Source organism: Mauremys reevesii, linkage group 22 (assembly GCF_016161935.1).
Source record: "Mauremys reevesii isolate NIE-2019 linkage group 22, ASM1616193v1, whole genome shotgun sequence".
Lineage (NCBI taxonomy): Eukaryota > Metazoa > Chordata > Testudines > Geoemydidae > Mauremys > Mauremys reevesii.
In genome coordinates, this window is record NC_052644.1 from 2,923,311 (window position 1) to 3,063,162 (window position 139,852).

A 139,852-nucleotide genomic window follows, 5' to 3' on the forward strand; every position below is an offset into this window, starting at 1 on the left:
AGTCAGACCCCGAGAGGGCGGAGAGAGCGCAGGCGCAGAGGGGGCCGAGGGAGTGGCCGGCTCAGGCAGTGACGTCCCGCGAGGAGGAGCGGGGGGGGCTGACTGGGTGAGGTCACCCTTCGCACCGGCCGGGCGTAAGGGGAAGGGGGCGGGGCTTGCTCCGCGCTCAGGCGGGCGGGGGCGGGGCCTGGGCTCCGCGGGGCGGCCCCGCGCGCGGCTCCCCTCAGGCGGAGCGGTGGGTCGGGGCGCTGGGCCGGGAGCCGCGCGGACCATGGTGGATTATCACGCAGCGGGGCAGCCCTATCAGTACGGCGGCAACGGGCCCAGCTCGCTCGGCGGCGGCATCGGCGACTACATGGCGCAGGAGGACGACTGGGACCGGGACCTGCTGCTCGACCCCGCGTGGGATAAGCAGCAGCGCAAGGTGAGGCGGGGCTGGGGTCGGGGGCTGAGGCTGGGGTCGGGGGTTGAAGTTGGGGAGGGGCGGGGGTGTCTGAGGTTGGAAGGCTGAGGGAGTTGAGGGGTCGGGGGCTGGGGTGGGGAGAGTCAGGGGAGGGGGTTGGGGTCGGAGGGGTCTGGGGAGGGGCGGGCTGGGGTCAGGGGGTTGAAGTTGGGGAGGGGGCGGGGGTGTCTGAGGTTGGAAGGCTGAGGGAGTTGAGGGGTCGGGGGGGTTGGGGTCAGGGGAGGGGGTTGGGGTCGGAGGGGTCTGGGAGGGGGCGGGCTGGGGTCGGGGGTTGAGGTTGGGACATAGGGTTGGGGAGGGGGCTGAGGTTGGTGGGCTGGGGGTCTGTAGAGGGGTGGGGGTCTGAGGTCGGGGGTCGGAGGGATCTGGGAGGGGCAGGCTGGGGTCGGGGGTTTGAAGTCTGGGGAGGGGCGGGGGTGTCTGAGGTTGGAAGGCTGAGCGAGTTCAGGAGAAGGGGGTCTGGGGAGGGGTCAGGGGCTGAGGTGGGAGGTCTGGGGAGGGGGTGTGGGGGTTGGGGAGGCTCAAGGGAGAGGCCTGGGAAGGAGGGACTCGGGCTGAAGGGGGCTCTGGGTGTGAGGGGGCTGGGGAGTGCTCTGGGGTTGCAGGGGTGGCCTGGATTGAAGGGGCTCTGGGACTGAAGGGAGGGGGCTGTGGGGTGCTCTGGGGCTGTGGGGAAAAGGGGGGTTTGGAGGGCTCAAGGGGGAGGCCTGGGCTGAGGAGACTGGGAGGTCGCTTGGACTGCGGGGAGGGGGGTGCTGGGGGGGGAGGGAAACCTGGGCTAAGTAGAGGTGCCCGGTGAGGGAGGGTCTGTGGGTCTGAGAGAAGCAGTGGTGTGAAAGGGGGTGCCCTAAAGGGTGGGGAGGGAGTGGCTCTAGGCCTTGGGGCAAAGGGCAGGCTCCAGGGAGGGGTGGGGGCTGGGTGTGTCTGGGGTGTGAGGGCTGGGACTCAGTTTGGGAGATGCCTCAGCACAAGGGGAGGGGTTGGCGCTCCATGAAGTGGGCACTTATAAGTTTGGGTTGTGGGTCCTGACTAAGGAGTCTCTAGGAGGGGATTGGGTGGGGGTTGGGGGTTAGGGACCTGCTACTGGACCCTGCCTTGGGAGGCATCAGGCAGGTGAAGAGAGAGCTTGGTCTTGGCGGGGGGGGAGGGTGCTTGTTGCTGACTTTGGGGGGCTGTGACCTGGGAGAAGCAACGGTGTTGAGTAGGAGGGAGATTCAGGAGGGGTGGGGGTAGGGAAGGGGTCTCTGCTGGGGATGAGGACCTGCTGTTGAACCTAGTCTGGAGAAACATCAGCTCAGGGTGACGGGGGTTGGAGAGGTACAGAGGGGAAATGGGCTTTGGCTCTGGGTGGTGGTGCAGAATATAATGGAGAGCATGGGTGCTTGTGGGAAAGAATGGAAGGGGATGGGGTGGGCCGGGGTGTCAGTAGGTGTTGGTTGCAGGAGGAAGCAGGAGTCATGGGGGTTGGGTGGGGCAGGTTGAAATGTATGTGATGTTGGGTGGAGAACAGATTTCTAGTCACTGTTTTGAGGTGCTCCCCTTTGAGTAATCTACCTTGGGTGGGGAATGCTGAGAGCCCTGGCAGGGAAGTGCCTGTTTTCCAAACCCCCTCCCTGGAATCTCCTTGGGGAAAAGCTTCCTAATTACTGATCTCACTGCACAGCCACTGGGAGCAGTTGACCTGTGGAATTAGTGGCTCTGTTTAGAGCTTCTGTAATATATCCCTGCTGCACAGTGGCTCTCAACTGCCCCTTTGAAGCAATCTTCCCCACTGGCTGAGTTTCCTTCCTGGCTCTTGTCTGGTCAGCTGAGAGAGCCAGGAATGGAGTCACCATAGAGGTGAAAGCTCCAGTCTATATGCTTTACTTGTATATCTAAATAGTTTTGTGTAAAAACTGACCGGCCACTCAGCCAAGGTCTTAGCTGCTGCACCAGCTATCTATACTAATATATAAAAATACACCTATTGTGATCTCTGGCTGCACATACAAAAACGCTGCAATGCACAGACATTCATTAATAGGCACATGGTCAACCATGGACAGCCATAAAAATGCTGAGGTTCAGTTACCCTGCCTCTTATAATCACTCCTGAGGGCAGCTGTATGTCTGCTAGCAATAACTGATGTGGTTCTGTGAACCCTGCTGGGTTGCAGGAATCCTTCCTTCCATTTCTGTGGCCTGTGATTTGGAAATATTTGCTTGGGTGGACTAAATTTGCTGTGATGGCATCAAAATCCTCTCTGGTTTGTTCAGTGTTAGAGGTATATTGGGGTAATTGTCGTCAGATTTACACATGGCTGAGCTCTGGGCTTCAGGCACTTTTTTTGTGCCCGATGCGTCTAAAACTATGCATGCATTTTAATGTGTGTGACACTTGCAATTCATGGAGCTTTTGCATTCCTCAGGATGAGAGGATATATCTGAGTGAGAACCCATTTTACAAAACTACACCCTTAAATTTAGCAGGTCCTGTCTTGAAATGACTGCAACTGTGAATTCAGTCAACTGAATCCAGGAACTATTAGGACTGCAGTTCTTACATAAATCTGATCTCCCTTCCCCAACCTCATCTGATTTTCTATTGGGAGTTTCACAAAGCTGGGTAGGGCACATCTCTTTTCCTCTCTCTCTTCAAGTCATAGAGGACTCTGGTAATTACAAAATCCTATCATCGCAACAGGGCAACACCTTGCTTGCAAGACTCAATTGATTGTGAAAATATGTGCCATTTTCTCTGCCAGTTTTTCCAGAGCCCTGGAAATGTAGTAATACATTGAGCGCTCTGACCTATAGCTGATTTTGCATTCATGTTGGTTAATAATTTGAAGATTATTTGTGTTGTGTTTCAGATTTGTTTCTTTAGGCAGGCAGTGGAGAATTCAAGGTGGCCATCTGCTATTTTGTTTAATTATCTTAATTGCATGCTATTTAAGACAGAGCTAAGACTATCAGAGCAAAATTCAAGGAGGTGGAGGAATTTTTAGACTCCATGCTGGCAAGAGAAGAAACTTTCAAAGGGAGTATTTTGTTCTAAATGTAACAAGTATGTGTTTGTCAAAACTATGTAATAAGTCTGTGCTGTCAAGCTTTGTGAGTTTAGGCTGAAATCAGACCAAAGATATTTTAAAAATAGCCAGTGGACTGTTTCAACAGTGTGTAAAAGCCGACGCATATTGGTAATGATTTTTCCATATTTTGGGGGATAGTGCAAATGGCTCACTTTTAAATCATGCTGATGCATTACTATTAAGAAAAGGTTCTGCCCTCTCAAACATTGAACAACAGCTTTGTTCCACTTAGAACACCTGGCTAAAGGTTTTATCACTGTGACGTGGCACCTTAGCTGCTGGTCTCGTGGGAGAATGCTATTAATGCCGTTTCAGGGTGTGTGATTTCCATGATGTAGAATCACATGAAGCCCGTCCCATATTCTTTCCCCCTGGATTCATTTGTCCTTCACACATCACTGGAACTATTTTACTATGATATGAAACAAGCAGAGTCACCTTTTGAAATAGGGCTACAGCTCTGCAATCAACTGGAAATTGTTTTAAATACATCTCAATTCCTCCAAGAATTGTGTGATAAGAAAACTTCATCCTTCAAGGCCTTGTTGATACTGGGCTTTGAACCACCATTCTAGCTAAACTGGCTTCAAACATGGATTGACTGGTGTGGATAGGACCAGACTCTCAAATCAGTTCTCCAAAAGTCATGTTTCCAGTTAAACATTTTTTGACGCTATCTTAGAGCAAACCTACACTAGAAAGAATTGTTGATTTTAGTAATGCTGGCATAGTTAAGCTGGCAAAATCCTCCTAAAGTAGATGTAGTTATATAGGTATGAAATTGCTTATACCAGCTCAGGTTACCAATATAAGCCATACTACTGTAAGCAGTCTTACACCTGTATAACTGCGCGTGTAGTAGGGCTTGTGAGTAAAACTTTACTGGACATCAGGCCTTAGACACTGTGGCTCCATTTATGCAGCTCAGATCATGTTTGGAACCGTGTTTAAACCAGATCCAGGCTTTGTTTTCAAATGTGGTTAAAGCCCAGTGTAGACAAGGCCTTGGTGTTGGGAAACCAGCGTGAGACTTGACCAAGCAGGATGATTGTTATAACATGATAGAGCCCTGATCATGAGATGAACAGTCTAGGCCAGTGGCACTTAACCTTTCCAGACTACTGTAGCCCTTTCAGGAGGCTGATTTGTTGCGTACCCTCAAAAGTGTCACAGCACACTGTTACTGAAAAATTGCTTACTTTCTCATTTTATAATTATAAAATGAATCAATTGGAATATAAATATTGTACTTGTACTTGCATTTCCTTATATAGATCAGTATAAACAAGCCACTGTCTGAAATTTTAGTGTGTACTGACTTCGCTGATGCTTTTTATACAGCCTGTTGTAAAACTAGCCAAGTATCTAGATGGGTTGATGTACCCTCTGGAAGACCTGTGTGTACCTCCAGGGGTACATGTACCCTCGGTTGAGAACCACTGATCTAGACTGATATAAGCCCAAGAAATGGGGAGGGGAGGTTGACACTTCATAGTTTAGTGAGCACTGTGATCTTGATATTTGAACAGTTCAGTTTAGTGTTTCATTTTCACACCTTATAGCTAATGAAAATACTGATGTATACATAGCATTGCATGCTATTTTGGCTGTTGTACTGACTTCTGAAAGTTTAGTGCATTGCTTAAAAGTATCGAATCCTTTCCCCTTTAGATATCTCATCTCATTTTGCCAAATTTCAATGCGAGTTGCTGCAGGTTTCACTCAAACTTTGAGGCAATAACAAAATGTAGTTAATACTTCCTTTTACAAAAATAGTTGCTGCTTCTAAAATAGCTGGAATGTTTGTGCTTGGAAAATCACAAACAAGTGTTAAGCTAGTGTTTGAGAGCTGAGCTTTCTGGCAGCTGTGGAAAGACAGAATCCTGGAGAAAAACTACATTTACTTTTGCTTTGAGCTTGTGCTTGGAGATCTGGTGTCACCTTTGATTAAAATGAGGTGGAACAAGTCTTGTGGCCTAGCTTTGGTGGATATTTGTCCACTATCACACAGTACACTTGTGCCTAGGACTGAAATAACGGGGATATACAGCTTGAGCTTCCTCACTAGAGCTGTTTGGTGGTAGGGACAGGACCAGAATATTAGGAAGGTTGAGATGAAATAGCAGGTTATGAATAAAGTGTGTGCACATGGATTTGTGGGGACTGGGTGCATTATAAGAATAACAGGGAGCACTGAAAATCAAGGATGAGGTGAATTGGAAGAAATTTGGGGATAGTGGCAGGACCAAAATAAAGGGCTTTGACAATGCAGCAGTTCTGAATTGTGCATGGTCAGAGCTCTGTGTGGAGAAACTTAAATAGTATAGTACCTGCTAAAAACTTAAAACTTACTGCATTTACTCAGATGCCTGTTCTCAGGGATTTTCTTACAATTTTTTCATTGTCTTCTGTTAAACAATTTAAAACCTGAAAACCATGCACTTTTGCTGCATGTGAAAATCTCTAGCAAGTGGTCAGATTCAGGAGTGGTAACTGAAATGTTTGACCTGTTCATCTGAACTGGTGAAGATTCAGATTCCTATTCTTTTAGATGGTGCTGAATCTTGTAATCTGTGGAGGTTTGAAGAAGGTATGTATAACAGGCAGGATTGAATAGATGCTAAGCTTTCTCAGCTCTATCTGTTCTCTCTCTCTCTCTCTCTATAGTCAACATGTCATATTTAGATATTTGTATGCTTCGTTATAATCATAATGAAACTGCTTAGTCTTAATGTTAGAGTCAAGGAGGGTGAGGTAATATCTTTTATTGGTGTTTACGCAGAGCTCTTCCGGGCTTTCTTCAGGTGACTTGAAGAAGAGCTCTGTATAAGCTTGAAAGTTTTCTCTCTCACCAACAGAAGTTGTTCCAGTAAAAGATATTTGTTTCTCTAATATTCTGGGACCAACATGGCTACAACACCACTGGATAGTTTTAATGTTAACATGTGCCTGAGCTGTGCTTGTATTTCAGCAACCTAATGTAATTTACCAAGATGCACATAGGAAAACTGTTTGTCTGATCTTCACTTGAGGTGGCCAGGTTTGCTCAGTAAAGAAATGCTGAATGTTCTTGCAGGTTATGTTTAAATTGGCATGCTAGTGGAAGTACAAGGTTCACTGATTTCAGAGTAGAAGCAGCAGTTTTAAATTCCAGTCTGCTCAGAGGCTAATCTAGTTTATTTAAAAAAAAAAAAAATCCCTTCACCCTCCCAAAATAGTTTCTGCTTCTTTCTCAAAGAAATCTTTGCTGTATTTAACTGCATCAGTACAGAATAAGCCTCTTAACCAGTAGTTTCATCAAGACCATAAAACCAAGAACTCGACATCTAACTTACTGAAATACTTTTGCTGTGTGCTCTTTTTAGTTTTTTTCTTGCAGCACAATGCTTGGAACAACTGTCTGTACAGAGAAGTTAGTTTTGCTGAATGTTAATGCTTAGCACTTGTATAGCAGTTTACTTCAAAGTGTTGTACAAAAATTAGAGGCAGTTTGGTCTAGTGGATTGAGCTCAGAACTGGGAGCCAAGAATGGATTCTGCCACTGGCTCACCGTGTGGCCTTGAGCAATGCTAAACCTTTGCCTCAGGTTACCTGTCCTTAAAAAGACAATAATACCGAACTTCCTTGTGTAGGGTGAGGACTAATGCCTACGGAGCACCTGCACAATATGCATTAGAACAGTTAGGTTGTTTTAACTTCTCAGTGAAGCTTAAATAGCATGCCAGAACACCCACACAACAGAAACTCGCTTTCATTTTATTGGTGTCTGAGCAAAAGGCAAAGACCACTTTGACATACACTTCTCTGTATTCTTGAATCGTCCCCTTAGCTACTTGGTCACTTATTTGAAGAGAGCCACAGAATCAGTAGCATGAAGCAGAAACATGCTTTCCTCTATAGGATGCTTTCAGCTATTATTGGTTCGTTGGTCATGTTCATAGAATATCAGGGTTGGAAGGGGCCTCAAGAGGTCATCTAGTCCAACCCCCTGCTCAAAGCAGGACCAATCCCCAGGCAGATTTTTGCCCCAGATCCCTAAATGGCCCCCTCAAAGATTGAACTCAAACCCTGGCCAATGCTCAAACCACTGAGCTATCCCTCCCCCCATTCAACCATCTTGCATTAATGTCAATCCTTATACTATTAGTTTACTTCATGCCATTTCTACACCTGTAGTTAGTAGTGGACCTGAGAGTTCAAATTTGTCTGGAGTAGTATATCAGTGTGAAGTGCTTCAATCATTTCTTTAAATTGCTCATTCTGTGCTGCATTGACGGTGATGATTTTTAGTGTCAGAGAAGGTTGCAACTTACAAAGTTCAAGACTTTCCCTTTGTTTTATGGCATAATCACAGACTTGATTTTTGACAATTCTGGGGTGTCAAGGATGAGCATAGACCATTCCTAGGTGAAGCTGAAGTTGCTGGAAGGTTTGGAACAGATACGAGTTGTTATGGCTGTGTTTTGATGCTATTGTCATCAAGTCTCATTTCCAGATTGATGAGTCATCACTCTCCCATTTCAATAGATAGTTTCATTCAGTGGCAAATTTGAGCTTGAAAAATGCAAACAAACTGATTTTTCTGCTGCTCTTGAGACTTTGACTTCCTATTTAACTTGTGATGTTTCTACTTTACTGTAAAAGAATGATCTAGTTCCATTATTTCAGTTCTTCAGCTGCTTGTTCCCCACTATTTTAACTCTAGCACCTTGAGTCAGATAAATTCATACACTGGTGTGTGATCACTGAATTCTAATCACCAGCTTGCAATATTGATCAGCAGGTTTCATATTTCCTATATTTGAAGTGAAAACCACCACCTGTGTTCTGTCTGCATCAAATTTAACACCACATTAATTAAACACATCTACAATGGAACTCCCACGGGTGCCATCACTCGTGCTGCTGGGAAACGGTCTGTAAAATTCCCTAGTGTAGATAAGGCTCCAGTGAATTCAACAGTGAAGACTGAAAAACAAGATGAGCTAAGTAACTATATACATAACCACAGGATCGAGCGCTTTGTCCACCTGCTAGAATTTGCTAGATTCTAGCAAACCAAGTCATCTAGCAGTTCACTACTCCACCCACTCCCCTTTCTTCAACATCTAAAGGCTGAGCAACATTCAGAGTGACAGAATAGCACTTGATGACTCTTCTCCCTGTGCTTTTAAGGCGCTGTGGTCATTGTTTCTGTTGATTCATCGCTAGGAACAGACTTCTCCTATGTCTTTTCTGATGCATCAGTAACAATTAAATGGCTTTGAGCTCCTGGCTGACCTGATGTACGTTGGACTTCTCGTTTATTTCCTGCCAGTTGGCCACCAAATCGCTGTAAGTGGGCTAAGACTTTCCTCTTCAGAAGTCACTTTTCTCTTTGAAAGAGGAAAAAGCTGCAAATCTCATCTACTGAGCAAAGAATGTTGACTAAAAAGCATCTGTTACGGTGAAATGCAAGTCATCAAGGCTCTCTGGTCCTGTGAGGGAAAACTCTAATACAAAAAATATATAGGGAAGGTAAAATTGAAACTCAAATATTTTGTAGTAAGGATGGTGAGGGATGTAGTAAAGGTGGCAATCTGAGATCGTGATACCTGCCTCATGTCTTAATCGCTCTGTTGAGCGGCTATGGAAAATTCACTTTGTGTTGCAGCTCCCTGCTTCTGACTCATTTGTAATGTGCAGCCTCGTGGTTGAAACATATCTCATCTGTTTTTGTTTGAGGGGTGGGTTGCACTAATGAATTCCTTGTAAACTTAAAAAGACATCACCATACTGGTAACATGCTAGACTGAACCCAGTCATGTGTCTGAACTAGAAGGAGAAGCAGAAATGGCAGTGGCAGGCCACAGGGCTACTTAGATTCCAGCAAACACTGCAACACCACAGGGAGTCCCTGACATTTAAACACTTCAGCATGCTATAGAAATAAAACTGTCCTGTTACAGGGTTTACAGTGGATTAATACATTGCTCAGTGTGAATACTGACTCCTGTAGTGAAAGGGCAAGGGATGTTATAGTTCAGCAAAAGACTACATAAGGCCATTTCACTGGTATTGAATAGGTGTATATCTGTGTGCGTACACAAGCCATCCAAACAGTTGCGGTTTTACTGCTGGTATGTGTCCAGTCTCTAGGGTTTCTGTGCTGGAATCTCAGCTATGTGACATTAACAGCAGGGCAGAATCTGTCTGCATCCTCTGCATCGTTTTCCAAACATGAGCAAACAAAAAGCAAATGAGTGCCAGTGTTCAGCCTTAATGGAAATGTATATCATAGCCATATGTTCCACACACTTATTTCCTGTTGTGTTGATGTTGGACAGATCGCTATTTTCACAAGAAGATGATATCTTTGAGTGAGTTAGTGGAAGCCATCTCCTTTGCTGTGCTAGAAAGCAAAGTTGGAAAACACTGAGGCCTGTTTTACAAGTTAACTTGGTTTTCTTGTTCTTCCACGAGCTTGGACTGTAAATCCAAATTGTGTAACATTGGATTTAGCTTCCAAGGTTTTAGGCTTGGATACGTACCGTTTTTGTACAAAAGCTACCTGTGTCCTTGAGCTGGTTTGAAGGGCATGCAAATGATTCAGTCTTTATTAGGTTGTCTTGTAACCATGATTTAAAGTGCGTTTGGACCAAATCTAGAACATAAACATCCCATTCATTCTGAAGGTGGCTACATTTTTGTATTGTCTCAACTTAGATGCCAAGTTACAAACACATTATTTAGTCTATGACGCTGTGCTGTGCACAAGCGAATGTTTGTGAAGGACTACAGTTAATAACTACCTTACCTAACTGTGCCTTCTCACTCTGCATCGATAGGGCATTTGCCAGATTGAAACAAGTGTATATGCATAACTTCTGAAGAGAAGAGTGCATTGAAATAAACACAAACTGTGCTCCAGACAAAGAACCTAGGACTTACATAAAGAATGAAGAGATTGTGAACTCCCTTCTCCATTAGCAGTCATAGAATAGCAGGGATTTCTGTTTCTTCTGCTCCTTGCCTCACCAGGTCTGTTTCATAATGGTTTTATGAGAGTATGAATATGATGTAGGAGTGGCTACTTGTTCAGCTGTTAAAGATTCTCAATCTTTCTTTAAAAACATTCAGCTATAAAAGAGTTCTGGGTGATGGAAAATCTTGCAGTTTGTTGAGCACCCTCAGCTCCCATTGGTTTTGGTGGGCTCTAGGGGTGCTTAGCAACTCAAAGAATCAGTTCATAGGAAAACTTAATGCATAGAGGATTGATCTTTGAACCATTCTCTCTGGAAGAAGTTACACACTGCCTGTTTTAAATAGTGGATAATCCTCATTGTACTGTCTTCACATATCTTCATCTACCACCAGTAAAACAGGTCCTCGTGTCAAAGGTATGCTGGACACCTAATAGCAGTTATGTTTGCAATCATCATGCCAAAGTCTTGAAAGAATGTTGAAATTCAGTCTTGAAGAATCGTGCTCATACAGTGACTGCATTTTTGCTTTGAGCCTCAATGTCCCATACAGCTTGCTGACCAAGTGTAATAGTAGTGATCCATACAAATATTGGGTTGATGTAACCATCAACTATGGTATTGGTGCCTGAGAGGGTACATGAAATGTAATGCCTTGAGAAGGATATGCCTAGTGAAACCTTTTACAACAGTTCATATTTAGCTATAAGAACTACTTAAACTGTGTAATGGCTTACTTTCTAAATGCATAAGAGAGGACTGCAGAATATTAAACAAAGTAACAGCTTATTATACCACCACACATGAGGCATCTACTTTATTAGAGGAGTTGGCAAGTATTGGGCTTAATAGCTAGCTTTATTATGCTGGCTGATCTGCTGAATGCTTTGTGGTATGATTGCATACCTAGTAGAAAACTAATGGCATTTTACTCTACATGGCACCTGTCTATATACTAGGACCTATAACAAGGATATCTGATTCCAGCTTGGCTCATATTCCTTTTGCCTCACTTCATGGTTACAGTGGGAACACATGCTTCTTATTGTAATGCCAGTGTTAAAAGAAATGCCTCAGTCTTGCTCAATTCACATTATAGGCCTTGCTGTAGGACGTGACTTACCAAGTACCATCTGTGTGTGAGGTTTTTGGGGGCGGGAAAATTCATAGTTTAAAGCATGACTCAAGTCTGAAAAGATTGAAAATGGCCTGATGGAGTTCCATGTTTGTCACAATGTTTCCAAATCAGATGTGTGTTGTTCACAAGTAAAAAGCATTTTCTAATATCCTGCCCTGCTAACAAGGATCTGAGAGTCAAGCTGGATTCTTCCCTCTGGATCTGTAGTAAAGATTCTGCAGGCCAAATCAGATGGTTGACACCTGTGTAACCTTATGTTGTGCTGTGTTACATTTAGGGAGGCAAGTCAGGGCTGGTCTATACTAGGTTGACATAGCTACATTGGTGTGAGTGTGAAAAATCCAAATCCCTAATTGTCATAGCTATGCTGCTGTAATCCCCAGTGTAGACGCAGCTATGTTGATGGAAGAATACTTCTGTCAAGCTACCTACCGTCGTTCAGGGAGGTGGGTGGGTTATTAGACTCAGTAGTGTAGACATGCTGTTAGCTGCAAGCTTTTCACTCTACTGGCAGAAATACATTTCCTGCGCAAACAAATATCAAATTAGACTTTGAACGCATGCAGGTGCCATTTGTTTACACAGATGTTCTTGAGCCTTGGCTGAAGATGTAGCCAAGTAAGCAAGATGACCATTTCTGACAACTGTACTAGGGATCTAATCTCTTGACTGTCAGGGGTGAAGAGAGTTGTAAGACCTCGTTTAGTGAGGAGGAAAAATGGGAGCAGTATAACTTAAATACAGTCTGTCAACCTAATTCACTTTTTTCTTAGAAAAATAACTTCACTCAATGAGCATTTTTTTTTTGTTTGCAGAATAAGAATATTCAGTTAGTAATGAACTAGGAAGGAGACTAGAGGTGTATACTAGTACTCTGTTGTAGATATAAAGAGTTAAATCAAATGCTTTATTTAAAAGATGCAGTAAGTAGCTGTTCTGGTAGTGGTCCAGCAACAGGAAGATATAAAACAGATCCAAAATTCATGTTACATTAGTATCATTAACTTGAAACTTGTCACATGCTTTCTGTGACAGAGGATGGGAAAGGGTTATGAAATTGTAGGCTGAAACTTTCAAAGTTGCCTAGGGAATAATTGGCATCCAGATTCTCTCTAGATAGCCTTGAAAATCTTTAGCTATAATCTTGGAGAAAACTCACTAAGTTCTGCCTACATTGCAGTAAAAAAATAACACACCAAAAGGCTTTCTTTATACAGTATCTAGCAGTGTGACCCTGGCCTCTAGGATGCTACCATAATGCAAAAAATAGAAGGCCGTAGAATTGAAAATAGATATTCATATGAGCTGTTGGGTCATTTCAGAGAGCACTTACTGAGATGGCTAAGGGCTTGTTGACGCTTAAAAGGCTGAAGCGAAGACACTACTTCTGCTGACGGGAAGCCCGGTCAGTCAAATAACATCCTGGAGAGATGTCTTCTTTAGTTTTTGAGGAAATGGTTCCCTCTTTACCTGACCAGGGACTTGAACCCTGGACCCTCAGATTAAAAGTCTGATGCTCTACCAACTGAGCTAGCCAGGCTCACCATCAGTGTAGGTAATTCACCTCCCTGAGAGGCAGTAGCTATGTCAGTGAGAGAAGTCGTCCTGTCGGGGAGCTAGGTCAATATAACTGTGTTGCTCAGGGGTATGGACTTTTCCACACTCCTGAGTGATGCTGTTATATCGACATAAATTGCTAATATAGACCAAGTCTAAGGCTTTCAAGCCTGGTAATGCACCCATGTGAATTTGCAGACAATGTTTTTGGTGCTGAAGTTGGGATTTAAATATAGTATAAAACTCCCCTGATTTTAAGATTTCTTCTGAATGAGAGGACTTGGATGAATGGAGGGGTGGCTGAATGGAAAACTTTGTGGGATTTCTTGGAGTCACAGATACCCCTTGTAGCAATACAGTAGTAAACTTCTATGGTAGGTGGCTTATTGCAAACTAATTGTGGGGCAGAACGCTTCCAGCCTTGCCCTTTTAAATGATAAAAGATTTTCATTCTCTCCTGTTCAGTAACTTTTCTAATTCTTCAAGGTCTTGGAAAGGATGCAAAATCCTGCAACTCTCAAATGATCTCTGTTAGAATGACAGTGTCTAGTGCGCATAATAGTGAGCTGTGGTGTCTATTACTTATATAAACAAAACTTCAGTCAATTCTGGAGTGAATTCCTGCACATGATCATCTTACTTGAAAGTCTCCATCTGTTTTTCTTGGTTTCCTTTCCTTATAAGTGGAGTTTGTTTGAAGAAAATGAGGGTAACACGTTCTCTCAAGATAACTGGGATGGGCCACTTGTCATGGTCAAAGTGCACAGCAAACCTGAAATTACAAGTTTCACAGTGATTAATTAAACATTATCCCACTGCATTGCTAAGCAAGCTATTGGAGAAACTGATGTATGCACGTCACTACAAATGAATCTGAATTCTTTGTGGCTACAACAGAAGGGTCATAAATTTATCTCCTTCCTTTGACTTTGTTACCGGTCTGAGCCTCTTTACCATGTAAAGACATGATAGCAACAGCAACAGACTTTAAGAACAGCATCAGTTCACAGGACAGGTAGAACAACTTTTTAGAAGGATCAGGTTTGAATACTCCCAGAGCTGAGTCTTTTTTTTCGTTTGTTTTTATGAAGGTTCTCATCTTCTGCAATGTTAGCTGCTATTCAATAGTTTGTTGCAGTGGAAGAAACAAAATCTCACCATTGAATTGGGGAAGAAAACAACTGCCAGCAAATCAAGTGACCGATCAGCCTACTTCGCCCCTTGTGGGAACTGAATCTAAACTTGCTTATTAGTACATCTAGTCCTGTAATTCAGCTTTAATAGCAATCTCACTTATAGAGGAACTACTTCTAAAATTCCCTGAAGGATAGTTTTGACCTGCTGTTCAAGCAAATGTTATCAGAATGGGTCTCACGAGGTCTCAGCTGAAAAGTTTTGAGACGGTCACAAAAATTTTCTTTAAAAATCCTGCTTTTATTAACTATCCAGTACACCAGAGCAATAGTGAGCAACAAAATTCACAGTAAAATAAAACCAGAGTAGTAGTAAGAACAGGAGCTAGGAAAGGGAGGAAAAGAGTTGAATAAAAGTACGTGGAATGGAATGGTATGTTAGCCTAAGTGGTGATGTAAAATTGGTTGCAAGGCTTAGGTGTTGAAGTCATTGGTTAAGTCTGGAGTAACTTTGACCATGGGAGAGCCAAACAGTAATAAATGGGATTAGAAGAATCTTGCATGAAGTTGGTGGGACACATCTTAAGTGTGACTTTGGGGTTTTTATAATACAAATATTCTTCACTGACTCATTTGAGTCAGGATTATGTACGTATCTGTTTCAATCAAATAGACTGGATACCAGTCAGAAGGAATGGGAGCTATTATAATCATGCTCTTGTGGCAAAAGCACAATCAGATCTAGATTCTATTCCCAGCTCCGCCAGTAATTGCTCTGATCTTGGGGAAGTTACTTATCCTTTCTGTATCTCACTTTCTCTCTGGAAAAGGGGATTATTCATGGATTCTAAAGCCAGAAAGGACCACCATGATCTTGTGTGACCTCTACAACTAGGGTCACCAGATGACCCAAAAATCGGGACTGTCCCTATAAAATCGGGACTTTTTCTTTTATAGGGTCCTATTACCCCCCAGCCCCGTCCTGATTTTTCACATTTGCTGTCTGGTCACCCTATGTACAACATCGACTACAGAACTTCCCCAGGATAATTCCTATGGACTAGAGCAGATCTAGAAAAGCAATCAGTTGGCTGGAGGCCAGGGGATTAATATGATGGTGTCCATAAAATGCATATAATGTGTACGATACCTTTGTTGAAGAGATGAAATGCTGTTTTTGCCTGTCTTGTTCAATACTATCCATCTAAATACAATAACTTCAGGATTTCGTGTTGACTTTTCATTTAAGACTCTATGTTCTCTGCTTGTCAAACACAGTAAAACCTTTCTTGTACACAAAATGGCAGTTTCCCCACTTCACAGCCAAGATCTAGAATAGCAGAGTCACTGTAGTTAGGTCTTGGATTACTGGCACTTCATTTTTTACTGAGTGTACTAAAGCATTTACTAATATATTGCCAGGTAAGATCAGCAGTGTGAATGGGTCAAAATAGTGAACAGTGTATCATGTGTTAAAAATTATCATTTAAGTGAACAAAATTCACCAATTTGCAGTGAGTTATCCAACAGTGTGCATTAGTAAAGTGCTAATATATCATCAATCCCATGCTTTCTGGGGAAAACTCCAATAGCCTATTCTATTAAATCTTTGATAGCTTTGAATTAAACATCCAGCTATCTTTCCATAGTGCTTTGTAGCGTAAATTTGGATGTAGTTTATTTCAGAACCCAAGATTGCTAAGGCTTAAATTGCTGTCTTATACTGATTTTAACACTTCTAACTTTTTGGGGGAGGGGAGAAAATTACCTTAATTTCCCATGACATAAATGGGGCAAACTTATATTTAGATCTAGAAATCTGCCACTGGAAAAAAAACATCTTGAGGAAGATTGGACATGCTGAGAATTTGGAAGCACAAAAATAAACTTTTAACAGCTCTGAATGTCTGCTTCTATGCCTCTAACTGGTAATTAAGCCATCAAATGACAAAGCAAGCATACCAAGGTTTGAAAGAGGTGTGTTGGTTCAGACATCTGTTCATCCCTAACTGGAATATACAATACATATTACCTCTATTAGACTATATAGTATGAGTCATCTTCAATGGTGTCTTCATATGTTTTCAAGTATCAGAGGGGTAGCCGTGTTAGTCTGGATCTGTAAAAGCAACAAAGAATCCTGTGGCACCTTATAGACTAACAGACGTTTTGCAGCATGAGCTTTCGTGGGTGAATACCCACTTCTTCGGATGCAAGTGGTGGAAATTTCCATAGCTTGCTTCTTGCTTGCATATATAAACCTGCCCCTGGAAATTTCCACCACTTGCATCCGAAGAAGTGGGTATTCACCCACGAAAGCTCATGCTGCAAAACGTCTGTTAGTCTATAAGGTGCCACAGGATTCTTTGTTGCTTCATATGTTTTGTACGGCTTGTCCTTTGGATGAAAAACATACCCATTGCAAGAGCATACAATACCAAAATCCACTGCTGCCTTGCAATAATGGATGCTCAGGCATTTAGCCAGAAGTAAAGTGACTATAAATGTGCTTTCTCCCAACCTTCATGGATCTTGTAAAATCTTTCCCTTTAAATATTCATATTTTAATTTTTTAAAGAGAGCAGCATTAAACCTGTAAGAATTCAGTTGAGAATCTGTAACTTAAATCTCAGCCCTTTTGCCTCCAAAGGCTTTGCTCTGAAAACCCTAATTGTATCTCTTCTCCGCTACATCTCTACTGATAGGCTAGGGAAGTGGAATCTGCAACATTGTAATGAGTGCCACTTAAATGCTAGATACAAGAATAAACTTGCTAAGTGACTTCGCCAGCAGTGCTACCCACGTGGGCATGTCTGAGCTCACAAGTGCCTGTGGATTCAAGCTTCCTAGGCTAAAGACATTGCAAAGAGTCTTCTTGTGAGGAAGAATAGCAAATGGCCACGAACAGGTGACTGCAGATGCAGTCAGGCTGTGCATAAAAATGTGTATCAACTGTAGAGAGGGGAAGAGGTTACGAAAACCTTGAAGAGATAGGAAATATGCTCATAGGGGAGTCTCTGAAAACATTAGCCCGCCTCAACCCTAGCCCATGTCACTTATGCCACACAGCCTGTTGTAGATCCTGTATATTTATGGTGAAGCATCCTTGCTAATGGAATAGCCCTACTGCCTAATTGACTGACCCTCATAGAAATGTAGGTCTGGAAGGACCTTGAGGTCACCTAGTCCATCCCCTGTGCAGAGGCAGGATTAGGCATACCTAGACCATCCCTGGCAGGTGTATGCTTAACAAGTTCTTAACTGCCAATGACAGGGATTCCACAACTTCCTTAGGTAATCTGTTCAGTGCTTAAGAAAACCTTTAACTTAAGGATAGTTAATATCTAATGTGAAACTTCCTAGCTGCAAACTAAGCTTATTTCTTGTCCTACCCTTGTGAGTTCTCAAAACTCAGCCTGTTCAAATAATACAGCTTCACTATTTTAAAATCCTCATCAATCCAGATACTAGATGGGTTAATTCCTTCTTCCCAGCTAAGTGTGAGACTTGACATTAGCTCTGCATGTTACATCATTGCGCCATTTTCCAGTAACTTGAAAGTTCTCTTTACTAAGGTACCCTGTGAATGACACTTTCATTCTTTTAGGTTTGGATGATTTGTCTAAAATAGTTATTCAGCAATGCAAAAGCTTTTAAGCTTTCCGTTTAAATCTTCTACAGCGTGTATGAGAGGTTAGGTTCATCTATCAAATTTAGTTACTACATAACCACTGTAGGCTCTCAAACAAATCTGAAGAGAAAGTTGTAAAATTATCGGTATCTCAGTCCGATATCTTGCGATCAGGCTGGTTTATGGCTGCCTCAAACTGTTCAGAACTGTTCTTTCCCTGCGTGGAGAGAATTGGCTTTGTTCAAGCAGGCAGGTTACCTAAACTATCATTGAAAATGCTCTGCCCAGACAATCTTACATCGAACCTGATCTGAGCTGTCACAAGGCTCTGTTATAAAAGATGGAAGACTGAAGTCATTCTGAGAGGTGAAGCACGAAAACAACAGCAGCATTTGTTTAGGTGCTGCCTGTCTTAGACTCCATCCCCCCCCCCCCACTCGCCTCGCTTCTCCAAAGGCCACTTCCTGCTGTCATTCCTCCCCCAAGTTAGCTTCAGTCTCACCAAACAAAATCAAATCAACAGCCTAATAAGGCAAAAGAATGATGAGAATCTCCCTGGCCAGGCCTCTTCCTAGTTTTTCTATGTGGCAGCAAATTAGGAGAATCTTACCGAAGAGTGACAAGTGACTCAGACCAATATGTAAAGCATCTATTCACTGCCCCAGGAAATTACTAACCAACCTCTGATGGCTTTGGGCAGCAATACCCAGCTGACACTAAACTGCTTAAATCAGAATCAACAGAGCCATAGTCTCCAAAACTGGCTGCTACTTCAGTTTCTTTTATACACTGAATTGAAAGCCCCAGGCTGGCTAAACATGCTGAGTACTAATTTGTATACTTACTAACAAGAGGCGAAGAGCTTGAAAGGGACTGGCCATTAACATAAGTTCAAGGAAGGGGACATCAATCACAACTGGAAATCCACAAATCACAACACTTCTAATAATTTTGCCTGTTTCCTTTGCCTAGGTGAGTGTCTAATTATCTTGAAAGCTCATTAAAGCTTGTCCTCAACACTGGAACTAAAGCATACGGGAATGGTCTCACACACTTCATCTGATTCTAATCAAGCCAGTGTAATACACCACACCTTCTATAGCACCTTTCATCCAAAGGTCTCAAAGCACTTTACAAACATTAGTTAATCTTCACAACACCCTTTGAGGTGGTATTGCAGATAGGAAGTGTGAGGTAGAGAGGAGAGAGACCAGACCAACATCACACAGTAAGTCAGTAGTAAAGTTGCAAGTAGAAACCAGTGTTCTCTTCCTAGGCTACTGTTCTAACTACTAAACATCACTTTCTCTACAACCTGAGATAAACCTTGGGTCTCCTGACTCCCTGTTCCATGCTTTAGTCACAAGATCCTCCTTCCTCAAACATGAGGATAAACAGTTCTCCGGAGTCCAGTTCCTCTTAAGCCAACTTGCAGAAGTTGGTATATTGAGTGTGCATTTTCCAGTTGGTTGCAAAGTTGTAAGAAAACTATGATGCCCAATAACATGAAACTGATGCCCTAAATTAATCTCATTATCCAAGTAGTGTTTCTCTCAGCTACCTGTTTATCTGGAAGGCCATGTCTTCTAATAATGGTCTTGGTGGGACAGTTATGTAAATTAATTGCTAATTATCAGTGAAGAGTGAGATAATGTGTAACTTGATTTTTTCAGCTGTGCAATTAAGGAATTTGTTGAAAAATGTCTTACTCTTATTTTAAGGCCTCTGATTAATATTGCTGAGACATCTAAAAACAGGCTGATAACTTGAAGCACAGGAGCAGTTTCCTGTCTTAAGAGCTTGCACAGGAAGTTTGTTAAATATAATGTCGGTGACCCTGCCAAAGGAGAGGAGATTTCATTTTTTGAAGCAGCAGCTGTAGCACTAGTATGTTAGACCAAGAGCTTGGCTACAGGGTTTATAAAGCCTGTTTGGTAATCCAGTTTTACCATTAATCACTTCGGCGAACCTTCCATTAATTACGATCTTAAATTGTCTTGGGAACTGGTAACCCATCCTCTCAAATCTTGCCTCTGAATGTATCATTGATTCCTAATCATGTCACTTGCACTCCTTACTGCATTGGGTGGGTTTCTGATCTCTAATCAGACTACATGGAAAATCCTCTTTATCCCCTCCTGATATCTCCCAAATGGAGAGAGCTTAAAACACAGAAATCATGGCTTCTGCCTGACTGAAAGGCCATCACTGAGCTGGAATCCAAAGATATTTGAAACATGTCTCACTTGATAAGACTTAATGGTCAAACTAGTAGTCTGTCATGGATTAAAAACCTGTTGACAGTGTTCTGACCCCACAAGAGCTGCCTACTGTTTACACTGGGTCTTTAAAAATACCATAAAGGATAATGTGTCATGAAGTTAAAGGGCACTCGAATACTACAGTGAATGTGGTATAGGTGCCTAGACAGGTCTTTTGATGTTCTAGAGCAGGGGTTGGCAACCTTTCAGAAGTGCTGTGTCGAGTCTTCATTTATTCACTCTGATTTAAGGTTTTTAGAAGGTCTCTTTCTATAAATCTATAATATAGAACTAAACTATTGTTGTATGTAAAGTAAATAAGGTTTTTAAAAATGTTTAAGAAGCTTCATTTAAAATTAAATTAAAATGCAGAGGCCCCGGACTGGTGGCCAGGGCATTGAGAGGCGGCACGTGTGCCATAGGTTGCCTACCCCTGTTCTAGAGCATTGGTTCTCCAACTCTTCGTTCCATGGACCACTTTGTAAGAGACCTTTCAATGGGACACATCCCTACTGCTTTGTCGGTGTCCCTGTTCTAATGACTGTAGGCCAGTTTAAGAGCTTTAGAGAATTCTTGCTTGCTGTAAGCACAAAACAGCTGGAGGTGTCAGACTTTAGATATTGTCAGATGGTTCCATTGGTATCTGGGAAAGGGTTTTCAAAGGCACAAATGAGTTGTGTCCAACTTCCATTGACTTTCACCCAGTCGCCCTTTGTGCCTTTGAAAATTTCCCACAGTTCAGTTTTTGGAATGAGTTGTCTGAAGGAAAAGCACAGACAAAACATTAGCGGATCTTGATGAAGTGAGACCTATGAGGAGGTGAGATTCTGAAGAGAGATCAATAAACTAATATAAAAGAGGGATACAGTTTTGGGAGGGAATGTGGGTGAGGTACTGTCACTGCCCCTCTTCCACACATTCTCTGGTATTGGCTGGAACCCTACAATAACCACAGCACGCTTGTGTGGAATCTTCTCTACCTCCAGGCTCTGCCTGTTGAAAATTTCACAAGAATGAAATGTTTGAAGCAAAATTCTTATAAATGTCCGTTTCCTGCCATGGTAGAAGAATGGGGGCGTACAGGCATCATGGGTGGGGATGTCATTATGTGCCTGAGCTGCAGATGTAGTAAGAAGGTTGAGGATGTTCTTAACAGCTCACCCTGTGTTTGTGACAGACTGCAAATTGGTGGCACTTTCATACCAGACAGATCTTGGCACTTCTCAAAGCAGGAACTGTCTCAAATACAGCATGGTCATCGTCCTGCCTCAGTGAGTTCAGCATGGCCTACCAGTTTGACTTAATCTTAGGTGACTGTTTACTTGCACTCTTACTATTATTTGACAGAACTTTAGGTATAATGATTAGGTTAGAAGATTTCAGCTAAAAGGGTGGTTTGCTCAGTCAGGTGGAGATGATGGGGAAACAGACGAAATACTGGTATAGCAGGGTCATATATTTGCATTTTTCATATGGGTGTTCTTCCAGAGTGGCTCCTATGACAACATTCATCAGAGCCTGCTTATCCCTCAGTTTCCCAAAGCTTGTAAGGGCTTGTCTACATCAGGAAATTGATCAGCAGACCTATACCACCATAGATGTCCCACTGTAGATTTCCCATGTGGACACTGTTTTGGAATAAAAGATTTATTTTTTTATTTTTTTGATGTAGAAGTAATTTATTATAGAGTAGTGTCTCCACACAGGGAATTGTATGGTTTGGCTGTAACGGTATAATTATTCAGCTATAGTTCAGCTGGTCAGTTTCTCAGTGTAGACAGGCTCAGCCTTTAAGTATATAAATGGATCTTAGTTTGCATGAATTCTTCTGTCTTCAAGAAGTCAGCATAATGTCTGCTCTCAAACACACTTTCCTTAAAAGGAAGGTTACAAAAATATGAAAAAAACTATTCATGTCTTGTGTCCACATAAAATAAGCAAAACTGATGCAACTTGGTATGCGTACAACCAATAGCTAAACAAATTCAAATTTCCTCTAAACAAACTACATGGAAAATGATGGCTTTTCATCTGCATATCAGCTCTGTCTACATTTTATGCCAAGAGTAGTGTGTAACAGTTGTTAGTATGCATACAGACTTGATCCAAATCACTAGATTTTACAAGCAAGCGGCATGATCAGAGTCCAAGGCTAGAAGCCAAGAACTCTTGAGAGCTAATCCCTCTTCTTGCTGCATCCCTCTATGACTTTAGGTGGTAAGTACCTTATGGTTTGACTCTTAATGAAAGCTACCTAGTATCCACAATTTACATTGAAAACAATGTCAGTTCAGGTCGCTGAGCAACCTGCATATCAGGCACTTAACTTCTGACTCTATTTGCCCATGTGAAAAATGGGGATAAAGTCTGTTGCAAAGCAGTGTTGGCATCCCTGACTCTGTGGTCTTTGACGGATCCACACGCTGCGAACTTTTCACGGGCCTCCCCAACCCACCATAGAGTTTTTCCTAAACATAATTAGTTGTCTGGCAAATACTTGGCTAACACAGTGTCTTATTTCAAAGCTCAAATTTAGAGCTCTGGATTGCCAGGTGGAGTAAATTCCACTGCATAGGAGACACCCTGAAAACCTGTAAGAGGCAGATACAACTTGACTCACTTTAAAACATTTTTAATTTGGTAGAGAACAAAGTTTTGTTTTCTTTTTTTTTAAAGGTTCCTTTGAAGTCTCTCATAAACCAAAAGGTGCAGTTTATAAATGGATCCATGTTTCTATCTCCTGCATATTTGAATGGTCTCTGAATGTCACAGCTGTCTTTATAGCACTTTCTGGAATTCAAACAACATTGAGTCTCAGCATGTGTCACTTGCACTGTCTCTAAAACCAGACTCACGGTGCCAGTTTTGTCTCTTCTGGCTTTTCTTGCTACCTTTAAACCTTGGATGTCCTCTTGTGTCATTTGACAAAGAGAAATGTGTATCAAATAGCTGACACGCAACTACCACATTGATTCACTGTGGGGCCAAGACTTGTTTGGTGTTGACCCAGCCAATGTTTGTTTTATGGTAGCACCAATGTTTTAGATCAGATTAGGTTATAAGCCCTTCTAGCATCCATGGGAATGCTTCCAGTGTTTCTCAACCTCTTAATACTGTGACTATGCTACAACAGAAGAGTTGCGGGACCGCCTTCCATCTAGCTATAAAGAGAGCGATTATGAATCCCTGAAACCTGGTAGCTCCTCAGGTTGAGAACCTGTGATTTAGTGTACTCAGTTCACACTGCACAAACTCCTGTTAATTCCATAGCCACCTCCTGCCCCAGAACAAAGGCAGCTTTGATACAATGCCTGGAAAGCACTTCTCCAGGGCCTCACTGGGAGGGAAATTCTAGGAGCACATGTAGACTCTGCAGTTCCAGTAACGTTTAGTCACAACATAGCGTCCGTGTGGCAGCTCTTTTGTCCACAAACTGCTGCTCTGTGAATTTAGATATTTTATTAAATCTTATTCATCTTGTTATTGTGCATGCTCAGTAGTGTCTGGCCACCTTCAATATTGGTAATTTGAATATTGTTGCAACTGGCAGAAACGTATAGTTACTTTGAAATTGGTGTTTTCAAATTATTATTTTAATGGCTACTGGCTAGCTCGCACCTTTGTGAACTCTACCAAATTCCAAGTACTTGCCCAGTTTGCTGCTGTTTGGGGAGGAGCAGTTGGTTTGTAAAGTGATCAATGGTGGCTTGAACCTTGTAGCTAATGAAACCTTTATTCCTTAGTGACAGAAAGAACTCTAACCCTAAATGCCCTAGCTACACCCCAGAACTGTGAAGGAGCATATTTGTATATGTGGATCTCTGCTGAAACCCTGACAGGGAAAATAGTGTTTACTCACTACGTATATTTAGTGACAGGTACTGCCTTGTGGGTGTTCCTAACTACACTCTTCAGACAAGCAAGAACAAGAAGTTGAGTTATTGTCTGAATAGAAAGTACTTCCCTAGATCCTCAACCTGTGCTGAAGTGTTGTCCTGGTTTTGTTGGTTTCAGGACTTGAAAAAAATCTGAAGCAGTAATAAATACATTGAGCATGCTTGTGGCTTCTGTTTCTCAGTGGTTTATCTGTCTGGAACTCCTCACAGCATGAGGGCTGGAATTCATGTTGCTATCATATGTCTACTGTAATAGAGTGGCTAAAGCCTTAGTTCTCAGCCAAGCATTTCTGTTAAAGGTCTTCACTCTTCACACAAAGCACATACAGCTGACTTCTCACACTTCACTGCCATCAGTGAGATTGAAGTTATATAAAATGTTGTCTGCTCATAAACTGTCTTGTTTACTAATTTTTAAGTGAGGACCGGACCTAGTATTGTGATGCCACTGGCTATCTGAACATTTTAGAAAGCTTTCTCCCCAGAAATTGTATGGTGAAGAGCAAGAGAAGCTAAACAAATTGGAACTGCACTATTTAACCACGTAATTTGGGGAGTCATCATGCATGTTACTGTTAAGACTTTCCCGGTGGACAACTCAGCAGATTCACTTTGTGATATTATACAAATTCTAGTGCTGCTAGAACATTCATGAAGATGACTTAACTTTGGGGAGAAGTTGTCTCCAAACTTCATGGATGTTGCAGCACCTTACCCTCTGTGTTGCTACCTTTCTGCTCTGGTTAGAAAACATTTTGGGTTTAAATAGAGACTCTTGCATGGTCCCTATCTAAAACTCATTTTATGCACAGTTGTGCCCCATCCCATCACTTAGGCCAAATGTCCAAACCAGATTAGCCTGAATGGGGGTTTTAAACGAGTCTGGCAAACTTTGGTTGAATCCGTTTTAGCTGGAAGCTTGTAACTTTGATTTACAGCAGTGATATGGTAATTGAGTCTGGCCCTTTAATTTGAAACTTAATTTAATTCATTGTCTAGATTAGAATTTAAAGGTACCTTAACACGTTATAATACTTTGTAAAAATCTAATGTGGGCAAGGCAGCATGTTTAACACGTGATGAGCTGGTCAAGTTGGCTTGCATTCATTCAGCTTTGTACATGTTAAAGCAGACACTGCTTTGTCTACATTAGAGATTTAAAATGTATTTGCTTACATGTTCTAACACACTTGTTCTCCTCCTCAAAACAAACAAACCCTATTAACTGTTCTTTGGCTACATGTTGTGACAATGTTAAGTTTAACATTAACTACACATCAAAGCCAGTGTGCCCATTAAGCTGAATGAAAAGAGCTGGGGCTGTTTTTGAGAGTCAAGGTTACCTTCTGTCAGAATGAGGGGAATGTAACACCGTGAATGCTAAACTTTGAATAGTGTAGTAGGAAAATGCGAATCTTGAAGAAAGCAGACCTTCGGGGTTCTGGGTATGCCAACAGTGACTGAGCAGGGAATTCCTGTTTAGAGAAACTGATGTGGTGAAAACTTCTGTTTGCAGATTGTGACAATAAATATCTTTCAAAACTAGTATCATAGCTCATTACAAAAGCACTTCAGACTGGTAGCCGATTGTGCTGCAGGATATGTAAACAGTTTTTTGTCCTGTGCCATTACTGAGCCTGGCCGTGGTACAGTTGTAGCCCCTTTCATCTTGGAAGGCTAAATGGCCTCACTGTTTCCTATGAAATGACTTTGTGACTTGAAAGCTTTGTAGCCAGACTGACTTAGATGTAGAATGATGTGGCTCCCCTGCTCCTAAGAAAGGCTTGAGTCAATTGGAAAGGCCACAGTGCAACTCTTTGAAGAGCCAAAGCTATTGCCTGCAAGATACTGGCCTGCTGTTAACCATGTTACTTGTGCAAACTGAACTTCCGGCTCATCTTGTATGAGTTGTGTAGACACATGCAGCCTTGAGACAGAGGTGTCAGGAAATCTGTGTTTAGGTAACCAGAAACCAATAACTGAAGCTAAGCAGACTCCTGTGTAGTTTAAAGGGTTGGATTATATTGGGTTAGGCATCAGGATTCATTTCTCATATGATACATCTCCCCGTACAAGCACTAACATACCCCCCTAATGCTCCTGTGAAGCAAGTGTTATCTTCATTACCTGTGTCCATTTCTTCATCTGTGACTTGCCCCCGGCCATAAAGGGAGAGGATGTTAAAACCAATATTAGAAGTAGGGGTTACTGTCTTTGAGTTGTTTCCATGTATAGTGCCTGCATTGTTCCTTAGACTGGTCTTCTCTTTTTTCCTCAGCCTTAATGTGATTCTATTTGTGCTTGGATTCTGCATGGCTTTCTTCTCTCGGTTGTCTGGGCTGTAGCAGGATTTTGGCCTGCTTGGCTGACAAAGCACATCTGGAGATGGATTGAATCAGTGACTTGAATTAAAGCAGCTGGCTGGCTGATTTGGATGTCACTGGTTTGGATAGTGAATCTTCGCTGTCTAGTGATGGGGAAGGAAGAGTTAAACAAATGCCTCTACTTTTAGATTCTCCAACTCCAGTTTGCATTTGGATGTGGCAGAGCTTGTTTTTGAAGCAAAAGCTCTTAGTGAATGGCATTAGTGATCCATTGAAAACTGGCTGCCATCCCAGTTCATGTGTCCGCACAGCCTCTGCACAAACCAGCCCTAACCCAAAAGGCCTGCTCTCCTCCGGAGGCAAAAATAGACACAATTAGAGGCCTTTTCCTTTCAAATGCAGCCTTGTTAATGTTGTTGCATGTGTGGTTTGGGGGTGGGAAGAGGGAAACAACTTGTTCAACAAAAGCAGCAAAGAATCCTGTGGCACCTTATAGACTAACAGACGTTTTGCAGCATGAGCTTTCGTGGGTGAATGCCCACTTCGTCGGATGCATCTGACGAAGTGGGCATTCACCCACGAAAGCTCATGCTGCAAAACGTCTGTTAGTCTATAAGGTGCCACAGGATTCTTTACTGCTTTTACAAAACCAGACTAACACGGCTACCTCTCTGAAACTTGTTCAACAGAGGCAGCAGACCCGCTAGCAGTGCAATCAGGAGCCTTTTAAGACACCACATTTGTTCTAACAGCCTTTAATGGGTAAGAGAAGACGGTAACAACAACTGAATGAAGAAGTAAACAGAGTTCAGGGTCAGGGGATTGAAATGGAAAGAACTCTTGATTACCTTAGAGCAGTATAGGTGGTGGCAGCTGCCTCATTTTGCACCACACCAGCACAAAAGGACCCTGAGGGCTACATGCTGCAAATAGACAAAAGTTACCAAAGGCACTTTAACCTTCAGCAGCAGAAGGAAAGCTAGGGCTGAGAGTAGGAGAGGCATGGGCTTTTGGTATAAAGGACCCATACGTTGAGTGGGGTTTAGGTACTAATTAAATGGAAGCTGGGAATCTAACTGCCATTAAGTTAGACAAACACGGCTACCCCTCTGAATCAGCAAAAACAATGAGGAGTCCTTGTGGCACCTTAGACTAACAAATTTATTTGGACATAAGCTTTCGTGAGCTAAAACCCACTTCATCAGATGCCTGGAGTGAAAAATACAGTACGCAGTGTATATATATTACAGCACATGAAAAGATGGGAGTTGCCTTTAGTCATGCACCTTATCTCTCTACGTCACTGCTAATTATCAGGCTAACTGTCTAAATGGCTTTCTCCACTTATCTGACTGATCCAGTCAGTAACTGTCAGAAGGTGGTGTTCTTGGCAACCGTCACTCCCCTGTTAACTGTATGTAATGTCAGGCCTTGGTACGTTTCCACCCAGAAGAAACTGACCGCTGGGCTGTGATCCAGAATCAGAGACTTTATCAGCCTCTGCCTGCTCCCCTCCCTTCAGAGGGCTGGCTCAGTACCTGCTTGGCTGGTTTCCTGTCTAAAAGTGGCTGAGGTTCTGGCCAGCCAGTTCACGTAGAAGGAGGGAGGGAGGGCACCCGCTGAACAGTAGTGTGCTTAGAAAAGGGAGTTCTTCTGTTAAGAGATTTTGGTAATCGTCAAGATTGAAAAAGGAAATGAAGTATGCACTAGGTGTAATGGAGTTTCGGTAAATGTATCTGAAGTGGTATGCTCTCACCACCAAAACCTCCACTCCACTTGTGGATGTCTTGCTTCCTCCTGTTACATAGTAGATGGCACAGGGAGCTAGGATCCAGGACCTAGGCAGCAAGGATTTTCACCTCATAGCTATTCTCCCTTCTCCCTCCTCCTGTTTCTGCCGTGGGCTGCCTGGAATACAGTTATGACTGGGTTAAGGGACCGACACAGTTGTTACAGTAAAAATCGTAGTGTAGATGGGATCTAGTCATGGACTGACAAAGGCTTTAACCCATGTAAGAGGACTCTTGAGTAAATATTAGGTGTAGACCATGACCCATGTAAAAACCGGTCCCATGACTTGGTATAACTATAGTGTTAAGGAGTATCTGTGAGTTTCTATCAAGCCTGCCTGGTGGCAGCGGGGAAAGCGATCCCAAATGGCTTAGAACAGAGCTCGCGTCTCTTGAGGAAATAAGCTTATAGTGGAGTTCTCTTTAAGAGAACTCTTAGGCTTTTAATTATTCAGCTCCTGCTCGTTATAATAATTTTTTAATCTTATTGGCTGTTTTCATAGTATTTCTATAATGAGCACTGGGTAAGTTCTGCCAGAGGGTAAGTCTAGCTTGTCAGACTATTGCAGTAAGGGTGGGGTTCCTCTGAAGACAGTTAAAACATTGCTCAAAAGGTATGGCCAAGCTAGCTGGCTCTTGTACATCTGTCGGTAATCAGCAGCCTTAAAAGCATGAAGGGAACAAAGACTATAGTGAGGACAACTGAAGCTGATCAGAGAGACTTTTCTGTACAACAGTTTGACAGTTACTTGGGGCAGAGAGCCAGTCTAATGTCTAACACAGCAGTTGGAGAAGTGCCGCTCTTAGAACTATATCGTACATGGACTAGGCTTTGCAGTGTTTGGTAAAACTGTAACAAGACAAACTACCATTGTAGTGAACCCGAGTAATAAGACTAGCCCCCGAGTTGGACAGCAGGGCGAGAATTCTGACGTCCCACATGTATTTTAACCCATGTGCCAAACATAGCTTGAATTAGTCAGACTATTACATGGAAAAATCTGTTTGCATTTTGAATCTTACTCCTTTCTTGCACTTCTCGTAGGGGTTTTTGATGGGCAGTGGTTCCCTGTCGTCTCAGGTCTGATTCAGATTTTCTCTCCTTTTCCATGTGCCTGGAATAATTTAATTGGAGATGTCTTGATGAGAGCACTTAGGGTTTTTTTTGGTGGCGACACATACAATGACTTGGCAGGCTCTGGTGCAAGACTGCTTTTAGTTCCCACCTTGTTTGTGTGTGAAATTTAGGTAAGGGTGGAATGGTATTTCTAGCAAACTTCAGGCAGCTTTCTGTAGTGGAGCTCTGAATAGAAAATATTTTACTTCCTGCATGAATCCAAGACTTGGCTGTAGCTCAAGTTTAGCCCGAAAGCTGTCTGTATCATGAAATGGAATTTATGATGGGCAATAACCTATATCCTCCCATAGGCAGTCAGAATCTGCTTATCGGATGACTTTCGCGCAGTACTGGAACAGCTTATTCCACCTTTGTAATTGACTCTCTTGAAATCCGTCATCCTGTCCATATAAGGTAATCTCTGGGTTCCTTTCTGTTGGCACAGTGGCAGGAATGTCAAGGTAATGCAACTGCCTCAACTTAGCCCATTCTCTTCCTCCTCCTCAACACAGGAGCTGGTCACGTGGCTTAGAACTGTTTCAGCATGTTGAAAGATCAGCTACAGTTTCACTCTCCACCTTACCCTTGGGAATTTTGGGCTTGATCCTGCAAATGCTGAGCAATTCAGGAATGTGGTCATCGCACTGACTTCAATGGAAGTAGAGGGTGCGCAGCACCTTCGAGGAGGCACTCTGCATCTCATTGCATCGGGCAATGGTTAGCATGTTGCTGCTTTGATGTGGGCACACATCACAAGGTCATTTTTCTCTGCGTATATGCTAGGAGTGTCACGGATCCACAGGATCGGTGCTACATCCCGACTTGTAAACAGTCTCTTGGAGGAACCCCTGCTCCAGAACACCGGAAGGGGTCTTGCTCTTCTTTCAGGGTGGGCCACACAGTCTCACCTCCTCCGAGCCTGATCCTCTGGACTGCAGCACTCCTGCTTCACACTGTGAGCTCTGCCTAGCAAGTCCAGTTGAAATAGACTCCTCGTTAGCGACTTGTACACTCTTCAGTGACTAATGCACCTCAGCAAGTTTGTGTTTGCAGTGACACCAAGCACCAGTTTTGAAACAGTGATTCATTAGTCATCTGGAACGCAGCATTGTTAGTCCTTACATTAGCACAGAGAATGAAGATTAAAACATAGTCCATCTGATCAAGCCAAAGGAATCCATCAGCCATGTTGTAGCGGAGTCCATGTTATGCCCTTTCTCTCTGACTCCTTAGTCCTGGCTGAGAGCAGCCAGCTTCTTCCAAAGGCCAACTCTTTATCCCCTGAGCTCACCGCTCCACCTGCTGGAGCTTCCTGCTCTTAAGTATCAAGTGTTCAGTTGTTACAGCTTCCATTGTCTCTCTAGACCCTCTGTTTTGAATCGGTTTCAATAAGTTCCTTAACGAGCCTATTCATTGCAGCCCAGACAGCAAGGTGATCACCCACGCCTCATGGCCTGCACTGCCCCAAGAGCAGACTTCACTCTTTTGCTTCCACTGGATGGCAATGGAAAGTACAGAGAAACTGAGGCATAGGAGTCATTTAAAAATATTACAGAAAATTCCCACTTTGTCCTGATGAGCTAACTTAGTTCAGTACAAGTCTTGTATTAACGGCCATAAAATTAGGCATACTGTTTTTTGTAGTGCTTAGTTTCTTTCTTAAGAACTAAACAAATACCAATCTCTGTCTTTCTCTGTGATTCAGTACCTTTATGAAATTTGCATACATGGCATAAGATTTTTGTTAAAACAGATTGTGATCAGACCGCGACTGGCACTCATTGATCCCCTTGCTGGCAGACACACCAAGGTTTGACTGTGCCTGGAGATGGAACTGCTCCCTCAAGCCCAGAGTCCTTCTAGGTCAGGTTTTGAGGCGCACTGGCAGGGGTTTACCGAATGGAGGAAGCTTGTTCTGTCACTGCCTTCCCTGTTCGGGGCCTTCACTCTCCAGGGCTGACAACTTTGCACTTCTCAGCAGCATTACAATTCAGATTTTTTTTTTTGTGGTTTTTGGTGGAGGGAGGCAGAGAATTGAAAAGCTTCACTCAAGTCTTACAGCTTTCTGATTGCATCAGTTTTGGAATACCAGTAACAGTCCATCGTTTGCTGGCTATGAAAGGTGCAGTTAGTTATAACTCTCTGCCCCCACACATCCTGTGTTGCAGTTGCTCTTCAGATTGAAAATTTTAATGTGAATGTGTAAAATTATAACTTCCTGAATCACACTCTTCCAGGTTTTTGCATGCATTGGCTTGATCCCATGTTGAAGGAAAACACCCAGCCTTTACAGCTGCCTGTATGGCTTGGCAAGAGGCTAGTGCGAAAAAGGTAGCGCTAATCCAAGTGGCACGGCACACCTGTTCCTGTGCCAGGCCAAGCCCTCGTGGAGCCATTGAGTCAGACATTCCAGTCCTTTTCATCTTGCGCCTCCCATTCTATAATGACACTCAGCAGTGTTGCAGGAGGGAGGAAGACTTAAGAGTTTCCTTAATATTGTCCCCTTCTTGAGTACACAGTACTTGTATTTGTTTAGTGTTACACCCAAACTTGCTAGCAAGGAGTCAGAATATGGATTCTACTTTACTGGCATTCTGGACTCCGTATAATCTTAAAGGTGTGTGAGGTTGCTGGGAAACCTGAGCTGATTATCTTCAAGCTCCTGTTCTGACCCATCAGGTTAATGACACTTGAATAACGTCAGCACTAAGTAGCATAGGCTTCACTGTCTGGGTTTTCTTTCTTCTCCATAGCGGCTGCTCGAAATTCTGTTCTTAAACCAGAAAGGGTAGGTAGTGCCATGCTGCACATCTTCGCTGGGACTTGATCCAGCAAGCTTCAGGGCAGAGAGAGAGTGTGAGTAATGGCAGCAATAAAGGGCTGAGATTAATGTGTTGCTCCTCTCGTTCTGGTTCAGAGGAGGAGTGAAGACAGTGTGGATAACTCAGTCTACTGCACAAACATCTGTCAATCTTCCCCAGTTCAGTGAGTGACAGTGTTTCTGTGAGGCTTCACCACTAGGACAGTGTAGCCCGGGGTCGGCAACCTTTCAGCAGTGCTGTGCCGAGTCTTCATTTATTCACTCTAATTTAAGGTTTTGCGTGCCAGTAATACCGTCTAAAAACGTTAAAATGTCTTTCTACAAGTCTATAATATAGAACTAAACTATTGTTGTATGTAAAGTAAATAAGGGTTTTAAAATGTTTAAGAAGTTTCATTTAAAATGCAGCGCCCCCCGGGCCAGTGGTCAGGACCCAGGCAGTGTGAGTGCCACTGAAAATCGGCACCCGTGCCATAGGTTGCCTACCCCTGGTGTAGCACATGGTGGCTTAGTTTAATTCTGTTGAGTTTTTCTTTGTTCTGAGAACTTCAGAGCCAAACATGAACAAGTTACTGGCTGTATAAAAACTGAACTAAGCCGCTCATGCAAATACCAATAGCCAGCCTGTGAGCTACTAGGTAAAACGTAAAGTACAGAAGTTAAATGCCCCCGTCTCCATAACCCATAGGATAAATTCCTTTGTTTTTATTACCAGATTCGGGTTGAAATGTGGGCATAGAACACAAGCAGTTAGCAGGGTTGGGAGAATGGCGGTAACAGAGCAAGGCGAGAGCGACTGTCGAGAGTCCCAAGTCTACTCCAGTTAGGTTTATATTACACTTGGCTGTCAGTCAAGTTCTTAACGGTTACAAGGCAATTCCACACCAGCAGCCTGGGGGATTAGTATTGGGGTAGCAGGGCTGTTTGTAAACAGCAACAGATTAGGCAGGTCTTTCACAAATTCTGTGGAGGGGCCTCCTCCCTAACTTTTATATTCAGGCTTCACTCACATGGTGCCAGGGAGCCCCATGTTACTTGTGCTGCAGTCTCCAGCCTTTACCCGCTCTCTGTCTTCAAGGAGACTGACTCATTAGACTGTAGAGTGGCGCTTTACCAGTGTAAATGTTACTTTGACACACGTCACCTTTGAAGGTGACCCAGCTAGATTCCCGTTTAAGGTCAGCCCTGGCTTATTTGTGTTTCTGCAGTGAAAACGGCCTGTGGCACATGCAAAGAGCAGTGAAGGGTGAGCTTCCGACTAGCTGCTGGGAGGAAGGCAGCAGCATTAACATGCAGGAAGAAAGTGATGATGTTTCCCTCTTTGGAAGCTAGCTAATGTAGTGATACTGCCACCACTGTAGTGCCTAGGAGCCCTACTCATGGCCAGAACCGCACTAAGCGTGCACGAAACACACGCCCTGCCCCAAGAGTTTACAGTCTAAGCACAAGAGCCAACAGATGGGGAATATAAGGAAACTGCCAGTACTTGTCTGCATGTTAGGCAGCGGTCTCAGCCTGTCAGCGGCCTAGGCATTGTCATGGATACTGATGAAATCGCTTTGACGATGTTTATGGGGAGCTCCTCCAAGAGCCGAGGTCAGCATAGGAGAAAGCAGGAAGGTGCTTGTTTGAAAATTTCACCAGTGGCCAGTGGAGACCGGCATCGCTGCCTGTTGGATGTGCAGCTGTAGTTGTAGTGTAATTATGGAGCACTGTGACCAAGTCAGGGGGTTTGGTTCCGGCCCTTGTGTCTCTTAGCTTCAGATTAATTGGTAGCATTGAGCAAATACAGGTGCAAAGGCTCTTTACAGGGTTTCACTACAACTTTTAATCATGTTGTATCTGGCCCCCATGTCTCACTTATAGTTGTCGTGTAGATGGGTCTCAACAGCACTGAAAGTCGGCTGTGAAAAATATTTTAGAGTGCAGTCCATTGGGACTTGGTCAGGTGCTGTCTACAAGGCCTGATGCCAGCCTTTCTTAGGATACCACCCCCTCATGCTTGAACATGGTGTCTGTTGGGAACTCTCTGCATTTTTCCTAATGGTCATTTTTGTCCATAGCACAAAACTACTGTATGACTCTCGGTCCTCAGATAGGCAGTGCTAGGACTGAAATAGCGAGGCTGGTTCCCTGGCAGTGCTGTGGAAAGTTTTTCCATGGTACTTGCTCAGACTAGGTCTGGCTGTAACCAGCGCTGCTTAATTCGTTCCCTCATTTTTGTAATTGCCAAATACACTCGTTTGTGTGTGGAGTTGGGTTCCTAATGGGAAATGATGCAATTCTACAGCTTGACTTTACAACACTGTTTGCTTGGAACAAATTAGCCTCTAACGTTGGTCTGAGTTTGACTGTTCTTAAGGATCAAAGTTTAAACCAAACAGTCTTTAACCTGTCCCCAAAAAGGTGGCTTGTACCGGTCCAGCTAAAAGCACTGACTAGGGTGTGACAAAATACTTGAAACAGACAAACCCGAATACAGTTGGGGCGGGGCGGGGGTAGAGTAAGGGCAAGTATTCAATAAAAGACGCTCTCGGTGCTTTGCCTGTGGTACCAATACGGAGTTGTGTAGAACTGCAGATTTGCTGCAGACCAGGCCACACCTGTCTTCACGTCCTTCTGAAAACTTCTGCTTGAGGAACTTACGCATATAGGAGGCATTTTGCTTGCTCCGTCTTTTGTCCATATCCAGAATAAATACATCACTATGCAAACTAACAGCACAGCACATGAGAAACTTGCAGTACAAGAAACTGAAAGGATCTTAAAGCATTAGATGGGGCATGAAGATACTTTTAAACCAATATCTCCTTTAGCTGGAGATTCTGCATAAATGCAGTGGTGGCCATAACTCATTACCTTCTAAATATACACCTCTACCCCGATATAACACTGTCCTCGGGAGCCAAAAAATCGTACCGTGTTATAGGTGAAACCGCGTTATATCGAACTTGCTTTGATCCGCCGGAGTGTGCAGCCCCGTCCCCCCCGGAGCGCTGCTTTACCATGTTATATCGGGTCGTGTTATATCGGGGTGGAGGTGTATATGGAATATCCACTGTTCCTTGGACTGGTCGCTCCATTAGCATTTTATATTTTCACAGCAGGATTATTACTTAAAACACTCTATCATGAAAGTAACTTTGTGGAAATTAGAGGTTAATTGAGTGAAACAGAAATGTTTAGAGTGCAAACTGGAGGCTTTCCAGATGCAATACAACTGAAATCTACACCACTGTGCCTTTCAAGGTGTTTGCCTTTTACCTACCCAAACACCAGAGCTTTTTCTTATATATGGGAATGACTGAGTAAGAAAACAGGATTCTACTTCTAGATGCTAGAATTTGGGAGCAGTTTGAGTGAATCAAACTAATTTATGCCAAGACTAGGGACTAAAAATCAACAAAAGAAAGTATTGTTATCGGGGCGGCTCTAGGTATTTTGCCGCCCCAAGCATGGCAGGCAGGTTGCCTTCGGCGGCGTGCCTGTGGAGGGTCCGCTGGTCCCGCGGCTTTGGCGGACCTCCCGCAGGCACGCCTGCAGGAGGTCCGCCACCGCGGGACCAGCTAACCCTCCACAGGCACGCCTGCAGGAGATCCGCCGAAGCTGCGGGACCAGCGGACCCTTCACAGGCAAGCCGCCGAAGGCAGCCTGCCTGCCGTCCTCGCGGCGACCGGCAGAGCGCCCCCTGTGGCTTGCCGCCCCAAGCACACGCTTGGCGTGCTGGTGCCTGGAGCCGGCCTTGATTGTTATCTAGTGGTTAGAGCAGAGGACTGGGAATAGTCTCCTGGGTTCTGTTCACAACTCTGCCGCTAATCCAGTGTAGGGGATCACGGTAAGCTGCTTCCCTATTCTGTGCCTCAGTTTACTAATTCACAACATGACTGGAGTGGGAAGAAAAGGGTAGAGAGCAGAAGAAAGCAACTCCCTATTGATATTGAGTCTTAATGTGAATCATGTTGGGATTTTGGAGACTAATCTGCACTGCTATAGTAATTAACTTGCAGTGATAGTCACTGGGTCTCTTGTAGGGCTCCTTTCTTTGCTTTGTCTAGTGAGTCAAGCCAGTTCAACTAGAAGTGTAGAATTCAGGTGTCACTGAGTTGTTGCTGCATCGTGGGTCTCTAGTCAATGTTCCATGACGCCCTGGAGAATAAATTGCTCTTGGCATCAGGAGCTAAAACCTCACTCTATGCTTATGTCAAAAGACCTTGAAGCATATCCTAACTGTTACTTATGCATGGTCATCTTAATCTCCCATGAGCAATAACCCGTTGAGCTTTCAGGTTTTACCTTGGTAATGCCTGGATTCAGACCACTGCCCAGAAAGAAATGCTGAGTCAGTGGAATCTACCAATGAAGATTTTTCTTATAACTCAGATTTAATCAGTTTTGTTGATGTGCATAAAGTTTGTTTCAGAAACACATTGACTCAAGGTGAACTGGAAGTCCCAGAAGTAACGGTTGGTGGAACAACTAGCCAAAGTTTTCTGTAACCAATTTTAACCTAGTTACTTGCAGTAGTTCTGTTGTACTGTACTTGGTGCCATGATTTCCAGGGAGCTGTGAATGGTGGTGCTCTGCCCTCGAGTCAGAATTGAGTTAATGCCCTGTGATTGTGCTGTGAGGATGTTCTACTGAGGGAACTCCTGTCTGGTCTCATGGCACTCCTTGGAAGTCTACTTACTAGACTAAACTGTTGTTTCACATCAAGATATCCAGCTTGTATTCTTCTTGGCCACTTTTAGGACACAGCATGTTAATTATTTATCCATTGTTGCCTGAATCACATGCATTGGTGAGGATAGCCAGATCCACTTCCCTCCATGCTCTTGTGACTTGGTTGGCACTAATTTGTTAGTAGTTATTACTGAAGAAATTCTGACATCAGTTTGTCTCCATCTGTTGGCAGGAAAGGGTAAATCAGTCCTGTGGTTGGTAGAGGAATGTCAAGGAATGGAAACATCCCCTCCCCTGCGGATCCCAAGGTTACAAAATGTGGGAGGAGGATGCTTGAATGGAACACAGATTGGCTAGTTTGTCTATTCAAATAATCATGTGAAGACCAGATGGTTCTGAAGCTGGCTTTCATATCCTCCTTTTCATTGCTAGAACAGGAAATGCAATTTAGTGATTAGGAGCGAGGGACTGAGTCAGAATTCACAGCGCTGTTCCAGGCTGTACAGCTGACGTGCTGTGCTCTCCTGTTAAGCACCTGTGTGCAGAGCGGGGTTCTATTCACCCCTCAGGAAAGCTGGGCAATATGTACGTTAGAAGGTTTGTGTGGCTTGGTGTTTCTAAATAGCTTAGTCAGCGGTTCTCAAAGTGGGTCACAACCCCATTTTACACTGGCTGGGACCCAGGGCGGAAGCTGAAGCCCAAGCTCCAACCCCACCCAGGGCAGCGGGGCTCGGCCTGCAGCCCCCTCTTCCTCCCACCCCAAATCCCTCATCCCCAGCCCCACCCCAGAGCCTGCAGCTGGAGCCTACACCTCTTCCCGCCCCCCACTCCCCTGCCCCAGCCGGGAGCACCTTCCCACACCCTGGATTCCTCATTTCTGGTCCCACCCCAGAGCCCAGACCCCCAACCAGAGCCCTCACCCCCTCCTGCACCCCAACCCCAATTTTGTGAACACTTTATGGCCTGCCATACAATTTCTATTCCCAGATGTTTCCATCCTGCTAAAAAGTTTGCCCACTCCAGGCCTAGACTCTAATATTGAATTAAACATGGATTGAACATGGAAGTAGTAATTGTTTACTTGTCTGTCCTCAGTGGCCAAGCTAAAATCCCTAGAAATTCAGTGCAAAACCAAATGGCTTTACTGTGTGGCATAAAATGTCGCATTAGCGAACTTGGCTTGCTTACCATTTCCTTATTTTTCCCAAATTTGAAGTGTCTTTGGTTCTGTTTAGTTACACAACTGAGGAGATCCCTCTCGGACACTGTTAATGCTTTCAGAGCTGCAGCTGTGGTGCAGTGGCTTTGAAGGTCTGGACTCTCCTACCTGAATTCGAGCACACTGTGTTCCCAGACGCTGTCCCCCTGCTGTTTAGTGAAATAAACTTCCATTGTTGAGAGCTTAGTTACAGGATTGCTTCCGCATGACGTAGTGCAACCTTTGATTTCTGTCTTTGAAAGTCCTTTCCTCTCTTCACCTCCCCCCACTGCTTTGAAGATGCAAGATCCTTATTAGATGCTGATTTACCTTCCTCTCCTCCTTTGAGGTCAGTAAGCACATGTTTCACAAGAGTAAGGTGTGTATGTGTGTGTGGGACGAAGGCACTTAAAGTGTAAAATTCTTGGTAAACTGTATTTCAGTGAGTGGCAATGTTTGAAATCTGGTGCCAATTTATCAAGTGGGAAAACAGCGCTAATATAGTTCTGGGATTTCTTTTAAAAGCTTATCCCCTAATTCTCTCATTGAAGGCAGGGGAGGGACATTTTTTCCTCTCATCCTTATCAGATGAATGGCTCATTAAAAACTGTCATTGAAACATTCCCCAGCAATGAGCTCACCAAAGCCACCAAGGATTGGCCGGCGATGTTTGGGGTGGAACAATATTCTCCGTTCATTCATTCTGCTTCCTGGCTGTACAGAGGTGCCACATAGCAGTTTTAGGAGGGCCTGTGCTGTGACACACATGGCTGGATTTTGATCCTCATCCCTTCCCAGCAGCCATGGACTCTGCCTTGGTCTGAGAGCACAATGTGTGTGGTTGTGAAAGTTAATCATAAAAGGCACAGCTGCCCATAGCTGGAACAAGAGGTCCGATTGCTTGTGAATGCAACAGGCCTTTGAAAGGTGATTCTACCCTGTAACTTCCCCTCCCTCCCAGGAAAATGTGTGTGGAAGAAAGGTGGTAGGCTTGCTTGGAGCCATGAGGTGGTCTGTTATGACTCATGGGGTTTTTTAAACCTTGTCCTTAGAAGCAGGTTTAAGTGCTAGGGTTAAGGAAGGGGTATGGGGGAGTTGGAATTGATCTGCAGGGAGGCAGAATAGAATGCCACTTGAAGGAAATAAGTGATCCGTGCGCTCTTAACTTGCCAAGAATCATTGATATTTCTGCAAATTTTCCTTTTTAAGACTTAAGTTATATTTGATTCAGCTGAACTGGTGGTAGCACCAGAGGGATTCTCTCCCCCCCCCCCCAAATTCTGTGGTAGAGACAGGACTGTGAAAGCAGGTGCGCTGAGAGATCCAGAAGAGGGAATAATATATCGATTGTTCTGCTGAACAGAGTTCTGTGCTAAATCTTTTTGTGCGAAGGACAGGGAGCTTTAACGATAGGAAAACGAGGCTTTTCCACTTTGGAAGTAACTTTCTCCAAACCAGCATAACTAGTGGGTTATTCTGAAGTCTTTAGGGCGTCTCTTTTCAACTGCTCTGAATAAGTCCTGTGCTACTCACTTCCTGAGAAGGCAGAGCAGTTTGTGTAATTTCTGTATTACAACTAAAATATTTGCCATTAAATCAGAGAGTAAACTTCCTGGAGGAAAGGGAGGGCTTTTTATAGCATCAAACACAGTGGAGTTCAACAAATATTAATAAACTACAATGAGACAGCGGCTTCCTGTGACTACAGCTCATCACCCCAGCTGAGGAGGCAGGCTGGGGGTGGGTGTAGTTGCATGACACAAAATTTGCCACTTGCTTAATTGCCTTTCCTTAGTGTTCCAGGAAGTGTAGCCCATGTGCCTTACCCTGGCCTTTAGCAGTCTCAACTACTAGGAACACAGAGTCTGAGGTTTTTACACTTGTAATAAAAACTATAAGTTCAGACCATAATGCATTTGGGTAAAAGGCAGCACTAATGAGTTTAGACTAAGCAGCAGGAAATATGTTTCTTACATTAGACGTGGTCTGGGTATTTAGAGGAGTTGGGCTGCAGCGGCACCTTTGCATCAGACCGAGCGTCAGACTAAAACAGGGCAAAACCCGTGGCAAGGGGGCTAAATTGTAGGCCACACCGTAGTAAAATGGGAAATGGCTGCATATTAAGAGGAAATTACATCTCAGGCATTAGAGCTTCCTGTGCCTCCGTTCATGGTACGTGTGGATCTTTACTGCCCTAATTCTCTAGAACTACAGCTTTCAGCTATGACAGGAATTTTGTGTATCTAAACTAAAAATACTTGATGCTTATGAAACTGCATGGAGTCTCTCTAACTGCTGGTAAAGTGGAGTCTTTTTCTGTTCAGTTACCTGGTTGCTTCAGGAAATGTACACTTGTATCTAAAGCATGTAGCTGATACCTAAAGCTACAGGAATGTGAAACGCTCCATGTTCAGTGTTTCAAGTAGTTTTAATTTTACCCTCTGAAGAGTGTATCATGATGCTGAGTATCTAATTCCTGGACAAAGAATGACGTTTGGTCAAGAATCTTGCATAGACAGTGAGGAGGAATGGAACATTCGTTTTACTTTGTGTGAGTGCGCAAAATGATCAAATCCTCTTCTTCCCCCCAGTAGACTCTGCTAATTTCTAATCCATCTTCTTCTGTCCCGCCCTATGCATTGGGCATGCTGTCCTCTGGATATATATGGAGGAGGGCTGTTAAGAGTGAATTGCCATTTCTAGATGGTGTAAATTTCTACCACTGGTGCCATTACACTATTGTTTCCAAGCACACACACAATCAAGACAGATGGCGATGTTAGTTCTCAGACTTGCCAAAGATCATTCTTCATCCTTGCAGTCTCACTTCCTTTGCTGTATAATCACTGTCCACTTTCCAAGTGCTCTTCATCAGACAAAGAGGGTAAATCTGTGGCAGCCCTTGAAATGGGCACATCTAAATCCTTAGTGTTTCACGTTTTAACCATACCATATTTGCTCTCTGAAGGCCGTGTGTAGGGTAGAGTTTCAATTCAGCAGCTACTATCTAGGAGTTTTTGAATGAGCAGGGTTAGTAACAGTTGCCAAAACAAATGGTGTCTGGCTTGAACACTCTTTCGCATACTGCTTCTGACTCTGCAGCTGTTCATTGTGTTCGTCTGGTGGCACTAATCTTGTGTTCTTTTGGATGTGTGGAATTGTTAATATAGTGTTTCTAGAGTGACAGATTGTAACGTCTTCACTTCAGAGTGTCTCCCATCTGAACAACAGCTTGCAATATTGCATGTGTTTAATGTTGTTCCCCGCAGCGAGGGTCGTTGTGATGTTTGTTGTGGGGGCTGCTTAAATTGATACTAAATTGGAGGGATCGAACTCCTACAGCGCAGGACCTAAACCACACTGTGCCATTTAGAGCGTGGTGGTTTTCACATTGGGGTTTTGGTATGTTACACAAATAAGCTCATGCAATTTTGAGCTCCATAGCTCAGTGTTTAATTGTTTGCCATAGCAAGGAGGCCACAGGAAGCCAAGAATAGACCGAAGGCGTCTGGCTAGAGCCAGAATGATCTTTCTGTCGCTCAGTGCAAGAATTGCTTGGGCGCCCTGCAGCAGCTTTTTTTGTCCCTGTTAACCACATACCTCGGCAACATAACAAGGACCTGCTCGTATGTCTTTAAAAAAACTCACCATATTTAGCAATGTCCACTAAATGCTTGAAAACTGCTCAAGCTCCCTCTGGTTCTACAAACCCCATATTAGGATTTGGCCAAGTCTAAAAGGTTGGGTCAGGCTGCATTGTTCTACTGCAGCCAGTTCGTCTTGCCGCAAAACAGAATAAAGCGGTGGTTCTTGGAATAAGTTTTGGGAAATGATAGCAGAGCTAAAATCTCGGTAAAATGGTTCAGATACTGTAAAGGGGGTGAGCTGACCTAGAGATGAAGAGTGAGCACAGTCAATATAATCACCAAACAGTGAATTAATGTACATGTGCATTGATGAGAACTGCACCACGTTTTGGTGTATTGGATCCAAATGGCGGGGAGGGATAGCTCAGTGGTTTGAGCATTGGCCTGCTAAACCCAGGGTTGTGAGTTCAATCCTTGAGGGGGCCACTTTAGGGATCTGGGGCAAAAATCAGTCCTTGGTCCTGCTAGTGAAGGCAGGGGCTGGACTCGATGACCTTTCAAGGTCCCTTCCAGTTCTAGGAGATTGGTATATCTCCAGTTATTAAAATCATTATTATTAAAATTAGTTCATGTAAATCTCGATGGCCTCTCTGTTCATTTCTAGACTGAATATTGCAATATCACACCCTCCTTACCTTATTCTTCCAGACTTTTACGGCATGGTGCAATTCTCACCTGCGGAAAGCTGGCACGCAGATCGAGAACATAGATGAAGATTTCCGTGATGGCCTCAAACTCATGTTGCTCTTGGAGGTCATTTCAGGTGCGTCCCTGTCTCTCTACTGCTACTGTACCTGGTACTTAAAGAATCCCTGGACCGTGTGCTCCCTCCCAATCTGTCACTTACACTTGGGCTGTAAGTTTTTTGGCCTAGGAACTGCAAAATGGGGCTTTGATCTTAGGGTATGTCTATGCTGCAGTTAAACACCTGTGGGCAGGCCCCTATCAGCTGACTCGGGCTGTGGGACTATAAAATTGCAGAGATGTATGTTTGGGCTCAGGCTGGGGTCCCGCAGCTCGGGCTTCAGCCTGAGCCCAAACGTCTGCACCACAATTGTACAGTCCTGCAGCCTGAGCCCTGCGAGCCATTGACGTGCAGACATACCCTTAAGGGCTTTAGGTAATACCACAAGACAGATAATAAAGGCACCTATCACAATGTAGGTCAAGTATACTGCTGTCTTTCTAAATATTGGTATTACTGTAGGGTAGGGGTGGGCAAACTTTTTGGCCTGAGGGCCACATCTTGGTATGCAAATTGTGTGGCGGGCCATGAATGCTCACAAAATTGGGGGTTGGGGTGCGGGATGGGGTGAGGGCTCTGGCTGGGGAAGCGGGCTCTGGGGTGGGGCCAGAAATGAGGAGTTCAGAGTGTGGGAGGGGGCTGCGAGCTGGGGCAAGGTGTTGGGATGCAGGGAGGTGGGTGGTGGTGAGGGCTCTGGAGTGGGGCTGGGGATGAGGGGTTTGAGTGCAGGAGGGTGAATTGTTCTGGGGTGGAGGGGTTTGGAGGGAGAGAGGGGAATCAGGGCTGGGGCAGGGGGTTGGGGCACAAGAGGGGTGTAGGCTCCAGGCGGTGCTTACCTCAAGCAGCTCCCGGAAGCAGCTGCATATCCTCCCTCCGTCTCCTAAGTGGAGGCATGGCCAGGTGGCTCTGCGCTGCCCCGTCTGCAGGTGCTGCCCCTGCAGTTCCCATTGGCCGTGGTTCCTGGGCAATGGGAGCTGCAGGGGCAATGTTTGGGGCAGGGGCAGCGTGTGGAGCCACCTGGCTGCCCCTAAATGTAGGAGCTGGAGCGGGGACATGCCACTGCTTCCAGGTGCCACGCAAAGCCACAGCACGCATGGAGTGGGGCAACCCCGCTCCCTGGCTGGACCGCCAGAGTGGGACATGCCCCAGACCCTGTTCCCCAGCGGGAGCTCAAGGGCCGGATTAAAACGTCTGGAGGGCCGGATGCGGCCCCCGGGCTGTAGTTTGCCTACCCCTGCTGTAGGGCCTAGGAGCCCTAGTAATGGAATCAGGACCCCTTTGTGCCAGGCATTGTACAAAGACAGAACAAAGAGAAGCCCCTTCCCCAATAGCTGGATTCATAATGCATGTTTATATTCAAGTGTGAGTAACCTTTGCAGCAGTCTAGAAACAGATCTTCTGCCCTTGACATCATGGTAAAGGATCTTGTTTCATATTAAACTTCTTCACTTCACTTGTCTTTCTAGCCAGTGATTGTAGCTCTCACCTGAGACTGTAAAGAAAAGCTCTAACTCTTCTGTTTGTTTAGGGGAGCGATTACCCAAACCAGAGCGAGGAAAAATGAGAGTGCATAAAATCAACAATGTGAATAAAGCTCTAGACTTCATCGCGAGCAAAGGAGTTAAGCTGGTCTCTATAGGAGCTGAAGGTATGTGATTTAGGCTTGTGAATGTATCAGCAGCCAGCCTCAGCTAGTGACTACAGTAGAACCTCGAGTTACGAGCACCTCGGAAATGGAGGTGGTTCGTAACTCTGAAATCTTTTTAATTCCGAACAAAACGTTAAGGTTGTTCTTTCAAAAGTTTACAACTGAACATTGACTTACAGCTCTGAAACTTTACGATGCTGAAGAAAAACACGCTCCTTTTAACCATCTTAATTTAAATGCAATGAGCACAGAAAGAGTTTCCTTAACTTGTCAAATCTTTTTTAAAGGGAAAGGCTTTTTATCTAGCTTATGTTTAGCACAGTACGGTACTGTATTTGTCTTTTTCATTTTTGCTGCTGCCGCCTGATTGCGTAATTCCAGTTCCAAATGAGGCGTGCGGTTGATCAGTCAGTTCGTAAGTCTGAAGTTCTCCTGTATTAGGAGTCATCGGTCATACCATCTCAGCGGAAGAGTTATTTTCTCTATACAGTAAGGTGTTGGAACATTTCAGCCCTCCTCTCCATCAGGCACTAAGAAGGCTGGATTATGCGAATACCTTGAATGACACCAAATGCCTATAATTCAGTCAATAGAAAGAGATGAAATTGGATCAGAGGTTCATAGTACTGGGAGCCTAACTGCATTCAAACAACAGTTGGTTGCAGTTGCTGTAGTTTAGCTAACATGCAGGGTAAACACTTTAACAGAACTTGTTCATTTCTAAAATGTAACTTTATACTCACCATGCCTGTTTCTTAGATGGCAAGAATAACATTTGGAGAGTAAGAGTTATAGACGGCCAAGGTCAATTCTGAAGTCTGGGTGTTCAGACGTTTAGTACCCAAATCACCAGCAGTGCAGTAAATGTCAGTTCTGGGATGGGTTCATCCATCTCATCGGTGGTGGAGTTACTTCTCTCCTCCCTCTATTGCGGATTAATGGATTAAGCTAAAACTCACCCCCTAGGTAAAATATCCTTCTGTTGTGTGTGCAAGAGCATATTTGGTGAGGGAGGGGACATTCATCAGGAGTTATTACCACAGTTGGAAGTACCACAGTTGCTGCTCTGTAATAAATGAATACAGTGTGCATGGGGCTTTACAGACAGCCACGGCCACAAGCAGACGTAACCATAAATATCATCAGTGTTGATACCTGCCATAGAAATGCTGAAGAGACACTGAATCCCACCCTACTGTTGTCTGAATGCTAAGGGGGTGGGAAAGGAAAAAACCATAAACTTATGGCTCATCCTGGGAACTGTTATGCAGTCAAGTGTCAGTGAAATCAGCGTCAGGGTTGGCTTAGAGTACCTGAGCGTAATGCACGTTGTCTTGGCCTGTGTGAAGAATGGCTTGTTCTGAATAAGGCTTGTAAGTATCTCCTCTTCTCCAGTGTTAGCTACACCCAAGGAAAGCCAAGTATGCTCAAGGCAATTTAAAAGCTTGTTGGGAGCTTGGAAATTAATATTGAACTGTGGTGACTGCCTATAAACCGTTTGAACAGTTAGTTCAAGGCATGATTCTTTCTCCATGGTCAGTTGGATGGCGGCATGCTGCTGTTTTTTAAAACTAATTGCCATTAGTGCGTGGATCAAAGAATGTGTCCAGAAAAGCAAAATATTTGTATTTGCATTGTTCCAAGTCTCCAGGCCTGGTATTTCTTTGAGCTTTGCCAAACATATGTGCTGGCAGTCAACTTATGATTTGAAAAGCAAAATTTCTGCTCTCGGATCAGAACCTCGGATTTTCTTCAGTGGTTCTTTACAGCTGGACCCAGGGCCGGCTCCAGGCACCAGCGTAGGAAGCAGGTGCTTGGGGCGGCACTCCGTCCAGTATCAGGGTGGCACGTCCGGGTCTTCGGCGGGAATTTGGCGGCGGGTCCCTCATTCCCTCTCTTCCTCTTTGAGCTGCCACCGAAGAGGAAGAGAGGGGGGGACCCGCCACCAAACTGCCACCGAAGAAGCGGCGCGATTGAGCTGCCGCTGAAGTGCCACCACTTGTCTTTCTTCTTCTCTCCCCCCCCGCGCGTGCGCTTGGGGTGGCAGAAAAGCTGGAGCCGGCCCTGGCTGGACCCACTCCCGGCTCTGCCTCTCCTAGCTGCATTTATTTAATCTGTCCAGAGAAAACCACCCTGGTTAAACAGACCCCAGAGGAGCTTCACAGAATTGCAGAATAGTGAGAATATCCAGATAGATGGTCCATTAAAATGCTATTAATGGTGAGTTCACTTTGGGAAACTATTTCTCCATTTACCCAGATCACACAGATTTTTTTTTGGATATTTCCGTAATGAAACTTTACAATAAAGCCTAATAGCATGAAAAACAAAATAGTTTTTATCCTGATTTTTTAACATTTCTGTCTCAGTCTCTCTGGGGTTCCTAAATGGGAAGTTTGTGAGGGAGAAGTACTGTATTTTTCTCACTATTGCAAATAACTTAAAATCTGTCAGTTTAAGTTAACTAGTTTGAATGCAAAGTATTTCTCCTCTCTTCCTTCCCAAGGAGGATAGTCTAGAAGAGAACTAAATTCTTCCATCTCCTTATTGGTGGCTTCTGTATGTGCATCAGTACTCGTCTATTTATAGTTCTCTACCCTTAGATTGTCCAGGTTACTGCATTTTTAAACACGTTTTTTCCCTTGATATTTTTGTTGGAGTTTAGAATGTGGGAATAAATTTGGTTAAATTACCCACCCAGGAATATAGTTACGTTAGACAGAAATATTTTATTAGCACATTTGAATCCCTTATGCCTCAGGGCATAAGCAAACCATTGAGTGGTGGGGGTTCGGAAGAAACTTCCCTTGGAGCAAGAAACCTCTGCCTATTTCCTCCCTCTAAAGCATCTGTTACTGGCCACTATTGGATAGGATGCTGGGCTGATCTGATATGGCAGTTTGTTCCCCAGAAATACAAGCTGCAGCAACCGTCTCTTCATAGAACCTGTCCTTGCTCACAAGAACCATGACCTGTTCCTTGGACTTGTGAAACTCTCACTGTTGCTTAGACACCGAGGGATGTTGCTAGGACGTCACTTGGCACTAGGCTACCTTGCAAAGCCAGTTTGAATTAATCAAGTAACATGGCTTGCACTGAGGTTGCAAGTAACTGGTGTCTTTTCTCTTGACTATCCCTGAAACCGGAGCCTGTTCCAACTAGTGCCACATTACAATTCAAGATGCGGTGGTGTGTGTCTGATTTACAAAAGCCAATTTATCCACTGAGCTCTCCTCCTAGATATCAGCTAGTGCTGTGACTGTTCAACGGCCCTCTTGGTACCCAGACTGACTTCTTTGTGCTTCCAAGGGTTTATTTGGTTTGGAAGAGGCTTTTAGCTGCTCAAGAGACGTGAGAAATTCCATGTCTAGTTGTTCAAAGAAATCATCTTGCTATCACTGTTTAACTAATATAGGGTCCCTTCATCTCCGTAATCTCACAGGTTTCCCACTCTCCTTTATTTCATACAATTGAAACTAATAGACGCAAACTCATCATTTTGAGGGGGATTGAAAGAGGCTTTCTTGCTGTATCTAGATCGGGGGTCTCAAACTGAGGGTTGGGACCCCTCGGGGGGTCGCAAGATTATTACATGGGGGGGGGTCATGAGCTGTCCCAGCCTCCACCCCAAACCCCGCTTTGCCGCCAGCATTTATAATGGTGTTAAATATATAAAAATGTGGTTTTAATTGATAAGCGGGGGTCGCACTCAGAGGCCTGCTGTGTGAAAGGGTCCCCAGGACAAAAGTTTGAGAACCACTGATCTAGATGGCTCCTGGCACTGTGACTGACTAACATTGTCACAGGCTGAGTGCAGATGTAGTTGGCTTTGTCCACATGGCAGTGGGTGTTGCAGCCTATTACTCTAGAGAGCAGGGTTTAAATAGAAGTTTGCGGTAAGTCATCAATGAACTATCATGTGTCCCTGCATGATGCTGCCCAGTTGTCAGTTTTGTAGCCATTAGCCTTGTCCACTCATGGGATCTGGGAGAGGAGTTTGGATAGAGGGTGATTGGGGATGAGCTGTGTGTGGGAAGCTTGCGCTATCCGACACTCTCTCAGAATTGCCAAATGTACCCGGCTATGCTAAAGAGACACAGTCTAAAGTCTGGATTCCAGAAACCCCACGAGTGTTGCTAGTGAAACTTTGAACACTGGTCTGGTACCTCTGCTCCACTGTCTAGTATCAGAATGCAAACTGGAGGCCTTCTCTCACTGCTCCTTATTTGTCCTTCAGAGTTTTGCATCCTCAGATGTGAGCTCCAACTTTGAATGAAAAGATTAGCCTCCATATATCCTTTATTGAAGTGTTGTCCCTCTGTCCTCTATAGAGTAAAATGTAAACTGGTTAAGGACACACCACAACTTAAAATCCTGAAGTGTTTGAATCAGAACGCAATAAACTCTTTCTGGATGTGTGGACAGTGCAATTGGCTTAGTATTTGGCTTTCAGCTGGACTAGGTGTTAATGGCTATTTACTGTAGCACCTCTTGAAATCCTTCTCCTAGCTTGCTTGCACCTGGAAGTTGTTTGCTGATGTGTCTGTATGTAAGAAAACGAGGTTTTCCTCCATTCCTGGTGAGTTTAATGTCAATGTTCTTCTCTCCTCTTTTGCTTTCAGAGATTGTAGATGGCAATGCAAAGATGACATTGGGCATGATCTGGACAATTATCCTTCGATTTGCCATTCAGGACATTTCGGTGGAAGGTAAGAGCCAGGCGTGTGCAAGCTGTGTCCTTGTCTTCCGCTTCATTGCTCTCCAGCGCATTAGAGGGATCTGTGTAACTACAGCACAAAGAATGTACGATGGGGAAGATAAAACTGGTGCAGTGAATTGATGCAGTTTTATGGTAATCCAGGACAGCTCATGCATCTGCAAGTCACGTTTCCAATGCACACTTTTTGCACAGCTGTCTGTTCCAGTAAATCACTTACTGTGCTTCTACTTCACTTGCTCTGTTGGCCGTAAGTGCTAAATACCTGATCCATGTGAATCTGGGACTGCGGGGTGGGTCGTCAGTGTTCTTTTCTACACTGTTCTTCCCCTGTGCTGATCCGGATTTTGGGATAGTCCCTCCAACCACCTAGTGGTAATAGAAGGAAGATGAGCTTTTTACCCCATACTTGCAGCTGTCCTGACTCAACACACCAACTGGAGACTGTCCTTCCTAGTTGGAGACAACCACGATGGAAAATAAACTGAGATCTCCCTGGATATGAATTGCAGGACTTGACTTGCATGGTTTTGACCAGGTTGGCTTGTGACTCAGACACATGTTGAAGCAGCAAAGAATCCTGTGGCACCTTATAGACTAACAGACGTTTTGCAGCATGAGCTTTCGTGGGTGAATACCCACTTCTTCGGATGCAAGCTTGTTAGTCTATAAGGTGCCACAGGATTCTTTGCTGCTTCTACAGAACCAGACTAACACGGCTACCCCTCTGATACTAGACACATGTTGTAACACTAACATTAAACAGGGCAGGTTGCACCCTTTACCGTCTGTGGATAAGTCTCAGTCATCTGTTGCACTCTCGTCTCATGTTCTTGGTTTAAAACTCTACCTGGAGAGAGACGCTCCTGGGCACGGTCCCTTAATTGCCCTGTGCCTTTTGCAGAGACCTCTGCCAAGGAAGGCCTGCTGCTGTGGTGTCAGAGGAAGACGGCGCCCTACAAGAACGTCAATGTACAAAATTTCCACATCAGGTAATTGCTTGTCAGACTCCCTCTTAGCGAGTGCTCGACTCTGTCTGCTCCTTTACACGCTTCAGAAAGAGCTCTCCGTGTTGGCAGGCAGTGCTTCGTGTCTTGAAGACAGCAAGAAATAGCCCATTCCCTTGGCCTCAGAGGCATCTCCATGAAATATTCAATGGGCCTGCCATTAGGGAAGTGATGCTTTTAGCGCAGCGTGGCCGGAACAAAACCCCCAAATTCATGCATGTTTTGCTCTCGTTTAAATCTGCAATTCCAGCCATTGCTGCCTCTTATCTGGGCTGTTATTCTCAGGAGATCCTGGGGGTCGAAGACCTGGAATGCCCATCTAAAGGAAGCATGCAGTTAACTGTGCATAGTAATCAGTCCTGCTACTTCTAGAGGCATTAAATCAAGGTGAACTGAAAAAAAAATCTGTTGGACTCTAGTGTGTATTGGTGATCATTTTCTGTAGTGTATTATACAGATACATGTATTTAACCCCATACACCAAAGCCATCTAACTCTCTGATCTTTTTTGTAGCTGGAAGGATGGTCTTGCATTCAATGCCTTGATCCACAGACACAGACCAGAGCTCATTGAATACGACAAGCTCAGAAAGGTACATCTCTGTAGTGGCCATGTTATCTTTTCTTCAGAAGCCAAGTTCTGTGCTGCCTGACACACTCCAGGGAAACATGCGTCCCACTTAAACTCTGACCCCCCCCTTGTAGCTGCTAGCTGTGTGTCTTATTAGAATGTGAATTCCATGCTAGAAGGCAGGATTTGCAAAGATCTTCCTGTCACACGGTAGTCTCTGTTCCGTTCCGTGAGACAGGAATTGGAGTCTGGCAGGGAATGGCCGTCTAATGGGAGCAGGTGACTGAGGAACATTTGGGTGATTGGTGGAAAAGGTTAGACATGAATGCTTCAGCAAGTCTGCCTTCAAGAGGAAAGGGGGAAGGTGTTAGGCAGCCTGCTGAGCCATCTGTATTAGAGGGAGCTTCCAGTGACTCAGGGTCATAACCCCTTTTTACAACTGTCCTTTTCCCAGGATGATCCTGTGACGAACCTGAACAACGCCTTTGAGGTGGCCGAGAAATACCTGGACATCCCCAAGATGTTGGATGCCGAGGGTAAGCTTTCCAGACACTCGCTGCAGTAACCACCTCGGTCAGTGGAAGCTTCTGCCATTGCAGTGGAGATGACCCAGTCCCATGAACAACTTGCTTGTCAAGGCAAGAGGAAGGTGCATTTCCTCCATTGCTGCGTCACATAGGACTGGGCCTCAGGTGGTCTGATCTGACAGGGCAACCAGCCTGGCTTGTGTTTAAAAGTCAGAACTGGCCTTCCATACAGCGTTCACATCTCCCACCCTTTCCATGACTAGGCTTGTCTTTACAAGGCCGCATAAGGCTAATCATGCAGCTTTGTAAACACATGACGGATCAGAAATTTGTTGTCAAATGCATCCTGCCATACTCTATTTTCACTAGCAGTGAAGCTGTCCCAACTGGAACTAATGGCCCTCTGATACCTTGGCCGCTTCTAGCTATTCAGTCCCATTTGTAAATGTAATGCTCACAGAACGTAGTGACCTTTCCTGCGTAGGGCCATAGTGTGAACTGAACGAGAAGTGAGACCGGAATTGAGGAACCATGTGTTGGTTACTTTGGATAAAAGTGCACCCCATTTCCTATTGTGTGGTGATAATCTCACTAGACTGTCTCCACCACTAAATCCTGGGGCCAACATTCCCTTTTAAAAACAGTCACAGAAACCGTAGCAGCTGCCCTAGATAAAACGATTCATTCAGTACCAGTAGCTGCAAATGGCTTGTGTTCAGTCTTGGTTGACAAGCTTATCTTTCACGTTCTGTAGTATATCCAAGATAGTTTTGATGGCCTCTTCTGCCCACCCAGATATTCTGGCACTTCTTTTTTTAGAGAGCTGCTTATCTACAGGACTACAGAATGGTGAAGAGCGGCAGGTTTCTTGAGATGATGCGCCTTGGCCATCAAGTCTGACTCAGTGTGAAACCAGGCTCTCCCCGCGAGGGCATTAACACTTATTGTTCGCTTGCAGACATTGTCAACACAGCTCGCCCTGATGAGAAGGCCATCATGACCTATGTATCCAGCTTCTACCATGCATTTTCTGGCGCGCAGAAGGTACCGGAGGCAGCTGTGTCCATCTTGCTATAACTCTTCGAACTGCGGCATCCTACACTGACCCGGTTTTTCTTGCAGATGGCAGTGGTCTCTTGCTGACTGGAAAGCAAATCTCAGCTAGTTCATACGTGCTCAGGGAGCTGTCCAGCTTCCGTGGCTCCAGCTATTATGTAACACTAGAGAGACCAGAAAAATAAAATGTATAGAGTAGGTGACTGGGGCATCTCATTAGTGAGGGGGAAACTATGTAGCAATAAACAGTTGGAGAAATCAACTTTCCAACCAAGAAGCTGAATCCCAAGACTGACAGCCAGTGTCTCAGCTCAAGGGCTGCTAGCAGAGTGGAGCTAGTCATCTTGGGAGAGTCTCAGACTTTAAGGGACAGGAGCTCTGAACTGAGTGGAAAAGATTTAAAGCAGCAAAACAGCCCATTTGGCTGAGTCACGCTCCAGCTTAGGTTTGGATTCCAGTCTGAAGCAAGCGCTTGTTCCCCCTCAGCTGCATGCCAGAGGGGCTGGGAGGTTCCCACGCTGCTCTCTTCACTCTCCTCCCTTTCTTTCTGCGCAGATATTGTAGGCACTCTCAGGCCCGATGAGAAGGCTATCATGACATACGTTTCCTGCTTCTACCATGCTTTCTCGGGGGCTCAAAAGGTGAGCTTCTGGCAGGTGGAATTGCTTCTGCTTCTACGCATGTCTTGTCTGGTTCAGCTGCCACTAAGCTTGCACACTGAGCAACTCACTGAGGCTTGTTACACATTAAGGGCTTATGAGAAATGTGCTGAGTGAAAACGGCTGGAATGATCACTGGCCACTGAGACTGGTGGAGAAACAAAAACGTAGCCCCTGGCAATAATAAAAATCTGGGGTGGTTGGTACATTGTACATAGCACTGCCCACTGAAGCGTCACTGCTTCCAGCAGCCAGCGGGGGTGAGAGGAGAAGTAATCGCTCCGTTTTTAATTGATCTTTTCACTGTCCTCCAAACACTGGTGTTAGATGGGAGATCTTCACAGTAACACCTTATGGAGCTGGAGGGGAGTGAGCTGGCTTACTTTATGGCAAGCCATGAGAGTTACAGGGCTGCTTGCCATAATCCCCTGGCTGAGGCTCCTTTAACACGCTTGATACAAAGATGTCTAAACTCAAACTGCTGGCCCAATAGAAACTCAAACTATTCCAGCTGGGGATGTGGGGAAGAGGCATAATTAAGTGCCCAAATAACAGCCCCCCAGTGGCTGTTGTGGTGCAGGGAGGTAGCTGACAGAGTGCTCAGCTGAAATTAGCACCCAAGTATTTATGATCGCAACGGGACTCTTGGATCACTGGCAAAATGAGCACAAATCTAGATGACTCCGCTGACTTAATCAAATTTGATTCTGCATTAGGCTTTTAATTTCCCATGAAAATGCCATGTCTGTGCAGATGGCACTGCTGTCAGTTGATTGGCGCGTAGGATAGCAGCAGCACCAAAATCATTTGAAAGTCTTGGTGACAACAGTTTAACCTAGTGCATATCCTGTTTGCTTTCTCGTCCCCTTCCTGAGCTGTGTCTCATGTGCAGTTACAATTCTTATCCAGAACCCTTATCGCTGCTGTTAATATGCCTCTCATACTAGGCTCTGCAGCAAAAGTCGTGCCAAGTGAGATTGGCATCAGCATTTCTGTTAAGTGCTGGTTTCCCTCGTTTAGCTAGAATATCCTTCTCAGCCCCATTTCATCTTAGATATTGCTGTTTTGGGGTGGTTGTGTTCCTTTGGCAGTGGAGAATATCACTAGGAAGGTTAGGTTTAGGAAAACAGACTTATTAGAGTTCTGTCAATCCAGACATTGCTTAAACACTCAGCTCTTTGAGGAGCGTACCTGACAATGCCCAAATCCATAATAGGTTAGCCTTGCTGTTACCCTCTGCTATTGTAGGGGAAAGGACAGATATTCTCTGAAACCAACATGGCTCTTTATGTAGACAACTGATTGGGAAGAACATTCTTCTGTGGCAGCTAGATTCTGCCACTAGATGACTTTTACTATCATACTATTTTCAAGAGCATCTAAGTCCCATTTTCAAAAGTGACTTGGTTCTGAGGCCCCGACGTGCCTGTTAACTTTCAAACACACTGTCTCCCAAGTGTCTAAGTCATTTTTGGAAATGGGACTTACGCTCTCTGGAAAATCTTTCTAGCATTGTCCTGACTCACTATCTTCTCGATTGGGGTAAGTCATTACACCTCTGGTTCTCGGAATCAAGCCCCTCTGTTAATATCAAATCTACTATGGTTACTCTCTTGCTGGGACTCTGCTGACTAAGATCTGAAACTAGATTACAAGCAGGAATTTCTGTGCTGCTTCCGCTTTTCGTGTTCTTAAACTGTGGTTTTCCCTTCCTTCCCTTACCACACTAAATGCTTGCGTCTTTTGTTCGCATTTAGAGCACAAATCCAGGTCAGTCGGATTGTCTTCAGTTGCTTGTGTAGCTGCTGTAGTTTGGACCTTTGAGATGCATCTTTAATTGCTGATTCACTTTAAATGCCATTTTAGTGCTAACTGGGCTTCAGGGGATAAATGAGCCATTTGGATGCCTTGCTGCAGACTGCGGGTGTCTGTCCGGCTTTGAGTTTTAAGGAGAACTGTTGAGTAAACTCTTTGGGGCAGGGACCATGGTTGCCCTATAGGCTTGTACAGGAGCCAGCACCACTGGGGTCTTCTGATGCTACTGAACCAAGTTTTACTTGTTAAACCATTATTGGCGCAAGGCTGAAACTAGTCTCCGGTCTGCCATCAGTAACGGAGACCCAAGTGCAGATTAGGCGCCTGGCCATTACGCCCATGTAAAATGGCACTATTCTAGCTTGGTAGTGTTTCCTCCCACCTTTTCGCTGGTGTGAATGATTACATCCCGTACAGGGGAACAGAGCAGCAGGCTCTGAGGGTCCGACCGGGGCTCAGGCAGAACTAGACGCATTCCATTTCAAATGCCAGGCACCAGGCGTGCGACACCTGCCCAAGTTCTTGGACCAAAGATGGGGAGTAGCTTCCTTTATTACTTGTTCCCCTAGTTCGTAAGAGTCCCATTGTGCTGGGCACTTACAAACACAGAACAAAAGTGAAAGGCTGCGCCCCGAATTGCTGACAGCCTGAGACAATGGATGAATATGGACACCTGGCGGAGTACAAGGGAACAGTGACAGTATTAGTCAGCAGGCTGGGCAGTGGTCAAAGCACACTAGTAGCCTAACCGTTCTCGTGTCCTGTAGGCATCCTGGCTTCCTTGCAATGCATTCTGGATTCGAATGGCTGTTCCCTTTGTTAGGAAGTGAGTTGCCCATAGTAGCAGATACTGAGCTAATCTGTTGTATAGTGTAGGGATGAGCTGGGGATGCTTACGAGGGCTATTTTATGCAAAGAGGAGTAGCTGCATCTTGACTGCCTGTGAGTTCTGAAGCAGTTTTACAAAGCTGAAGGCAGAAGGGCAGAGCTGCACCTGATCAGTAAATTACCTCAGCCACAGGCACTCCGATGACTGATGTTTTACGGTTCATAGAGTCTGAGGCCAGAAGGGACCTTTGTGACCATCTCGTCCGACCTGTGTAACACAGGCCATAGAACAGGGGTGGGCAGACTACGGCCTGGGGGCAGTATCTGGCCCTTGAGCTCCCGCTGGGGAGCAGGGTCCAGAGCTTGTCCCGCTCTGGCGTTCCAGCCGGGGAGTGGGGTTGGGGGCTTGTCCCACTCTGCACGGCTCCTGGACGCAGTGGAATGCCCCCGCTCCAGCTCCTATGCATAAGGGCAGCCTGGGGGCGCCATACGCCGCCCCCGCAGTTCCCATTGGCCAGGAACCATGGTAAGCACTGCCTGGAGCCTGCACCCCTAAGCCCCCCCACCACTCCCTGCCCCAGCCCAGATCCCCCTCCTGCCCCCAACTCCTCCAGCGCAGAACACCCTCCTGCACCCCCCAACCCCTCATCCACAGTCCCACCCCAGAGCCCGCATCCCCAGCCGAAGCCCTTTCTCCCACCCCGCAGCTGCCTGTCCCAGCCCGGAGCCCCCTCCCACACCCTGAACTCATTTCTGGCCCCACCCCAGAGAGCCCTCTGGCCAAAAAGTTTGCCCACCCCTGCCCTAAACTTCCCTATAATAATTCCTAGAGCAGATCTAGGAGTCTGACCTAACATTTTTCACATGCTGCATACGTTTGTCAGCGCTAGATCCCGTTCAGCTGTAGGATGTGATTATTAAAGATCAGGATTAACTTGGTTAGTAAAGTGTAAAACTTTTATAGGCTGGAAGCATTAACCTTGTTTGTTAGCCAATGTTTGAGAAACACGTACTGGATACGTATTCCATCCAGACTGAAATGTTTCTATTAAAGTCTGACCTTGCGTGTATTAGCTAGCACTTCTCCCAGGCACTCCCTGGGTGGATGTAATGTGTGAAATTCTGGCCTGGCCAGTGTGTTTTATTGTTCTTTGTCTGATCCCAATCTCTAGCAGCACAGCTGGCATGTTCTCTGCATCAGCTGGTATTTATTAGCTTCCCGTAGCATGCGGTGGTTTTTCCAGTGTTCTTGTGTGTCGTGCTCTAATTCCAGTCCCAAATCTGAGGTGGCAACGGATGTGTGCTGCATGTGAGCATGTCTAATACGGTTAAGTGGTACCCAGCAGTGTGAGGAGGAGAATCCAGACTGCCCGTCGCTTGTTTTGTTGCTAACGGGAATCAAACTTTCTGCTGTCTAGTCTTTTCGGCAATTCGTTTCCCCAGCTCTGTTTTCCTCTCCCCATCCTCCTATAGACCCTCTTCACTATTTCTGTTGATGTCTGGCTTTCAACTCCTCCTCTTGGACTCTTTCTGTGCTGCCTACAAGGTACTTGATCTCTTGACTTTCCTTCTTTGCATCCACGTATCCCACTCTCCTATCTAATCCACAGAGGAATTTCACCTTTCCCCACCTGCCTTGCAGAAGGAAGGCGTGTGTACAGTACTGAAGGCTCCAGTGAAATCTCAGTCAGGGAACAGGGGCTTGTTCTCATTGACAAAGAGAAACGATTGATAACCACGTGGATGCTTATGACCTCAGTGCCATAGTTCTGGGAAGACAGTAACCCAGAATGCAGCGGCTGAAATGCTGAGTGCCTTGACAAATAGCGAATTCTGGAGCTAAATCCTGAGTTTAAGCATGAGGAGTCAACGGGTGTTGAATAAGGAGTGGAATACACAAAGTGGAAAGATTCTGACACTACCACAAACACACTTACTTGGTAAAATACTAGTTTACAAACTCTGCGTTATTCCAGACAGTTAACACTCCAAGTGAGAATGCAGCAATCTGGTGTTGTATCGTTTTAGGGTGCAACCGACCATGTGCTCCATTCTTATAAACCAGAGAGCCAGGTGCGGTGCCTAGGGGAAGATATGGGAGTCTCAGATGCTGGGGAGGGGATCTGGGCGCAGCAGTGGGAAGGTGCCATGTCAGAGACTCTTTCAGAATTGCTGTAGGCTGGCGCCAGAGTCTTGCGGTGATGGGCAGATCCTCATTCCGGTAGCTAGCAAGCTGGGCGTTCACAAGGCTCTGGGGATGGGTGGCCTTGGAGATACAGGCACATGAGGAGCAGTCCTGAGATCTAGGTCTTACTCCTTGCTTTGCCCCAGTCTCAGTGGCATGTCGCTTCCGTTTCCCAGTCTGTAAAATGGGCACAGTCTGACTGGGGTGCTGTGCGGTGCTCAGTGCACATGAACATGCAGAGGGTTTAATCTTCCCCTCAAGGCAGTGGAGAGGCTCTGGCCGATAACCATTCAGATATCACCTGCTTATGCTGAGCTTGGAAAAAAGCTTTGATCAGTTGGATCCATCCGAGCCAGAATTCCCAAGCGCCGTTGGAGGCTCCTTGCTCTGTGGAGCAGACGTTTGGAAGCCACGAGCCTCAGCCGCTGGAGGAAAGATCTGGTGTTGGCAAAACACACCGGGGCAGCCCAGGAACCTACTTCCCAATTAGTCTCACTAGCACAGGCAATGCTGGTCTGGGCTGTGGGAGCCGGAGCTACGGGAGCCTCCCTGGTGGGCGAGTTGCACTGTCATGGCGAGTTATGCAAGGGGCATCTTTTAGCTGATGAGGCCTCAGGGTAAATCTTCCACATGACATGGCAAGTGCTGATTAAACCCGTCAGCAAGTCCCTCTGAGGGGACTGGTCTGGCTTCAGAGTGGCTTTTCTTTCCTCTGTGTGGGGGCTGGACAGATCGTAACATTGCTGGCTTCTCCTTTCATGCATTGTCCTTGCTGCTCTGCTGCAAATGGCTCTAAAATCTCCCCCCCCCCCTTTGCCTCCCCCCAGGCTGAGACAGCAGCGAACCGGATTTGCAAAGTGCTGGCTGTGAACCAGGAGAATGAGCACCTGATGGAGGACTATGAGAAACTGGCATCTGATGTGAGTCCCCCTGCCTTCTGGTCACTCCCCTGAGTGGAGGGGAGCGCTGAGCTGGAGGCCGGCAGGGAGCCTGGCGGTTTATTGTGGAGGGTGGCCTACGCTTTTGGGATGTGAGAGATCAGGGATGTCAATAGCCGGAGAATTGTGGCTCCCTGGCACATTCTGTGTCTGTTGGTACATTCCCCAGCCTGGCTGCGACTTGCCCCTGGAAGGGCCAGTGACAGGTACGTTGCTGCTGCTCCTCATGCTCCACTTAACCTGAGTCTGCTCACCCCGCAGCTGCTGGAGTGGATTAAACGCACAATCCCCTGGCTGGAGGACCGCCACCCACAGAAGACCATTCAAGAGATGCAGCAAAAACTGGAAGATTTCCGTGACTACAGGCGCGTCCATAAACCTCCCAAAGTGCAGGAGAAGTGTCAGCTGGAGATCAACTTCAACACTTTGCAGACTAAACTCCGGCTGAGCAACAGGCCTGCCTTCATGCCCTCGGAGGGCAAGATGGTCTCGGTGAGTAACGGTGTTTGTCTGAGGCACTGAGGGCAGGGAAGACACTTGAGGGGGAAGAGCAAAGCAGAGCGAGGCCTTTAGCGCAGCGGAGTGAGCAGAACTGAATTTGGCAGAGCTGAGGAGGGAGTGGTCTGTACCGAAAGCTGCCTTGAGTCCGCTTACTAGCTCCTATTAACAGTCCAGAAGCAACTTCTTCTTGGGCGACCTGCTTGCGGGGTACTGCAGCCAAATGTTGGACTCCTTGTGGGTGGTCCCTCCATAGTCTGCACACTTCCTGGCAGTGCTAACCCGAGTGCCTGGAGGAGAAGGACTTGTGTGCTTATGCTGGAAGATTGAGGGCGCTCACACCTACAAAACCCTTCATGGGAGTGCAGGGGGGTAAGCGAGGGCCCTCAGCAGTCAGCTACTATTTCAGAGCCTAGTGTCTCCTCAAGGCCTGCAGCGTAACCGACATTACTGCATGCTCCTTGCCTGTACGTCGGCACGGCAAGGACTGTGTGTGGATGGGTTAGCCCACCCGAGCTAGTGTGAATCCTGCTAGTGTGGCTAATGGTAGTGGAGGCAGCACAGCATGAGCTGCGGCACAAGTAGAACAATCCCAGCATATGCCCTGAGTGCAGACTCTCTGGCCTCGCTCTCCTCGTTAGCTCTGCTAGTCGGATTCAGGCGAGCTCGAGGGGGCTAGCTCTGGCACTGCTTTCACCATGTAGTCGTACCCTAAGCCACTGGTTCTCAGCCACAGGTCTGGGGCCCCCTGCAGTCCGTGAGCAGGTTTCCGGGGGGGCCGCCAAGCAGGGCCGGTGTTAGACTCGCTGGACCCAGGGCAGGAAGCCAAAGCCCCACCACATGGGACTGAAACCCCTGGGGCTGCAGCTGAAGCCTGAGAAAGAAAGAGGCTGAGAACCCTTGCCCTAGGCAGTGAGGGCTGAGCCCCATTTCTCAGCGGTATGTGCCAGGGATGCGTACGCTCTTTTCTTCCTGGTAGCGAATATTTTGTGGCATTTAACTTCCACCAATGGCTAGTGGTGGTGCTGGGCTGCCAGTCTCCCTAGGGTTGGTTATTACATATACACATGCATATGGCATGCAAAAAGCTAATAATATAACAGAGATGGTGTTAACATCCAGTATGGGAAAGGGAAAACCTGATGCTGTCACCCTGGAAGTATGGGCCATTCATAGATTTTAAGGCCAGATGAATCCATTGTGATCATCTAGTCTGACCCCCTGTATAACACACAGAGAACTGCCCCAAAATAATTCCTAGAGCAGATCTTTTAGAAAAACAGCCCGTCTTGATTTAAAACTTGTCAGTGATGGTTAATTACTCGTACTGTTAAAAATGTACATCTGAATTTGTCCAGCCTTCAGCTCCCAGCCATTGGACTGTTAGATCTTTCTCTGCTAGACTGAAGAGCCCGTTAAATATTTGTCCCCCAAATATATTTCCCATCGTTGAGATTCCCCTTAGGTGCTTCATAATCTTGCTGGCAGTCTGACACAGCCCTTTCTTGCTCTTAATGCCTTATTTCCTGTGCTCGCCCCGCAGGACATTAATAATGGCTGGCAGCACTTGGAACAGGCGGAGAAAGGCTATGAAGAATGGCTGCTGAACGAGATCAGGAGGCTAGAGCGACTGGACCACTTGGCTGAGAAGTTCAGGCAGAAAGCCTCCATCCACGAGTCCTGGACTGAAGGTAGCCACCTCTTTCTGAGGCCAAGGAGTGGGTGAGGGAGGGCGAGCTAGATCTGGCAGAGGAAAGCTAGAGTAGCCTTTTAAAGCAGACTGAATGGCAGAAAACAGTTGCTCCTCTGGCTCTGATAGCATGGCCCAGGAGACGGAGGCCTGAACCCCAGCAGGGGTTGGGAGATCTGAATTCTGATTCTGTACCACTGACTGCATGTCACTCCTTGGGCAAGTCACTTGGCACTCAGCCCCCCATTTCTAGAATAGGGAAACTGATCCTTTTGGTCGTTTTGAGGTCTGGAGATGAAATGGCCCTAGGAATGGTACAAGTCACTTTGTCCTGTCCAGCTGCCAGCATTATGGAGCCGTTGTACTGTACTGTAGCTTGGCCGTGTTTCCAAACAACTCTCTGGGCACTGGGTGTGTGCGCGTGGGAGTAGTTTAAGAATAGAAGCTACTGCTCTGTACTCGACTCCTCACCACAGGCAAGGCCAGGAAAACATTTGTCCTGTGTTTTGAACGCTGAATGAGCACTCCAGGTGTGGTTGGCCCCTGGATTAAAGCTGACAGGTCCCCGAATGCATAGGCAGTGCTATTCTTGGCAGCTTTGTGGTTTTGTGCAGGCGTTTTCAGATGGGACCGGGTGAAGTTTAGACACTGACAGAAGCTTTACTTTCAACAGAAGCTGTGTCTGTTTAAATGGTCCCCTAGCCAGCCCCGGAAGCGAATGCAGTCGGGTTAGCTGTCGTCCTCTTCCTCAGAGGCCGTGCCCTTTGACGCAGACACCGTGGCTTGTTTACGGTTTGCTCAGGCATTTGTCTCCCCTCTCTAGCCAGATGGCTAAACGTGACGGCTAACCCTCCAAGCCTTCCAATATGGCAGCTGCATCTGATTCCATAGAAAATACAGTAATCCCCTCTCCGTATGAGAAGGAATGTTCTCATCGCCCAGGCTGGGAGAATACCACGCGGAGCATTAAGGGGAGAAAGGGGCTTGCTCTGTCTTTGGGAGCAGTGCTTGCAGCTTCTCAAGCTGGTTTTGCTTTTCCCTTCTTAAAAACGTGGTTGCAATAACTGAATCCGTAGAATGGATCCATATGGTGCTGTGGTCCCTATGGGCAGAGACGGGGGACCCTGGGGTCGTGAGGAACAGGACTGATGCATCAGGCAGGGAGTCTTTTTGGAGCGGTGCTGACGGGCGGGTGCAGGATAGCTGAAATGCCACTTTAAGGGTGCGGCAGTTAAACGGCAGTGTTGTGCCAAAGTAGTATCTGACTGGCACTGAAGCATCCTGTAAGTTGCTATTAAACTCCACCTCCCCTGGAGAAGCTGGCATGGGTGGGGGCAGACAAGCTGCTAGATGATTTGGGCTCTGTTTCTGTGGCGGAACTGGCCTCCATGATGACTAACTTGCCCCTTGGTCCTCAGCACTGTGAAGTGGATTTTCTGTTACCTGTAGTAACTTTCCTTATTGGGACTTTGCTGCGTCCTGCCAGTTCACAGGAGCTCAAGTACACCAGCCTCCCCCCACTCTGGTCCTCGACTGTTTGGACAATGGAGACCCTAGTCCCTAGCGTTCCCTCATCCTAAAACAGCTTTGCATGCCATGCACAGCACTGCTGAAATGCAGCCAGCTCTGGGGTTGAGGGCAGCAACAGTGAGATGCTCCGCATGCTGCAGACCCCTTCTAGTATCTGGTAGATCTGTGGTTTAAAACAGCTGTTCTCTGGATTGGTGAGAGGGCTCAAGTGGAAGCTGGCAGTTTGGGTGGGGAGGAGCAAATGGAAAAAGCTCTGATTATATTTCCCTCACTTTGTCATCTTGTGGGGGGCTGGGGGGGGGCTGGATGTGAGCCAGGAGAAAATTTAGGTTCCTCTCTTCTGCCAGTCAAATGTAGACAACTGGGGCTACTGCAAGTCTCCAAAACCTGGCGGAGAAGGCACATGCTGTCCGTCAGTTTGTCTGATGGCTCAAGCTTCCAACAAGCTGGCTGGCTCCTCCACAGCTGGGCTTGTCCTTTGTCACCATCCCGGGTGAGGGCCCTGGTGTTTGTCAGCCTCACTGCAGATTCCTGATCAGCAGCTGTGTAGCTCGTTTTGCTGCAGCAATGGATAGGGACTAGTCAATTACCAGCCACACCCTGCTACCTCATCCATCAAAGTGGAGCCCCAGGCGCTAAGTTGCCATGAGGTACTGAGTCCTCGAATGGCAGCTCTAAGGGGGATGGTTCTTTGAACCCCACAAGCAGTGGGGCTGGGTGCTAGAGATGCCATTTTACGATCCCAGAATAAAGCTGTCAGTGCTCGGTAGTGTTTGGGGATCTCGGAATGTAATCCCGTTCGTGTCACTGGACTCTGCCTGAAGTCCTTGTTGTAAAGATCCTTGCAGGATCCCGTAGATCGGTTGTCCCCTTCCCTAATGCAGTGTTGTATGCTGGAAGCATGAGAAGTAACATGTCCCTTTGCAAGACAGGAGACGTAGATGCCAACTCTCGTGGACTAGGGCCTGATACTGTGCTCTCCGGAAAGCAGTCAAGCTCTGAAAATGGGGCACTTTTCAGAGGAGAGGTGCCCCTCCTTCAGGGATCAGAGGAGGACAGTAACTAAATTATAATTACTTTAGTATTGTCTGGAAGCCTCAGCCAAGACCAGGACCCCATTGTGTGCAGTGCTGTATGTGCACATAGTGAGATAATCCCTACCCCTAAGAGCTTAGCCTAAATAGGCAAGATGGACAGATGGTGTTGGGGGAAACTGAGGCATGGAGACGGTCTTGATTTGGTCCTGGGCATCCAGAAAGTCAGTGGCAGAGCCAAGAATGAAACTCAGGACTCAAGTCCCCGTTGTGCCCTCGCCAGTGGAGGCACTGCCTCTCCTGCAGATGCTGGTTACACTAATAAGCAGTTCTGTGAAGTTACTTCCTGCCTGCCTCTGCAGAGAGCAGTCTGGGAGCCATTAGCAGAACGCAGACCCCGGCCACTGCCAGAGGGCCCAGGCCGGCTGCTGGCAGCACCTCCCAAGCAGAACATCTTGGGGAACAGCTGGCTGGAACCAAAAGGCATTTCAAGCTGAACAGACTCAGCACTCCCAACTCAAATAGCTTTTAGATTAACACAAAAACACCAATTATGTGGTAGGTTGCCAACAAAGGTGGCTTGCTAGCCAGACCCTGATGCTGGGGAGTGCAGGGGGTGGATGGAAGCTTGCCTTCCAGGGCAGGCTCTCTCTCTTCAGCTCCATAACGTGCCAGGAGGAATAAGGAGCATTAAGAATATGTAATCAGCTCCATTGTCTTAGTTCATGGCACTTTAATTACACCCCAGTTTGATTCGTCCTTGTGCAGGCAGGCAATTTGGAGCACACTTCCTGCGTCTGGCTTCATGCCGCAGGCTTCACTTTGACAGGGGCTATGGAAGGAGAAACGGCGGGTTTCAGCTCCTTCTACTGGCCATGGGTGTCTTACCCTAAGCACTGAACTGCAGTGTCCCCGTGAGCGCAAGTAGAAACTAACCAAAGTGAGGCAGGGCCCCGTGTTAGTGACCCTTCATCTTCATGCTCTCGCCTCATAGTCGCTGTGCTGCAGAACTCGTTTCGTGGCGATCCCCTTCGTTTGGGGCAGGCCTGCCCTTCGCTGACTCCTGGCCAGTCTCCCTGTCGTTTGTACATCACTCTGTTATCCCGTCTTGCATCTGTCAAAGCTGTAAACTTTTCAGGGCAGGGGCCATAACACTGCGACTGCTCCATTGATATCCTGCAGTGGCCCTGCCCTAAAATGGGTGAGCGCTTCACTGTGAAATGTGAGTGGGTGGGGCTAGAGTATGTAGGGACAGAATCTGTCCAGGCAAAGGTGGCGGGATGCTCTGTCCGTGCTAGGGCAGCTGAACCAAGGAAGAGCGGGATGGGGTGGGAAACTGCTGCCCATTTCCCAGCCTCTTCTGCAAGCTCCTCATCCTGAAGATGGAAGGGGGAGGGGTCAGGACCGCAAGGCAGAATTATTCCTCCTTGTGGTGTCTGACCACGGGCAGCTCCACGTCTCATTAAAATGATGCAATGCGTCTGGGCAGCAGACCTGCCTCTGAAACCCTGCTGCATCCCTCCCCCACGCTCGTGATGTCTTTTGAACAGCATGTGCTGCTGCTTGTTTAGTATCTACCCTGTTCCCGTTGTATCTCTGGTGCTTGCCCGGCCGCCGCGCCCCGCTTCTGCGCTGTGGATCGGGGTGTAACGGGCTGTGCTCCTCTCCACCCCCAGGGAAAGAAGCCATGCTGAGGCAGAAGGACTACGAAACCGCCACCCTGTCAGACATCAAAGCCCTGATCAGGAAGCACGAGGCCTTCGAGAGCGACCTGGCAGCTCACCAGGACCGCGTGGAGCAGATCGCTGCCATTGCACAGGAGCTCAAGTACGCCAGCCGGTCTCCCCTGGTATTCCACGGTGGGGGCACCAGAGACCCTGCCCCCTTTGGCCCAATCCTCAGGGCATTAAGGCTCCTAACTTCCATTGAGTCCACGAAGGTTGGGGGCCTAAACACCTCTGAGGATCTGGGCCTTAGTACGTAGCCGGCCTTACTCCTAAAACAGTGTCAGCACAGCACCATCAAACTCCAGTGTAGCCACCTCGGGGTGGAAGACAACGGTACCCTGCAGACACACCCCAGCTCTTGGTGTCCTGTGGGGGGTTTGTCCAGATAGAGCTGTCAGGAGCTGTCACATCCATCTCACCACAAACCCACCCCCCACAGTCCAGTGCACGGATCTTGTTCTGCCTGTCCCAGCCCGATCTATTCTGCTCCACTTCCCCCTTTGTCGATCCTAGAGTGTGATCTTACTTAGCCCAGGCAGTGTTGCCCTGAGAGCCTTTGTGCTCTGAGCAGGCCGCCTGCACCCCATCTGCAGCCACTCTGGCTCAGGCTTTCAAGCCCTCTTGGTGGTTTGCTGTGTACCCATCTTGCACTGGCACAACACTGACATGAGCAGAGCCCTCCTCCGGCGAGGGGCCGGGACAAAGAGACACTGTACCATAGTTTTGGCGGAGTTAAAATAGTTTTTATAGGCTATGTCATGGTCCTTTTTCCCCCCAGAGGACCTGGCTTTTGCAACTGGACTGTTAGGAGCACCTCTGTTTGAATGGGGTTCTAATAGGATTGTTCTCCCCAAAATACACACAGTACCCCCATTGTTCTGTCCCCGTCCCCTCCCCCTCTGTAAGAATGCAGTTATTGTAAGAGATTCCAGCGAGCTGCGGTCTCTCTTTCCAGCCAGATAAACTTGCACACAATTAGTACACTGAGAGTCGAAGGCAGGGCGAAGCCATGAATGGAGCCCTTATTCCAGCGGCCCGAGTGGCAGAGAACCTGGAAACGGAGATGTGTGGCTTGGAGCATTACTTAATGGAGAAAGCACCCCAGTGCAGAGCCTGCAGAGGGGGGAGAGAGCAGAGGCGGCTCGGTGTCCGGAGCACAGTCTATTCCCATGCACATTGGGCTCCTTGGACAAGCCACCGGGCCGCGTTCTGTAGCGCGCGGTTCATCGGAAAATGGAGAGCTCTGCAGTGACTTGCTGTCCTCCTGCCGTTTCAGCTGGGCTTTAGTCACTCTCCCAAGCGTGCTTTTAAAAACAAAGCTCTCCCTGCTAGCTCTGCCACCATCCCTCGGTCTCCAGGTCGTTCCACTCCCCCTGTTTCTCACACAGCTTTAATCTCTCCTCCGGCCCTGCCTTTGAAGCATACTGGACATGCAGCAACTTGTAGCCTTCCAGCGGCACTTTTAGAACTTAATGTCTGGGGCAGGTTGAGTCTGTGCCATCGTGGGGGCAGGACACGGCCCTGGCTAACTCCTCTGTGGGGAGTTGGGGGACTTTGACCCAGCAAAGCTGCTAGGTCGTTGTGCAGCTTAACCTCCCATTTACTAACTGGCCATGCTGAAAGCAGCTGCGGTGCAACCTGCCTCCGAAGAGCAGTCGCTGGGTACGTCTACACTGCTCACGGCAGGACGTAGAACACGTGCACTGCGCACTCCCAGCACGGGTATAAATAGCCGCGTAGCTGTGAGGCGCTGCTTACGCCATGTTCCCAATGTGGGTGTCTCCACGCCCGAGCTCTCTCCCCCGTCTACACTGCTGTTTTTAGCAGTGTCCCCTGGCTTCCCCGCCAGAGAGAGGCTCCAGCAGAAAGACAGCGGCGAAAGGCTTCGGCAGCTCTCCACTGCTGCCTCCCCCGGCCAGAGCCTTCACTGCTGCGTGTAGCTGCACGTGGCAGTGTGGACGCAGCCTGCTCATCACTGTGGTGTGTGGCTACTCATATCCTACGTGCTGCTGCCAGTGTAGACAAGGCCGCAGTGGTGGGATCTCTTTACGAGAGGAGGGTGGTGGTAGCTGGGGTGGGGTTCCTGCCTGTGCCACCCCTAGACACATCTCTGTAACCTTCCCCCAGATTCCCCAGCCAACTAGGTTTTGCAGTGCCCTGACTGGGAGGCTGGAGTTGGAGAGGAGCCAAGCCATACAAAGGTCTACGAAGAAATGAGCCCCTGGGGAATGTCGGACTATTTTAGCATGCAAATTACTGCATTATGCAGCCCCACATCAATTCGGATCTGTACTCGGCCGGGTCCAGAGTCACTTAATACCTGTGTCCTTCCCCCTCCACCCCAGTGAGCTGGATTACTACGACTCCCCCAGCGTGAACGCTCGGTGCCAGAAGATCTGTGACCAGTGGGATGCTCTGGGATCTCTGACCCACAGTAGGAGAGAAGCCCTTGAGGTAAGCAAATGTCTGCCATGTGCTGGCTCTGTGCTCAACATCCCAGAGGCAGAGAGGAGGAAATGGTGCTGAGGCCTCCTGGGGGGAAATTCATCTGTATCTGTTCCTAACTTAGCTGTGCCCTGTGTGTCACCCTTGCAGAAAACAGAGAAACAGCTGGAGACCATTGACCAGCTGCACCTGGAATACGCCAAGAGGGCAGCGCCATTCAACAACTGGATGGAGAGTGCCATGGAAGACCTCCAGGACATGTTCATTGTCCACACCATAGAGGAGATCGAGGTAGGAGAGGCCAGGCTTGCCGCAGATGAGCTGGTGGTCCAGTGAAAGCAGAGATGCTGCACTCTGCAGTTTTCCCCCAGGTCTAGAAGACTCGTCGGGCTGGCTGTGCAGAGCACGTGCTGCTTTTTGGAGAGGCACTTTGGGATTTTGTTGCTACTTGGTTTCACTGCCAGGTTCTCGGGCATTAGCCTCACGTTGCTGCAGTTAGGCTGGGTTGCTGGAATCCAGAGCATCTGTTTTCATTGAAAAGAGATTCAGACATTTGAGCTTGGGTAAAATCTTCTCGCCCAAAGCTTGTGTTGGTCCCAAACTCCCAGACACACGTGGAATGCAAGATCAGTGCTTTGCCAGGCGGCAGGGGCTCACCCCACCAGGTGGGGTTGAGCTCACGAAAATTCTCTCTCCATCTTCTTGGTTTTCAACCGTTTGTCTAACTGGGATCCTGTGTCTTCCAGGGCCTGATTGCAGCTCACGATCAGTTCAAATCCACCCTGCCGGATGCTGACAAAGAGCGCGAGGCCATCCTGGGCATCCAGAACGAGGCTCAGCGGATTGCGGACTACAACAACATCAAGCTGTCTGGGAACAACCCGTACACTTCGGTTACCCCGCAGATCATCAACTCCAAGTGGGAAAGGGTGGGTGCATGCTGCAGGGCGATACCAGGCCCGTGCTCTGCTGCCAGGGTCGCCTGGAAAGGCCCCCTTTTACAATCCGCTGGTGACAGAAATGGGCCATTATTGGCTTTGTTTGTAAGAGGCTGCAGTTGTCCCAGGCTGCCTGTTTAGAAATGGCCAGAGCTGCAGGCGTAGCAGCTGCCTTGGAAAAGTGACCAGGTAAAACAGGGGATGTCCAAGGAATTCAGACTAAAATTGACACAGGCACACATGCACCCCCCAGCTTGATCCTTCTCACATGGGGAGTGCTATGGACGTTCAGCCTCCAATGGTTCCTCTAAAACTTCCTGTCCCACTTGATGGCAGCCATGTTTCCAGCTAGGGGTGCCTGAGCACGGTTTGGTGCTTATTGTGGCTGATTTAGAAGCAGCAATACCTTTGCTGTGGAGCAGCAGTTTTCAAGCGGTGGTCTGAGGACCACAGCGCTGGGGTGACTCTCACTGCTGGCTCTGCTGCCTCGTGGCTCGCAGCTGCACTGCGTTTGAGACCCCCAACATGTCTCTAACGCTGCTGTGCCATGTGAGCAATGGCTGTTGTGACCATACGGATCGTGGCCGCGAGCAGGAAGGGAGGGGTGACTGGGAACGGCAGAGGTGCCCATGAAGCTTTGCTGTAGAGCAGTGGGCAGGCTGGGAGCAGGTGTTTTGTCAGGATCTTACTGCACAATTCAAACAGTTGCCCTGTGTGCGGCGTTTCACATGCTTCACGTGGTGACTGTCTGGCCTTCAGTGGCTGTTACAGCTGAACTTCTCCCCGCTGACAATCTGTCTGATCTCCTGCAATGTGAAACTTGGATCCACAGGACTGTCAAGGGGCCACGGCCTGGGCACATCCCTAGGCCAAGCAGGCGCTTGGCAAATGCTGCTTCTCTGGCACTGACCAGTGCAGAGATGGATCAGTTTCATGGGCGTTCCTTGTTCCTCACAGGTTCAGCAGCTGGTGCCAAAGAGGGACCATGCTCTGCAGGATGAGCAGAGCAAGCAGCAGTCCAATGAGCACTTGCGTCGGCAGTTTGCCAGCCAGGCCAACATCGTTGGGCCCTGGATACAGACCAAAATGGAGGTAAGAGCTCAGTTTGCAAGAACTGCTTCCAGCTGTGGGGCAACCAGAAACTCCAACCTCAGATTCCTGCGTACGGGCTCATTAGGCCATTCCTGCTACCCGGAGCCCGCACTTGAACTGGGGAATGACCCAGCTGATCATCGATTTGCATCCTCTCAACATTGGAGTTGAAGTGCCACCTAGTGTCCAAACAGCTGCATTCAGAACCATTGTCGCCCCGCTGGAGCAAACCGTACTGACCTTGTCCACCTGCCTCCGGCAGGATCCTGCTGCAGAGAAAGCTAAAACTCCCTCTTCGCTGCAGATAGCCAGTTCTGTGCTGCCTCATCCCAACTGTGCCAGGAAGAAATGTCCCCGCTTGCGATAGCACGGCTGCTTTCCCTTATGCTGCGCATTTAGGGCTCACCTATTCAATATAAAATAGGGTGTGTATTTAAAGCACAATAGCTATTCCAGAATGAGAGTCCACCCCGGGGTTATTTCATGATCACTATTCTGGTCGGTTTCCCCGAATAGCAAAGCCTGAAACCTGACCTGGGTTAGCTCTTTTTATATTTCAGTCCCCTAAGCTCCCAGTAGTGTCTTGAGGTGCCATATAAATGCAAGTTATTTCTTGGCCTTACAGTGCTCTGAGAAGGGACAGTATGTGCAACTCCCACCTTACTCGATAATCAGTTCCCTGTAGTCCGTGTTTGTACAAACGAGTTCATATTCCCGTGAGTCCTGCAGAGCCAGCCCATCTACAAATGAACTGGATTTTATTCCTGTTCCCTGAGCTGGATTGCTTCCTGATTTCCAGCCAGATACACTCCTGCATGCTCTTTAGAATTCTAGAAGATCAGGGTAGGAAGAGACCTCAGGAGGTATCTAGTCCAACCCCCTGCTCAAAGCAGGACCAATCCTCAACTAAATCATCCCAGCCAGGGCGTTGTCAGGGCTTGAAGGCAGAAGGGCTGCACAGGTGCCACAGAGGGCAGAATTCGGCTTGCAAGCCCTTCATTACTGGTACAAGAGCAGGAACCCAGCTTGGTTCTCGGGGGGCGCCAGGCTGAGTCTGCAGGGCTGGCCCAAGAAGGGTATTGATGAGTACAGCATGGAGCAGAGCTCAGAAAATGGTCGACCAACTGTTTTCCTTCCCCTCCCCTCCCCAGGAAATAGGGCGCATCTCCATCGAGATGAATGGCACGCTGGAGGACCAACTGAATCACCTCAAGCAGTATGAGCAGAGCATTGTGGACTACAAGCCCAACATCGACCTGCTGGAGCAGCAGCACCAGCTCATCCAGGAGGCTCTGATCTTCGATAACAAGCACACCAACTACACTATGGAGGTAGGGTCAGTGCTTAGCCTGCAGCCAGAGTACCCTGCACAGCCAGCCGTTGCCTGTTAGCTAGCACGCAGCGCTCGGCGCTGTTGTCCTGCCACAGTAACCACCGCTCAGGTAAAGCCCACAGCAGTCTGCTTTAAAGATCAGGGTGTTAAGCCACGTCCAGTTTGGGTGACTGCCTTCTGCCGGCAGTTGTGCATCGATCCAATATTCTCCTTCCCGTCTGTGTGATCTTTGTATGTTGCGTTTAAGTGTAAAAAGCTCCATATAAATGCAAAATATCTGTGTTAACCTGGTACATCAGGTGCTCTTCGCTAGAGGGGGGATCTTTCTTTAGGCATTGGAGCCAGTGTGTAACATGCTTCCATCACTGCCAGCATGAATCGGCCCGTTTAGAGCTGTGTAACTGGTGCCCCTTTGAAGAGGCTCCCAACTTCTCTGGGGTGTTGTCAAGTCTTGTGGCGCTCGGTACCCTATTAACCGCCTCTCTCCTTGTGACCTCAGCATATTCGCGTTGGCTGGGAGCAGCTCCTCACCACCATTGCCCGCACCATCAACGAAGTGGAGAACCAGATCCTAACCCGCGATGCCAAGGGAATCAGCCAGGAGCAGATGCAGGAATTCCGGGCTTCCTTTAACCACTTTGACAAGGTAACCAGGGGCCCCTCAGACGTGGTTCCCAGCTGGGTGTGGGGCCAAAGGCAACTAGGGTGCTAATGCTGCTGATCGCTGCAGGGTTTGGTGTCACCTCCTCCCCTCTTACGTGCTAGCCTAGTGCTTGCTTTTCTCCACGTAATCCCAGGAAAAAGAACAGACCCCTCCAACTTACTCACTGACCACCTCTAGTACTTCAGCAGGAAGGAAGGTTAAATTGTGGGGGGGGTTGTTTAAAAAAAAAAGTGGGGGGGGATTAACTGCTTTCTCACAGAGGGGGAATCCCAGCTGTGCAGAAGAGATGAAGCCATGGGCAGCTGTTCTTCCATGAAAGAGAAGTGGGAGGTGCCATTGGCTTGGCAGGGAGGCCAGGCAGAGAACTGTCCCACTCTGTCCTCTCTAAACAGAGTCACGGTGCCAGCTTTAATTGCTCCAGCTTTAATTGCTCCAGCAGCTGATTCAGCCCCTACCCTCCCCCAGCCAGACTGATTCTGGAGTTGCCCTGGTACAAGTGAAGGAGACTTGTTCATAAGGAAGTGGCTTTAGAGCTTTCCTCCCCGGGAGCCGGGCATGTTACGAGAGCTCCAATTGTCAAACTGGAGAGCAAGGGTCAATGTTGCAAAAGTGCCTAAATCCACTTTCCAGAAGTGACTTTAGAAGCATGAGCCCAACTGAGCTTCAATGAGACTTAGGTTCCTAAGCCACCTGGGCACTTTTGAAACCATTCTCCCAAATGCCATGGCTGATGGATCCATCTCAGCACTGCAGCCGTCTCTTGAGGGTTTAGCTCTCGTTGGGCCCCGTCAGTACAGGTGTGCGTTGCAGAGCCACGTGGGCCGAGGCTCTCGGGGAGAGCGTGCGTTGGAGCTCATTGAGCATTTTATCCATTGCTTTCGTAGCTGAAGTGCTAGCTGTTGGCATGTGGCTGCCCCCTCCTAGGGTAGGCCTGTCTTGGGCATAATGCCTAAGGATGTAGCGTGCTCCTTCTGCACGAGGCAAGCTGCATCTGGGGTTACGAATTAGAAACAAGCTCAGTCTTAAACCCCTTCCCTCCTGAAGCAGAGAGTTGATTTCAGTTCAACTAACGGTGTATTTTTTCCCTTCTCCCTGCCCTCTCACGTGCATGTTGTTCCCCCCCACCCCAATGTGCATGCCATCGTCTGTGTGAATCCCGGTGCGGCCGCCTCGCCACGCTCTGACCCCCCTCCATCCTGCATGTTGTCTGGTTCCCCGACGGCAGGACCACGGCGGTACCCTGGGACCTGAGGAGTTCAAAGCCTGCCTCATCAGCTTGGGATACGATGTGGAAAATGACAGACAGGTACCGAGCGTCATTACTGCACAGCCTGCCACTGATAATTCAATTAACATGATCTTCTTTCTCTCTTCCTTCACCACATTCTTCGCTCCTCTCCTGTGCTCCTCCAACCATTTGTGTGTGTTCAATTCTGACGTTCAATCTCCACTCCTCCATCGCCTGGTCACGTGCGGCAATTTCCACAATCCCATCTTAAACTAAACTTCTCTCTGCCTCTCTCTCCCTCCATGGGGCCCTTTCTTCTCTCTCCCCACCCCCCTGCCTTCGTGTCTTTGCATGCACCGTCCATCTGCCCCTCTTGGGGCTGGCCCTCTCCTCCTCTGTCATGCCCTCGGAATAGAAGCGCACGGGAAGCATGGACACAGATGACTTCCGAGCTCTCCTTATCTCTACAGGATACAGCCTGGTATGCTATCCACTAACTTGTTCCCTTCGTTCTCTCTGATCTTCTCTTATGGCATGAACCTCAAGCCGTGCTCTTGCCGAAGTGCGGCGCTAAGGCACTCCGCGGTGACAGACTTGCTTCCGGGGGCATTGTCCGTTAAAAGGCAGCTCTGCTGAGAGGTGGCAGTGTGACCAAAGGCCCTGCTCCCTGGGTCGCCCACTTTCACCTGCTGAAATAAGTTTTCACTGCTCTGCAACTATTGTAAAGCCAGTCTGGAACCTCCCACTGCCTTGTGCAGCATGATGCTCAGCGGTGAAGTTTCCTGTTGAGTTTCCTAGTGATGGATGAGGAGAGCCCAGCTAGGTTTTCAGATCCCAGGTGGAGCTGGCAGCATCTCCAAATTAGGAAAATCCTCTCGTAAACTGAGCTGCTTTGCTCAGGGAATGAACACGAGAGCCCACACTGCAGCTTAGTCACGCTCTGATCTAGCTGGGTTTAAGGTGTCTCTGCTGGGGGGAATTGATGCTTCCATCTTCCCATGCATTGAGGATAGGCACTTGAATAGAACTGCTCCTCCCAGTCGTGCGTGCTGTGCAGCAGGTCCTGGCCAAACTTCTGCTGTCTCATTAGATGGGTGGTAGAGTACTGGTCCCTGGGGTGCGGGCCCAGCTGAGCCCCTCTTTTAATAATATATGGAGATATACCGATCTCACAGAACTGGACGGGACCTTGAAAGGTCATTGAGTCCAGCCCCCTGCCTTCACTAGCAGGACCAAGTACTAATTTTGGCCCCAGATCCCTAGGTGGCCCCCTCAAGGATTGAATTCACAACGCTGGGTTTAGCAGGCCAATGCTCAAATCACTGAGCTATCCCTTCCCCTCACTGCCAGCCGTTCCTTGCCGAAGATCTCCTGTGTACAGTTGTCAAGGGTCTGCACCCAGGCAAGCTGCACAACGCATGTATAAACTGCCAACCATCACTTTCCTAGCCACGAGGACCCTAGTCCTGATGGGGGTGGTCAGAGTGGGTGTGAGAGCAGAGCAGGCACCCAGTGATGAGTTCAGACCAGACTCCCATGAGGGCACTGCTTCTGCCTCTGTTAGCTGGTGCACTCTAGCGTGGAGCAGAGAATCGCAGTGGCATTTAAGTGTCCCCCAGTGCCTCCGTATGAAGAAGGGGGTATAGCCGGAGAAAGCTGTGAGCCCTGTAAAAGCAGCTTACAGATGGGCATGTGCTTCCTGTTGCTAGTCGGGGAGTGGGGGCCAAATGATTCCAGCTGTAAAAGGAGCTGGGGTGCAGATAGCCACTCTCCGGTCGTTCTATGCCTGGAAAGATGAATGTTGTTGGAGCAAGTCCTGCCGCCCAGGCATAGGAGCTCTGTGGGCTGCAGGAGACTCAAAGATCTCCATCCTGGAGGGTCTGCTGTGTTCGGCGTCACCCTTTCAAGCCCCACACCTGCAGCTGTGCCTGAGCTTGTCTCTGAATGTCCATTAAAGCTTCTCCTCCCACCTGTGTAGGGAGATGCCGAGTTCAACCGGATAATGAGTGTTGTGGATCCCAACAACAGCGGGATTGTGACCTTCCAGGCCTTCATCGACTTCATGTCCCGAGAGACGACTGACACAGACACAGCTGACCAGGTCATTGCCTCCTTCAAGGTCCTGGCCGGAGACAAGGTGAGCTGTGGCTGCGGGAGACAGCTGGGGGTGTGCGCTCCGGGCGTGTGCTCCAAGCCATGGCCTTCCTGCTGCTGTCTTGAGGCTGGCGCTGGAGTGGGAGAGCAGAGGGGTGGGGACGGTTGTATCGTTGAGGGGGTACAGAAGCTAAGCTGGGGGCAGGGAAGACCTCTGGCAGCTCCTAAACCCTCTCCTTGGTAGCAAAACTGAGCAGCAACAGGTGCCTAGTAACAAGCCTCTCGCTGCCATCCCCAAGCATAGCTTAAGGCATCAGGCATTGGGAGAGACACGTGTGCTCACATACACAGTCCACCGGGAATTCCCACAAGCCTGGGCGGATTTCCAAATCTAGCGTCTGCTGGGCTAATTTACCCACACACTTGAATACAGCCATCTCTTTCCCAGCACGGGCGTTTAGGCGGGGACAGAGGAGCAATGTGTCTGGGAAGGGTCTGTGGAGAGATGGTCACTTAGCCAAAGATCTGTGTGTGTCCTGGGGAGTGGGAAGCTACTCAGAGTGGTGGCTGTTACAGCCTGTTAAAATAAACCCTGTAAGCAGGTCCAATGACCCTTTCTCTCCTGTCGCTGGGGCTGTCATTAAATTCAGTGCTGCTTTGTATTGGTTAGACTTTCTTACCGACACTGCACACCCCAAACTGCTGTGACGTTAAATGGAAGGGAAAGATGTTTAGACTGAGCTATGACCTGGAAATTTATCGGGAAGGCTCTTCCGAACAACAGGAGACGGCCTTTGAAAGGACAGGAGAGGCTAGTGCCAAGTGAGCCCATAGCCAGAGCAGTGAGCATGTTTAAAAACAAGGCAGGTGGCTTTGGATCCGGAAATAGAGGGAGCCAGAGGAGCTGATTGAGGATCAAGGTGATTTGATTGTGCTGCTTTGAAATGCATTTCAGTGCCAGTCTGAGGCCATTGGCAGGGACTAGCTTCAGACCTCTTTCCTGGAGGGCCTGTGCACAGGGTGGGCTGGCAAAGCAGCAGCTCCTGCACTACCTCACTACCTGGGGCTTCTGGCTCAGAGCCTAGATGGAGAGAGCAGCTGTCAGTTTTGCCAGTGCTCCCAGGGCTCTGGGAAGAGCACAGGCATTCAAGGGCTATTTATCTCCTTCCACCCCAGAACTACATCACAGCGGAGGAGCTGAGGCGAGAGCTGCCGCCAGACCAAGCGGAGTACTGCATCGCTCGCATGGCACCATACCAGGGTCCCGACGCCGTCCCCGGAGCCCTGGACTACAAGTCCTTCTCCACGGCACTGTACGGCGAGAGCGACCTGTGAGCTGGTGGCGGCGGCAGCAAGCGCTGGCGCTTTGACGGCAGGAGCGAAGGCCTGATTCTCTGCTCTGCATTTACACACACAAACTGTCCCGCAGTGGTAGTCGCCCCTCCTTGCCTCCAGAGGATGGAAAGCCACGTTCGCGTTGGGGGATCCTGGGAGTTAGCCTACATTCCGGTTATTATTGCATATTATATGAACCATGTACCTATGCAATGATTATTTTTCACTTTGCTCTGTTAAACATGTTGGGAGGGCGGTCTTGAAATTTTTTTTTTCTCACATTTAATTGCTTTGGGATGTCTTGGCAAGGGGGAAAAAGGGAGAGTCTGAAAACATGCAAGTGGCTCTGGTTCAGATGGTTATTTTTGTTAAATATATCCTGGTCTATTTTTTCAACTGAGCTTAAAAAAAAACAAAAAAAAATCTGTTGACTGGTATGTTTTTGAAATTGAACCTTTTTCCTTTGTCTCTGTCTCTCTGCCCTTTTAATTTATGCCACTATGTAGCAGGAATCCGAAGAGGTTTGTCTGTATCAATCACCCTAGCAAAATCCATAGGAGGAGCATTTTTCAGGGATTCTCTCGTTTTCCTAAACCTGCCTCAATCCAGATCTCGTGCACCTCAATCCAGTCTCTTCCTCTTCCCCTTAATGTCAATAGCAGTGATGGTATCTAGCGAATCTCGTTAGCTGGGCTAGGCAGTGTGTGGGATGGGGTGAGGTGACGTAGCATCCCTTTAACGTAGGTATCAGCAATGCCTTCCCTCCACTCCCACACAGTGTGCATGCATGAAAAGCAGCTCCCTGCTGCCTCTTCCTGGTTATTTCCTTAGTGAAACTAACTAGACACCCAAGGGACTTCAGTTCCGTGTCTGTGCGCTGATGTTGCTACGTTGATCCAGCCTGCAGAGGTGTCTGTGTTGGCAGCTAACACAGGACTAGTTGTCTAGTAGCGTTGGGCTTTTTGTGGTTTAATCTTTGCTACTCACAAAATTGTAACATTCCCTTTTTAAAAAATTCGGTGCTACCGTTTTTGGACTTTGTGGGGAAGCGTTTTGAATTGCTGTTACACAGACCAAATTCTCTGAGATCTGGAGGCAGAGAACTCTGTGCCTTTCCTAGGAAGTCTTGTGTGGTGGCTCTTAATTAACCGGCAACATTTAGCAAGAACAAAGCAATAAGGTATAAAGAGACAACCTCCTTTATCACTGAACTGTAATCCTGTTTGCATTGTACATACTCAAGTGACCTCTGGCTGTCAGGCAGGGAGACCTCTCAAGGTTTGGGGTTTTACATTCTGAACAAACATGGGGGGGATTGGGGTGGTCCAAGTGGAGTCATTTTGTATTCACATCACTCAACACTTGTCACAAATCCACTGCAGTCAGCTTCGTACCAAGCCATAAAACTTCACTGTTCATTATCGCAGCCATGTTGACCCAACTCTGTTGAAAGCTACTGCGACTTAGTGGAGGTTTTCCCATTAGGGAGAGGCACAGAGCTGGTATGGGCTTGCCAGTAGCTATAGTTACACATAATGGAAAGTGCTTTTCCCCTTCCCGCGGTTTTCTGGCTCTTCGAGATCCTTTAGCACACTGGAATTTGCTGGAGACTTTGGGCAGAGGAGGAAATGATGACAGCATTAGTTTTCAAAGCAGTGTATGGATCTACACACCCCTGCTGCTGTCTGCTAGCCCTTGGATCTCAGCCACCCTTAGCCATGGAGTCAGTTGCTGCCGTTGGATCCCCATTGCACACATTGTCAAGTGAGCTGTTAGCAAGGGGATCCTGGAAAAAGGCAGCTAAGCACACTTGGCTGTATGCATGTCAGACACAGGCCTGCTAAACTAACATGCTCTCAGACTGCAGGGCTGGGAACCTCTTGTGTTTTGGAGAGGGATGATAAAATATCTCTGCACTCTGTACACCAGCAGCCTTACCCAGCCAAGTCAGAGGGCCAGAGCTTTCCAGTCAGCGGGTGGGAAGCCAGGAACTCAAAGCATATAGGAAATAAGGGTTTCAAAGGCTCTTAGCATCTTCTTTGAAGAGCAGGAATGCTAGCACCCCCAGTCTGTTTGGCTGTCAGAGCAAGCACCCTCACCGGTTCACTACTGGGGCATCTCCTGACACGCTTTTTTCACAACTGTCTTGGAGCAGGATTTTCTGAGGACCAAAAAAATCAACCTTTTTTTAAAAATTAAAAAAATTCATAGGGTTCCTATTTACTTTATTAACTTACGGATTTATTATATAAATATATATTCACCTAGCATCGTATATTACAGTTTTTCTTTGTCATGTAATTAAAATATTGCTGATTGTTGTAACAATGGAAACTGTAACATTCCATGCCTTTGTCATTCATCCTCTCTCTCCTCTTCCCCACCCCCCCCTTTGGCATCGGAGATCGGTAGTCATGGAAGCATTTTATTGTGTTCGCTACTGAATGTCCTTCAACGGCTGGGGGGGATGCAAATGTCCGCAGGTAGGAAGACAGCAATAGGCAGTAGTCAGCTTTTATCTGCCTCTGTTATGTTCTAAAAAAGCTTTGAGGTTTCTGGGAAACCAGCCCTCCTCCCTCTTGGGACAGGACAATAAAATGTGTAATATTTTTAAGGATGATCATATGTATCCTTTCTCCACTTTACACTTGGTCACTCTATTCAAAGCCATAGGAGAATTTCAAGTATTGACACTGATTGAATCTTCCAACCAGTGATAATCACTTTGAGTCTTCGAAGCATCTTTCAGACACTGCTCTCCCCTCCCCCTGCATGGGGGCTGGAACAGTGTTCTGTGTTGCAGGTGGGGAAACAGGTGCGGAAGGGAAGTCCATGCAATGAGTTGGGAGCAGAACCAGGTTCCTGATTTTGCCAAAAGCTGGGAAGGGGTGACAGGGTGGATCACTTGATTACCTGTTCTGTTCATCCCCTGGCAGTGGCCACTGTCGGAAGACAGGATACTGGGCTAGATGGACCTTTGGTCTGACCCAGTATGGCCGTTACGTCCTGTACTCAGATCTGTATACCACACCTCTCCCTGGTGCAAGTCTGATCCAGATTCACATTGACTCTAAGCTGCTCCATCTCATGGGTATTCAACGTCTTCTAAGTGAGATTAATTCGTTCCCAGTGCTGTTGCTATTGGGAAATGTGTATTGGCTCCATCACATCTAGGGTCCTCTGCATGAGGCTGGGGGACCTCTCAGAGCTGGGAACCTTAAATGCTTTGTGAATGCCCATTGAAAAACCAGACACAAATGCCTTGCTTTCCAGTGTCTGCCTGGCCCACTGGAAGAAGTGGCTGGAATGGGATTGTGTTGGAGGGTTCATGTTAGAAGAGAGGAAGCTGGAGAAAGTCTAGTTTGATTCAGTGGTGGCTAAATCTCATTGGCGTACTGCCCACATAGGGGGACACTTAATTTCATTTGCTCTTGTAAATTTGGGCAGAATCCAAACATGAATGAGGGACAGGAAACCAGGCTCCTGCTGAGTCTGGAGCGGCTCTAGCACTGTGGGCAGGTTCTGATGCAGGGAATCAGATCCGACTGCCCTGAAATTGGAAGTAGTTTTACGTCCAGGGTTTTTTTTTTTCTGACACTTGTCCCTGTATCTGGATTTAGGTCCTCCCTATTCTGAAGGTGACTCATTTCTCCAACGAGGAGTGAGTGCTGCTGTAAAATTCCTTCAGAGGCTAAACTGCAGGCAGGACAGGAATGAGACACCCAAATACTCCACTTGTGTGGTCTGTACTCAGTAAAACGACAGCTGGCATCACCGTGCTAACAATTTATTCTTCAGAGACCAACAATCGGAAAACATGCTATGTCAGGGAACGTTTGCTACCGGCGCTAAGCACGGGGCAGCAGACTAGGCCCTGCAGGCCCTATAAAAGTGCCATCTTTTAACCCACTTGCAACCAGGCAAAATGGATTTTTGGGAACAATCCCAAGCTAGTCTCCAGCTTGCCAAGGTGGCTACCTGTTATCCTGCTGTGTTCCAAACGATTTCTGAATCGCTGGGATCCCAAGTCCGATCTGCATTGCGCAGTTAGGCTTCAATCAAAGATTGTAACTGAAGCTGCGGTAGTGACTGTTCACAGCCTCCCCATGGCTCTCGGGGTCATGGAGTTTCCTTCTAAGGGGCCTGTCATGGAGTCTTGATGCTCCAGGGGGTTGGTATGAGTCAAACCCAGATTGGCCAAGTGACTGTTCTAATGCAATTACAGCTCCTCCGTGAGAAGGCCCTGAATGGGCCGTGGAGCCTGAGAGAAGAGGGTCCCTCTGGGACAGGGTTGAAAGTATTGGTGGAGTGAGTGTAGGAAGTGTACCCTGCTGCCTCCTGGGCTCAACTCGCTCTGGATCACAAAGGCTTCAGGCTCCAGGGCTGGCAAGGCCAAGACGAGATTTATGGTTTCCGTTATTTGAAATTGGAGCTGCTACATCTATCCACTATGATCTCAATACCCCGTCCTGAAAATCCTGCCATGGTGCAAGTGCAAACTAGAGCAGTGCAATGGTAAAAGCAAACTATTTTCGCGAATAATCAGTGCTGACTAAACATCCAGGGGAGTTCCTAAGGAGCTGTCCCTGCTCTTCGCTATGATTCTGTGCCGTAGAGCTGGATTGATGCGTGCTCTATGCGTCAGTCCTCGCTCTGTGGACAATGCGGCTTCCTCCCATTCAGTGACGGTGATGAGTTCCAGCCACTGAAAAGCAAAGAGTTAAACAGGTCAGTAGTGGCCAGGCTGCTCCTGTCCCAGTGTAACTCCACTGCCTGCGGCGGGGTCGCTCCCTGCTCACAGCGTAACTGACAGCAGCAGAGTCCGACCCTCTGAAGCAAGGGCGCAAGTTGTCCTCAGTGCAGGGAGTTTCCTACTTCTGGCTGGCGCCGAGGCTTTAGAGCAGCGTTAGGGTGACCAGAGACAGCAAGTGTGAAAAATTGGGACGGGGGTGGGGAGTAATAGGAGCCTATATAAGAAAAAGACCCCAAAATCGGGGCTGTCCCTATAAAATCGGAACATCTGCTCACCCTAAGCAGCGTTCTCAGGGGGAGAAACAAATCCCATCGCTCATCTCCTTATGGGTCATGTTTACGATCCCATCGTCGTCCCGATGACTGCACAGACTTGTCAGAGTGAAACAGTTTGAGGTGTTCAAAGGAGGGGTCCATTCTACGCCTTTTACAGTCCAGGTCAGCTCAACTCCAAGGTAAGAAATGCCCACAGCGCTCAGCACCCGCCGTCAGGCAAAGCTCAGCATGTTGAGTGCATCCTGGGTGCTGAGCTCTTGACGATTGTGGCCCCTGATGCTTAAGGCAGCTGCAGTTACTGTTAAATTTATCCAAAAAGCAAAAGCTGCCCCAGCTCCCTCTGCCTGGTGCCCAGGTTCCACAGGGAGCCCTCCTGCAGGAGCAGCAGATTCCCCTTCATTCTGTTCCTTGTCATTCCTCACGGCCTGATGCCATGTGCAGCCAGTGCTGTACCCCAGTGCCTCTTGGCTAGTGTGCTGCACAGGGGCGAGCAAACTGGTTTGGAGGGAAAGGAACAGGGGCTTGGAGTGGACCCCTTATTTTCTGATTGGTAACATTCCACTGCGAGAAGGCAGCAGCTCTGCCCAGGCGGGGGAGGATCCTGTAACCCTTTAACATTATGATGCAGAGCCGCTACTGATGTATCTTGAGCTGGGGAATACTCCTTTTCCCAGTGAGCTTGTGACCCTATGGTAAACTGTGCCCTGGAATAAGGCCATGGGTGGGAAGCAGCCAGCTTGTACCAAAGATCCAGGCCACCTGTGCCATGCAAGACAGGAAGCCATCAAGGTCAATGCACAGTTGGCGGTTGCCATATTTTCTGTTAAATAAATTCGCTGAGCTCGTTGTTCAAGTGGAACCCTAGAGAGAACATAAGAATGGCCACGCTGGGTGAGACCAAAGGTCCATCTAGCCCAATATCCTGTCTTCCGACAGTGGCCAATGCCAGGTGCCCCAGAGGGAATGAACAGAACAGGTCATCATCAAGTGATCCATTCCCTGTCGCCCATTCCCAGCTTCTGGCAAACAGAGGCTAGGGACCCCATCCTTGCTTATCCTGGCTAATAGCCATTGATGGACCTATTGTCCATGGACTTATCTAGAGTTTCTTTTTTTTTTAACCCTGTTATGGTCTTGGCCTTCACAACATCCTCTGGCAAGGAGTTCCACTGGTTGACTGTGTGTTGTGTGAAGAAATACTTCCTTTTGTTTGTTTTAAACCTACCTATTAATTTAGTTTGGTGACCCCTTGTTCTTCTGTTATGAGGAGTAAATAACACGTCCTTATTTACTTTCTCCACACCAGTCATAATTTTATAGACCTCTAGCGTATCCCCCCTTAGTCGTCTCTTCCAAGCTGAAAAGTCCCAGTCTTATTAATCTCTCCTCATATGAAAGCTGTTCCATACCCTTCATTATTTTTGTTGCCCTTTTCTGAACCTATTCCAGCGTACCTTTTTTGAGATGGCGCGACCACGTCTGCACGCAGTATTCAAGATGTGAGTGTACCATGGATTTATTTAGAGGCAATATGATATTTTCTGTCCTATTATCTATCCCTTTCCTAATGATTCCCAACATTGTTGGCTGTATTGAGAGGCGGAGGAAGCTGTGATTCATCGCCTCTCTCCCATCCCACAGCCATGGTCCTTTCAGCTGTGGTTTGCTCGTTTCGTCTAGCTGGACAGTCACGCACTCTGGATTGGATCTGAACTGCCCTAACGTTCCGATCTGATGTGCTGCTTTGGGCCATGCTTTACTTTCAGCAAGTTCCATTCTTGGCTCTTCTGATGCGCTGTGATCCCTGGTTGTCAAACGGGGATGACGAGAACACCGCACCACCTTTGTAATGTGCTTTGAGATCCTTGAATAACAGGTGTGATAAGTGCTACCTGGATTAGAGTCCTCTCCTGTTTCAAGAGGATTGCGTGGCCTAGGGCATGTCCCTTTGCTCCACTGTCACATTCACCCAGGCTGTAGCAGGCAGAATTGCAGCCTGACGTGGTTGTAGAATGAATATGGCGGTTTGGCTTCTGGGGCATTCAAGTGTTAGACTCCTGCTACTGGAGGAGACAATTTTGCTACTTCATCAGTTCTAAAGTTTAATAGCCAGCAAAGGTGCTTTCAGTCATTTAAAATCTCATTCTACGCCTACATGCTCCGCGCCTCTTACCTGCAGCGTCCGCAGCCCGGCGCAGTTCATAGGCGTTCGTTATTCCCAGAAGCTTATGTGTCATACTCTGAAAATACAGCCTGTAAACACCACCAGGACAGTCTGATCAGATTCAACAGGGCTGTAGCAGCAGCTCCCAGACAGCCTTGGGAGTTGGAAGCTGTTTGCCGGAGAGGAGGGTTACTTGCTAAAATCCTGGGATTATCTCTGTTCTTATCCTGCTGCTCTCTTGTTTTTTAATTCACACCTGCACAGTGACAAAGGACCTGGATTTCACATTTCACTAGGAATGGCTCCTCCTGTAGTCAGCTATTCAGCTTGGCTTCTGAGCCAGTGTTCAGGGCTGCTGGGCCACAGCTATCTGCTTTGGTCCAATCTGTAACTGCATAAGCACCTGTCTGTCCCTGGGCCAGGCTTCCAGGAGAGGTTTGTGCAATCCGTGTCATTGGAGGTTTTTAAGAACAGGTTGGATAAAGACCTGTCAGGGAAGGTCTAGATCAGAGGTGGGCAAACTACAGCGGCCCGTGGGCCTGTCCTGCCCAGCCCCTGAGCTCCTGGCCGGGGAGGCTAGCCCCCGGCCCCTCCCCTGCAGCCACGCCACCACATGGGCAGCGATCTGGCCCATCGCTCCTGCCGGGCAGTGCGGCTTGCGCCCGCCCACCTCTCAGGCTTTCCAATAAGCCAGTTCTGCTGTTCTGAGCGGCATAGTAAGGGGGGGGGTTGGATAAGGGGCTTTGTGGTGCCCCGTGTGGTGTGGGACCCTAAGTAATTGCCCTGCTTGCTACCCCCTAATGCTGCCCTGGCTTTTAAATGCAGAAAAACAGTTGTTGCGGCCGTGGAGTTTTTATTGCGTGTTGGGAGGGGGGCCTCAGAAAGAGAGAGTCTGAGAACCCTTGCTCTAGAGAGCTACGTTAGTCCCTCATTAAAACACTAGAACTCACTTAAACCAGGTGGTGGAGCAAAGGAAGCAGAGATGGGCTGCATCCCCTTAGCGAAGGAATCCCTCAGACTGAGGGAAGTCCCCGGAAACCTGGTGCCAACACAGCTGGCTCCTAAGCCAGCTCTCTTAGGTGCTTCTCTGGTCCCATCGTATCTGAGCACCTCACAACACCCACTGCTATCCCCATAGTACAGATGGGAACTGAGGCCCAGACACCCACCCGAGGTCACGTTGGGTTTTGTAGCAGAGCCAGGGACTTGCGCTATGGTCTCTCAAGTCCTAGGCTAATGCCTTGACTGCAAGGCTACCCTTGTCTCTATGCCGTCCTTCCTGCAGCCCCTGGCGCAGGGATGGGCAAACAGCCGTCCGATTAGAGCATGCAGCACCCTGCTGACGCTCCGCTGGCTCATCGTCCCTTGGGACGAGCTGCTGACTCGCACAGGCTTTAGCAGACTCTAGGCCACTCTGATCTGCAGCTGGCTCCCCCCAACACTTCTGCGCCCAGCAGAGAATCTGGCCCCATGTTTGCTTAACGGTCCTCATTGAAATCTGTTAGCAAATTAACTGACTCTCCACGACACAGGCAAATTTCAAGGCCTTCTGAGTGCCCCTGCTGGGGTGCTTTCACACCCCTTCTACGCCAGGGGATAGGTCTATGGGCTAGCCCCACATAGACCAGCATGGAAGACCACATTGGGGGAATATCCAGTAGCCTGTGCAGGCAGTGCAGAACGTCTGCAGAGGCCCTTGGGTCCAGCCTATATTATGGCATAGGCCACAGTGCAGTCTGATTTTTGTCCCAGCTGTAATAAATTCAACTACAAACAAACATTGTTTGTCCATCGTACATCATGGAGACAGTTCATCTGGTCTTGGTATTAGGAGTTGTGGGGAAAGGGACCCAGTGAATCACCTTGTTCAAGGATTCTCTTCCACTTACCCATCCTGCACACTTCATAAAGATCCTCTCCATTTCCTTCCCTAGTTCCACTCTGGGCACCATATGGAAAAGGAGGAATGGAGAGCAAGTTGATCTTTCAAGCCAATAGCCCAAAATGTTTCCATCCATCTCAAATCTTTTCACTCTCCCCCCACTTATCTTTCCAACCGTGGCCAGTGCAGAATTGTTCCCTAAAGCCGGTTCTCCAAAGCTTTGTCCTGTTAAGATGTACTGCCAGCTACTCCCTTCCAAAGAGGGTGAAATGGATACTCCTACAATATACATTTGTTACAAAACTGTTACCTGAAGGGCTTCCAGATCTGTGCTGATTTCATTGTCAATTTCACTAGAGGAGAGAAGGAAATTGCAGAGTCATTTAAAAAATGACTATTCCTGGGGCATTCGGTCTACCCTTTCCTTATCCTTAATTCCCCCACCACCTTTACTTACCATTTCTCTTGTCAATTAAAAAAAAAAATCAGTGTCTGAAATAAGTTAATTACAGAGATCCACAGTGTACCTGTGCATCTTAATTGGACATTGACTGATGCTGGTGCAGTTCCCTGGGTTTTTTAGGAGATGGTGCTGTTGCATAGGGCAGTGTCTGTTTTCCACCTGCACAGAGCAATGACAGCAAGAGTGAAGCTGAAAATGTTAAAATCTATTACTGAACAAGAGAAGAGAAATGTGGCCAGGGGCACAAAAGTCACTAATAAGTTTACAGATAATCAAGTTGTTGGAGTCTTAGGATTTAGGAGAGTGAGTTTGTTTTGTTTTCGTGGTTGGGTGGGGGGAAGACGAGTCTTCTAGAGGTATCATGTGGCTGGAAACTGATGAATTACTGGATGGTTGTGGGATCGTTTTGTTTAAATTAATGTGAGATGTTTAGAGTCTAGGATAGGCACCAGATGTAGCCAAGTATTTCAAATGAAATAAGATGAGAATCGGGGTGAACTTTATCCTGGCCATTTTCAAAATAAGGTACCAGAACCAGCGTTTGTCAGAAGCCTTCCCTGATAACAGAGGCTTAAGAAGAACTGGTATTGCTTCAAATGGACAGATAATGAAAAGGATGCAGCGAAGAAGTAACAAGGGGAGAAGAAAAAGAAAAGGAAAAACAAACACTCTAAGTAACAATGGCCAAAGCAAGTTATGGAGGAGAGGAGACTTGTTTCTGGACATTTTCAGAACAATTCTCAGTTCGTATTTGGCACTTAGACACACTAAAAATACCTCAGATAGACTAGAACAGATAAAGTTGTCTGAGCACCGGTGAGGAGCAAGAGGAGCAGGCTACAATAGCCTTTTGCTTGTGTCATAAATATAAAGGGAAGGGTATAGTACTCACTGAAAGGCAGGAGTCTTCTCTCTGAACGCCCGGAGGATGAACTCAGCTTCTTCCTCCAGATGGTATGTGGTGGGAATGATGAGCTAGTCCCCAGGGAGGAGTTTAAATCGCTTTGTACCAGCCTTATTCTCATATTGGCAAGGGGCCACACGATGAAGAGAGGTGAGCCACTGCCTCCTCTGGGACACATGCTTCTGCTCCAGGAACTGCAGAGAGATGAATCCAGCTCTGACTCAGGGTATGTCTACACTGCAAGTGAAGATGTGACTGTAGCGCAGGCTGGCATGTAATCTCGCTTGCATAGGCGACCGTAGCAGTGTAGATGTGGTGGCATAGGCTAGCAAATAGAGCATGTGCCCTTACTCCCCAAAAGGCTTGTACTCTGGTTGCTAGCCTGTGCTGATGCCTATGCTGCCATGTATACATTACTGTTGTTACCAGCGCTACCTAGACTGAAGCTAGCACAGGTACACCTACCTGTGCTACAATCAGACCTTCACTTTAGTGTAGACATACCCTCAGTGAGGTGTTTCTGCCTAAGGTACATTCCCAACCTCCCATAACCAGCAGCCAATGGCCAGGCTAGAGCGTCCAGTGGGATTTTGGTTCCTAGTATCTAAATCCCTTTTGAAAATGAGACTTAAGGCAGGTCTACATTTAGAATGCTACCTATGCTGATGGGAATCCTTCTTCCACCAGCATAGGTACTCCACCTCCACAAGAGACAAGAGCTATGTGGACACGAGAAGCCCCCCCATTGACATACCACTGTCTACACCAGGAGTTAGGTCAGTTTAACTCCATTGCTCAGTGGTGTGGATTTTTCACATTGCTGAGCATCGTGCTTAGGGCGGCAGAAAAGCAGGAGATGGTTGTAGAGACGTAATTTCTTGGGGTAGGCCGAGCCGCAGGCTTCTAAATTGTTTAAGTGGTGCAAAACTGAGTGCAGCTGCGCATAGATACTTTTAAAAATCTGGGCCATGTTAATAATTCACCCCTCCACACCCGGAGCACCTTTCACCCCAAGAGCCTGGTGCCAAATGTTAACTCAACAGCAGAGACGCTGCAGCTGGAGGCTCCTGAGATGCAAGGCCAGAGCTCCCTGAAAGCAATGGCCAGTAGGGTTTCCCCGTGGCACTGAACTGTCAGACTCCACGCTGCATAGGGAGCCACAGCCCCACTCCTGCTGCAGCTCCCCTTGGACTGACGGGGAAGAAGACTCAGAACCAGGCAGCTCCTTCTCCCATTCTAGCCCTTTGTCCTTCACCTAGTTGGCAGAGTCCCCATAAACCCTGTGGGTTTGACAGTCTGATGCTCGCCTGGGCTGTTGCACTGTCTGATCAATGCCCCGTTTCAACAGCTGGGTCTGTGGAGCTCTCTATGGGACTTACATGGTGCCCATCACTTTAGCATCTGAACCCCTTGCAATATTTAGTGCCTCTTTCCTCACAAGCACCCTGGGAGGCAGGGCGGGCGGGCTATCTTCGCCGTTGTACTGAGGCACAGAGAGCTTAAGGGACTAGATTGAGATCATACAGGGGGTCTGTGGCAGAGCTGGGAATGAAAGCCAAGTTTCTGGCTAGTGCCCTAATTGCTGGTCCACCCTTGCTGTCCAAGGATCTCTGATGTCATATGCCCCGCTGGGCTCCAGGCTCTCTGCCCCTGGAATGGTGACATTTCAGAACAGAAGAGGGGAGGTGTTTCCTCCATGAGGCTTACGGGTGACTGAAGGGCGAAGCCAACAAGTCTCAAGTCTTCAGTTCCTCAGTGGGATGAGCAGCCAAAAGCACGTCCCTCCTGCGCTCTGCACTGGCTCCAAGTTCTGATCTGATGCATGTGCAAGGCCTTGGTGCTGAATTCCAGAGCCATTAACGTTTCAGTACCCAGATATATTAGGGATGGGCTTGCCTTCCACAACCCAGTGTTCCTCGGAGACAGGGCCCAGGACAAATCATGCAGGAGTCATATTCATGGGGAGATGTTTGGTGAACAGGCTTGTGGAGGAGACCAGCCAGCGCCAAAGACACAGTGCAAGGCCTGTCTCCTTAGCAAAGCTTTTCTGCCAGATCTGAAGTCATGAGTAAGCCGGGAAGAAACAAGCAGCGCATCCATTCGGGCGGGAGTCCAACTCCAGCTCTTTAGTAGTCTGATAACCATTAACACGGGGTTGTTCTGTGATATGAGGCCCAAAGAGCCACGTCCCTGTCCCAGAGGCTTTGGAACGTCCGGCCGGGAACACTGGGTTCTCTCAGGCAGGCGCATCCCTGACACAGGCCCATCTCCTGCACTGCCGGGAGCCAGTACATCGTCTGGGATCTCGCCGAGGGAGCGTCACTGGTCTGGCTAGAAATGATCCGTCGTCCTCAGTCAGGCTGCAGGGTTCAGGCCAGTTCCGAGGGTCAGGCCTGGCTCGTGCCCCTCCGGAGAGACTCTTGTGTCAACCCCAGACCAGCCGTTTCAGTGCCCTGGGGAGTGCCCCATTGCCCACAGGCGGGAGGTGGCGCTGGGGGGCATCTGCGGGCATGTTTGTGTAGAGGCAGTTTAACAAGTCGAGTATTGAACTAGAGCGACGGGGAGAGGAAACGTCCCAGGCGATAGCCAGGGGCAACGAACATACAGCTTGGGACAGCAGTAACTGACCCCGTGCTGCATGAGTGGTACAGCCCGACTGCCGGAACCTTCTGTATCCCCCTCACTACCACCATGAGTGGGAGTGATACAGCCTGACTGCCGGAACCTTCTGTAACCCCCTCACTACCACCACGAGTGGGAGTGGTACAGCCCGACTGCCGGAACCTTCTGTAACCCCCTCACTACCACCACGAGTGGGAGTGGTACAGCCCAACTGCCGGAACATTCTGTAACCCCCTCACTACCACCACGAGTGGGAGTGGTACAGCCCGACTGCCGGAACGTTCTGTAACCCCCTCACTACCACCACCACGAGTGGCAGTGGTACAGCCCAACTGCCAGAACATTCTGTATCCCCCTCACCATTGCCTTGAGTGGGAGTGGTACAGCCCAACTGCCAGAACGTTCTGTATCCCCCTCACTACCACCACCACGAGTGGGAGTGGTACAGCCCAACTGCCAGAATGTTCTGTATCCCCCTCACTACCACCACCACGAGTGGGAGTGGTATGGCCCAACTGCCAGAGCATTCTGTAGTGTCACCACCAGCGAGAGTGGTATGGCCCAACTGCCAGAACTTCTGTATCCCCAACACCACCAGCAGTGGGAGTGGTATGGCCCACCTGCCGGAATGTTCTTCAGTGTCCCCACCAGTGGGAGTGGTATGGCCCAACTGTTGAGGGGTTCCCTGGCAGTCAGGCCCTGCCCCTGAGGGGCGGGTCCAGGCAGAGCTGCCCCCCCGCCCACCCCATCACAGGCCAGGGCCCAGGCAGAGCCACCCCCACCCCCGCTGTCCCCACGAGGGGCCGGGGCCCAGGCAGAGCCACCCCCACCCCCGCTGCCCCCATGAGGGGCTGGGGCCCAGGCAGAGCCACCCCCACCCCCGCTGCCCCCAGGAGGATGTGGGGCCCAGGCAGAGCCACCCCCACCCCCACTGGCCCCCTGAGGATCTGGGGCCCAGGCAGAGCCACCCCCACCCCCGCTGCCCCCATGAGGGGCCGGGGCCCAGGCAGAGCCACCCCCACCCCCACTGTCCCCATGAGGGGCTGGGGCCCAGGCAGAGCCGCCCCCCACCCCCACTGCCCCCATGAGGGGCCGGGGCCCTGGCAGAGCCGCCCCACCCCACTGCCCCCATGAGGGGCCGGGCCCAGGCAGAGCCGCCCCACCCCACTGCCCCCATGAGGGGCCGGGGCCCAGGCAGAGCCGCCCCACCCCCACTGTCCCCATGAGGATCTGGGGCCCAGGCAGAGCCACCCCCACCCCCGCTGCCCCCATGAGGGCCGGGCCCAGGCAGAGCCACCCCACCCCACTGTCCCCATGAGGGCTGGGGCCCAGGCAGAGCCGCCCCCACCCCACTGCCTCCATGAGGGGCCGGGGCCCTGGCAGAGCCACCCCCCACCCCCCCTGCCCCCATGAGGGGCCGGGGCCCAGGCAGAGCCACCCCCACTGTCCCCACGAGGATCTGGGGCCCAGGCAGAGCCGCCCACCACCCCCGCTGCCCCCATGAGGGGCCGGGGCCCAGGCAGAGCCGCCCCACCCCACTGCCCCCATGAGGGCCGGGGCCCAGGCAGAGCCACCCCCACCCCCACTGTCCCCATGAGGGGCCGGGGCCCTGGCAGAGCCGCCCCACCCCACTGCCTCCATGAGGGGCCAGGGCCCAGGCAGAGCCACCCCCCACCCCCCCTGCCCCCATGAGGGGCCGGGGCCCAGGCAGAGCCATCCCCACCCCCACTGCCCCCATGAGGGGCCGGGGCCCAGGCAGAGCCACCCCCACCCCCACTGTCCCCATGAGGGGCCGGGCCCAGGCAGAGCCGCCCCCCCACCCCCACTGCCCTCATGAGGGGCTGGGGCCCAGGCAGAGCCGCCCCACCACCCCCGCTGCCCTCATGAGGGGCTGGGGCCCAGGCAGAGCCGCCCCACCCCAGCTCTCCTGACCGCACTCCCCTCCCAGAGCTGTGTGAGAACCCAGGAGTTCTGGCTGCCAGCATCCCCCTGCTCTAACCACTAGACTCCAGTTCGCTCCCAGAGCTGGGATAGAACAATTCTAGGCAAAGTTATAACAGTTATTGCAATCAACGAGTTTGGAAGCAGGGATATTAAACCTCCTGCTTCAGAGATTGTCAGTCTCTGAGTACAATACTAGAGACCTGAACAAGCCCTAATGGGGATGGGGAGAGAATTTTCCCCAAACCGCAGGGTCTGTAGTGTCCAGCCCTCTCCTGAACTGTTCAGAGAAAATCCTGTGGTTCATTTGTGGGGTGTGGACGGGTGAATTATTATCATACACACAGAGTTCTATGGAAGGTTCGTAGCTTACAGGGAAAGGTGAGATTGACGGTAAGCAGATCCACCCCTCGCTACCCTTGTGAGGGCCTGGAGCCAGGCAGAGCCTCTCTTCCCTTCTTTCCCTCTCCCTCCCCCCCCACCCCCCCCAACACTTCTACCCCTCTCCTTTAGACTTCTGTCTAATAAGAACGTGGCTTAGCTGGCCAATACTGCATATTTTGGAACATTGCTGTAAGCCTGTGACCAGCTAAAAGAAATGCCCTAAACAGCCTGATGCTGGTACCAGCTCAGAGTGGCTGTTCAGAGCGTGTGCCATGCCTGTGTTTTTCAGCAGCGAGGTTGCAAGTAAGAGACAACACCAGGGACAGAAGCTGCATTTTACGACTTTTCTTTTCTTTCCCCTGTCTTGTGTATTTACCTTGGAGGAAATGGGATTGGACTTTAACAACAGTAATGATAACTGCTCCAGCCCATCTCAACGAACTGCTTCTCTTTTCCCCAAAAAGGATTGTTAATACCATCTAAAGGTGTATTTGCTCCTGAGAACTCTGCCTAATGGGAAAAGGATGAAGGGATGTTGCTAAAATGAAAGCCTTACTTAATACTTTACATGTCGAAGACTTTAACTGTTTTTCCTGTGTCTCATGGTAAAGTTTCTGCAGGGCAAATGAAGGGCTTATTGATACCTGTGCAACCCCATGGCCCTCTCAGTCACTCCCCAGAGATGGGACTAGAACCTAGGAGAATCTGAGGCCTCCTGATCCCGACATTAGATCAGACTCTCTCCCAGAGCTGGGAATTGATCCCAGGTGTCCGCAGTCCCTGAGCCATATTCCCTGGGCCACACTCCTTCTAGCCCAGTGGTTCTCAAACTTTTGTACTGGTGACTCCTTTCATGTAGCAAGCCTCTGAATGTGACCCCCTTTCTAAATTAAAAACACTTTTTTATATATTTAACACCATTGTAAATGCTGGAGGCAAAGCGGGGTTTGGGGTTGAGGCTGACAGCTTACGACCCGCCATGTAATAACCTTGCAACCCTCTGTTTAAGAACCCCTGTTCTAGCCTATTGCTCCTGGACTTGTTTTAGAAGCCAGGAATAAATTACCATTACTCACAATAACAACAGGCGAGACTGCATTTGCCACAGCAGAATTTATTGTATTTGGAGTAACGCTTCCCTGATTCTATAGACTGATTTAAAATCAACACACACCATCGTTTTTATTTTACCAGATTCAAAAAGTGCCCCATTTGGAGGTGGGGAGAGCAGAATGGCCTGTTTGTTGGCAAATCCTCAACCCCCAGCAACCTGACTACATCTGCTCAGTGGTCACCTCACATAGAGAAGTTGCCTGTGACTGCCTGCTTATTGTGGGTGCCACCTACAGCACTGCCAGAATCACTCTATTTGGTTTCAGAGGATGTAGAGCTCCTGATGTTGCTGTCTTTGAAGATCTCAATTTGCTGCAACTCCACAGTCCAGGCCACCTGGAGGTTTTTCACTTGCTCAATCGGGATACGATGCGAGTACTCATAGAAGGGCTTGTTGTCCACAATCACCTGGTGAGTAAAGGGGAGTGTTAGAAAAGTGGGTGTCGGCAAGACCATTGGATGATGGTTCTTTGGGGGTCAGAGGTTCCTTGACATTTAGGTAGGTGACGGTCAATGGATATTTGCAGAATGGAATCAGTAAATCAGTCACCAGCACAGAGCAAGGTAAATGCAGGGCCAGGGGTATGCTTCCCGCCGTACTTACCCACTCAAGCTGTTGCTCCCTCTGGCTGCCAGGAAATGCAATAGAAGCAGGGACCAGGTGTTCATACCACCCCACCTACAGAACCAGCAGGAACTGGGGTCTGGGGGCATGAATGGAAGGTGGCCAAGAGCCTGCCTGCTCCCCTGAACCAGGAAATGGATTATGTGGAAAGAGGAGAACCTGTGTTAATGCCGGGCGCACCCACCCAAAACATGCTCAAAAGAAACAGGTTGTTTCCATTTTAAAACTGATGCTTTCCCTGGTCTGGGTAGTGCAACAACCCACCTTGTCCTCCAAAGCCTCGATTAGAGACAGGCCCAACTGCAGCTGAAGCTCCCAGCTCGGCACTGTATCAGGCTCACCGTTCCCTCCCCTCCGGGCCTCACTTTCCCCTCTTCCTCCTGGTCCAGCTCAGTAAACTCTGAGACACATTGTTAAAGAAAAAGACCCCTCTGTATTCAACCCCTCACCCTCGTCTCCAAGCTCCCCAAGTGCTTTCAGCTCTGTGGTCTCCTATCCCATCTCATCACCATCCTTCCTCCAATTTCTCTCCCCCAGTCCAAATGGGGAATTGTCTCCAGTCCCCGACGCAGAGGCTCTGTCCTGCTTACATCCCTTACCCGGTAGCCGTTTTTAGTAATGACAAACTGCAGCAGGAAGCTCTTCCCTTTGCGGAAAGGGTTAGTAGAGCTCTCTTCTGCTTGGCCCCACTCTTTGTTCAGCTTGCTGTTGAAAAGGACTCTGTCCCTGTCCTCTTCGAAGCGGGGGTTAAAGTGAAAGGCGATTTCATTCTTTCTGTCCCCGCCACAGAGAAAGTTCACATCAAACCTGGACAGGAGGAATAGGAAAGTAATGACCAAGTGGCCTGTGAGGATTTTGGGAACAGCAGCTCCATCCCCACCCCGCATCCTTAGTATAAACTGGGGAATGGATGAGACCATGGTGTGTCTAACGTCACGCTGGATTTCTGTGTTTTCCCCATACTGGTGGCTGCTGAGCCACTGTCTCATGTTCCAATGGGGCCACAAGGAGCCAGAGACCAAGAAGCAGTTCCCACCAGGTTCTGGTGTCGGGGAAATAACGTCGTCCTTTGAACATCTACTGCCAGCCAGCCAAGCTAGGGTTTCAGGGCCTGGTCTGGGTGGCTTGTTTTCAGTCTGCAATGGTGCATCACCAGTGAGACCAGCAGGAGGTGCTGAAGTAGCAGAAATGCTGATTTTAAAGTGGGTGCGGATTATAATTACTATTAATCATGTTAATTATGACAATATCTAGGGGCCAAGGAGTTGGTAGACCTAGGTTCAATTCCCTGCTCTGCTGCAGAGTTCCTGTGTCCTTGGGCCTGTCACTTAGCCTGTCTGTGCCGTAGTGTCACAGTTTCAGGGTAGCAGCACCTGTATTCTCCATCCACAGTCCCTCGAGGGCACCCACTTAAAGGTTTCTGGCTCCCAGCTGTCATCTCTCTTGTGCGGAGACCTGCATGTGTCTCCCTCCTGACAGCGGTTTTTAGGCTGCACAGCTCCGTGTATTTACACTGTGATATCCTCAGCGAGCCAGACTGCCTAAGCAGGCGAGTGTCCATGTTCTGCTGTCTCCCCAGAGCCTATGCTCAGTGTATTGCCTGCAGCTATCAGTGACCACACAGCTTCTTCTTTATCCCAAAGGCCTTTCTTTAGTCTATTGCTCTCTGGAGAAACCAGTTTAACTAGTAGATGTGAGTCTCCCCAGGAAGTCGTGCCTTTTGGAGGAGAGACGGGTTTGCAGCCTGGCTGATTTGCCTTAATCACCATCTCGTTTTTAGTTCCTGAAGGAGCTGTACATAACTATACACAAGCCATTCACTTAAAAGAAGCAACCGCAAAGATATTGCATGCAATTGCAATATCTGTCACATCTCCCCCAAGAGAGATTACAGACAATCCCGGCCCACAATAATACGTAAACTTTATGCCATGCGTTTTTTTAAGGCAGTTACAAGAAATTGCCACATCTGTCAAACTCCTCTCTAGGGCTGATGGGCAGGGGTGTCTCCCCCAAATGGGGCAGTATAAAGGGGAGCCGTGCTTTTGGGAGAGGGGGGCTTACACTGTATCTACACAGCAGATAAAGGGGGAGGGGAAAGGGGGTGTTTCACTGAGGGGGGAGGTTCTTTTTTAATTTTTCAGAGCTGTCTTTTCCTAAACCCTCATGGGTGAAAACCTAGTAAATATGTGAAGAAATCCTTGTGTGGGGTACCTCTGGCTGTCCTTTGGCACTGAGCCACGGATATTCACCAACATCCCAAGCAGAAAGCCCCCAGCAACAGAGATGCTGCAAGGAGTCGCCTGGGGGAGAGAGAGAGACACACACATCTGAGCAGGAGAGGTTTGCAGCACTGAGAAGTCACACCCCTCACACCCCATGTGGATCAAACTAAAGCAGATTTGACAGGATCTCTGAGAACCCCACACCCACCTGACCCCACCGGGCTGGATGTGGCAGATGCTGAAGACTTCCATGCCAGCAACATGACACTGAGGAGTCTGAAACCTTCCCACATCCTCATCTCATAAAGGGTAAGTGTAGACTGCAGTCATGGTGGATTGTGAGTCATGGTGGATTCTCCATCACTGACAATTTTTAAATCAAGCTGGGAAGTTTTTCTAAAAGAGCTGCTCTGGGAATTATGTTGGGAAGTTTTCTGGCCTGTGTTATACATGAGGTCAGACTAAATGATCACAATAGTCCCTTCTGGCCTCAGAATTTATGAATTGGGGCAGTGTGTTTGGATGTACCCGAGCTAGCTGTGATCAAGATAGCTCACAACAAACAGAAGTGTAGCCACGGTGGCATGGGCAGTGACATGGGCTAGTTTCCAAGTATGTACCTAGGCTGTGGGTGGGATTGTACTCAGGTGTCTGGCCCCCGCCACCAAGGCTACATGGCGAGTTTTAGTACAGCAGGTCGATCAAAGGTAGTTTGGGTGCACCTATACATGCTGCAATCAGGCCTCCCGATTGTTGTGAAGGCGAACTTCCAGTAACAAGAGAGATGCAGAGCAGATGCCACAGGAAAAAGCAGTAGACAAAGGATTAACATGAATTTGGATTTTAACTTTCCCTATCAGAGGCTGAATCATTTTTTAGATTTACAAATATGCTTGTCACGTTCCTCTAAGGGCAGAGTGTGAAAACAAAATGGTCTGTACTGAGGCAAATGCACAGAACTAGGTAACACCACACACACAACATCCCTGGCACAGTCTGCAACTGTGAAATTTTTCAGTACAAACAGTGCTGATGCATCTGTTCTTAATGAAGCTTGTAGTAAAAGTTTCTTTGCATGACCGCTTCACAGACACACCAGTGCTGCTCTGCATCCCTTTACTTTATTCCTGTCCCTGTCTCTGGCTGGCCTGGGGCAGCAGCACCTGCAGGAGCCCTGAGTGGAGAGAGGATCAGTACTCACCAGGTTGGTGACAGAAACGAGAGCCTCTGGAGCTGTCATTCTTCCTGTGCAGCGAAGGAGCTGCTTTCAGTTGAAAGTCCAGAGCATAGGTAGCACCTTATATACAGACCTGGCTCCTGAGAGGTGGGGCCTTCACATCCAATTCTGCAGTTCCTCTTGCCTCTGGATTCCACCCACTTTTGTTGGCAGGAATCTGCATGTCTGTGTTACAAGGAATCTCATCCTGGTGTCTGCAAACCCAGAGTGTCTAGTGTCTGGAAGCCCTATCTCTCCCCGACACTGCTGAGATGTTGCCAATTGGCCCTTTAGTAACAAATCTCTGATTCTTACAGAGCTAAGAACCCAGGAATTGCCATGTCCAATGGCAGCCGGCGCCCAAAGTAAATAGTGGGGCTGCAGGTAGCAATCACTTCCCCCTTGTATTTTCAAAGAGAGAAACTTTGGTTTGGGGGGTTGTGACGTTATGAGTGTAATATAATATCTCATTGAAAGGTGACAGGGCCAGAAAGAGTTAATTAACTCACAGACTAACCTGACCCATGGCTGAGCTTTAGAAACTGGTTAGGAAGATATGTAAATGAATAGAGCTGTGAAATGCAAGTCTGCATTGTTGGAGGTAGAAGGGTAAGTGTTTGCTCAGGTCTTGTGACATAAGCAAACAAGTCTTGTCTATTTCTATAACTTTGATTCAAAGATCAAAAAAGGAATATTAACATTTAGGAAGATACTTGAGTGAAATAGTATTATTGTCTATGTGTCTCTTTGAAGGTTGTGGTAACCTGTAGCTGAACTGTTTAATGGATAAATTACCCTGGGCTAATTGCCAGGATGTTTGGGAGAAGGAGGTAAGCCTATTGTTTTCTCAGGCCAAAAGGCTGCTGGAAACATCTAAGAACCCTGGGACACGATCCTGCTTCATCTCAGATCTGCTTTGGGTTTCAAGAGAAACCTTAAGCCATAAGGATTGAGATCCCCAGTCATAGACTGGAGCCACCCTGAATATGGACATTGGACTGTAACCAATGGACTATTTCTAAAAGGACTTTTGGTAACTACAAGCTCATCTCTGCTATGTATCTGAACCTCAGGAATTGAATTCAAGTCTGTCTGTCTAGTGATCTTTTAACCAACACTCTCGCTTTTCTTTTTTAATAAATTTTAGATTAGTTAATAAGAATTCGCTGTAGCGTGTATTTTGGGTAAAAACTAAATTATAATTGGACCCGGGTGTGTGGATGATCCTTTGGGATTGGAAGAACCTTTTCTTTATATGATGAGATAAGATTTTCAGTAATCAGCGTCATATCTGATGTGTGTGTCTGGACGGAGGCCTAAAGCTGGGCACTTTAAGGAAACTGCGGTGTTTGAACTTCTAAGTAACCAGTGAGGTACTGTAGAAGCTATTCTGTGCTGGTTGGTAAATCTAAGTACTGGAATAACCACCAGCTTCTGGGGTTGGTCTGCCCCGTTTTGTTTGCAGTTCACCCTAATAGAGTGACCTCAGCTGGCTCCCACAGGCAGCACTGTCACAGAGGTGTCAAGGGGAAGCATTTTGGTGGGGATGTGGTAAGCAAAGCGAGGCAGACGCCCTCTCCTCTCTCCCTCCAGTCCCCCTTTTAGGATGAAAATCAGGGACACTTTACAGTGAAGGGGAGGATGGGAGAAAAGAGTATTTATCCCTGTGAGCCCCTTTGCTGTTCTCACCTAGGCCATGTCTAAATTAGGAGGATTTACCAGCTGCCTTTGTCCCGGCATACTTCTGCCACCATAGCTATTTCCTGAGAGAACATGCACACCTGGCTGCCTCTGCCAGCACGTTCTCCCAGTGAGAGGTTGTGTCAGCAAAAGATACAAAAGCTTCCCAGTGTGCTCCGCGTCACCGTCTGGTGCACTGGCTTGTGGAACATTTTACAGTGCATTGTGGGAAGGGAAACCAGTGCTTGTCTCAGGGACTTGTGAGCGCGTATATCTCAGAATCTGCTGTTTTCTTGCCTTTTTCAAAATAACCACTTCCACTGTTCTGTCCCATAATGTGTTCTTCCTTATGTGGCTCTTCTGGGCTCATGAACTGAGCACTGAGTGGTGGGATGGGATCATGATGCAAACCTGGGATGACGAGCAGTGGCTGCAGAACTTCTGGATGAGGAAGCCACGTTCCTGGTATTGTCTATCGAGCTCACCCCAGCCCTCCGGCACAGACACCAGATTGAGAGCTGCTTTGACAGCGGAGAAATGGATGGGTATTGCGCACTGGAAGCTTGCAACCCTGGACTGCTGTCAGTCAGCAGACAATCAGTTTAATATTGGAAAATTGATGGTGGGAGCTGTTGTCATCCAAGTAGATGTACGGCCAGTAAGTGCATCCTGCTCCACAGAAGTGTGCAGGAAATCACAGAGGGATTCGATGCTGTGGGATTCCCGAATTGTGGTGGGGTGATTCATGAGATGCATATCCTGATGCTGACCTCCTCCCACTATGACACTGAGTATATGAACAGAAAAGGGAAGATTTCCATGGCTATGGTGGATCATCAGAGACATTTCCGTGACATTCATTGTCTGGTCAGGGAAGGTGCATGATCCTCACATCTCTAGCAACTCAGGCCTGTTAGAAATGATGCAAGTAGGGACATTTTTTCTGGCTTGGCCCATTAACATAGATGAAGTTCAATACTAAAAGTTATTCTCAGTAGCGTGGGCTACACTTTCCTTTCCTGGCTCCTGCAGCCAGACACAAGATACATACAGACACCAGCAAGGAAAGATCTAATTACTGTCTGAGCAGGTGCAGGATGGTTGTGGAATGTGCTCTATAAACAAAGATTTATGGATCCATGGTCCCCTACATAGCCCAGAAAAGGAACATGCTCATCAGGAGATGCCCTATTAAACTTGGAAGTGGCATAATTACTATCTCTGGGCACTTCCCAGAAATACACCCCATAGTCCAGATTGGAGCCACTCATTGGCTTGAGCCAAACCAGGGCTGCTGGGACGTGGGCTTTGTTTCAGGATCTGCAGGGATTTTAACATTGAACACCAATAATCCCCCCTCCCCCGCCATCCCAGGAGCTAACTAGCGAACGGGAAATGTCTGCAAGAGAAGGAAGAGGAGGAGGTGCCCAGCTCTGAGCCTCGTACCAGCAGGGCCAAGAGGAGCTGGACTAGGAGCGGGGCTGTAGCTCCCCATACAGCATGGAGTACGTACGTTCTGTGTGACAATGGAGCATGTGCAAAGCCCCAAGGGCCACTGTGTTCAGGGAGCTCCAACCTTGTATCTCGGGGTCTCTAAAGGAAGGTGTCTGCTCCTTGAATCCGGAAGGGTTCGTTAACATCTGGCAAGGGACCCGGCATGAGAGATTATTAGGGTGGTGATAAGGAAATTATTCATATGCACTGCGAGTTCCATGGAAGGCTCCCAGATGGCAGATGAAGGTGAGATCTATGATAAGCTGATAGGCCTCATGTTCATTGAAAGATCTCTCTGTAAATAGAATGGTTCCACCCTGAACTTTAGTTATCTTCTCTCTGGAACAGAAGTTCAGTTCTTCAGAACTTCAAAGCATATTTACACTACAAAAATATGATGACCTAACTAAGCTATGTCAACATACAGCCGCCGCAGTAATTAAATCATTTTTCCATATCCACACTACACTCCTTGTGTCAGTGGTTCACATCCTCAATAGCAGCACTTGCATGGATGCAGAGAGCAGTGCACCTTGGGGAGCTATTCCACTGTGCAACTCGACACCCTTTGGCGCAAGTGTTTTGGGAAGGGTTTGCAAAACCTCATGGGGGCAAATGAGTCACACACGGGTGACTGGGAACACGGTTTGGACGTCCCATGATGCAGTTTTCTCCATCTCATGGTATATGCTTCCCATAATGTTTTGTGCCTCTTTTAAGAAGGACCACAAACCCTTGAGTCTGCCATCTGTGGGAGAAGCATGGATTCTGCACCGCTGTTCAGTACTGTGCTGACCGTTACAAACACAACGCACCTGGTCCTTCCGTATTTTCAGGAGCTGCGATGGAGATGATGATGCTTACAGGCTGTCTTGCTGCCAGACATAAAAAGAAACAAATCAGGTTTCTCGTGAGACACTTGGCAACATACAGAAAATGCTGAATGGCTTTGCAGCTATGGGGTTCCTCAACTGTGGTGGGGCGATCGATGGTAAACATATCCTTATTTTGGCACCAGACCCTGTTGCCACAGAGTACAGGGCTCCTTCTCTATGGTATTGCAAGTTCTGGTGGATCACCAGGGACATGTTACTGACATCAGTGTGGGCTGGTGAGGGAAGGTACATGATGCTCGCATCTCTAGAACATAGATGCAAGTAGGGACATTTTTTCCGTCCCGGCCTATTAATATAGGTGAGGTTCAATGCCAAAAGTGATTCCCAGTGACTTTAGGTGACAAATCTGAGGAACTGTCCCAAATTGAGGTGTCATTGGAAGAGGTTTTGGAACAAATTGTAGTAAGTCACTAGGACCAATGATATTCACCCAAGAGTTTCGAAGGAAATCAAATGTGAAATTGCACAACTACTAACTGTGGTATAAACGACGAGGAGTCCTTATGGCACCTTAGAGAGTAACAAATTTAATCTCTAAGGTGCCACAAGGACTCCTCGTTTTTTGCTGATAGAGACTAACACGGCTACCACTCTGTAACTGTGGTATGTCACTTATCATTTAAATCAGCTTCTGTACCAGATGACTGGAGGATAGTTAATATGACGTCAATTTTTTAAAAAGGCTCCAAAGGCAATTACAGGCCATTGAGCCTAACTTCAGTATCGGGCAAACTGGTTGAAACTTTAGTAAAGGACAGAATTATCAGACACAGAGATGAACATGATTCGTTGAGGGAAGTGTCAACATGTTTTTTGTAAAGGGAAATCATGCCTCACCAATCTACTAGAATTCTTTGGCGGGGGGGGGGGGTCAACAAGCATGTGGACAAGGGTGATCCAGTGGAGATAGTTACTTAGATTTTCAGAAAGTCTTTGACAAGATCCCTCACCAAAGGCTCTTAAGCAAAGTAAGCTGTCATGGGATAAGAGGGAAGGTCCTCTCATGGATCAATAACTGGTTAAAAGATAGGAAACAAAGGGTAGGAATAAATGGTCAGTTTTCAGAATGGAGAGAGGTAAATAGTGGTGTCCCAGGGGTCTGTAATGGGACCAGTCCTATTCAACATATTCATAAATGATCTGGAAAAAGGAGTAAACAGTGAAGTGGCAAAATTTGTAGATGATACAAAACTACTCAAGATAGTTAAGTCCATGACTGGTGTGAGAAAGTAAATAACGAAGTGTTATTTACTGTTCTTGTAACATATGAATTAAGGGTGATCAAATGAAATGAATAGGCAGCAGTTTTAAAACAAACCAAAGGGAGTATTTCTTCACACAGTGCATTGTCAACCTGCTGACAGGCCCCGTGTGCAGTGACAGACAGGTCTCTTTGTAAATAGCACAGCTCCACCTGCACTATAGTTGTCTCCTCCCTGGAACAGAAATTCAGTACTCAGAACTTCATTGTTTGAAATGGCATCAACTCATGACTGTGTTATTGTTCTGGGATGTGCTTGGGGGTGGAGGTGTAGTGTGAGGGTAGACTGGGACTCTCCAAAGTGCCTAACAACCCCCAGGGAGCCTTAGGTTTGGTCTACTGTTAAAATTCAGCTTGACGTAGCTGCGCCGGTCACTCTTGCACAGTTTAACCAGACACTGAATCATGATGCATGTGTGGTTCTCTGCTACGTCTGAGCCCGTCAGTGCAGTGTGGGGTGAGCTGGCATTTTCTAAAGCACTGAAGGGATTTGAGTGCCCGGATGTCATTGACGTTCATTGGGAAGAGGGTGTCCAATTCCCTTAGGATCGTTTGAATCTCACACCCACACATCGGGGTCAGTAGAGGAGCCCTGACCTACAGTTGTGGTTGTGGATTCCAGTAGCCCTGAGCAACACATCCAGCCAGTGGAGGGGATCCTGCTTTTGCTGGTGCCTAAGGAATTAGGCATGCTCTACCTGTGTCCGACTCATACGTCTCCAGCTCTGCTCACTGCTGAAAATCCCCCTGGGGCATCTAGATACAGGCTGCACCCAGGACCCCAAAAATTTGTTCATGCTCATTCCTGAGCACACTGAGGACCATCTTCACCTAGGCACCAGATTAGGAGCCCCTAGGGTCAAGAGGCTTCCGAAATGTCTTGCTGGGTGTACCAGGTTCTCTCATGCAGGAGCACTCTCCTGAATCCTGGCACAGGAGAGAATACATGCAGCAAGGAGGAGCACGTCTCCTGCACTGTCTGGAGCTGGTGCACCAGCTGGGATCTCTCAAAGAGAGTGTAGCTGGTCCTGCTAGAAGTGATCTGTCATCCTCAGTCAGATTGGAGGTTTCAGGCGGGTTCATAGAGATCAGGCCTGGCTTGTGCCTCCCTCCTGAAAGACTCTTGTGCCAATCCCAGACCGGCCATTTCAGCCCCCTGGCGAGCACCGTCTCCTACAGGTGGGAAGTCGCCAATAGCAGCTGAGGTGGATTGGGGATGGGGTTTTTGCAGGAAAATCAAGTAATGCAATTGAAGTGTTCAAAGTTTAAGTTTAAGATACAAATCATCAGCAAAGACGCCAGCAGCTGGAGGGGTGGGAGAGAGCTTGTGGGGAATCCCTCTGTCGGCTAATCCCCTTCTGGCTTTGTCTTGCTGAGCTCCCAAAGTGGGGCTTTTCTAACTGCAGCTCAAAGGCAAACTAAATCCTCCTGTTACTCCACTGAAATGACATCCACATGAATGTCTCTGCCTCGCGGTACGTATTTTCCCAAGACTATACAGTGAATCAGTGGAAGAGCTGGACACAGAACCCAGGAGTCCTGGCTTCCAGCCTCCTCTGCTCTAATCACTGACCTTTCCCTACGCTCCCCTCCCAGGGGGAGCCCAGGAGTCCTGGCTTCCAGCCTCCCCCCACAACCTGCTCTAACGACTGGAGGCCACTGCAGAAAATAGAACAATACTAGCCAGAGTTATCACAGTTATTCAAACGAAAGAGTTTGGAAGCAGCGATATTAAACCTCCTGCTCCAGTGATTAAGCCAATCTCTGAGTACTAGAAACCAGAACGAGCCCTAACTAGGGGCAGATTATCCCACAGTTGATGTCTACAGGGTCATACACCCTCCGCTGAGTCAGGCTAGATGGACCTTGCATCTGATCCAGGGACTTTGATCTGGGCATTCCTGTGCCCCTGTGGATCCTCTCCCCCCGCAGCTTGGACTCCAGGAGACACAGTTATTTGGGGCTGGGCTGGGCTTGTAGAAAAGAGAGAATGAGGTTCCAAGAGGAGCCCTGTGAGAAAAATGCCCTCGGCGGGGATCACACGTCACTCCTGTCCATTTCTGAAGAAAGCAGCCGGGCCTGGGGATTCGACCGTTTGTAAGGAGATGATGGCTCCAGTAATAACATAGAAATTTAAATCACCACATGGCATCTTACCTCAAAGGGTTGCTGAGCCCTATCACAGGGCGTACTCACATAGGCCTGGTCTACACTACGAGTTTCAGTCAAATTTAGCAGCGTTAAATCGAATTAACCCTGCACCCGTCGACACAACGAAGCCATTTTTGTCGACATAAAGGGGTCTTAAAATTGATTTCTGTACTCCTCCCCGATGAGGGGAGTAGTGCTGAAATTGACATTGCTGGTTCGAATTAGGGTTAGTGTGGACGCAATTCAACGGTATTGTGTGGAGCTATCCCACAGTGCACCATTGTGACCACTCTAGACAGCAATCTGAACTTGGATGCACTGGCCAGGTAGACAGGAAAAGCCCCGTGAACTTTTGAATTTCATTTCCTGTTTGCCCAGCGTGGAGAGCTGATCAGCACAGGTGACCACGCAGTCCCAGAATTGAAAAAGAGCTCCAGCATGGACTGTATGGGAGGTACTGGATCTGATTGCTGTATGGGGAGACGAATCCATGCTATCAGAACTCCGTTCCAAAAGACGGAATGCCACAACATTTGAAAAAAATCTCCAAGGCCATGATGGACAGAGGCCTCAACAGGGACTCAACACAGTGCCACGTGAAATTTAAGGAGCTGAGACAAGCGTACCAGAAAGCCAAAGAATCAAATGGACGCTCTGGGACAGAGCCGAAGACAGGCCGCTTCTATGCTGAGCTGCAGACAATTCTAGGGGGGGCCGCCACCACTGCCCCACCCCTGTCCGTGGACTCCGATGATGGGGTACTCTCAGTTGCCATGCCTAAGGATTTTGCAGACGGGGAAGATGAGGAGGAGGAGGAGGAGGAGGTTGAGGAGAGCACACAGCACACTGTTCTCCCCAACTGCTAGGATGTTTTTCTCACCCTGACTGAAATACCCTCCCAAGGTGGTATCCTGGACCATGAAGCCGTAGAAGGGACCTCTGGTGAGTGTACCTTTGTAAATATAAAACATGGTTTAAAAGCAAGTGTTTTTTAATGATTAATTTGCCCTGAGGACTTGGGATGCATTCGTGGCCAGTACAGCTACTGGAAAAGTCTGTTAACGTGTCTGGGGATGGAGCGAAAATCCTCCAGGGACATCTCCATGAAGCTCTCCTGGAGGTACTCCAAAAGCTTTTCCAGAAGGTTTCTGGGGAGAGCAGCCTTATTCCTTCCTCCATGGTAGGACACTTTACCATGCCATGCTAGTAGCAAGTAATCTGGTATCATTGCATGACAAAAGCCTGGCAGCGTATGGTCCCGGTGTTTGCTGGCATTCAAGCAACATCTGTTCTTTATCTCCCTGTGTTATCCTCAGAAGAGTGATATCGTTCATGGTAACCTGGTTGAAATACGGGAATGTAATTAAGAGGACATTCATAGGTGGCCATTCCTACTGGGCTGTTTGCCTGTGGCTGAAAAGAAATCCTCCCCGCAGTTAGCCAAGTGTGTGTGTGGGTGGGTGGGATTGGCACTGAGCTGTTCGCCTTTGGCTAGCAGGGATCTTCCCTGATACCAGCCACACAGTGTGGTGGGGGGAGGGTTAAAGCGGCCATCTGAGAAAGGGGGGGGGGGGGATTAGTTTAGTTTCTGCTGTTGCACGTTAACACAAAAACCACAGCCCTAAATGGATAACTCAATGGGCTTTGCTTGGTATGGGAAAGGAGGGTGCTGCTGTTTTGAAGGTTTCAGAAGCCGAAAGACTATGGCTTACCATGGCTGCCTGCAAGCCGAATTCTGTTGCCCGGTGTGTTTGATCTCTAACACCAAAGCCACAGGCACTCAATATAAGATGCAAAAATTGACCTTGTACCAAAATCACATGTGCTATCTTTTGTGAAAAGTGTTGTTCACCATGAAAGAGTATACCCATTCTTCTGTAAAATGTATGTTTTTAAATACTTCTCTCCCTTCTCTCCCTTTTTTCCTCCCGCAGCTACAAATATCAAGCCTCCCTCCTCCATCCCAAAGGAGATAAGGCGGTGAAAAAAACGCACGTGCGATGAAATGTTCTGAAAGAGCTCAGCAGAAAAAGTGGAGGGACACAATAGCACAGGACAGGAAAGCAGCCAGTGAACGTGAGGAGAGGTGGCGGCAGGAAGATCAGAGGAGGCAGGATGCAACACTGGGGCTACTGCAGGAACCAAACGGACATGATCCGGCGTCTGGTGGAGGTTCAGGAACGTCAGCTGGAGAGACTGCCGCTGCAGCCCCTGTTTAACCGCCCTCCCTCCTCCCCATGTTCCATAGCCACCTCCTCACCCAGACGCCCAAGAACGCGGCGGGGGGGAGAGGCTCCGGGCACCCAACCACTCCACCCCAGTGGACAGAAGGCTGTCATTGCCTCAACCTCACACCCCGCCATAAACAGCTCCCCATTACTCTCACAGAGATTGTGGAGCACACAGCAAGCAGCAATAACAATGGGGATATTAAAAGCAGCAAAGAGTCCTGTGGCACCTTATAGACTAACCGACGTATTGGAGCATGAGCTTTCATGGGTGAATACCCACTTTGTCAGATGCATGTAGTGGAAATTTCCAGGGGCAGGTATATATATGCAAGCAAGAATCAGGCTGGAGATAACGAGGTTAGTTCAATTAGGGAGGATGAGGCCCTCTTCTAGCAGTTGAGGTGTGAACTCCAAGGGAGGAGAAACTGCTTTTGTAGTTGGCTAGCCATTCACAGTCTTTGTTTAATCCTGAGCTGATGGTGTCAAATTTGCAGATGAACTGAAGCTCAGCAGTTTCTCTTTGAAGTCTTGTCCTGAAGTTTTGGATATTGGGGATATTGGTTTCGCTGAGGTATGAGCGAGTCAGTAAACTGCACCAGCGACCCTTCAGACGTCCAGATGCACACACTACCACCATTCTGCACTTGCTCAGTCTATAGTTGAACAGCTCCTTACTACTGTCCAGGGTGCCTGTGTACGGCTTCATGAGCCAGAGCATTAAGGGGAAGGTTGGGTCCCCAAGGATAACTATACGCATTTCAACATCCCCAACAGTTATTTTCTGGTCTGAGAAGTAAATCCTTTCCTGCAGCCATTTAAACAGACCAGAGTTCCTCAAGATGCAAGCATCTTGAACCCTTCCCAGCCATCCCAAGTTGATGTTGGTGAAACGTCCCTTGTGATCCACCAGTGTTTGCAACACCATTGAAAAGTACCCCTTGTGGTTTATGTACTGGCTGCCTTGGTGGTCTGGTCCCAAGATAGGGATATGCGTTCCGTCTATCGCCCCACCACACTTAGGGAATCCCATTGCAGCAAAGCCATCTACTATGACCTGCACATTTCCCAGAGACACTACCTTTGATAGCACTACCTCAGTGATTGCGTTGGCTACTTGCATGACAGCAACCCCCACAGTAGATTTGCCCACTCCAAATTGATTCCCGACTGACCAGTAGCTGTCTGGCATTGCAGGCTTCCAGAGGGTTATTGCCACTCACTTGTGAACTGTGAAGGCTGCTCTCATCTTGGTATTCTTGTGGTTCAGGGCAGGGGAAAGCAAGTCACGCAGTTCCATGAAAGTGCCCTTACGCATGCAAAAGTTTCGGAGCCACTGGGAATCGTCCCAGACTTGCAACACTATGCGATCCCACCAGTCTGTGCTTGTTTCCCGGGCTCAGAATCAGCGTTCCATGGCATGAACCTCTCCCATTAACACCATGATGTCTACATTGCCGGGCCCGCGCTTTGAGAGAAGTCTGTGACCATGTCCTCATCACTCTCGTCACCGCGCTGCCATCACCTCCTCGGCTGGTTTTTCAGCTTCTGGTTCTGCATAAACTGCACGATAATGCATGAGGTGTTTACAATGCTCATAACTTCTGCGGTGAGCTGAATGGGCTCCATGCTTGCCGTGCTATGGCGTCTCCTCGGGCAATCCAGGGAAAAGGGCGCGGAATGATTGTCTGCTATTGCTTTCACGGAGGGAGGGTTGACTGACTACATTTACCCATAACCACCCGTGAAAATTTTTTGGCCCCATCAGGCATTGGGAGCTCAACCCAGAATTCCAATGGGCAGTGGGGACTGCAGGATCTGTGGGATAGCTACCACAGTGCACCGCTCCAAAAGTCGATGCTTGCCACGGTACTGTGGGTGCACACCGCCGAATTAATGTGCTTAGTGTGGATGCATGCACTCAACTTTATACAATCTGTTCCCAAAAATGGACTGCTGTAAAATAGGAGTAATTTCATAGTGTAGACATACCCTGGGATAGCTACCCATGGTGCACTGTTCTCCCCATCAATGCAAGTGCTACTAGTGAGGACGTGCACCACTGACACAAGAAGTGTAGTGTGGATATGCATGTAAGCAGTCAGGATGAGCTCTGCCCTGACATCTGGTGGTGAATTGTGGCAAGTTGTGGAAAAGAACTTCAGGGGCTGATCTTGTTTGCATAGGCACACCCACCCCACCTAGCATGAGCCCACAGCAGCCCAAGTGGTCACTTCGGCTGCTGTGGGATCCCCAGTTTCTCTGTTATTGGGGCAGGGAGAATAAAGTGTTGTTATCCTGATTGTGTGAATCAAGAACAATGAAACTGTTTTATGACAGAGGGACTCACCATCAACTAAGTAGCACTCACTAGACAAGAGACATGAGTTCCAAAACCCAGTGAATTGAGAGAGGTCTGGGACAGGTATATCTGATAGTATGGGCCCCTTTTGAGGGCCTAAAATACTAATTACACCACCACCTCCTCCTCCTCCCTCTCTCTACTGTGGAATATCAGAGCTAGTTTTAATTCCATTAGGAGTCTAGTTACAGGCTACTGAGCTGAATTCACTTTGGGCCAATGGTGCACCAGCACTGAGGCTCTCTGTCTACAAGCTGAAATCTCTGAGTGCTATGGAGGGCCCTGAAGATATGCTGCTGAGCAGCCGGCAAAGCAGAGCAGTTTGCGGGACGACTGGAGCAGCTTGTGGGAAAGCTGGTGGAGTGGAGCAGTTTGCGGAAGGCTGGAGCGGCTCACGGGACGGCTGGTGGTGTGGAGTGGCTGGTGGAGTGGCTCACGGTGAAGGCTGTGGCAGAACCCCATGGAAAGGTGGGGCAGTCGGCCTCAGACCATGTAAGGTCCCCCTTAATACTGCTGCACCCCCACCCCGGGCATAAAACTCTGCAGATAAACTTTTGAACTCGGGGGCTGCACTGACCGGGGCAGAGACTTCTGGGGTGTTGGACTTTTGGGACTTTGGGTGATTTTTTTGGGTTGCTGGACTTAAGACCCTGAGGGGAAAAGGACACTGCCAAATTTACTTGTGGGTGGGTGAGTCTTTTGCTCATGGTTTGTGTTATGAATCCTGTTTGTGGTGTTTCCCCAACATAATGCCGCATTGTTTCCCTCCTTTATTAAAAGGATTTTGCTACACTCAGACTCTGTGCTTGCGAGAGGGGAAGTATTGCCTCCTAGAGGCACCCGGGGGGGTGTTATGTAATTGTCCCAGGTCACTGGGTGGGAACTCAAGCCGGTTTTGCATTGTGTTATTGAACCAGAACCCTAGATACAGAACCCGGCCCTTGTTGCTGCCAACTCAGACGGGCAGAAGGGTTACATGCAAAAGCGATTTAATTACTGCAGTAATTGTACATTGACTTAACTTAGGTCAACTTAATTGTGTAGTGAAATGTGACCTGAAGTTCCGAGGAACTGAACTTCTGTTCCAAGAAGGAAACAACTAAAGTTCAGGGGGAGCCGTTCTATTTACAGAGAGATCTGTTACTGCAACATGAGGCCTATCAGCTTATCCTAGATCTCATCTTCATCTGCCAGCTGGGAGCCTTCCATGGAACTCGCGGTGTATATCAATAGTTTCCCTATCACCACCCTCTCTCACGCCAGGCCGCTTGCCAGATGTTAACGAACCCTTCCAGATTCAAGGAGCAGACACCTTCCTTTGGGGACCCTGAGATACAAGGTTGGAGCTCCCTGAACACAGTGGCCCTTGGGGCTTTGCACATGCTCCATTGTCACACAGAACGTACGTACTCCATGCTGTATGGGGAGCTACAGCCCCGCTCCTAGTCCAGCTCCTCTTGGCCCTGCTGGTACGAGGCTCAGAGCCGGGCACCTCCTCCTCTTCCTTCCCTTGCAGACATTTCCCGTTCGCTAGTTAGCTCCTGGGATGGGGGGCAGGGAGGGGGGATTATTGGTGTTCAATGTTAAAATCCCTGCAGATCCTGAAACAAAGCCCACGTCCCAGCAGCCCTGGTTTGACTCAAGCCAATGAGTGGCTCCAATCTGGACTATGGGGTGTATTTCTGGGAAGTGCCCAGACATAGTAACTATGCCGCTTCCAAGTTCAATAGGGCATCTCCCGATGAGCATGTTCCTTTTCTGGGCTATGTAGGGGACCATGGATCCATAAATCTTTGTCTATAGAGCACATTCCACAACCATCCTGCACCTGCTAAGACAGTAATTAGATCTTTCCTTGCTGGTGTCTCTATGTATCTTGTGTCTGGCTGTAGGAGCCAGGAAAGGAAAGGGTAGCCCACGCTACTGAGAATAACTTTAGTATTGAACTTCATCTATGTTAATGGGCCAGGCCAGAAAAAATGTCCCTACTTGCATCATTTTCTAACAGGCCTGAGTTGCTAGAGATGTGAGGATCATGCACCTTCCCTGACCAGACAATGCTAATGTCATGGAAATGTCCCTGATGATCCACCATAGCCATGGAAATCTTCCCCTTTCTGTTCATATACTCAGTGTCAAAGTGGGAGAAGGACAGCATCAGGATATGCATCTCGTGAATCACCCCACCACAGTTCGGGAATCCCACAGCATTGAATCCCTCTGTGATTTCCTGCACATTGCCCGGAGTCACAATCCTGTGGAGCAGGATGCACTTACTGGCCTTACATCCACTTGGATGACAACAGCTCCCGCCAGCAATTTTCCAATCTTAAACTGATTGTCCACTGGCTGACAGCAGTCCAGGGTTGCAAGCTTCCAGTGCGCAATACCCATCCATTTCTCCGCTGTCAAAGCAGCTCTCAATCTGGTGTCTGTGCCGGAGGGCTGGGGTGAGCTTGATAGACAATACCAGGAACGTGGCTTCCTCATCCAGAAGTTCTGCAGCCACTGCTCGTCATCCCAGGTTTGCATCATGATCCCATCCCACCACTCAGTGCTCAGTTCATGAGCCCAGAAGAGCCACATAAGGAAGAACACATTATGGGACAGAACAGTGGAAGTGGTTATTTTGAAAAAGGCAAGAAAACAGCAGATTCTGAGATATACGCTCTCACAATCCCTGAGACAAGCACTGGTTTCCCTTCCCACAATGCACTGTAAAATGTTCCACAAGGTAGTGCACCAGACGCTGACGCAGAGCACACTGGGAAGCTTTTGTATCTTTTGCTGACACAACCTCTCACTGGGAGGACGTGCCGGCAGAGGCAGCCAGGTGTGCATGTTCTCTCAGGAAATAGCTATGGTGGCAGAAGTATGCCGGGACAAAGGCAGCTGGTAAATCCTCCTAATTTAGACATGGCCTAGGTGAGCGCAGCGAAGGGGCTCACAGGGATAAATACTCTTTTCTCCCATCCCCCCCTTCACTGTAACGTGTCCCTGATTTTCATCCTAAAAGGGGGACTGGAGGGAGAGAGGAGAGGGCGTCTGCCTCGCTTTGCTTACCACATCCCGACCAAAATGCTTCCCCGTGTCACCCCCAAACACAGCATCCCACTTTTTCCTCTTTGAAAATACAAGGGGGAAGCGATTGCTACCTGTAGCCCCACCATTTACTTTGGGCGCCGGCCGCCATTGGACACGGCAATTCCTGGGTTCTTAGCTCTGTAAGAATCAGAGATTTGTTACTAAAGGGCCAATTGGCAACATCTCAGCAGTGTCGGGGAGAGATAGGGCTTCCAGACACTAGACACCCTGGGTTTGCAGACACCAGGATGAGATTCCTTGTAACATGGAAATGCAGATTCCTGCCAACAAAAGTGGGTGGAATCCAGAGGCAAGAGGAACTGCAGAATTGGATGTGAAGGCCCCACCTCTCAGGAGCCAGGACTGTATATAAGGTGCTACCTATGCCCTGGACTTTAAACGGACAGAAGCTCCTTCACTGCACAGGAAGAATGACAGCTCCAATGACTCTCGTTTCTGTCACCAACCTGGTGAGTACTGATCCTCTCTCCACTCAGGGCTCCTGCAGGTACTGCTGCCCCAGGCCAGCCAGAGACAGGGACAGGAATAAAGTAAAGGGATGCAGAGCAGCACTGGTGTGTCTGCGAAGCGGTCATGCAAAGAAACTTTTACTACAAGCTTCATTAAGAAGAGATGCATCAGCACTGTTTGTACTGAAAAATTTCACAGTTGCAGACTGTGCCAGGGATTTTGTGTGTGTGGTGTTACCTAGTTCTGTGCATTTGCCTCAGTACAGACCATTTTGTTTTCACACTCTGCCCTTAGAGGAACGTGACAAGCATATTTGTAAATCTAAAAAATGATTCAGCCTCTGATAGGGAAAGTTAAAACCCAAATTCATGTTAATCCTTTGTCTACTGCTTTTGCCCATGGCATCTGCTCTACATCTGTCATATTACTGGAAGTTCGTCTTCACAACAATTGAGAGGCCTGATTGCAGCATGTGTAGGTGCACCCAAACTACCTTTGATCGACCTGCTGTACTAAAACTAGCAATGTAGCCTTGGTGGCGGGGGCCAGCCACCTGAGTACAATCCCACCCACAGCCTAAGTACATACTTGGAAACTAGCCCATGTCACTGCCCATGCCACCGTGGCTGCACTTCTGTTTGTTGTGAGCTATCTTGATCACAGCTAGCTCGGGTACATCTAAACACGCTGCCCCAATTCATAAATTCTGAGGCCAGAAGGGACTATTGTGATCATTTAGTCTAACCTCGTGTATAACACAGGCCAGAAAACTTCCCAACCTAATTCCCAGAGCATATCTTTTAGAAAAACTTCCCAGCTTGATTTAAAAATTGTCAGTGATGGACAGGGGCGGCTCTAGGCACCAGCAAAACAAGCTGGTGCCTAGGGCGGCAACATCTAGGGGGCGTCTCCTGCGGCCGCGGGGGGCAGCGGGCTGGGCCGGCGGTCCTGCCGCAGTCATGCCTGCGGGAGGTCCACCGGAGCCCCGGGACGACTGGACCTGCCGCAGGCATGACTGCGGAGGGGGCGCTCGTCCCGCGGCTCGGCTGGACCTCCCGCAGGCATGACTGCGGCAGCTCAAGCGGAGCCGCCGGACCCGCGAGCCGCCCGCAGCTGCGGGAGGTCCAGCCGAGCCACGCGGGACCAGCGGACCCTCTGCAGTCATGCCCGCGGGAGGTCCGCTGCTCCCGCGGCTCCGGGGCGCCTCCCGCGCATGACTGCTTGGGGCGGCCAAAAAGCTAGAGCCGCCCCTGGTGATGGAGAATCCACCATGACTCACAATCCACCATGACTGCAGTCTACATTTACCCTTTATGAGATGAGGATGTGGGAAGGTTTCAGACGCCCCAGTGTCATGTTGCTGGCATGGAAGTCTTCAGCATCTGCCACATCCAGCCCAGTGGGGTCAGGTGGGTGTGGGGTTCTCAGAGATCCTGTCAAATCTGCTTTAGTTTGATCCACATGGGGTGTGAGGGGTGTGACTTCTCAGTGCTGCAAACCTCTCCTGCTCAGATGTGTGTGTCTCTTCTCTCCCCCAGGAGACTCCTTGCAACATCGCTGTTGCTGGGGGCTTTCTGCTTGGGATGTTGGTGAATATCCGTGGCTCATTGCCAAAGGACAGCCAGAGGTACCCACACAAGGATTTCTTCACCTATTTACCAGGTTTTCACCCATGAGGGTTTAGGAAAAGGCAGGTCTGAAAAATAAAAAAACCACCTCAACCTCAATGAAGCGCCCTCTTTCCCCTCCCCCTGTATCTGCTGTGTAGATACAGTGTAAGCCCCCCTCTCCCAAAACCACGGCTCCCCTTTACACTGCCCCACTTGGGGGAGACACCCCAGCCCATCAGCCCCGGAGAGGAGCGTGACAGATGTGGCAATTTCCTGCAATAGCCTTAAAAAAAACGTATTGTGTGAAGTTTATCTATTATTTTGGGCTGGAACTGTCTGTAACTTCTCTAGGGGGAGATGTGACAGATTTTGCAGCTCCACGCAGTATCTTTGGGGTTGCTTGTTTTAAGTGAGTGGCTTATGTATAATTATGTACAGCTCCTCCAGGAACTAAAAACGGGGTGGTGATTAAGGCAAATCAGCCAGGCTGCAAACCCCGCTCCCCTCCAAAAGGTACGACTTCCTGGGGAGACTCACATCTACTAGTTAAACTGGATTCTCCGGAGAGCAATAGACAAAGAAAGGCCTTTGGGACAAAGAGCCTGAGTTTAAACTAACTGGGGCCTTCCTTCTGAGCCAGCAAATGGACAGGACTTTCTGTCTGAGGGGTTGGAGGGACCCTTGTGTAAGGGTTGGAAGGGCTTGACATGCTAGGCCCTACAAGGCTGATGGGTGATCTCTGGTAAGCTGTCAGCGTGCATGCAGGAATGTTTATTGTTTTTAATGTGTTTTCTCTGTAAACCTTTTCCCTGAAGAATAAACGTGCTTGCTTAGAAGAAGCTGCGTGGTAACTGATAGCTGCAGGCAATACACTGAGCATAGGCTCTGGGGAGACAGCAAAGCAGAGATGCTCTCACTGAAGAGAGCCTGCTTAGGCAGTCTGGCTTGCAGGGAATATCACAGTGTAAATCCAGGGAGCTGTGCAGCCTAAAAACCGCAGTCAGGAGGGAGACATGTAGGTCTCTGCACAAGAGGTGACAGCTGGGAGCCAGAAACCTTTGATTGGGTGCCCTCGAGGGACTGTGGATGGAGAATACAGGTGCTGCTACCCTGAAACTGTGACATGGAGAAACTGCGGCACAGACAGGCTAAGTGACAGGCCCAAGAACACAGTAAGTCTGCCGCAAAGCAGGGAATTAAACCCAGATCTGCCAACTCCTTGGCCCCTAGATATTGCCATAATTAACATGATTAATAGTAATTATAATCCGCACCGGGGCGGCTCCAGGCACCAGCACGCCAAGCGCATGCCTGGGGCGGCAAGCCACGAGGGGCGCTCTGCCGTCGCCACCATGGCAGCAGGCAGGTTGCCTTCGGCGGCATGCCTGCGGAGGGTCCACGGGTCCCATGGCTTCGGCAGACCTGCAGGCATGCCGCCGAATCCGCGGGACTGGGGACCTTCCGCAGGCAAGCCACTGAAGGCAGTCTGCCTGCCGTGCTTGGGGCGGCAAAATACCTAGAGCCGCCCCTGATCCACACCCACTTTAAAATCAGCATTTCTGCCACTTCAGCACCTCCTGCTGGCCTCACTGGGGATGCACCATTGCAGACTGAAAACAAGCCACCCAGACCAGGCCCTGAAACCCTAGCTTGGCTGGCTGGCAGTAGATGTTCAAAGGACGACATTATTTCCCTGACACCAGAATCTGGTGGGAACTGCTTCTTGGTCTGTGGCTCCGTGTGGCCCCATAGGAACACGAGACAGTGGCTCAGCGGCCACCAGTATGGGGAAAACACAGAAATCCAGCGTGACGTTAGACACACCATGGTCTCATCCATTCCCCAGTTTATACTAAGGATGGAGGTGAGGGGGATGGAGCTGCTGTTCCCAAAATCCTCACAGGCCACTTGGTCATTACTTTCCTATTCCTCCTGTCCAGGTTTGATGTGAACTTTCTCTGTGGCGGGGACAGAAAGAATGAAGTCGCCTTTCACTTTAAAGCTCTCTTCAGCGAGAACAAGGACGGCATCGTTTTCAACAGCAAGCTGAACAAAGAGTGGGGCCAAGAGGAAGAGAGATGTTCTAGCCCTTTCCACAAAGGGAAGAGCTTCCTGCTGCAGTTTGTCATTACTAAAAACGGCTACCGGGTAAGGGATGTAAGCAGGACAGAGCCTCTGCGTCGGGGACTGGAGTGGAGACAATTCCCCATTTGGACTGGGGAACTTGGGAGGGAGGATGGCGGGGAGATGGGACAGGAGACCGGGAGCTAGACAGCAGGAGGCCTGGCTATGGAGTTGTGGGGAAGCCCTGAGACAAGGGGAAAGAGGAAGACCTGGGGAAAGGTCAGCAGGCATGATAGAGCCCGGTGCGGGGCTGGAAGCACTTGGGGAGCTTGGAGACGAGGGTGAGGGGTTGAATACAGAGGGGTCTTTTTCTTTAGCAATGTGTCTCAGAGTTTACTGAGTTGGGCTTGGAGGAAGAGGAGAAAGTGAGGCCAGGTGGGGAGGGAATGGTGAGACTGGTAGAGTGCCGTGCTGGGAGCTGCAGCTGTGCCCGTGTCTAACCTAGGTTTTGGAGGACAGGAGGATTGTTGAATTGTCTTAATCAGGGAAAGTGCCAGTTTTAAAATAGCAACGACCTGTCTCCTTTGAGAATGTTTTGGGTGGGTGCGTGCGCCCAGCACGAACACAGGTTCCCCTTCTTCCCGCGCAATCGATTTCCTGGTTGGAGAGAGCAGGAATTCTCTTGGCTCCCAGGCACCTTCCATTCGTGCCCCCAGACCCGAGTCCCTGCTGGTTCTGTAGTCAGGGTGGTATGAACACCCGGTCCTCGCTTCTGTTCCATCTCCTGCCAGCCTGGGCGAGCAACAGCTACAGTGGGTGAATACGGTGGGAACAAACCCCTGGCTCTACTGGTGAATGATTTACTGATTCCACTCTGCAACCATCCACTGACCTAGCTAAGATGGCAAGGAACCTCTGACCAACCCCCAAAGAACCGTTGTGCTATGGCCTGGCCGAGATTCATTGTTTCTAACGCTCCCCTTTACTCACCAGGTGATTGTGGACAACAAGCCCTTCTATGAGTACTCGCATCGTATCCCGATTGAGCAAGTGAAAATCCTCCAGGTGGCTGGGGCTGTGGAGTTGCAGCAAATTGAGATCTTCAAAGACAGCAACATCAGCAGCTCTACATCCCCTGAAGCCAAATAGAGTGATTCTGGCAGTGATGTAGGTGGCACCCACAATAAGCAGGCAGTCGCAGGCAACTTCTCTATGTGAGGTGACCACTGAGCAGATGTAGTCAGGTTGCTGGGGCTTGAGGATGTGCCAACAAACAGGCCATTCTGCTCTCCCCACCTCCAAATGGGGCACTTTTTGAATCTGATAAAATAAAAACGATGGTGTGTGTTGATTTTAAATCAGTTTGTAGAATCAGGGAAGCGTTACTCCAAATACAATAAATTCTGCTGTGGCAAATGCAGTCACGCCTGTTATTATTGTGAGTAATGGTAATTTATTCATGGCTTCTAAAACAAGTCCAGGAGAAATAGGCTGGGAGGAGCGTGGCCCTGGGAATATGGCTCAGGGACTGGGGACACCTGGGTTCAGTTCCCAGCTCTGGGAGAGAGTCTGATCTAATGTCGGGATCAGGAGGCCTCAGATTCTCCTAGGTTCTAGTCCCATCTCTGGGGAGTGACTGAGAAGGCCATGGGGTTGCACAGGTATCAATAAGCCCTTCATTTGCCCTGCAGAAACTTTACCATGAGACACAGGAAAAACAGTTAAAGTCTTCGACATGTAAAGTATTAAGTAAGGCTTTCATTTTAGCAACATCCCTTCATCCTTTTCCCATTAGGCAGAGTTCTCAGGAGCAAATACACCTTTAGATGGTATTAACAATCCTTTTTGGGGAAAAGAGAAGCAGTTAGTTGAGATGGGCTGGAGCAGTTATCATTACTGTTGTTAAAGTCCAATCCCATTTCCTCCAAGGTAAATACACAAGAGAGGGGAAAGAAAAGAAAAGTCGTAAAATGCAGCTTCTGTCCCTGGTGTTGTCTCTTACTTGCAACCTCGCTGCTGAAAAACACAGGCATGGCACACGCTCTGAACAGCCACTCTGAGCTGGTACCAGCATCAGGCTGTTTAGGGCATTTCTTTTAGCTGGTCACAGGCTTACAGCAATGTTCCAAAATATGCAGTATTGGCCAGCTAAGCCACGTTCTTATTAGACAGAAGGCAAAAGAAGAGGGGTAGAAGCGGTGTGGGGGGGGGCGTGAGCAGGGCCGGCTCTAACTTTTTTGCCACCCCAAACAAAAAAACCTGCCCCCCATAACACCCCCCCTCAGAGCCACCCTGCCGAACCAAAGCAACCCCCCTGAGTGCTGTCCTGCCGAACCAAAAACAAACACCCCCCCGAGCGCCACCCCACTGAACCAAAAGAACCCCCCAAGTATCGCCCCGCCGACCCAAAAACAACCCCTGCGAGCGCCACTGAATCAAAAACAACCCCCCGAGCGTCACCCCACCGAACCAAAAACAACCCCCCCAAGCACCACCGGATCAAAAACAACCCCCCGCCCGAGCGATGCTGAATCAAAAACAACCCCCCCACCACCGCCCCGCTGAACCAAAAACAACCCCCCTGAGCACCGCCCCGCCAAACCAAAAACAACCCCCCCGAGCGCTGCTGAACCAAAAACAACCCCCCGAGTGCCGCCGAATCAAAAACAACCCCCCCGAGCGCCGCCCCGCCAAACCAAAAAAAACACAACCCTCCCCAAGCCCGCCCTGCAGAACCAAAAACAACAAACAAACCCTGAGCGCCGACCCGCCAAACCAAACCAAAAAAAATAAAATACCCCCAAGCTCCGTCCCAAGATTGGCCGCCCCTTAAAGGTGCTGCCCCAAGCACATGCTTGGTCGGCTGGTGCCTGGAGCCGGCCCTGGGCACGAGAAGGAAGGGAAAGGAGGGTAGAGAGGCTCTGCCTGGCCTCACAAGGGTAGCGAGGGGTGGATCTGCTTACCGTCAATCTCACCTTTCCCTGTAAGCTATGAACCTTCCATAGAACTCTGTGTGTATGATAATAATTCACCCATCCACACCCCACAAATGAACCAGAGGATTTTCTCTGAACAGTCCAGGAGAGGGCTGGACACTACAGACCCCGCGGTTGGGGGGGAAATTCAGGAGTGGGGGTGTTTTGGGGTCACCTTGCTGGTTATAGCCATGGCTGGTGGAAGCCAGAATGGGGCTGCAGACAGGCAGCTGGGGTCACAGCGGCTGACCCAGGGCTGTCTAGCACACACACACTCCGGGTGTGACCTGCAGGCTGGTTGTGAGCACCTCAGGAGGGGAGCTACAGCAGCAGAGCATTCTTCTTCGAGTGATTGCTCAGGTGTATTCCACTCTAGGTGTGCATGCTCGCCACGTGCACCGGTGCCGGAAGTTTTTCCCTTAGCAGTATCCGTAGTGGGGGAGCCCCGCTGTGACCCATGGAGTGGAGCCGACATATCGCGCTATAAAGGGGGCTGCACATTTCCCCCACCCTCAGTTCCCTCTTGCCGCCAGTGAAGGGAGTCGGAACGTGCTCCAGCCTTGGCTGCAGCGTTATAGCCATAGCGGCATCCAGTTTCCCTGAAAACTTCCTTGCTGAACTTTCTCTCGCGAATGCCTGGCACGAGGCCCCGTGGCCCAGGCGTCAAGTCGTGCGACTCCTGTTGCAACTCCATGCCCAGAAGCGATCCACACAGTCAGTGTCTTCGCTGTCTGGACGAGGCTCACATTAGTGAGAAGCGTAAAATTAGCTGCTCCTTCGAGCCGCGAACAAAGAAGGAGCGTGAGATCCGACTCCGAGCTCTCCTCATGGAGTCGGCATTGGCCCCGGCACCGGCGCGTCGAGCTGACCCCACGCCCGGCACCTCGTCTTTGGCGCGCAGCGAAGCGCCTCCGGTGCGCTGTCCTGATTCCGCGCCCGGTACCGCGTCCTTAGTGCGCAGCGAGGCGCCGTCAATGAGCCGGCACCGCTCCCCTGCTAAACAAGGGAAGACTCAGTGGCGCCAAGAGAAGGAGAGGGGTGAGGCCAGACCTGAGTTGGGCAGCCCACGATCCCCCTCCGACTCGCGCTGAGCGGAGCAGTCCAGTCCTGTCCGCGCAAGCCTCGCCTGAGGGATGCATGCCTTCGACGCCAGAGGCAGCTCAGGCCGCGCGTGATATCCTGGCGCTGCCGGTGCCAGGAGCGCTGCCTCAGTCGGGCCCCCAGTCCCATGGGAAGCCGCCCTTGGGCGCCCATCAGCCCTCCCTGGAGGTGCCGGAGGTCAAGGTACCTTCCTGGGTTGAGGTGCTGAGTAGAGCCCCGTGACGCACGTCGACTTCGCGTCCCGGCTCTTCAGTGAGCGGATCCCACTCCTCCGGTCTCGGACACCGTCGAGGAGGTGACGAGAGATGGCGCCGTTCCTCCTCCAGCCAGTCCGAGAGGAACAGGTCTCGCCGCCATCGGCACCAACGCTCGTACTCAAGCGCCCGCCATCACAGAGGCCATGCTCAGAGTGCGTCCCGAGAGCCCCCGGCACCGAGGCGCCATGGTCACAGGCGCCGCAGGGAGTCCAGAGACACCTCTTCGGACATTTACCTCTTGACTTCCTCCACGTTGAAGTCTCGGGGCAGGAGCCGTCATGATAGAGACCGCTCCAGTCATTCCTATGGCACCATGCGTTCCTCCAGGACTTCGGCGTCGGCGTGCAGCCGTCTCTCCCCGGGCCACACCGCACCGCATGAGCAACCAGCCCTGCTGGCGCCCGATGCATCTCATTTCCAAGCCATTCCCTGGCAAGGACAATGGTGCCACTGGGCACCGTGGCCTCAGGTTCCTGCACAGCCGAGACCTCGCTCCATGGTGGGAGCATCTCAGGGCCGCACTGCATTGCCTCCCCGGCACCGGGATCAAACCGTGGGCGCCGAACCCCCGGCACCGACTCCGGCACTGGACCCGGACGTTGAGCCCACAATGTCATCAATTGCTGAAGGCACCGCACCATCCACCTCTTCGGCGCAGGGTGATTCAGTTGCAGTGCCGCCTCCCTCTTCCCAAGAGGACTTCAAGGCGCACCAGGAGCTGCTTAGGAGGGTGGCAGCAAATCTCGAGCTCCGGGCCGAGGAGATGGAGGAGCCCTCTGATAACCTCTTTAATGTCCTCACCTCCTCGGTACCGGGGCGTGTGGTGCTCCCATTCCATCAGGGAGTAGCCAACATCACCACTGGCCTCTGGTAGACCCCGGCCTCCCTTGGGCCAATTTCCAAAAAGGCCGAGAGGAAGTGCTTCGTCCCCACAAAGGGTCACGAGTACCTATACACCCACCCAGCTCCTAACTCCTTGGTGGTAGAGTCGGTCCACCACCGTGAGCGGAATGGCCAGCCCGTGCCCACACCAAAAGACAAGGACGCTCGTAGACTGGACACCTTTGGGGAAAAGGTTTATTCGTCCCCGAGTTTCCAGCTCAGAGTGGCCAACCACCAGGCACTGCTGAGCCGGTATGAGTTTAATCTCTGGGGTCCCCTCTCCAAGTTCGGACCCCTTCTTCGGGACAAGGATGGAAAGGAGTTTCGGGCTCTGATTGACGAGGGTGTGGCCACGGCCAAAGCAGCTCTCCAGGCGGCTTTGGATGCAGCGGACGCAGCCGCTCGTACGATGGCTTCCGCAGTCTCCATGCGACGGGCGTCGTGGCTCTCGCTCTCGGGGCTGTCGGTGGAGTCCCAATCTATAATGCAGGACCTGCCGTTTGATGGCAAGGCCCTTTTTGCGGAACAGACAGATACCCGTCTGCACGGGATGAAGGACTCCCGCACCACCCTCCAGACGCTAGGCCTCTACGTCCCGCCCCCTAAGGACAAGCCCAGGCCTCAAACCTCTGCTCCTCTGGCTCGGGGCAGATACGAACCCCTGCCTAAGCGGCAGAGGGAACAAAGGCGTCGGTCCCAACGCCAATCCCGTTTGGCCCCTCGGCCTGGGGCCTCAAAGGCCAGGTGGCTGGGAAAACAGCGTTTTTGACTCATTGAGGGGGGTCACCAGGCCTGTTGCCAGTATACTCCCCACCCAGTTAATAAAGTTGCCTTTTATGAACCATTTATCGGCCTTCCGACTGCAATGGGCCCGTATAACATCAAACCAATGGATCCTCAGCACCACTTCCCAAGGGTACAGGCTGCAGTTTGTTTCCACCCCTCCCAACTGTCCCCCGTCTGGGCAGCTGGCCGGGGTCCCGGAGCATGCCCTCCTCCTCTGCCAGGAGGTGGAGCGCCTCCTCTGCCTGGGAGCGGTGGAAAGGGTACCTCGGGAATACCAGGGCAGGGGTTTTTACTCCAGGTATTTCCTCATCCCGAAGGCAAAGGGCAGGCTCCGGCCCATCCTTGACCTGCGGAATCTCAACCAGTTCCTCGTGCGTTGCAAATTCCACATGGTGTCCCTGGCCTCTGTTGTTCCATCCCTAGACCAAGGGGATTGGTTTACGGCGCTGGACCTCCAGGATGCGTACTGTCACATCCACATTTTCGAGGGTCACAGGCGTTTCCTCTGTTTCATGGTGGGTCAGGACCACTTCCAGTTTACAGTCCTCTCCTTTGGCCTCTCTACTGCCCCCAGGATATTTACAAAGCGTATGGTGGTGGTGGCTGCCCATCTCAGGAGGAAAGGGCTGCAAATCTTCTCCTACCTCGACAACTGGCTGCTCAAGAGCCTGTCTCGGTCTCTGGTGCAGCAGCACATGAGCGTCCTGCTAAACACCTGCACAGCTCTAGGCCTACTGGTAAATGAGGAGAAATCCACGTTAATCCCGGTTCAGCGCATAAGCTTTATAGAGGAGCTGCTGGATTCCTGGGTGGCCATGGCCTCCTTCCACGGGACAGATTTGAGACGCTCAAAGCTCTCATCGCCTCAGTCACGGCCTTTCCGGTGACCACGGCATGGGTGTGCCTGCAAATCCTTGGCCACATGGCAGCATGCACCCATGTGGTGCGACATGCCAGGCTTCTCATGAGGCTCCTTCAGCAATGGCTGGCTTCCCGGTACTCCCAGGCCAGGGACGGCCTGGACAAGGTTGTCTCGGTCCCGCCCAGGGTGGTGGCAGGTCTCCAATGGTGGTCCCTCCCGAGCAACATGCTCCGGGGGGGTCCACTTCCGAGAGCCCCCTCCCTCACTGGACCTAGTGTCGGACGCCTCGGACCTGGGCTGGGGAGCCCACATGGGGGATGTCAGGACCCAGGGCATGTGGTCACCAGAGGAACTGACCCTGCACATAAATGTCAGGGAGCTCAGGGCCGTATGCCTGGCGTGCGTGGCTTTTTGCCAGCACATACAGGGGAAGGTGGTCAGAGTCCTTACAGACAACACGACCGTCATGTATTACGTTAACAAACGGGGGGGCACGCGTTCCCGGGCCTTATGCCAGGAAGCCCAACGCCTCAGGGAGTTTTGTATAGCCCACAACGTACTTCTGCGGGCTTTGTACCTGCCTGGCAAGAGCAACACGCTCGCAGGCCTGAGCAGGGTGTTCTCCCAGCAGCACGAGTGGTCTCTACACAGGGAGGTAGCCAGGTTGATCTTCCTACAGTGGAGTGCTCCGCAGGTAGACCTGTTCGCCACCGCCCAGAGTCGTCTCCTCCATCCCAGCCTAGCCGTGCTCCACCTGACAGCGTGACTGGTCCATGGTTAAATGAAGAGGAAGGGAGGTGTTCTGAGGATGGGAGGAAGGTCCTGCTGGAAAGTAGGAAATGCTCCACACGTCGAACCTACCTGGCTAAATGGCCTAGGTTCTCCTCCGCGTCTATCCAGCTTGTCCTCGACTGCCTCCTCTCCCTTAGGACCCAAGGGCTGGCGCCCTCCTCGGTCAGGGTGCACCCGGTGGCCATTTTGGCCTTCCACCCCCCCCAGTGCAGGGCCTGTCTGTGTTCCTGCATCACATGACGGCCCGGTTTCTGAAAGGGTTAGATCGGGCATTCCCATACGCCAGACCCCCGGTTCCGCTCTGGGACCTGAACCTGGTGCTCTCCCGCCTCACAGGGCCTCCCTTTGAGCCGTTAGCCACGTGCTCGTGGTCCCACTGGTCGTGGAAGGTGGCATCCCTAGTGGCCATCACCTCAGCCCGCCGCGTCTCGGAGCTCAGGGCCCTGACTTCCATAAGGACAAGGTTCAGCTCCGCCCTCACCCCGCTTTTTTGCCGAAGGTAGTCTCGGCTTTTCACATGGATCAGGATATTTTTCTCCCGATCCTCTGTCCGAAACCCCATTCCTCCAATGAGGAACGCCGCAGGCACATGGACGTGCGCAGAGTGCTGGCCTTCTACATGGACAGAACCAGGTCATTTAGCAGGTCCCCCCAGCTTTTTATTGCTTCGGCCGAGCGTATGAGGGGATGGCCGGTGTCCACCCAGCGCATCTCCCGCTGGATCACCTGGTGCATTCGCACCTGTTACGCCCTGGCAGGGGTTCCCCTGCCTCCTATTGTAAAGGCGCATTCGACCAGAGCCCAAGCCTCATCAGTGGCCTATGTGGCTCATGTCCCTATGCAGGACATCTGTAGGGCTGCTACGTGGTCCTCTGTCCACACCTTTTCATCGCACTATGCGATCGTCTCCCAAACGAGGGATGACGCCGGGTTTGGTAGGGCGGTGCTCCGCCCCGGTAACCCTTAAAACTTTACATTCAAACTCCTACCCGCCTCCATCAGGTGTAGCTTGGAGTCACCTATAGTGGAATACACAGGAGCAATCACTCGAAGAAGAAAGGACAGTTACCTGTTCCGTGACTGGCGTTCTTCGAGATGTGTTGCTCAGGTGTATTCCACGTCCCACCCTCCTTCCCCTCTGTCGGAGTTGTCTAGCAAGAAGGAACTGAGGGTGGGGGCAGTGTGCAGCCCCCTTTATAGCGTGATATGTCGGCACCACTGCAGAGGTCACAGCGGTGCTTCCCCCACTACGGTTACTGCTAAGGGAAAAACTTCCGGCACCGGTGCACGTGGTGAGCACGCACACCTAGAGTGGAATACACCTGAGCAACACATCACGAAGAACGCCAGTTACGGAAACAGGTAACCATCCTTTGTGATCCCAGGGTTGAGATTACAATGGATTCACTAGCAGCTCCTGTCTTGACAAATCTTTGAATGTAGTCATGGGCTCTGGTGTCACTTAGTTACTTTTGAAAATTGGATTCCTGGGGCAAAGCTGAACTTTAGTTTGAAAGTTTAGGCTGCAGCAAACAACCCTGCCCTGTGGGAACAACCCTGCCCTATTCTTATCGATAAACTAGGCAAATACAATTTAGATGGGGCTACTCTAAGGTGGGTGCATAACTGGCTGGAGAACCGTACTCAGAGAGTAGTTATTAACGGTTCCCAATCCTGCTGGAAAGGTATAACAAGTGGGGTTCTGCAGGGGTCTGTTTTGGGACCGGCTCTGTTCAATATCTTCATCAACGACTTAGATATTGGCATAGAAAGTACGCTTATTAAGTTTGCAGATGATACCAAACTGGGAGGGATTGCAACTGCTTTGGAGGACAGGGTCATAATTCAAAATGATCTGGACAAATTGGAGAAATGGTCTGAGGTAAACAGGATGAAGTTTAACAAAGACAAATGCAAAGTGCTCCACTTAGGAAGGAAAAATCAGTTTCACACATACAGAATGGGAAGAGACTGTCTAGGAAGGAGTACGGCGGAAAGGGATCTAGGGGTTATAGTGGGCCACAAGCTAAATATGAGTCAACAGTGTGATGCTGCTGCAAAAAAAGCAAACGTGATTCTGGGATGCATTAACAGGTGTGTTGTGAGCAAGACACGAGAAGTCATTCTTCCGCTCTACTCTGCGCTGGTCAGGCCTCAGCTGGAGTATTGTGTCCAGTTCTGGGCACCGCATTTCAAGAAAGATGTGGAGGAATTGGAGAGGGTCCAGAGAAGAGCAACAAGAATGATTAAAGGTCTAGAGAACATGACCTATGAAGGAAGGCTGAAAGAATTGGGTTTGTTTAGTCTGGAAAAGAGAAGACTGAGAGGGGACACGATAGCAGTTTTCAGGTATCTAAAAGGGTGTCATCAGAAGGAGGGAGAAAACTCGTTCACCTTAGCCTCTAAGGATAGAACAAGAAGCAATGGGCTTAAACTGCAGCAAGGGAGGGTTAGGTTGGACATTAGGAAAAACTTCCTAACTGTCAGGGTGGCTAAACAGTGGAATAAATTGCCTAGGGAGGTTGTGGAATCTCCATCTCTGGAGATATTTAAGAGTAGATTAGATAAATGTCTATCAAGGATGGTCTAGACCAGTGGTCCCCAATGCGGTGGCGCCATGGCGCCTGCGGGGGCATCTTAATGCGCCTGCGTCCTAGCCCCCGGGAGAGCACCTGCCGAAATGCCACCGAATTTCAGCGGCATTTCGGCAGGGACGCCTCTCGATGACAACGCTTGTCACTGATAAGTGACGTCATCGATAGGCGTCACCCCCGAATTTCGGTGGGGACGCCTCTCACTGACGCCGCTTGTCGCCAACAAGTGACGTCATCGAGAGGCATCGCTCCTGAATTTTGGCGGCGCCGCCTCTTGATGATGCCGCTTGCCGTCGACAAGCGACGTCATCGAGAGACGTCGCCGCTGAAATGCCGCCGAAATTCGGCAGCATTTCCGCAGGTACTCCACCGCCACAGTGGTCCTTCGGCTGGCGCCCACCAGCCAAAAAGGTTGGGGACCACTGGTCTAGACAGTATTTGGTCCTGCCATGAGGGCAGGGGACTGGACTCGATGACCTCTCGAGGTCCCTTCCAGTCCTAGAATCTATGAATCTATAAAAATTAAAATCCAATGGGATTCCTTCCTGCCTCAATGACATGGGGTAAACGATCGCTGTGTGCCTGCATTCAGCAGGGCAGAAGTTTATTTTTGGATCCAGGCGAGTTACTGATGGCTGCCCATGGAGGTTTTTCCAAGGTCCCTGTTCTCCCCCAGGGGGCCCCTGGAGGGCTGCGAGCAGGTTTCAGTGGCTCCGTCAAAATAAAGCAGAGAGCAGGGCTGGCATTACAGGCCCGGGGCTGAAACCTGAGCAACTTAATTTTGCAGGGCCTCCCGGGCAGAGTGACCAGACAGCAAGTGTGAAAAATCGGGACAGGAGGTGGGGGGGGGGGGGGGTAACAGCCACCTGTATAAAAAAAAGCCCCAAATATCAGGACTGTCCCTATAAAACCAGGACGTCTGGTCACCCTACTCCTAGGGCACGGAGCCTCAAGCAGTTCCCTTGCTTGCTACCCCCTAGTGCCTGCCCTGGCTTTTAATCCACTGGATGTTATTACACCTGGGGGGATGCTGGGCATCTGGGGATGCGCAGAATTCATCTCTCCCGCATCATTCTGATTTTTCCTTTCTGAAATACATTCTGCCCAAGCTGCAGAGCAGCAGCCGTGTTAGGCTGTATCCACACAAAGAACAGGAGTCCTTGTGGCACCTTAGAGACTAACAAAAACTTATTTGAGCATGAGCTTTCGTGGGCTACAGTGCCAAAAAGTGCTGCAGTTCCACCTTTTAACCACCAGAGGCTGCTGTGGCGCCCCAACAGCATGAACGCAGCCAGCTGTTCTGGCACCACAGCGGCCTCTGGTGGGCAGGAGGCGGAACCACTGAACCATCGAAGAAGTGGGTTTTTTACCCACAAAAACCTATGCCCCAAAAAATCTGTTAGTCTTTAAGGTGCCACCGGGCTCCTTGTTGTTTTTCTTGGCCAGAATGTATTTCATGCAGGGGGCGGGGGGAATTCTGCGCCTTCCTGATGCTGGAGAATTCCCCCCAGGAGCAGCAGTTCATCACAGCACCTGCCCGCGGAGCCAGGGTTAGGACAGAGTGGGGCACCCAGGGATGCTGGGGGTCACAGGCAGGGCTCAGAATGGCTAGTGCGGGGACAGACTGGCGCATGGGCTCAGGAGCTAGTGAGGTGACGGCATTGAGCCCGGGGATGGGGGCGGGGGGCTGCAGGGACACATGGGGATGGGGGGCACGGGGACAGGGGCCGACGTGTCTGACTGAATGGGAGAGGCTTGGGGTCAGCCAGGGTCTGCATGGGAGATGCTCCCCAACTTCCTAATCCCCCCCCACCAAAAAGAACCCACCTTCTCCCACTCACACCAACACCCTCCAGGTTCACTCCCAGGCTCCTTCCCTCTTATAGAATATCAGGGTTGGAAGGGATCTCAGGAGGTATCTAGTCCAACTCCCTGCTCAAAGCAGGACCAATTCCCTGAGCTCCTCCATTACCCCGACTTCCCCAAGCCTTTGCGCTGCTTCTGACAGGTGCAGGAAATGATGTACTCAACGTTCTGTTTTAATATGCCTAGTAAGGAATCCAGTTGTCAAAAAATATTACCAGCATCTCCTTTTTCTGCTCAGTGTAGTTACAGACACGCTTGCTGACAGCTATTTTGAAATAAATTACCAAACTAATTGAAACTGGCATGATTATATTGTGTTATTCTGACAAATCAAATATGCAGAATTTCCAAATATTGTGTGCAGAATTTTTAATTGTTTGGCACAGAATTCCCCCAGGAGTAACTGGATCTGGAGAAAACCAGTTGTGGCACAGGCGAGCTATGGAGTTTTTATAACATGTCGGGGGGAGGCCTTCGAAAGAAAAAGGTTGAGAAGCTCTGTGCTAGACAAAGCACGTTGTGTGATTTTGGAAGGTGACATGACAGCGGGTTTGCAGGTGACACCCCTGCACCTCCAAGCGACCACCTTAGTCACTGATATGCCCAGCGATGCTCACGCTGAGGCTGCTAGAGACCGTGAGTTCAATCCCAGCTCTGCTCCAAGCTCCCCAGATGGTCTCGGGCAAGTCATGTGAGGCCAAACCTTCACAAGAGCCCAACTCAGCACCCAGAAGCGAGGCCGGACTTCCACGCTCCCATGGCAACCCTGCCAGATGCTCAAGCGGCTTTGGCACCAAATCTCTGCCTGACTTAGAGCGAGGCCTACGCGGGAGCTGGGCTGTGTGGGGAATCTGGCCTCCAGCAGGGTGCTGAGCCCGGGAAGGTGTGGCTGTTTCCCCCGGGAAGGTTTTCCGATGGCGCCTAGTGAAAGTCACTGGGCAGCTGACTCCTATGTGCGCTGTTGATAATCTCCCCGCTCCGTCCGGTGGGGAGAACAGTCCCTCCTTCTCCAGTAGGTGGTGAGGATCAACTCAGGGACTGCGGGGATCAGGCCCTCGCCACGGTGGCTTTCTGCACATTGTCCAGCTCAGCGACCTCGGTGTTTGCCGCCTGCTTGCGGGCGGGTCCATGGGGGGTGGTGCCGCCGGCACCAAAGGCTGCACCGTCTAATACACGCGGGAGGCCCCCAAACCGGGCAGCGCTGTGAGGTGGTTCCAGGAGCTGCCGCCCCCTTCCCAGCTGACGGCCTCCAGCTTCACGTCGCCGTCCACCTCCAGGAAGCGCACGTGCTCCGGCGGGAGGCGGTGCCGGAACTCGTAGCGATGACGCTCGTTCACCGTCACCTGGAAGGGAACGGGCAGCGTCAGACGAGAGAGCAGAGGTCCCAGCCCACTGGACTGGGACTAGGGTGACCAGACAGCAAGTGTGAAAAATCGGGATGGGGGTGGGGGGTAATAGGAGCCTATATAAGAAAAAGACCCAGAAATCAGGATTGTCCCTATAAAATCAGGACGTCTGGTCACCCTAACTGGGACGTCCTTCCAGGGCAGCAGGGGCTGGGCTGGGGACTATGTCTGGGGCTCGTTGGATGTTTGTAAAACTGGGCCTGTTCCCCACAGGATCCAGCAACGAGAGGAGCATGGGTCACGTCCCACTGAGCCCGCACTCCCCCTGGCTGCAGGGAACCAGGGAAGGTTCGGTCCAATGAGCCGGGAGCTTTGCCTACGATAAGGGGACAGTTCACTGCACTACGCCCCACCTGGGGCGGTGACGTTGCAGCTTTCTCTGATCCAGCCGGGCGCAGTCCGGACCCTCCCGATGGCCGAAGTAGGGCGTCCCCCAGTGCCCTGATGGAGAAGGGGCGTCCCCTCCCCAAGCCCGACCTACCTCGTACGCCTTGGCGGTGGTGGTGAACGTCAGCGTGAAACTCTTCCCTCTGCGGAGGGGGCTGTTTTCCTTCCGCTCCTCCGGGCCCCACTTCCTCTCCACCAAGCTGTTGAAGACGATGTGGGGGGAGCCCTCAAAGCGGGGGTGGAAAAGCAAGGCCACGTTGGCCCCTTCGTACTGACCGTAGATGAACTTTACCTGGAAGCTGGAGTGGAGACGGCACTGCCTGAGCCGGGAGCCAGCTTCAGGGACCGCGCTCCCGGCCCAGTGTCCGGCATTAGGGATCCTCCCGCCTCCCGCCCGCCCCGTGGGCTGAGCAGCTGTAACCAACCCTGGCCCTGGCACACCTTGGCCCTAGTCTACACTACGCGTTTAGGTCGAATTTAGCAGCATTAGATCGATTTAACCCTGCACCCGTCCACACGATGAAGCCATTTTTGTCCACGTAAAGGGCTCTTAAAATCGATTTCTGTACTCCTCCCCAACGAGGGGATTAGTGCTGAAATCGACATCGCTGGGTCAAATTTAGGGTAGTGTGGACGCAATTCAACGGTGTTGGCCTCCAGAGTGCTCCATTGTGACCGCTCTGGACAGCGCTTTGAACTCCGATGCACTAGCCAGGTACACAGGAAAAGCCCCGGGAACTTTTGAATTTCATTTCCTGGTTGGCCAGCGTGGCGAACTCAGCAGCACGGGTGACCATGCAGTCCCCCCAGAATATTTCTACGCTCCCCCTATCATCTCCGCCCCTGAGGTTATCGCAGATTAGAAGGCGGAAAAAACACACTCGCGATGACATGTTTTCCGAGCTTGTGCCGTCCTCCCGCACTGATAGGGCACAGCGTAATGCCTGGAGGCAGTCAGTGGCAGAGGCCAGGAAAGAACTGCTGTGTTTGCTTAACGGCAAAAGTATCATGCCTCGCCAGCAATCCTGCCCCAGCCAGGTCGCTGTGTCACATGCACCCCGCGCTGTGCCAGCCTTGGGCGGGGGCAGGACTGCTTTGTGAGCAGGAAGGCTGTAGATATAGACATTGCATTAGGGAGCTTCTGCAGCTAGAGAAAACATTCCTGTGCATTAAGCAAAGTCTGTGGCAAAAAAAAGAGAAGCCCCGTAGTGTAGTGGTGATCACATTCACCTAATATGCAAAAGCCCCTTAGTGTCGGGGTGACCATGTTCACCTAACATGCAAAACATCCCTGGTTTGAAACCGGGCAGAAACAGGTCACTGTTCCGTTTTCTGACTCCCGTCCTGCAGTTTTAGTCTTAGAACAGACCGCGCTGTGAAATTTTACTTTGAATTATATCAATTATGAATTAAATAATACAGAAGCTCTCTCTCAGTTACAGTCCTGGGTTCCTTTCCCTTTCAGCAGCTCTGATAAATTAACATTTTTGTTAGGGGCGGGTGGGGGGGGAATTCTCATGAAGCCTTTTATAGGGACTAAATTCTATCTAGGACTCTGCAATAACCTTAACGTGGCCCATAGCGTGCAATCCTTCCTTCTGGATTTGTCATTCCACCAGTTGAACTGCTCCTTACTACTGTCCAAGCTTCATGAGTCATGGGAGCAATGGGCAGGCGAGACCGTGCGGTGCTGCCGGCTGGGAGAGCAGCCTGAGGCAGAAGCCTCCAGCTCGCGTGATATTCCAGGCAGGACCAAATCTCCATGAGAAGAAACTTAAAGAAGAGAAGGACCTGGGGTCACTCCCATTCGGTGCTCTAAGAGGAGGACAGCCATGTGTGTCCAGGCACCCCGATCGACCTCACCGAGGTCTGCCAGCTGAGCGGGGCTGAGTGGGACCCTGGCTGGCAGGAGCCGGCGGACGGAGCCCCAGACCGGCAGCGGGTTGAGCCACTCAGCCGGTCTGGGGCTCCAGCCGCCGGCCCCGCTCAGCCGGCTGCCTGCCTGGGGTTCCGATCATCCAGGCAGGCAGCGGGTTGAGTGGGTCCGGCGGACGGGACCCCGGAAAAAAGGCACAAAATGATTGTCTGCCATTGCTTTCACCGGGGGAGGGGCTGACAACATGTACCCAAAACCACCCGCGACAAAGTTTTTGCCCCATCAGGCACTGGGAGCTTAACCCAGAATTCCAAGGGGCAGCAGAGACTGCGGGAACTGTGGGATAGCTACCCACAGTGCACCGCTCCGTAAGTCGATGCTAGTCACGGTAGTGAGGACGCACTCCGCCGACTTAACGCGCTCGGTGTGGACATACGCACTAGAAATCGAATTCTAAAAAATCGACGTCTATAAAATCGACCTGATTTCGTAGTGTAGACATACCCTTGGTTTTGCAAAGGGCCTGGTGTCTGGAGACTGAGCTGGGGACGAGAGCCAGGAAGGGAACCCCGGAGCTCCTCTCCTTCCAGCCAGGTTGCTCCCATCTGCTCTGGGTGGGGTGATCTATCCCGCGTGTGGGGAGAGGCGCTGTCTCTGGGGAGTGCATGGTGGGGTGGGGGTGCACAGAGGGAGCTCACACTGCACCGGAGGGCTGAGGGAGTCTCGCTGCCTCTCCCTACCCGGGAACGAAGGGGAATCCCCGTGTACGGACGTGCTGGTCGCTCACCCTGCGCTCGTCTCCGGCACCGAGCCCTTCATCTTCACCCACGTGTGCGGACGGAGTCCTCCCGGGATGGCAGTGCTGTACGGGATGGTCTGAGAGACAGAGGAACTGCTGGGTGAGAGCCACGCCCGGGCCGGGTGGGACCAGGGCCCTGGGAAGAGAGATGGGGAAATCCCAGTCTCAGGCTCCCCCTTCCTGCTCGGAGACCCCCTGTAGCTTGGCTGTCCAACCATCCCTCCTCATGTCCCCTCCTTCTATCTAGCTTTGGACCGGCCCGTCTCCCAGGGGCAGAGGGGTGCTGTCCCCCCATCACAGCCGCACAGCTGCTCTCATCCAGCCACCCTAGGGATAGCCCCCTGGAGAGACCCCCCATCCTCACCCCCCTCAGCAGCTTCTCCCCTCCGGGCGCTGCCCAGCACCAAATCCAGGAACTCGCTTTGCAGCAGGGAGCGACCCCTTGGGTTGAACTGAAGGAGCCTGCGTTTGGGGCCGTCAGATCATTTTCTAGGGGAGCTTCTGCAAGTGTGTGTCTGAGGAGATGGTTCTGTGTGGGGCGTGTGTGTGTGTAGGGGATTGTGGGGGGGGTGTCTCTGTGTATGTGTGTGTGTGGATTGTGTGTGTGTGTGTGTGTGTGTAGAGGATTGTGGGGAGATCGGGGGATTGTGGGGGAGGGTGAGTGTGTGTGTGTGTGTGAGTGTGTGTGTGTGTGTGGAGGGGATTGTGTGTGGGGGGATCTGTGTGTGTTGGGGGATTGTGTATGTGTGTGTAGAGGAGCGTGTGTGTGTGTGTGGAGGGGACTGTGGGGGGTGTCTGTGTGTGGGGCGGGGATTTTGCCTGTGTGTGTGTGTACAGGATTGGGGGGGGGGTCTGTGTGTGTGTGTAAAGGATTTTGTGTGTGTGTAGTATGTGTGTGTGTGTGTCTGTGTATGCATGTGCCCCTCTGGGTGTTGGAACAGGTGGTGTCTATATGCAGCTGCCTCTGTCTGCAGGCCTACATGCCTCTACACGTATAACCAGACACAAAACTACTAATCCCAAACCCCAGTGCAGCTGCTCCGGCTGTGACACCCTCTGATCTAACCGCTCCACCACCACCCCGGCTCCACATTACCGAGCCAATTCACTTCCCAATCCCCACTTGCCAGCTGCCAAGCCCTCCAGCGCCCAGCTGCTGAACGCCCTGGCACGTCCAGGCAGACAGCCGCCCCGGGCACGTCCCAGATCTGCCCTGTGGTGCCCCCCTGGCTCTCTGTCGCTTCCTTTCCCATCTCAGGTATGGGGCAGCAGCAGGAGAGGAAAAGGCGACTCAAGGGGAGCCTGGAACTCACCGGCCTGTCTGGAATTAGAGCCATTGCTGTGCCACCATCCACCCTCCGCAGTGCAGGGGATGGAGAGCCCAGGTTAGAGGCAGCACCTTATGTACGGTGCTGGGCCGGCCCCTGGGAGGTGGGGCTGGTCCCTCCCGGAAGCGTTGTCTTGCCTGCACGTTCTGCCCGGGATTGTGTCAGAGATCTTTGCATTGATGTTACCAAAAACGTTGTCATGCGCTGGCATTTGTCAGCTTGGACTCAGCGCCGCATGACCGTGTGTCATAGCCCCTACATTGCTAGCAGTGGGCGGGGGGGTTCTACAGGGGAATTTGCATACTATGTGTTTGTTTTGGCCGAACGATGTGTTTGTTCTGGCCAAATTTTGCTAAGCATGAGGTCTAGCAAAGGCCTGTCTCTCGGCTGGAAAAATGCTAAGTATTTACTTGCGGATGGGAAGGAAATCTTGCAAGTTCCTGTTCTTGGCCTCTCTAGGGTGTAAGTGGTTTTCAGCCTGTGATCCATGGGCCCCTGAGGTTTGCAGACTGCATCTAAGATTTCCACCTCCATCTGACATACTTTAGGGGGTCGCAAGTGACAAAAAGGTTGAAAACCCCTGATGTAAAGTACAGATCCAAGGTAAAAACATTGTATGTTGTTTTTTAACGGTTGGGACCGTATAGCTCGGAAACGCTTTCTTTCTGTTCTCCTTGTCTTTCATTTTAATCCGCTGATGAAATATTATTTTGCTAAAGCTGCGTCTTAGAGGAAAGGAGAAAGGGTCCTTGGGGGACATGTGTCTTCCGATACCAGGGTTGGAGGGGGCTGTTTTGATCTCTCTCCTCCATGCAGTCACGGAAGTAGAGCTTGTCTTCTGAAACTTTTTATTATAAATGAAGGGGATTACTGTCCTGCCCCCAAAACCTTCACACTTTACTAGTGACAGCCTGCAAACAGGTGTTACGGGGCTTAACTTAAAAGGCCTCTTTACAGCGAAAGCCAATAGGCGCTAATTACTAATCAATAGAAAAGGCCATGAAGAAATACGGAATACGGTACTTTGAGCACATGGAATAAGGGCAATTGGTAGCAAAGTTAGGCATTGGATCTGTCTAGCATTTTTTAAAGACAAACGGTGACGTCGTTATGTAGAAAGAGGAAGTTTGGTTCCTGGGAGGGAATTAAAAAGTAATCAGGCTGGCTGCGAAACTGACCCAGCTTTTGAAAACAGCCTGATAAAGCAATTGACGAGCATGCACCTTTTGATTGGTGTTTAGCTCAACCTGACGTTTTAAAACTCGTCAGTAAAGTGCTGTGTTCAGAGCGACTCAGGGAAAGAGAGGGGAATTCAGTCTGAAGAACGGATGCATCACTGAAGGGTTGTGCTCCGGTTGAGTCCAGGAAGTGTGATGCATTTTAATAGTCTATGACCTTTGATTCCCCAGGAAGCACCATGGTTAAAGAACGGGTCAGCCAAGGGGCCAAAGGGGATTTCTGCCATTTGGCCAGTAACAGTCTGTGGGGAATCAGCCTTTTTTCCATTCTTGCTGTTTTGCAACTTTCTTGAGATTGCAGAGCCACTGGCCATTTATCTTTGAAAACTGGCGATCGGGGGAGGTCCCAGACGATTGGAAAAAGGCTAAGGTAGTGCCCATCTTTAACAAAGGGAAGAAGGAGAATCCGGGGAACTACAGGCCAGTCAGCCTCACCTCGGTCCCTGGAAAAATCATGGAGCAGGTCCTCAAGGAATCCATTTTGAAGCACTTGGAGGAGAGGAAGGTGATCAGGAAAAGTCAACATGGATTCACCAAGGGCAAGTCATGCCTGACCAACCTGATTGCCTTCTATGATGAGATAACTGGTTCTGTGGATATGGGGAAAGCGGTGGACGTGATGTATCTTGACTTTAGCAACATTTTTGATACGGTCTCCCACAGTATTCCTGCCACCAAGTTAAAGACGTATGGGCTGGATGAATGGACTATAACACGGATAGAAAGCTGGCTAGATTGTCGGGCTCAACGGGTAGTGATCAACGGCTCAATGTCTGGTTGGCAGCCGGTATCAAGCGGAGTCTCCCAGGGTTTGGTCCTGGGGCCGGTTTTGTTTAACATCTTTATTAATGATCTGGAGGATGGGATGAATTGCACCCTCAGCAAGTTTGCAGATGACACTAAACTGGAGGGAGAGGTAGATACGCTGGAGGGCAGGAAAAGGGTCCAGCGTGACCTAGACAAATTGGAGGGTTGGTCCAAAAGAAACCTGATGAGGTTCAACAAGGACAAGTGCAGAGTCCTGCACTTAGGAGAGAAGAATCCCCTGCACCGCTACAGGCTGGGGACCGACTGGCGAAGCAGCAGTTCTGCAGAAAAGACCTGGGGATTACAGTGGATGAGAAGCTGGATATGAGTCAGCAGTGTGCCCTCGTTGCCAAGAAGGCCAACGGCATATTGGGCTGTATTAGTAGGAGCATTGCCAGCAGATCGAGGGAAGTGATTATTCTCCTCTATTCGGCACTGGTGAGGTCACACCTGGAGTATTGCCTCCAGTTTTGGTCCCCCCACTACAGAAAGGATGTGGACAAATTGGAGATAGTCCAGCGGAGGGCAATGAAAATGACCAGGCGGCTGGAGCACATGACTTACGAGGAGAGGCTGAGGGACCTGGGGTTATTTAGTCTGCAGAAGAGAAGAGTGAGGCGGGATTTGATAGCTGCTTTCAACTACCTGAAGGGGGTTCCAAAGAGGATGGATCTAGACTGTTCTCAGTGGTGGCAGATGACAGAACAAGGAGCAATGGTCTCAAGTTGCAGTGTGGGAGGCCTAGGTTGGATATTAGGAAACACTATTTCACTAGGAGGGTGGTGAAGCACTGGGATGGGTTCCCTAGGGAGGTGGTGGAATCTCCTTCCTTAGAGGTTTTTAAGGTCAGGCTTGACAAAGCCCTGGCTGGGATGATTTAGTTGGGGATTGGTCCTGCTTTGAGCAGGGGGTTGGACTAGATACCTCCTGAGGTCCCTTCCAACCCTGAGATTCTATGATTCCATGATCATCTCTGAAAGGTTCCCTCCAGTACAGAGCTAGCGCTATTGTTATCGTTTCTCGCTCGCTCGCTAATACCTTGTGACCTTTGTGTGGTTGTTTAATCAGCTTTATGTAGCAATGTATTAATTGCACGACGTGTCTCTTTCTAGTGAGGCGTGGTGGTTATACAGCTGTATGAATAGTTCGCCTTGATTCCTCCGTCATGAATAAATTGTACAGGTATTTAATGACTTTATTTAGCCGTCCTCCTTGGCATGCCCGTTGTTTGGTCAGAGTACGGTCGTTACGGTTAATGATTCTCCATTGTCCCGTGTCTGGTAGGCGCTTCAGCCCGTGTCCGCAAATGGTGGAGTCCATAGCCACACCGAGTTACTCCATGAGGGGACGATTTCATATAACAACTTTGCGACAGCAATAGAGACACACTCCTCAAGTCGTCACCGGCAGCGGTGGGAGGTGATGGGCGGGGGCGGCCTGTGGAGATTTCAGTGGAGGAAAGAAAGAAAGTCGGGAGAAGGGAAGACTCAGCGGCGGAGAGGAGCCCAGTCGGCCAGAGAGGTGGGAAGAACGGTCAGTATCCAAAGGGACAAGATGTTAATTAACAACCAAACTGCCCAAAGGCGCCGCTCCTGGAGCCGTTGGCCGTGTCTGTTATCAAACAGGCACTAGCGGGTGCCCGTGTGTTGGCTGATGGGTGAAAAGGCCCAAATCAGGGATCTCCTAACAGGCCTGATGGGCCCAATTCTCAGTGATGTTTCGGTCTGTCTGTCTGCAGTAGCTCCCTGGGCCACCCTCTCCACTCAAGTGTCTGATGAGAACTGAGCTGCTCTGCTCAGCTTTGCCTGATCCTCTGGCTCCGACCCACAACCTGAGCCCCAGGGGCGTTGCGGTGTGTGGCTGTCCCCACAGGGACTTCAAATGCCACCAGCTCAGCCTAGGCATCAAAGCGCCCCTGGGGCTCCTTTCCGAAGAGCTGGATTTGTCCCTGCAGCCTCGATCTGGATTTCCCATTCTCCCACGGCTGTGCACCTGGCTGCAACGCACCTCCCCAGAGGTGGCTGCATTTCAGGGTGGGGATGATGTGGGGGGGTCCCCTGCTTCTTCACACGGCACACGCGGGGCCTGATTGGCAGAGCTGCTGCTCCCTAGTCCCGACGTGCCGGTAGCAAATCCGCTCTCGGGATCGTCTAGTCATAACCCTTGTCCCCCGGCTATCCCTGGCTCAGTCCCCTGGTGTGGTGAGGCGGGACACCTCGTCCAGGGCTCTGTGGAGAGGGTGAATAACCCTCATGCGGCAGGGCCTGATTTCCAGGGACAGCGTCGGAGCTCAGCGTCAGCACGGGGCGGGGAGGGCCGGCTGTTCGGATCATGTCACGTGTCCGCTGAGTCCTGGGAACCGGCCTTTGCTAAGAATTTCAGGGACCTGCCCAGACATCCTCAAATGTCTCCTGCCCCTCAGGACACCGGGTCAAAGAGCCCCCACAGACGTGACTGCGGCTTGCAAGCCAGATTTTCGAGGCTGGAGGTTGGGGACGGCTCCTGGTGGGGGGAGTTTGTGTAGGACATTTCCCGATGCGCTTTGGAAGGAGTCGCTCAGGGCTGGGCGTGGGTGTGAACGGGACCCTCCCTCACCCTTCAGAATGACTCCCAGGGTGCTCGGGTACCCCGGGGGGTAAATCTCTGCAGACCCCAGCAGCCCTAGGCCCCCACCCTGCAGCAGGCAGGGCGCGCCAGCCGTCAGCGGAAATGCACGGTCCCATGCCGATGATTTAAGATGCTAATGAGCATTAATTTGCATGTCGGGGCGGAGCTGCCCAAATCTTGCCAGCCTGCTATGCCAGCTCCATCTTGAGCCAGCCCAGTGGCCGGGCGGTTTATGGCAGACCCAAGACTGGGGTGGTTGTGGGGGGGCTGGTTCGCTGACCCGCCGCCCTCCAGTGGCCTGCGCCCCAACACGTGCGACCCCCCCTCCCATCTCCAGCAGCTGGGGAGCAACGGGCAGCAAGGAGGTAGCTGGGGGAGGCGGCGCATGGGGCGGTTCTGGTACTGGGTGGGGCAGGTCATGGGGACTGGGGTTGGCAGGTGGTGGGAAGAGTGTGATGGGGCTCAAGGCCGCCCCGAGCCCTGCCCTGCTCACCCCACAAGGAAACTACATTCCTGCCTGTGAGTGTCGGGTGCAAAATGGAGCTTAGCCTGGATTCCCGCTGGTCCTGCCTTGGTGTCTGGGCAGCAGCCAGCAAAGGGTTAAGATGAAAAAACCCAAGAGGTGGCATGGGCTGGAGGAATAGGACAAAGGTTGGGTGCCAGGACTCCTGGGTTCTTTCCCAGCTCTGGGAGGGGAGTGGGGTCTAGTGGTTAGAACAGGGGGCTGGGAGCCAGGATTCCTGGTTTCTAGCTCTGGGAGGGGAGTGGGATCTAGTGGTTAGAGATGGGGGAGGTTGGGTGCCAGGACTCCTGGGTTCTATCCCCAGCTCTGGGAGGGGAGTGGGATCTAGTGGTTAGAGATGGGGGAGGTTGGGAGCCAGGACTCCTGGGTTCTATCCCCAGCTCTGGGAGGGGAGTGGGGTCTAGTGGTTAGAGATGGGGGGGAGGCTGGGAGCCAGGACTCCTGGGTTCTAATGATGGTTTTGCCATTGACTCCTGTGTAACCTTGCCCAAGCTCCGAGCTGGAGGAGGAGGATCCTGCCCCAGAGGCTGGGGGGGGTGAGGGGGGGCATGTGGCTTGAGCAGGCAGATTGCCCGGTGCTCAGCAAGTGCCAGTGAGATCCCGAGGGACTGGGCCGAACCAAGGTAAGAACCAAGTACAACCAGGCCAGCTCCCTTCCCTGCCCCCACCCCGGCCTCCTGACAAGGTGATGGGGCCCAGGGGCCTGCAGCTCCCCAGAGCTGAGTGTTGGGCCCCAGAGCTGCAGCAACCCGGGGGCGGGGGGGGACTTCTGGTCTGTGCTCCCAGCGGAGCAGAACGTCCTTGTCTCCCCTCCCCGCCCGGCTGGGGACGGTTCTGCTCGGCTCCTGAGAAGCGCTGCAGAGCAGGCGGTGAGTGCAGGGCTGCAGGCTCCTAAAATGGGGGGG

General features: G+C 49.4%; 4 protein-coding genes, 1 long non-coding RNA gene and 1 other non-coding gene across 9 annotated transcripts; 2 read left to right on the top strand and 4 right to left on the bottom strand.

The window, feature by feature from the left end:
* The first annotated feature begins 211 nt into the window (after positions 1–211).
* Positions 212–78,607, top strand: ACTN4 (actinin alpha 4). 2 transcript variants are annotated; one of them, XM_039509913.1, is made up of 21 exons: positions 212–424; positions 42,338–42,452; positions 43,963–44,082; positions 48,705–48,791; positions 49,704–49,791; positions 50,321–50,399; positions 50,832–50,913; positions 51,863–51,948; positions 58,275–58,367; positions 58,647–58,877; positions 60,427–60,574; positions 64,814–64,964; positions 67,210–67,318; positions 67,460–67,600; positions 68,056–68,238; positions 69,205–69,339; positions 70,491–70,670; positions 71,172–71,318; positions 72,562–72,642; positions 74,543–74,701; positions 75,835–78,607. In XM_039509913.1, exons 1-21 carry the CDS (start codon positions 272–274, stop codon positions 75,991–75,993), a joined length of 2,727 nt encoding a protein of 908 aa, XP_039365847.1. In that variant the 5' UTR covers positions 212–271; the 3' UTR covers positions 75,994–78,607. The 2 variants fall into 2 exon arrangements, with proteins under 2 accessions (XP_039365847.1, XP_039365846.1); XM_039509912.1 differs by lacking the exon at positions 51,863–51,948 and adding an exon at positions 52,516–52,601 and having other exon boundaries at positions 213–424.
* On the bottom strand, positions 13,102–13,174 carry TRNAK-UUU. The gene has a single exon. It is a non-coding gene; the product is annotated as a tRNA-Lys (tRNA).
* Positions 44,383–89,374, bottom strand: LOC120388233. Its single transcript, XR_005590528.1, has 3 exons — positions 86,423–89,374; positions 85,378–85,420; positions 44,383–44,657 (listed from the first exon to the last, which is right to left on the bottom strand). It is a non-coding gene; the product is annotated as an uncharacterized LOC120388233 (long non-coding RNA).
* A 3,135-nt stretch (positions 89,375–92,509) lies between these two features.
* LOC120388729 (galectin-6-like) lies at positions 92,510–96,695 on the bottom strand. 2 transcript variants are annotated; one of them, XM_039510758.1, is made up of 4 exons: positions 96,546–96,695; positions 95,334–95,422; positions 93,719–93,926; positions 92,510–92,902 (listed from the first exon to the last, which is right to left on the bottom strand). In XM_039510758.1, the coding sequence occupies exons 1-4, from the start codon at positions 96,582–96,584 to the stop codon at positions 92,747–92,749; spliced, it is 492 nt and encodes a 163-aa protein (XP_039366692.1). In that variant the 5' UTR covers positions 96,585–96,695; the 3' UTR covers positions 92,510–92,746. The 2 variants fall into 2 exon arrangements, with proteins under 2 accessions (XP_039366692.1, XP_039366693.1); XM_039510759.1 differs by lacking the exons at positions 95,334–95,422; positions 96,546–96,695 and adding an exon at positions 95,553–95,628.
* A 15,429-nt stretch (positions 96,696–112,124) lies between these two features.
* Positions 112,125–117,048, top strand: LOC120388890 (galectin-6-like). Of its 2 annotated transcripts, XM_039510996.1 has the most exons (4): positions 112,125–112,186; positions 113,726–113,814; positions 115,738–115,945; positions 116,855–117,048. In XM_039510996.1, the coding sequence occupies exons 1-4, from the start codon at positions 112,148–112,150 to the stop codon at positions 117,008–117,010; spliced, it is 492 nt and encodes a 163-aa protein (XP_039366930.1). In that variant the 5' UTR covers positions 112,125–112,147; the 3' UTR covers positions 117,011–117,048. The 2 variants fall into 2 exon arrangements, with proteins under 2 accessions (XP_039366930.1, XP_039366931.1); XM_039510997.1 differs by lacking the exons at positions 112,125–112,186; positions 113,726–113,814 and adding an exon at positions 114,448–114,539.
* An 11,168-nt stretch (positions 117,049–128,216) lies between these two features.
* On the bottom strand, positions 128,217–133,821 carry LGALS7 (galectin 7). The gene is made up of 4 exons (XM_039510745.1): positions 133,758–133,821; positions 132,433–132,521; positions 129,864–130,068; positions 128,217–129,319 (listed from the first exon to the last, which is right to left on the bottom strand). The coding sequence occupies exons 1-4, from the start codon at positions 133,779–133,781 to the stop codon at positions 129,143–129,145; spliced, it is 495 nt and encodes a 164-aa protein (XP_039366679.1). The 5' UTR covers positions 133,782–133,821; the 3' UTR covers positions 128,217–129,142.
* Between the last annotated feature and the right edge of the window lie 6,031 nt (positions 133,822–139,852).

What these genes read in the sequence shown, in the direction of transcription:
- ACTN4 (XM_039509913.1), top strand. Translation starts at nt 272, where the DNA reads ATGGTGGATTATCACGCAGCGGGGCAGCCCTATCAGTACGGCGGCAAC. An exon ending in TCAACTCCAAGTGGGAAAGG is followed by an intron (nt 68,239 to 69,204) that starts GTGGGTGCATGC and finishes TGTTCCTCACAG; the next exon opens with GTTCAGCAGCTGGTGCCAAA. An exon ending in ATGTGGAAAATGACAGACAG is followed by an intron (nt 72,643 to 74,542) that starts GTACCGAGCGTC and finishes CCACCTGTGTAG; the next exon opens with GGAGATGCCGAGTTCAACCG.
- LOC120388729 (XM_039510758.1), bottom strand. Translation starts at nt 96,584, where the DNA reads ATGACAGCTCCAGAGGCTCTCGTTTCTGTCACCAACCTG. An exon ending in GTGCCAAAGGACAGCCAGAG is followed by an intron (nt 93,927 to 95,333) that starts GTACCCCACACA and finishes CCTCCTGTCCAG; the next exon opens with GTTTGATGTGAACTTTCTCT. An exon ending in TTACTAAAAACGGCTACCGG is followed by an intron (nt 92,903 to 93,718) that starts GTAAGGGATGTA and finishes TTTACTCACCAG; the next exon opens with GTGATTGTGGACAACAAGCC.
- LOC120388890 (XM_039510996.1), top strand. Translation starts at nt 112,148, where the DNA reads ATGACAGCTCCAATGACTCTCGTTTCTGTCACCAACCTG. An exon ending in TTGCCAAAGGACAGCCAGAG is followed by an intron (nt 113,815 to 115,737) that starts GTACCCACACAA and finishes CCTCCTGTCCAG; the next exon opens with GTTTGATGTGAACTTTCTCT. An exon ending in TTACTAAAAACGGCTACCGG is followed by an intron (nt 115,946 to 116,854) that starts GTAAGGGATGTA and finishes TTTACTCACCAG; the next exon opens with GTGATTGTGGACAACAAGCC.
- LGALS7 (XM_039510745.1), bottom strand. Translation starts at nt 133,781, where the DNA reads ATGGCTCTAATTCCAGACAGGCCG. An exon ending in GTGCCGGAGACGAGCGCAGG is followed by an intron (nt 130,069 to 132,432) that starts GTGAGCGACCAG and finishes TCTCCACTCCAG; the next exon opens with CTTCCAGGTAAAGTTCATCT. An exon ending in CCACCGCCAAGGCGTACGAG is followed by an intron (nt 129,320 to 129,863) that starts GTAGGTCGGGCT and finishes GTTCCCTTCCAG; the next exon opens with GTGACGGTGAACGAGCGTCA.